The sequence below is a fragment of the Symphalangus syndactylus genome, chromosome 8, assembly GCF_028878055.3.
Source record: "Symphalangus syndactylus isolate Jambi chromosome 8, NHGRI_mSymSyn1-v2.1_pri, whole genome shotgun sequence".
NCBI classification, from domain to species: domain Eukaryota; kingdom Metazoa; phylum Chordata; class Mammalia; order Primates; family Hylobatidae; genus Symphalangus; species Symphalangus syndactylus.
In genome coordinates this window covers 101,729,072-101,861,237 of record NC_072430.2, presented here as the reverse complement: position 1 = coordinate 101,861,237, position 132,166 = coordinate 101,729,072, and the positions used below count along the sequence as shown (strand labels likewise).

Below are 132,166 nucleotides of genomic sequence, written 5' to 3'. Positions count from 1 at the left end.
AATATAAAAGATAAATGAAACAAAAAGCTGGTTCTTTGAAAAGATAAACAAAATTAATAGACCATTAGCAAAGTTAACCAAGAAAAGAAAGATCCAAATAAGCTCAATTAGAAATGAAACAGGAGATATTACAACTGATACCACAGAAATACAAAAGATCATTCAAGGCTACTATGAACACCTTTACACACACACACTAGAAAATCTAGAGGAGACAGATAAACTCCTGGAAATATACAACCCTCCTAGATTAAACTAGGAAGAAATAGAAACTGAACAGACCAATAACAAGCAGCAAGACTGAAATAGTAATTTTTAAAATTGCCAACAAAAAAAATGTCCAAGAGCAGATGGATTCACAGCTGAATTCTCTCAGGCATTCAAAAAGAATATACCAATCTTACTTAAACTATTCCAAAAGAATAGTTCTGTGAAGGCAGTATCACCCAAACACCAAAACCAGGAAAGCACATAACAAAAAAATAGAACATTACAGACCAATATCCTTGAAGAACATAGACGCAAAAATCCTTAACAAAATACCAGCTAGCCAAATCCAACAAATACTAGCTAACCAAATCCAATACTAGCTAGCCGAATATCAAAATGATAATCCACCATAATCAAGTGGGTTTCATACCAGGGATGCAGGAATGGTTTAACATATGCAAGTCAATAAGTGTAATACACCACATAAACAGAATTAAAAACAAACATCATATGATCATCTCAATAGATACATAAAAAGCATTTGACAAAATCCAGCATTGCTTTATGATTAAAACCCTCAGCAAAATCAGCATACTGCAAGGTAGTAAAAGCCATCTATGACAAACCCACAGCCAACATTATACTGAATGGAGAAATGTTGAAAGCATTCCGCCTGAGAACTGGAACAAGACAAGGATGTCCACTTGCACCACTTCTATTCAACATAGTACTGGAAGTCTTAGACAGAGCAATTAGACAAGAGAAAGAAATAAAGGGCGTCCAAATCGGTAGTGGAAGCCAAACTGTCACTGTTTGCTAATGATATGATCATATACCTGGTTGAGAACAGTGGCTCACATCTGTAATCCTAACCCTTTGGGAGGCCGAGGCACGTGAATCACTTGAGGTCAGGAATTTGAGACCAGCCTGGCCAACATGGTGAAACCCCATCTCTACTAAAAATACAAAAATTACCCAGGCATGATGGTGGGCACCTGTAATCCCAGCTACTTGGGAGGCTGAAGCAGAAGAATCTGCTTGAATTCAGGAGGTAGAGATTGCAGTGAGCCGAGATTGCACCACTGCACTCCAGGCTACGTGACAGAGTGAGACTCCATCTCAAAAAATAAAAATAAAGTAAAAATAAAAATGATCATATACCTAGAAAACCCTGAAGACTCATCCAAAAAGCTCCTAAATCTGATAAATGATAAATGAATTCAGTAAAGTTCAGGATACAAAATTAATGTATGCAAATCAGTAGCACTGCTATGCACCAACAATGACCAAGCTGAGAAATCAAGAACTCAACCCATTTTACAACAGCTGCAAAAAAATAAAATAAAATACTTAGGAATATACCTAACCAAGGAGGTGAAAGGAGAACTATGAAACACTGCTAAAAGAAATCATAGATGACACAAACAAATGGAAACATGTCCCATGCTCATAGATGAGTAGAATCAATATTGTAAAAATAAATATACTGCCAAGAGCAATCTACAAATTCAATTCAGTTCCCATGAAAATAGCATCATCATTCTTCACAGAACTAGAAAGAACAATCCTAAAATTCATATGGAACCAAAAAGGAGCCCACATAACTAAAGCAAGACTAAGCAAAACTAACAAATCTGGTAGTATCACATTACCCCCACTTCAAACTATGCTACAAGTTTATAGTTACCAAAACAGCATGGTACTAGTATTAAAAATAGGCACGTTGGCGGGGCACAGTGGCTCACACCTGTAATCCCAGCACTTTGGGAGGCTGAGGCAGGCGGATCACCTACCTGAGACCGGGAGTTTGAGACCAGCCTGACCAACATGGTGAAACCCTATCTCTACTAAAAATACAAAATTAGCTGGGCATGGTGGTGCATGCCTGTAATCACAGCTACTTGGGAATCTGAGGCAGGAGAATTGCTTGAACCTGGGAGGCAGAGGTTGCAGTGAGCCGAGATGGTGCCATTGCACTCCAGCCTGGGCAATGAGAGTGAAACTCCATCTCAAAAAAAAAAAAAAAAAAAGTCACGTAGACCAATGGAACAAAATAGAGAACCCAGAAATAAAGCCAGATATTTACAGGCAACTGATCTTTGACAAAGCAAACAAAAACATAAAGTGGGGAAAGGCCATCCTATTCAACAAATGGTGCTGGGATAACTGGCAAGCCACATGTAGAAGAATGAAGCTGGATCCTCATTTCTCACCTTATACAAAAATCAACTCAAGGTGGAACAAAGACAAACCTAAGACCTGCAACCATAAAAATTCTAGAAGATAACTTCAGAAAAACTCTTCTAGACATTGGCTTAGGCAAAAAGGTCATGACCAAGAACTGAAAAGCAAATGCAACATAAACAAAGAGAAATAGATGGGACCTAAGTCAACTAAAAAGTTTCTGCACAGCAAAAGAAATAATCAGCAGAGTAAACAGACACCCTACAGAATGGGAGAAAATATTCACAAACTGTGCATCTGACAAAGGACTAATATCTAGAATCTACAAGGAACTCAAATCAGCAAGAAAGGAAACAAATAATCCCATTAAAATGTGGGCAAAGGACACAAATACACAATTCTCAAAAGAAGACATACAAATGACCAACAAACATATGAAAAAAGGCTCAACATCACTAATTATCAGGAAAATGCAAATTAAAACTGGGATGACATACCACTTTACTCCTGCAAGAATGGCCATAATTAAAAACTCAAAAAATAACAGATGTTGGCATGGGTGTGTTGAAAAGGGAACACCTTTACACCGCTGGTGGGAACATAAACTAGTACAACCACTATGGAAAACAGTATGGAGATTCCTTAAAGAACTAAAAGTAGAGCTACCATTTGATCCAACAATCCCACTAGTCGATGTCTACCAAGAGGAAAGGAAGTCATTGTATGAAAAAGACACTTGCACAAACTTGTTTATAGCAACACAATTCACAATTGAAAAAATATAACCAGCCAGGGGATGGAGCCAAGATGGCCGAATAGAAACAGCTCCGGTCTCCAGCTCCCAGCCCCAGCGACACAGAAGACGGGTGATTTCTGCAATTCTGCTTGAGGTACCGGTTTCATCTCACTAGGGAGTGCCTAACAGTGGGTGCAGGACAGTCGGTGAAGCGCACTGTGCGTGCCAGCCGAAGCAGGGCGAGGCATTGCCCCACTCGGGAAGCGCAAGGGGTCAGGGAGTTCCCTTTCCTAGTCAAAGAAAGGGGAAACAGACGGCACCTGGAATATCGGGTCAGTCCCATCGTAATACTGCGCTTTTCCAACGGGCCTGGAAAATGGCACACTAGGAGATTGTGTCCCGCACCTGGCTCGGAGGGTCCTATGCCCACGGAGGCTCGCTGATTGCTAGCACAGCAGTCTGAGATCAAGCTGCAAGGCGGCAGCGAGGCTGGGGGAGGGGCCCCCGCCATTGCCCAGGCTTGCTTAGGTAAACAAAGCAGCCAGGAAGCTCGAACTGGGTGGAGCCCACCACAGCTCAAGGAGGCCTGCCTACCTTTGTAGGCTCCACCTCTGGGGGCAGGGCACAGACAAACAAAAACTCAGCAAGAACCTCCACAGACTTAAATGTCCCTGTCTCACTGACAGCTTTGAAGAGAGTAGTGGTTCTCCCAGCACGCAGCTGGAGATCTGAGAACGGACAGACTGCCTCCTAAAGTGGGTCCCTCACCCCTGAGCAGCCTAACTGGGAGGCACCCCCCCAGTAGGGACAGACTGACACCTCATTCAACCGGGTATTCCTCTGAGACAAAACTTTCAGAGGAACTATCAGACAGCTGAATTTGTGGTCTCACGAAAATCCGCTGTTCTGCAGCCACTGCTGCTGACACCCAGCCAAACAGGGTCTGGAGTGGACCTCTAGTAAACTCCAACAGACTTGCAGCTGAGGGTCCTGTCTGGTAGAAGGAAAACTAACAAACAGAAAGGACATCCACACCAAAAACCCATCTGTACATCACCATCATCAAAGACAAAAAGTAGATAAAACCACAAAGATGGGGAAAAAACAGAGCACAAAAACTGGAAACTCTAAAAAACAGAGCACCTCTCCTCCTCCAAAGGAATGCAGTTCCTCACCAGCAACGGAACAAAGCTGGATGGAGGATGACTTTGATGAGTTGAGAGAAGAAGGCTTCAGACGATCAAACTACTCTGAGCTACGAGAGGAAATTCAAAACAATAGCAAAGAAGTTAAAAACTTTGAAAAAAAATTAGAAGAATGGATAACTAGAATAACCAATGGAGAGAAGGGCTTAAAGGAGCTGATGGAGCTGAAAGCCAACTTTCGAGAACTACGTGAAGATTGCAGAAGCCTCAGTAGCAGATGCGATCAACTGGAAGAAAGGGTATCGCTGATGGAAGATGAAATGAATGAAATGAAGAGAGAAGGGAAGTTTAGAGAAAAAAGAATAAAAAGAAATGAACAAAGCCTCCAAGAAATTTGGGACTATGTGAAAAGACCAAACCTACGTCTGATTGGTGTACCTGAAAATGATGGGGAGAATGGAACCAAGTTGGAAAACACTCTGCAAGATATTATCCAGGAGAACTTCCCCAATCTAGCAAGGCAGGCCAGCATTCAGATTCAGGAAATACAGAGAACGCCACAAAGATACTCCTCGAGAAGAGCAACTCCAAGACACATAATTGTCAGATTCACCAAAGTGGAAATGAAGGAAAAAATGTTAAGGGCAGCCAGAGAGAAAGGTCAGGTTACCCACAAAGGGAAGCCCATCAGACTAACAGCTGATCTCTCAGCAGAAACTCTACAAGCCAGAAGAGAGTGGGGGCCGATATTCACCATTCTTAAAGAAAAGAATTATCAACCCAGAATTTCCTATCCCGCCAAACTAAGCTTCATAAGTGAAGGAGAAATAAAATACTTTACAGACAAGCAAACGCTGAGTGATTTTGTCACCAACAGGCCTGCCCTAAAAGAGCTCCTGAAGGAAGCACTAAACATGGAAAGGAACAACCAGTACCAGCCACTGCAAAAACATGCCAAACTGTAAAGACCATCGAGGCTATAGCAACTAACGAGCAAAATAACCAACTAACATCATAATGACAGGATCAGATTCACACATAACAATATTAACGTTAAATGTAAATGGGCTAAATGCTCCAATCAAAAGACACAGACTGGCAAACTGGATAAGGAGTCAGGACCCATCAGTGTGCTGTATTCAGGAAACCCATCTCACGTGCAGAGACACACATAGACTCAAAATAAAGGGATGGAGGAAGATCTATCAAGCAACTGGAAATCAAAAAAAGGCAGGGGTTGCAATCCTAGTCTCTGATAAAATACACTTTAAACCAACAAAGATCAAAAGAGACAAAGAAGGCCATTACATAATGGTAAAGGGATCAATTCAACAAGAAGAGCTAACTATCCTAAATATATATGCACCCAACACAGGAGCACCCAGATTCATAAAGCAAGTCCTCAGTGACCTACAAAGGGACTTAAACTCCCACACAATAATAATGGGAGATTTTAACACCCCACTGTCAGCATTAGACAGATCAACGAGACAGAAAGTTAACAAGGATATCCAGGAATTGAACTCAGCTCTACACAAAGTGGACCTAATAGACATCTACAGAACTCTCCACCCCAAGTCAACAGAATATACATTTTTTTCAGCACCACACCACACCTATTCCAAAATTGACCACATAGTTGGAAGTAAAGCTCTCCTCAGCAAATGTAAAAAAACAGAAATTATAACAAACTGTCTCTCAGACCACAGTGCAATCAAACTAGAACTCAGGATTAAGAAACTCACTCAAAACCGCTCAACTACATGGAAACTGAACAACCTGCTCCTGAATGACTATTGGGTACATAATGAAATGAAGGCAGAAATAAAGATGTTCTTCGAAACCAATGAGAACAAAGACACAACATACCAGAATCTCTGGGACACGTTCAAAGCAGTGTGTAGAGGGAAATTTATAGCACTAAATGCCCACAAGAGAAAGCAGGAAAGATCCAAAATTGACACCCTAACATCACAATTAAAAGAACTAGAAAAGCAAGAGCAAACACATTCAAAAGCTAGCAGAAGGCTAGAAATAACTAAAATCAGAGCAGAACTGAAGGAAATAGAGACACAAAAAACCCTTCAAAAAATTAATGAATCCAGGAGCTGGTTTTTTGAAAAGATCAACAAAATTGATGGACCGCTAGCAAGACTAATAAAGAAGAAAAGAGAGAAGAATCAAATAGATGCAATAAAAAACGAAAAAGGGGATATCACCACCGATCCCACAGAAATACAATCTACCATCAGAGAATACTACAAACACCTCTATGCAAATAAACTAGAAAATCTAGAAGAAATGGATAAATTTCTCGACAAATACACCCTCCCAAGACTAAACCAGGAATAAGTTGAATCTCTGAATAGATCAATAACAGCTTCTGAAATTGTGGCAATAATCAATAGCTTACCAACCAAAAAGAGTCCAGGACCTGATGGATTCACAGCTGAATTCCACCAGAGGTACAAGGAGGAACTGGTACCATTCCTTCTGAAACTATTCCAATCGATAGAAAAAGAGGGAATCCTCCCTAACACATTTTACGAAGCCAGCATCATCCTGATACCAAAACCTGGCAGAGACATAACCAAAAAAGAGAATTTCAGACCAATATCCTTGATGAACATTGATGCAAAAATCCTCAATAAAATACTGGCAAACCGAATCCAGCAGCACATCAAAAAGCTTATCCACCATGATCAAGTGGGCTTCATCCCTGGGATGCAAGGCTGGTTCAACATACGCAAATCAATAAATGTAATCCAGCATATAAACAGAACCAAAGACAAAAACCACATGATTATCTCAATAGATGCAGAAAAGGCCTTTGACAAAATTCAACAACCCTTCATGCTAAAAACTCTCAATAAATTAGGTATTGATGGGACGTATCTCAAAATAATAAGAGCTATCTACGACAAACCCACAGCCAATATCATACTGAATGGGCAAAAACTGGAAGCATTCCCTCTGAAAACTGGCACAAGACAGGGATGCCCTCTCTCACCACTCCTATTCAACATAGTGCTGGAAGTTCTGGCCAGAGCAATCAGGCAGGAGAAGGAAATAAAGGGTATTCAATTAGGAAAAGAGGAAGTCAAATTGTCCCTGTTTGCAGATGACATGATTGTATATCTAGAAAACCCCATTGTCTCAGCCCAAAATCTCCTTAAGCTGATTAGCAACTTCAGCAAAGTCTCAGGATACAAAATTAATGTACAAAAATCACAAGCATTCTTGTACACCAATCACAGACAAACAGAGAGCCAAATCATGAGTGAACTCCCATTCACAATTGCTTCAAAGAGAATAAAATACCTAGGAATCCAACTTACAAGGGATGTGAGGGACCTCTTCAAGGAGAACTACAAACCACTGCTCAATGAAATAAAAGAGGATACAAACAAATGGAAGAACATTCCATGCTCATGGGTTGGAAGAATCAATATCGTGAAAATGGCCATACTGCCCAAGGTAATTTATAGATTCAATGCCATCCCCATCAAGCTACCAATGACTTTCTTCACAGAATTGGAAAAAACTACTTTAAAGTTCATATGGAACCAAAAAAGAGCCCGCATCGCCAAGTCAATCCTAAGCCAAAAGAACAAAGCTGGAGGCATCACGCTACCTGACTTTAAACTATACTACAAGGCTACAGTAACCAAAACAGCATGGTACTGGTACCACAACAGAGACATAGATGAATGGAACAGAACAGAGCCCTCAGAAATGATGCCGCATAGCTACAACTATCTGATCTTTGACAAACCTGACAAAAACAAGAAATGGGGAAAGGATTCCCTATTTAATAAATGGTGCTGGGAAAACTGGCTAGCCATATGTAGAAAGCTGCAACTGGATCCCTTCCTTACACCTTATACAAAAATTAATTCAAGATGGATTAAAGACTTATATGTTAGACCTAAAACCATTAAAATCCTACAAGAAAACCTAGGCAATACCATTCAGGACATAGGCGTGGGCAAGGACTTCATGTCTAAAACACCAAAAGCAATGGCAACAAAAGCCAAAATCGACAAATGGGATCTCATTAAACTAAAGAGCTTCTGCACAGCAAAAGAAACTATCATCAGAGTGAACAGGCAACCTACAGAATGGGAGAAAATTTTTGCAACCTACTCATCTGACAAAGGGCTAATATCCAGAATCTACAATGAACTCAAACAAATTTACAAGAAAAAAACAAACAACCCCATCAAAAAGTGGGCAGAGGACATGAACAGACACTTCTCAAAAGAAGACATTTATGCAGCCAAAAAACACATGAAGAAATGCTCATCATCACTGGCCATCAGAGAAATGCAAATCAAAACCACAGTGAGATACCATCTCACACCAGTTAGAATGGCCATCATTAAAAAATCAGGAAACAACAGGTGCTGGAGAGGATGTGGAGAAATAGGAACACTTTTACACTGTTGGTGGGACTGTAAACTAGTTCAACCATTGTGGAAGTCAGTGTGGCGATTCCTCAGGGATCTAGAACTAGAAATACCATTTGACCCAGCCATCCCATTACTGGGTATATACCCAAAGGACTATAAATCATGCTGCTATAAAGACACATGCACACGTATGTTTATTGCGGCACTATTCACAATAGCAAAGACTTGGAACCAACCCAAATGTCCAACAACGATAGACTGGATTAAGAAAATGTGGCACATATACACCATGGAATACTATGCAGCCATAAAAAATGATGAGTTCGTGTCCTTTGTAGGGACATGGATGAAACTGGAAAACATCATTCTCAGTAAACTATCGCAAGGACAAAAAACCAAACACCGCATGTTCTCACTCATAGGTGGGAATTGAACAATGAGAACTCATGGACAGAGGAAGAGGAACATCACACTCCGGGGACTGTTGTGGGGTGGGGGGAGGGGGGAGGGACAGCATTAGGAGATACACCTAATGCTAAATGACGAGTTAATGGGTGCAGGAAATCAACATGGCACATGGATACAAATGTAACAAACCTGCACATTGTGCACATGTACCCTAAAACCCTAAAGTATAATAAAAATAAATAAATAAATAAAATAAAATAAAATAAAAATAAACAAAAAATATATATAAAAAATATATATATATAACTAGCCTAAAAAAATATAGAACCAGCCTAAATGCCCATCAACCAACAAGTGGGTTGGTTGTATACCAGAAAATGGGGTATATGTATACCATGGAATACTACTCAGCCATTATTTCATTTGTACATTCATACAAATGAAATAATGGCATTCACAGCAACCTGGATGGAGCTGGAGACCATTATTCTAAGTGAAGTAACTCGGGAATGGAAAACCGTGTATCATATGTTCTCACTTACAAGCGGGAGCTAAGCCATGAGGTCACAAAGGCATAAGAATGATATAATGGACTTCGGGGACTGTGGGGGAAAGGTGGGAGGTGGGTGAGGGATAAAAGACTACATATTGACGCTGGATGCGGTGGCTCACACCTGTAGTCTTAACATTCTGGGTGGCCAAGGCAGGTGGATCGCTTGAGGCCAGGAGTTACAGACCAGCCTGGCCAACATGGTGAAACCCCGTCTCTACTAAAAATACAAAAATTAGCGAGGCATGGTGGTGCGTGCCTGTAATTCCAGCTACTCGGGAGGCTGAGGTGCAAGAATCACTTGAATGCGGGGCGATGGCAGCGGTTGCAGTGAGCCGAGATCACGCCACTGCCCTCCAGCCTAGGCACCACGACAAGACTCCACGAAAAAAAAAAATACTACATATTGGGTACAGCTCCGTGATGGGTGCACCAAAATCTCAGAAATCACCACTAAATAAGTTTTTCATGTAACCAAACACCACCTGTTACCCTAAAAGTATTGAAATAAAATTTTTTAAAAAAAATTTTAAAAGGAAAAAAAAGAGGAAGAGAGTGATGATACCCCTGTCTCTCTCTTTCTTTCAAAACCTAGCTGACCTTCCCCTGAAAGTAGGTCACGAGATCCTCATTCCAGACAAAGAGCTTCTCCTTATACCCAGAGGAAAGAAATGTTCTCAAGACAGAGGCACCAAGAAGAATCTCAACAAATAGGTTTTGCTGAGTTCCCCCAGTTTATTACCATTAGATGACATCCATCTGTCATCCAATCATACCTCTGCAGCCAAACTTTCCTGAAAAATACACAACTTTCCCTATTTCTTTAAGCCTTTATTTCTGCAGGTTCCTGTGTAATCTAAAATTTATATTAAATAAATTTGTGTTTAAAAAAAAATGGCTGGGCACGGTGACTCATCATGCCTGTAATCCCAGCATCTTGGTAGGCCAAGGCAGGTGGATCACTTGCAGCCAGGAGTTAGAGACCAGCCTGGCCAACATGGCGAAACCCCAACTCTACTAAAAATACAAAAAAATTAGCTGGGCATGCTGGCCCCTGCCTGTAGTCCCAGCTACTCAGGAGGCAGAGGCACAAGAATTGCTTGAACCTGGGAGGCAGAGGTTCAGCGAGCTGAGATCATACCACTGCACTCCAACCTGGGCCACAGAGTGAGACTCAGCCAAAATAAAATAAAATAAAATAAAGTAAATCCAGACACAAAAGGCCACATACTGTATGATTCCATTATATGAAATATCCAGAACAGGCAAATGTATAGAGACAGGAGGTAGGTAAGTGGTTACCAGGGGCTCGGGGAAAATTGGAATGGAGAGTGAATGCTTAGTTGGTAATGGGGTTTCCTCTTGGGATGATGAAAAGTTCTGGAGCTAGATAGTGGTGTTCATTGTACAACATTGTGAATGTACTTAATGCCATTGAATTGTACACTTTAAAATGTACAAGGTGGTAGGTTTTATACAGTATTATTTATACTTTGCCACAACTTTTTTAAATGTTACCTTGTTGTGGTTTGGATTTACATTTATCCAAATACAATTGAAGTTGAGCATCTCCTCATATATACTTGAACCATATGTGTTACTTTGCCTGTGACATGCCTATTTATATTTTGTGCCTGTTTTTCTATTGGCTTGTCTTTTTCTTTACTTATTTGCAGGAGTTCTTTATGTACTTTTTCTGTATGCATTTTTTTAGATTTATTTTTTAAATTGGCACAACTGTACATAATTATGAAACACAGTCATGTTTCAATACATATAGTGTATAGTGATCAGATCAGAGTACTTAGCATAAGTCATCCCAAACATTTATCATTTATTTGTGTTGGGAACATTCAGTATCGTCTCTTCTAGTTACTTGGAAAATATATATAATATGTCTTTGTTAACTAAAGTAACACTACAGTGCTGTAGAATACTAGAACTTATTCCCCCTATCTAGCTGAAATTTTGTATCTTTTAACAAATCTCTCCTTATCACCCCCACTTCCCTCTACCCTTCTCAGCCTCTAGTAACCTCTGTTCCACTCTTTTATAAGATCAACTATGCTGGATTCCACATATGAGCGAGCTCATATGGTATTTGTCTTTCTGTGTCTGGCTTATTAACATAATGTCCTCCAGGTTCTTCTGTATTGCCACAAATAAGAGGATTTCATTCTTTTTTATGACTGAATAGTATTCGCGCGTGTGTGTGTGTGTGTGCACGCACACACATTTTCTTTATCCATTCATCCGTTGAAAGACACTAAGGTTGCTTCCATGTCTTGGCTATTGTGATTACTGCTACAATAAACATGGAGGTGCCAATGTTTCTTTGACACACTGACATCCTTTCCTCTGGATAAATACCTAGTAATGGGATTGCCGGATACTATTCCTTTATTAGTTGATAATTTGCAAATATCACCCACCAATTTGTATCTTGCCTTTTCATATTAAGGAGTCTTAATCAATAGAAGCCTTAATTATATTTATTAAATTTTATTTTATGATTATCATTTTTACCTTAAAAACACTCTTGTACTCTAAGTCAGAATAAATATCCATATTTTCACATAAAAGTGTAAAATTTTTGCTTTTTATCCTAAGCAAAAAGAACAAAGTTGGAGGCATCACACTACCTGACTTCAAACTATACTACAAGGCTACAGTAATAAACACAGCATGGTACTGGTACCAAAACAGATATATAGACCAATGGAGCCGAACAGAGACCTCAGAAATAACACCACACATCTACAACCATCTGATCTTCAACAAACCTGACAAAAACAAGCAATGGGGAAAGGATTCCCTGTTTAATAAATGGTGCTGGGAAAACTGGCCAGCCTTATGCAGAAAACAGAAACTGGACCCCTTCCTTACACCTTACACAAAAATTAACTCAAGATGGATTAAAGACTTAAATGTAAAACTCAAAACCATAAAAACCCTTGTAGAAAACCTAGAGAATATCATTCAGGACATAGGCATGGGAAAAGACTTCATGACTAAAACACCAAAAGCAATTGCAACAAAAGCCAAAATTGACAAATGGGGTCTAATTAAACTAGAGAGCTTCTGCACAGCAAAAGAAACTACCATCAGTGTGAACAGGCAACCTACAGAATGGGAGAAAATTTTTGCAATCTATCCATCTGGCAAAGGTCTAATATCCAAAATCTACAAGGAACTTAAACAAATTTACAAGAAAAAAACAAACATCCCCATCAAAAAGTGGGTGAAGGATATGAACAGACACTTCTCAAAAGAAGACATTTATGCAGGCAACAAACATATGAAGAAAAGCTCATTATCACTGCTCATTAAAGAAATGCAAGTCAAAACCACAATGAGATACTATCTCACGCCAGTTAGAATGGCAATTATTAAAAAGTCAGGAAACAACAGATGCTGGAGAGGATGTGGAGAAATAGGAACGCTTTTACATTGTTGGTAGAAGTGTAAATTAGTTCAAGCATTGTGGAAGACAGTGTGGCGATTCCTGCAGGATCTAGAATCAGAAATACCATTTGACTCAGCAACCCCATTACTGGGTATATACCCAAAGGATTAGAAATCATTCTACTATAAAGACACATGCACATGTATGTTTATTGCAGTACTATTTACAATAGCAAAGACTTGAAACCAACCCAAATGCCCATCAATGATAGACTGGATAAAGAAAATGTGGCACATACACACCATGGAATATTATGCAGCCATAAAAAAGAATGAGTTCATGTCCTTTGCAGGAACATGGACATAGCTGGAAACCATCATTCTCAGCAAACTAACACAGGGACAGAAAACCAAGTACTGCATTTTCTCACTCATAAGTGTGAGTTGAACAATGAAAACACATGGACACAAGGAGGGGAACATCACACACCAGGGCCTGTCGGGGGGTGGGGGGCAAGAAGAGGGAGAGCATTAGGAGAAATACCTAAGGCGTGTGGGGCTTAAAACCTAGAAGACAGGTTGGTAGGTACAGCAAAAACCACCATGGCACATGTATACCTGTGTAACAAACCTGCACATTCTCCACATGCATCCCAGAACTTAAAGTAAAATTTTAAAAAGTAAAGAAAAAAGAAAAAGAAATATAAAAGAAATTTTTAAAGAATTGCTTTCGATGTTTAAGTTCTTTATATAGAACTGAAAGTTTCGTGTATAGCAGGAGGTAGGGATCCAATTTTTCCCCATATGGATAACCAGTTTTCTCAGTTCCATTTCTCCACTGACCTACCATGCCACCTTCATCATATATTACATTTTCATGTGCCAGGTCTGTTTCTAGGCTCTTTAGCTGTTGTATTGGCTAATTTATTTATGCCTTGCTAAAAACACTATTTTAATTACTGTAGCTTTATACTAAATTTTAATACATGAAGAATTTACCTGTCCTCCGTATTCTTCTTCAGAAGAATCTTAGCCATTTTTTGCCCTTTTATCTTCCACATAACTATTAAAATCAACTTGACAAGTTCCCTCCAAAAGACCTGTTGGGTTTAGGTCACCATTGCATTAAATCTATAGCTCAATGATAGGTGTCAAGGGCTGGGGAGGTTGACATATTTACTATATTAAGGGTTCCTAAAAATGACTATGAATATATACCCATTTACTTAAATCTCCTTTAATGCTGTTCAGTAAAGTTTTATGATTTTCTACATATAAGTGTGGCTTAATATTTTGATGGATTTATTCCTAGTTTATTTCTAATGTAAATGGTGTCATGTTCTGATAGTTAGGGCTTTTAAATTGTTTGTTACTGGTGTATGACACTGATCAAAGCTAGGCTGTTCTGTTTGAAGAAAGAATGGAGGGAAACCAAGAGCCTGCCTGCTTGGCCTCCCCTTATGATCAAACCCTCTCTCTTCACCAAAGCTGGCACCTCTTTGGAACCAAAGAGTTCTGCCATGCAGTTTGAAAACACTGCTCCAGAAGACTAAATAGTTAAGAATAGTCAGTAACTTTTTAAAAAAAAGAAATATATTTTTGTAATTTCTGGACATTGAAAAATTATAAACCCATAAAAATTTTGAAGTGTGTGATGCTGAGAAACCAGAATATAGAACAAAATTAAGTCAAAATACAAATCATGGTTTATGTAAACTATAAAGTGGTTTAGATAAAGTATCTAAACCATAGTTTATCTAAAGTATCTAAACCATAGTTTATCTAAACCATAATGTGATAAATGTAGCATTTCTAAATATTAAACAAAGAATAGCTTTTTCAATAAGTGATGTTTTTCAATAAGTCATTAACATCTTGGGAAACTTGACTGCATAATGAAACCAATGGTACAGTAAGTAGTTAAAACTCAGCATTAGTCTGCTAGCTTGTGAATTCTGCAGAGCATAACATGTGGCTTTTTCATCTTCGTGTCCAGGTAGTGCCTTACATATACAGTAGACACTCCATAAATACTTGAGTTGTTCAATTTACTTCTTTGAGAAGGGATATCCAAGATAGACTAGATTTAAAAGTTACTATTATGCAAAAGTTTTCTCTATAGGGAATGGATTGGATGATACATAATTAACTCTTAGAAGCTTTGTGTCTTTGGTAAACTCAGGTGATCCAAAGTTGCCTAGTAGCTATCAGAATATTATGCTACATTTTCTTTTCTCTTTTTTTTTTTTTTTTTTTTGAAATGCTGTTTCGCTCTTTTTGCCCAGGCTGGAGTGCAATAGCGCGCTCTCGGCTCACCACAACCTCCGCTTCCCGGGTTCAAGTGATCTTCCTGCCTCAACCTCCTGAGTAGCTGGGATTACAGGCATGTGCCACCATGCCCATCTAATTTTGTATTTTTAGTAGAGACGGGATTTCTCCATGTTGGTCAGGCTGGTCTCAAACTCCTGACCTCAGATGATCCGCCCACCTTGGCCTCCCAAAGTGCTGGGATTACAGGTGTGAGCCACCACACCCGGCCTATGCTACATTTTCATAAGTTTCCTTCATTCATTCAAGGACTAAGGGAGCCCATACCAGAGCACAGGCAAGAATTGATAATACATCTCCATCATACCTAGCCACATAAAAACCTGCACTTGGGGAAACCCTATTTACAATACAGAACTGAAAGTTGTCCCTGAAATCTGCCATTGGCAGCAAATAAATATAATTTATTACAGAAAAAGTGACCTGAATTAGAAGACATTTATTTCAAAATTTTATCCTAATTACTGTTAGTATTTAATATATGATAAGCCTGAGGAAACATCATTGATAAAAGATTCTCTATGGAAACAAATGTGGTTGTTACAGTTAGATATCAGGCTGGAAGAGAAATGACTTGGATCTATAGCTTACCCTTTATATTACATTGCCAGGTGAATCAGAGTTAAAGCAATAAGGAGGAATGAATAAGTGGACCATAGAATTTTTAGGACAGTGAAACTACTCTGTGTAGCACTACAATGATGAATACATGTCATTATACATTTGTCAAAACTCATAGAATGTACACCTGAAGTGAACCCTAATGTCAGCTATGGACTTTGGGAGATAATGATGTGCCGACGTAAGTTCATCGATTGTAACAAATATGCCACTCTGGTGGGATGGTGATAGTAGGGGAAGCTGTGCATGTATGAAAATGGAGCATGTGGGAATTTTCTGCTTTCTGTTCAATTTTGCTGTGAACCTAAAACTGCTCTAAAAAAATAAGTTCATTAATTTTTTTAAAACTAACAGAAAACAATATTTGATCCAAAAAGAGAAATATACTACTGAAGAGATGCAGATTATTCTTCAGGACACAAAGGAGAGGCAGAAAAAAAAATTTTTTTTTTTGAAACAGAGCCTCACTGTGTTGCCCAGGCTGGAGTGCAGTGGCGCCATCTCGGCTCACTGCAACCTCTGCCTCCCAGGTTCAAGCAATTCTCATGCCTCAACCTGTCGAGTAGCTGGGACTATAAACATGCACCACCACACCTGACTAATTTTTGTATTTTTTTTAGCAGAGATGGGGTTTCACCATGTTGGCCAGGATGTTCTGGAACTCCTGACCTCAAGTGATCTGCCCACCTTGGCCTCCCAAAGTGCTGGGATTACAGGCGTGAGTCACTGCACCCATCAGAGAAAAATTTTTGAATGAAAGTGTTTTTATATAAATATATAGGCATAAAAGACATAGGCAAAATATGTGGTAACAACTGATAAAACTTAAAACATATAAGATTGATACCTTAAACAGTTTTATGGCCAACCACATATTTAGATAAGTAATACACGTGAGTTATTTAGTCATTAGAATGCATTTTCTCTGCTTATTGCTTCCTGATTTTCCTGGCCTCAAGTGATCCTCCTGCCTTGGCCTCCCAAAGTGCTGGGATTACAGGCATGAACCACTATGCCCATCCTCTAACTGGTTTCTTGTGTGTAAACTACTTGACCATTTTTGAAGTAGAATCTAAGTATTTAGGAAATAATTCAAAGTGAGGAAAAAAAGTAACCCTTACAAAAATCTTCACAGTAAAAGTTTGAAAATGACCAAAATGTTACTTGATAAGCATTGAATTAATGCAGTGAAATCCCATATAATTGTTAAAATAGCAGGAATGTGTGCCATATTGATAAATGAAAATGTTTTTAAAATATCGTAAGAGTCTAATTAAATTTTATTTTGTTAGAATTTGGAGGAGAAAATCACTTAAGTAATTGTTCAATTATGAACTTAAGGGACTATAGTTCCTTTTACTAAAGGTAAAAATAATTCCTTAAGGACCTACTGATGTACCACATTCGTTCAGTCATCAGCTCTCTACTGGACTATTGCATTTACCCTCTTGACTGTTCTCCATTCTTGCTCTAAGTAAAACCATCTTTCTGAAATCAGCCACAGTAACCAATCTAAAAGGCAAACTGATATCACTTGCCTGCTTCAGACTCCTCACTTGATTATTCCATTTGGTTATTTGACTCACCTTTGTTGCCTACAAAATAAAGTCCAAATTCCCTTTGTATGGTAGACAAAGTTCATGACAGCTTACCCCTTGCCTCCCTTACAGCTTAGTCTTTTCTCACTTTTTATGTTCTAGTAATTGTCAACTGTTTCGTGTTCCTTCGACATGCCATACTCTTTCATGATTCCATGATTTTGCTCATGCTCTTCTCCTGGCACATGCTATCCACCTTTCTTTATCATCTTAAAAATATTTATCCTTGAGGACAATTCAGACATCATCCTCCAGGCTGAGTTAGAGGCCCCATCTTGAGTTTCTATAGCATCTTTTGCATACTTTTATTTCAGCATCTACCAAATTACATTGAAATTATCTGCATATAAGTTTGTATTCCCCATTACACTATAAGTTTCTTTAGGGCAGAGGGCATGTTTAATTATCTTGTGTACCAGCACCTAGTTCAGTGGTTGGAATATAGCATGCATTTAATAAATATAATGGGTACTTAAATAATCTTCCAGGCACTTCAGTAGATGCTAGTGACCTTCAAAGATTCCATTTCTGCCATACAGGACCTCACAGCCCACCATACCAAAGAGGATATGGAAAATGACAGGCATGAAAGTACTGTGAACAGTCAAATGAGTCACACTGGGTCAGAGTTGGATGTCTTTTTAGTCAAATTCATCCAGAAATTGCTTACCACTGACAGTGCTCATCCTGGAGCATGAAAGACTGTGGAATTTTTCTCTGAGATTTTTCTGAGAAATAAAACATTTAAAGGCAAGTAGGCAGTAGGAAAAGAAAAAAGGTAATAGTGATCTATAAAATAAAGAATCCATCCCCCTTTTGAGAGTTTTCATGCTCAGCCTTCAATGGGATTGAAAAAATTTTTCAGGCTTGTATTCTCTAGAATCTCAACTGTGATAAGGTTTATTTTGTAAATAATGGAAGCAGTGGCAGAATCACTTCCTTCCTATTCCTACTGCCAACCTGTTTTATAATGTACACACATCAACAAATGTATTTTGTGCAATTAGCCAGGCCTAGTGTTAAGATATGAGATAAGCTTATCTCATTCAGCCTTCATAAGAAGCCTATGAAGTAAGTACCATTTACAGGAGAGGAAATTGAAACTTGAAGAGGTCAAGTAACTTGCCCAAGATTACATCTCTAGTAGGCCTAAGAAGCAGGATTTGAACCCAGGCAGCCTGATTCCAGGGCTCACAGTTTTGATGAGCGCACCATACTTCCTGACCTATAAAGGGTAAAATACAATAAACATTCATTACAATTGGTCCATTATAAATTATTCTTGACCTCCAGTAAATGGCAGTTTCTAAGACTGAGTGGGCCTGGTGCAGTGGCTCACACCTCTAATCCCAGCACTTTGGGATGCCGATCCAGAAGGATCACTTTAGCTGAGGATTTCAAAACCAGCCCGGGTGACATAGTGAGACTCTATCTCCACCAAAAAATACAAAAATGAGCCAGATGTGGTGGCATGTGATTCTGCCACTGCTTCCATTATTTACAAAATAAACCCTTATCACAGTTGAGATTCTACAGAATACAAGCCTGAAAAATTCTTTCAATCACATTGAAGCCTGTGGTCTCAGCTACTTGGGAAGCTGAGGTGAGAAGATGGCGTGAGCCCGGGAGGTTGAGGCTGAAGTGAACCATGATTGTGCCACTGCACTCTAGCCTAGGTGACAGGCAAGACCACATCTCAAAAAAAAAAAAATTAAATGAATCAAGTTGTCAGTTTTGTTTTATTTTTTAATTAAGGATACTTTGAGACCTATAGAAGTATTAGTTGCTATCATAAGCCTTCTAATAGTAGAGTGTTTTAAACTATTTAAGGATGTTGGGGAAACTAATTACACACGTAACTGTCTCTCCTTTGCAATTAAGTCTTTTTATGAAAATATTTTAATATAAATTTTTTATACTTTGCTGTTTTAATTAGTATATGATTTTTTCCAACAGAAAGAAACTTCATGTGGAAAGAAATCTTCAAAAGTACTAACTAAAGACTAAAGGGCTGTTTTTTTAAACTTTACTTTTCTCCTTTTAGACTCCAGAAATAGTTTCCTCATAAAGCTGACTTCCTTTCTGGAAATGATTTTTGTTTCTAAATATGTTGAGAATCCATTCTTTTCATTTTCTCTTTCTCTCTCTCTCTCTCTCTCTTTCCCCCTCTCTCTCTCTCCCTCCACCCCCCTACTGCCTCTCTCTCTCTCTCTCTCTCCTTTTGCTTTCTTGGTAGTAGTTGAGAGGAAGGAGGGTAGGCACGGGACAGAGAGAAGAGTGAAAACAGAAAAAGAATCGTGTGCCACTATGTCTGAATATATCTTCTACTTGTAGATAATTACATCCAAGTTGCCCTTTTGCCTTTTTATTTCCGTTTTCGGACACCTTTTTTTTTATCATCCAGCCAACTGGGATAGACAAAGCACCGCTGGTGCCCTGAACGACAGAACTCTGGTAGGGGGCTGGCTGTAAATTGACGTGGCATGGAAATTCTCCGCTAAGTTGTAGCCGCTTGCATGTTTCTCTAAGATCAAGCCCAGCCTCCTGGAGCTGGAGCTTAATCATGGGTTCAATGACTTTACAGAAAAATGGATAGAAAAATTCTTCAACTCCTTTCTTTGGACCCAGATGGTTTTTTTTGTTTGTTTGTTTTTGTTTTTGTTTTTTGGGGTTATCTATGGTTTAGCTGAAAACAAAATCAAAGCAGTTAAGTCTGTAACTTTCTTTTTGCAGCTTAAACAACAGAATTTGCTGCTCTCCCTCCCCTTTCCTGCAATTTAATTCCTTACAGATTTTGCCATGGGGTGCGGACTTAGAAAGCTAGAAGACCCTGATGATAGCAGCCCTGGAAAAATATTTTCTACCCTGAAGAGACCGCAAGTGGAAACAAAGACAGAATTTGCTTACGAATATGTATTGCTGGATTTTACTCTACAAGGTACTTTTTCCTTCTATTTTGTTTGTTAAATGTTTCAGAGATGAGACTAGTAGTCATTTTTAAGTGTTGACTTATAAATTTTTAAACTGTTCTTCATAATGAGATTGCATATTCAAACAATAATGCTTCGCTTCTTAATTATACTTTGTAAGATTTTTGTTTTGTTTTGTTGATTGCTTCGTGTTTTGGTAACATGGCTCATATATACCTTCTAAAATTAGGGAAATTGCTTGGAAATACTTCTTTCATTTTTAAATCAAATACTTATTTATAGAAGGATTTATGAAAAATGCTTGATTTCCAGGACAAATAGCTATATAGCCTTGGTGACAGTTTGAATTTTGAAAAAGATTTGAAAATCACAAGAAGGTATTACATAGGAAATATTACTTGCATCATATCGTGGAAGAGTTTTTGCTAAGACAATTCTGAGGCTTCCAATTGTGTTAGACTCTGTGATTATGGTAGTCATTTGATATTTTTGACCAAACTAAACTATAAGTTTTGAAAATGTAGTTAAAAAAAACAAAAGATAGCCTTCTGTAAGACACTTCCTTTGCTCAGTGCCCTGTCCCTAACAGAGAAACTCTCTGTTCCAGAAAGTTGGAAACACAAATAAACAAGCCCAGATGGCAGCTCTGTGGAAGGAATCGAGGTGGCTTGATTTCACAAATACTTTGCCTCATTTCTTTTGGAAACTTTAGAGTACTGTACAACTGCGTAGACAAAGCAGCTTTTAAAAAAAGCTATATCTTTAATTATGAGGTAGTAAAAATGAAATTTAGAGTGCTTTGCTTGCTGTTAAAGTTATCAGATATTAGTAAAGTTCTTATTATAGTTATATTTTTAATTCTAATGAGCCACACATTTTATCAATTCAAAAAGTTTATACTGAATTATCATGTTAAATATTATCTCAATTTTTTTCCAAATCTTTGTTTACACACTTTTTTTTTTTTTTTTTTTTTTGCTTTGCTCTAGAAACAGTGCATCTTTGTGCAAGAAGCAAGAGCAGCCCATTTTTCTTTGTCAAAAATTAAGCTGGCCAGCAAACAAACTCCCTTCCAGGGACATACACAAAATCTGTACATAGACTTTTAACATGTTCATATCCTATTTTTGTTTAAAGCTAAGGCTACCAAAAGAAAAAAATTAATATTCTTAATTTCTTAATTTTCTTTTAAATTATGAATGTTAAAAATGGATTAAGATAATAGCGATTATCAGAGAAGTAACCAAACAACCATTTGAATTTTTTCTATACTTTTTCAAAAACCTTCATTTGAGAAAATATTTGTAATGTGGTGCTATGTTCACACCATTGATTTTCCTTGTCAATTTTTTTTTAGGACTCATTTCTGTAAATCCATAGGAGACAGACACATACTCTCCCTAACCTTGAAACACTGTCTATTCATGAATTTAGGTCAGAACCATTTTGATCTGTACTTTAGGATTCTCTGCACAATCCGTCGTAGGATCACGGGGTTTAAAGTAACTTGAAAAGTTTTTCTGATTCATTTCCTTCCAACAATGTTAACATCTCAAACAAATTTGTATAAATGCAGTCATCCTTGAATCAGAAAGATCTGCAGCTTTATTCAAAAGTCATTTGGGTTTTGTTATTCTCAGAAGCCCTTCTCTCTGTGAAAGGAGTATAATTTCTACCTTCCACTCTAGGCGCTTAGAAGAGATAACAGAGTATTACACTGTAAAAGTTTAAGTATGGGCAGAGTGTGCAAACGTTAACACATAAAGCAGGCACATACTTTAAAGCTGCACCTGGATCCTATTTGGTACAGGCGCCTAGTCTCCTGGTGCCCCATTGCTCTCCAATTTTTCCACATGTTTTTGTTTTAGTTTTTTCTTTGTTTCTGCCTTCCCCATTGCCTTTGCTTCAGAAGCCAGGACTCAGCATCAGCCCAGCTCCACAAACTACCTACCAGGTCATAGTTTCCCTGCTGCTCTTCTGTTATCTCTGACCTCCAGCTGCCACTCCAGTGTGTATAGGAGTGGGTCATGGGTGGGTTAAAACATGCCAGCCTTCTGTTTGGCACTGGTAATTCTGTCCTGGGTTGCTGGGAGGAGTCTTGAATAGTGGCACCTCCTGCCTGTCAGAGGCCACCATGGAATGAGCAACCTTTCAGGAAATAAAATGGCCTGGTGACAGCTGTGTGTGCTCATGATGAGCCTGTCTCTTATATTATTTTCCTCTGTTTTTTCCAAATAGAGGCCATGGCACAGAAAGTAGATCCAGTGGGGGCAGGAGGAGGAGACCCTCTGAAAATCTACAGTGCCCTGTCCTGCATTATGGTGGTTATAACTTTCTTGAACAACTTATTTATTTTCCATTCGATTATATATCACTTTCAAAGCTCCACCCAGAAAACAAAACAACTTACACCTCCCATTCTCTCCTTATCTCTCTGCCTCTGTCTCTCTCCCTCTCCCTTCCCCACGCTTTTTCTTTTTGGCCTTTGAATCATTATTTACATCTCTATAGGAGAAATCATAGCATAGACTTGAAGCATACAAAACTCTGGAGTCATAGTTTTGGGGTCCTGAATCTAGGCTGAAAACTGTGGCAAATTTGTAAATGTTGCTCTATCTCAGTTTCCTCATCTATAAAATGGGTATTCTCACGGTGCTGACATCACAGAGTTGTTTTAAGGATCAAAGGAGCTAATATAAGATGATCTACTTGGAAAGGTATCTGGCACTTAGTAAGCATTTGATAAAAGTTAACTGTTATGATCCTTCCTCTGAGAATACTCTCTGTCTCCACATTCCTCCTTTAAACCCAGCTCCTGCAGGATGCTTTTTGACCAACCTATTGAGGTCATTAAAATAATTCCAGCTTTTCCCGTCTGATACATAATCATCAAGTATTGGTTACCTATATGTTCTCTTCAAAGGTTCATACACATTTTTCTTATTCTGGCCATAAAATTATGAGTTTGTGCAACTACAACTCTACAAATGTGTTTGGAGTAGTTCCTGATTGCACTGCTATGCTGGGTATCTTAGGTACTATAAAAGAAATAAAACACATAGCCCCTTCTTTCAAGAAATTTAAAGTTTCATCTAGGTAGGCTGAATTTTTCTGGAACTTTATGCCAAGTCTACCAACTGTACTAATGAGGTTTCAGTAAAATGTTTATGATATGTTTTCTGGATTATTGTATAGTAATGATTTCTTTCACTGTATTATGATAAAGTAACAATTCATTATTCCTGCTTATTAGTGAGAATTCGAAATAGTCTAGAGATTTCTTATAGTATTTTCATTTATATGTGTTTATGAGAGCATATGATGTATGTATATGAGTATGTTATAGGGTTTCTTAACAAAAAGTTAAAATAACTCTACAAGTGATCCAAAAGGATTAATTTACCTCCTTGTATAATTCCAGGAAACAATCTGAATAATAGTAGCCTTAAGAATTTTTACAGCATTTATAGCTTTATGAGTAAAAAGAGGTTCTACAATACTAAAACCCAACAGAAAACTGGATGGTATCTTCCTTATCTGAATTTCTGGTAGAATTACACAAAATATGAGTGAAATTTTGCTAGCCTCTAGCTTGCTTCATTATTATTAGAACAAGAAATTCGATTTGTCTTTCATCATACCATTAACAGGAATAGATATATATTATATATGTACTCCGTAAAAAATGCTGATTAGCATTGGAAATATGAAAAAGAATAAGACAGTTTCTGCCCTCAGATATTTTGTATTCAACTTGGTCAAACTGGACAAGGTCATGAACTCATCAAGGTTAGGAATTATATCATCTCCATCTTTGTACGCCCTGTGTCCAGCATGATGTTTGGAATATGAGTGATGGTCAATATTCTTTGTTGAATGAGTGAATGAACAAAAAATTACAATACAAGGTACATGTGGAGGAAATAGTGTGCTACAACAAGTATCATAAAAAGGAGAAATCAATTTTGAGTAGGATCAGTTGGAACTAGAGTTAGGACTTTAACTGACCCTTGAAGAAAGTGGCTTAAACAGAAAAAGATTAAGAGATTGGAGTAAGTTCAAGGGCTAGTGAACAGAGCAGTGAGCTAAAGGAGGTTTTCTAGGGAGGAAGCAGAAAGTAAGATTCTAAACTGATGGGATATGGTAAGGTTCTGGCTTAGCTAGGGAGTTAAGACCTAATTCTATGGAAGATAAATGGCAGTAAAGGCTTTTTGAACAGGTAGTTGGTAGGTGCAGAAGAGTGTTCTAAGAAGATTCATGTGGAATTGCAGTGAGAAGGGATGGAGGCAAGAAGTCAAGGCTAATGATGATGAGGACCTGTGGGTGAAGGGCAGTAACAGGCACAGGATACAAGGGGTAGATATGACAGATGTTATGAAGGAGGAACTTAGCCTGTGACTGGCTGGATTTGAAGGGACAGAAAGAATGAGGAATCCAGGATGACTTCCCAGTTTTGAGCCTGAGTGGCTATGGAAATAATGAGTCCTCTTACAGAAGAGGGGCACCCCAAAGGGAGTCTGTCTGTGGTCAAAGAGCAATTTCATTGCAGTCATGTTGCATTTGAGGTGGCAGTGGAAGATCTTAGTAGAGGCAGTTATAGATGCACAGCTGACTGTGAACATTTCAAGAAGGAATTGAACTAGATTTTTTCTTGAGGCAGGGTCTCACTCTGTCACTCAGGCTGAAGTGCAGTGACTCAGTCACAGCTCACTGTAGACATGACTTCCCAAGCTCAAGCAATCCTCCTGCCTCAGCTGCTGGAGTAGCTGAGTGCTGGCATGCTGCTCACCTCTGGCTGTGTGGCCCTGTTTGTGACAGGCCACAGACCAGTACCAGTCTACACATGTGCCACCATGCCTGGCTTACTTTTTAATTTTTTGTAGAGATGGAGGTCTTGCTATGTTGCCCAGACTGGTCTCAAACGCCAGTGTGGGTAAATTGTTAGAATCATTGAGGAAAAAAATTGTTTGGCATTATCTACTTAGCTAAAGATATACCCAACAGAAATGAGTGTGCATGTGCACCATGAGGCACTACAAGAATGTTCATAGAAGTGTTGTTTGTAATAGCCCAAAGGTGTAAACAACCTAGAACTCCAAGAAAACAAAAGAATGGAAAAATAAATTGTGGTATACTCACACAATACTGCAGAAATCAGCAAATATCCTTAAAGGGTTGGATGATATTATGAGGTCTCTGTCACAACTATTCAACTCTCTTGCTGTAGCACTAAAGCAGCCATAGACAATATATAACAAAACAGACCACAGGCCACAGTTCGCCAACTCTTACCACACTGCAGTGAAAACAGAGGAACTGCAATTACACAAGATGAATTCCACAAGCATAATATTCAGTGAAGACAGACACACAAGTCCATGCTATATGCTTCCCTTTATATGCTCAAACGGAAGTATAGTGTTTAGGGCTGCATTCTGGGAAGTAAACTAAGAAGAAAGGCAAAAAAAGTCATTATCATAAAAATCAAGGTATTACAGAGGGGACAGGAGCATTGTGATTGGAAAGGGTAAAGGCTTCTGAAGTGCTGGCTATTTTCTAATTATTGAATGGACAGTGGTTACCCTAGTGCAGGGGTCCCCAACCCCCAGGCTGCAGACTGGTACTGGTCTGTGGCCTGTCACATACAGGGCCACACAGCCAGAGGTGAGCAGCACGCCAGCGAGCATTACCACCTAATTAGCAACGGCATTAGATTCTCATAGGTTCTCATAGGAGCATGTATTATGAACTGCGCGTGCAAGGCATCTAGGTTGCAAACTTCTTATGAGAATCTAACTAATGCCTGATGATCTGAAGTGGAACAGTTTCATCTGAAACCATCCACTCCCCATCCACATCTGTAGAAAAACTGCCTTCAATGAAACCAGTCCCTGGTGCCAAAAAGCTTGGGGCCGCTGCCCTAGTGTTGGTAGTTTTAAGCATGTTTTGTGTCTTTTTCTTTTGTATGTTACATTTCCACTCACCCAAACCCCAAAAAAAGTTGAAAAAAAAAAAAAGGCTGAATAGGAAGTGAGTAGGGATAAGGCAAACATGGCTGAAAGACAAGATATACAAATACTCAGAAGGGAGAGGAAACTATGTGGTCTGTCTGGAAACTGAAAATAAAACAGAATGGTAGGAATGTAGCATATTAAGGAGATAGCAGTGAAACATAAGACTTCAGGAGTTTGGTCATAATTTGGTCCTTCATATATCTGCCTATAATCATGAAATACGTAGTTCAATAGAGTTTTATTGTATTTTAAAACTGCAGTTAGGAAGAACCAAAACAGTGAGTAGATAATCACACATTAAGTAGATCATCCAAGAGAGAACACTGGAATTCCACAGAAAAGTGACAAGAAATACCTAAAACAAGGAAGGAGAAGGAAGTGAGGCAGCCTGTTCGGTTGGAATCAGCTGAGGCCTGAGAGAGACTCCCCAGTATGGGGAAAGGTTAAGTGAGAGACCCTCAGTACTTCACCTTCCCACTGTGGACCCCTGCAATTCTAACCATGGGAGAGTTCCTCAATCCTTGAGGGCCCTGAAACTAACATAGGGAGCTGCCAAGAGATTGTGCCACAGGACTGTCCCAGGGAGGAAGGGCATACTGGGCCCCAAACACTCCCCGAGACTTAGGCAGCTACAGCTAGGCACCATTTTCGAGCCCCATCCCTAATAGACTGAGTACTGTCCTAGATCTAGTGATGCTAGGGCTGAGCCACAAGAGAAATGCGGACTGTTGCCCTATGACTGAGGCACAAGCGACTGCATGCAGGCTACTGCAGCCAGGCCTGAGGTACAACCCAGGTGCAGGCTACTGCCAGGTGCAGGTACATGCCTCTGGGCTGAGGCATCAATGACCACAGGCTACCACGCCCAGGGCTGAAGTGCTACCACGGCATAGGCTATCACGGCAGAGGCCGAGGCACAAGCATCACATATGTCCCCTACCTGTCTAGGCTGCCACCACTGAAGGCAGCACCTCCCTCCCCAGTGGCAGGACAGCAGCATGGCCACTGCTGCCCCCAACCTGAGCATTCCACTGGTGGCCTGGGGAACATCCCACTCCTGCCTACCATGACTGTTGCCTGCACATGCTATCAGAGGACTGAGGACAGCCCCTCTAGCCTAGCTTCACTCCCCTCAACATGCCAGAGCACACAGCCCAGAGGTCAGGGGTTTGCTCAGCTAAGTTCACCACCATTGCTACCTGAACCCTCCTTCCAGAGACCTACCCACCTGGCTGCTACCACCATAGCTGGCACCTATCTACATGTACCCACCTGCAGGCCTAGAGACTGGCCTACTCAGCCCACCACAGACACTGCCAACACCAGGGTGCACTGCTTGCAACCCAAAGGTTGTCCCATCACTGTCACTGCAATCACCCATGCCACACTGGCTCTCCAGGGGGCCAAGGACCCTCCTACCCACCCAGCCCACTGCTACCACTACTGGCAAAACTAAGTTACCTAGAAGTCCAAGAATTGGCCCACCTGGACCTGCTAACGCCAGTGCCAACATGTACCTCACTGGGTCCCAAAGACAGCCATGCTCAACCCACTGCTGCCACCACTGGGGCCCAAAGACTGGCCTACCTGGCATCCCAGTTCCCAAGAAAACCTCACCACAGCATCCACTAATAACCATACCCTAAGCCTCCATGGAAGTCACAGCTACAACTGATGTTGTTTACAGCCAAATAAGTCATGCAGAGACTACACTACTCCATGCACCCAGAATCAAAGCCAAAGCATCCTACCCAACCTACACCATAGATACATCCTCAGGAAAAACATTTTCCACAAAAGCAAATTCAAAAACTTGGAAGAAGTGGCTGTTATGCCAGATGTATAGATATCAACAGATGAATGCAGGACACATGAAAGTACAAGGAAATGTGACACCTCCAACTGCAATAATCCTCAGGCAACAGATCACAAACAAAAAGAAATTCATGAAATTCCAGAAAGAGAATTCAAATTATTAACTCTAAAGAAGCTCAGTGAAATACAAGAGAATTCTGAAAAATAATACAAATAAATCAGAAAAACAATTCAGGATATGAATGACAAATTTACCAGAGAGATAGATATAAAAATAAACCCAGCCAGGCACCGTGGCTCATGTCTGTAATCCCAACACTTTCGGAGGCTGAGGCAGGCAGATCACTTGAGGTCAGGAGTTTAAGACCAGCCTGGCCAACATGGTGAAACCTCGTCTCTACTGGAAAAAAGAAAATAAAATTAGCTGGACATGGTGGCACATGCCTGTAATCCCAGCTACTCAGGAGGCTGAGAAAGGAGAGTCACTTGAACCCAGGAAGCAGTGAGCTGAGTGCCACTGCACTCCAGCCTGGGAGCCTGGACAAGTGAGACCTTGTCTCAAAAAATAAAAATAAAAATGAACCAAACAGAAATTTTGGAACTGAAGAATTCATTGAGTTAAATACAAAATGTAGTCAAGAGCTTCAACAATAGACTAGAACAAGCAGTAGAAAGAATCTCAGAACTTGAAGACAAGTCTTCTGAAATAAACCAGTCAGACAAAAGTAAAGAAAAAAAAGAATTTCAAAGGATGAACAAAGTCTTCATGACATATGGAACACCATGAAGTTACCAAATACTAAAATTATTGGAATCCCAGAAGGCAAAACAAGAATGAAAGGGTTAGAAGACCTATTTAATGAAAAAATAGGTGAAAACTTCCCAAGATTTAGACATTCAGGTATGGGAGACTCTGAGATCCCCAAACACATACAATGCAAAAAGATCTTCTCCACAGCACATTATAGTCAAACTGTCTAATGTTAAAGACAAAGAGAGAATTCTAAAAACAGCAAGAGAAAAGTGCCTAGTCCCCTATAAAAGAACCCCCATCAGACTAACAGCAGATTTCTCAGCAGAAACTTTACAGGCCAGGAGAGAATGGAACGACATGTTCAAAGTGCTCAAAGAAAAATACTGCCAGCCAGGGATACTACATCCAGCAAAATTAGCCTCATAAATGGAGAAATAGGGCTGGGCACAGTGGCTTATGCCTGTAATCCCAACACTTTGGGAGGCCGAGGCACTTAAGGTCAGGAGTTCAAGACCAGCCTGGCCAACATGGTGAAGCCCTGTTTCTACTAAAAATACAAAAAATTAGCTGAGCATGGTGGCAAACACCTGTAGTCCCCACTACTCAGGAGGCTGAGGCAAGAGAAACGCTTGAAGCTGGGAGGCAGAGGTTGCAGTGAGCCGAGATCACACCACTGCACTCCAGCCTGGGTGACAAAGTGAGACTCCGTCTAAAAAAAAAACAAAAAAAGAAGAAGAAGAAACAAAGTCTTTCCCAGACAAGCAACAGCTGAGGGAATTCACAACCACTAGCCCAGCCCTACAAGAAATTTTCAAGGGAGTTCTAAACCTGGACAATGAAAGGACAACATTTACCATCATGAAAATACACAAAAGTATAAAACACATTGGTAAAGTAAACACATAAATGAGGAAGAGAAAGGACTCAAATGGCACCACTACAGAAAACCACCAAGCTACAATGATAAACAGGAAGAGCAAAACAAAGGAAAAAGAATATACAGAAAACAATTAACAATATGATAGGAACAAAAACTCACTTATCAGTAATAACCTTGAATGTAAGTAGATTAAATTCTCCACTTAAAACATATATACTGGCTGAGTGGATTTAAAAATATGATCCAATTACATGCTGCCTATAAGAAATGCACTTTACCTATACAGACACATACAGACTGAAAGTAAAGGGATAGAAAATGATATTCCATGTAAATGGAAACCAGAAGTAAACAGGTATAGCTATACCTATATCAGCTAAAACAGTCAAAACAGTAAGTCAAAAACAGTAAAAAAAAAAAAAAAAAAAAAAAAAGACAAGGTACATAATGATAAAGGACTCAATCCAGCAAGAGGATATAACAATTCTAAACATATATGCACCCAACACTGGAGCACCCAGATTCATAAAGCAAATATTGTTAGATCTAAAGAGAGAGACAGACTTCAATGTGAGATTAGTAGAATACTTCAACCCACTTTCAGCATTGGACAGATCATCCAGACAGTAAATAACAAAGAAACATTGGATTTATTTATTATAAACCAATAGATTTTAATTTTGAGCAGTTTTAGTTTTACATAAAAATTGAACAGAAAGTATAGAAGGTTCCCTCATATCTCTTCACTGCTCCCCTCCCCTCCATTTCCCTGATTAGTAACTTTTAAAATAATGTCAATTTTTATTTTAGATTCAGGAGGTACATGTGCAGTTGTGTTACATGGGATATTGCATGATACTGAGGTTTGGGGTTCAACTGATCCTGTCACCCAGGTAGTGAGCATAGTGCCCAATAGTTAATTTCTCAATCTTTGCCCCACTCCCTCTCTCTAGTAGTCCCAGCGTCTATTGTTGCCATCTTTGTGTCCACGAGTCCCCAACGACGAAACACTGGATTTAAACTGGACGTTAGACCACATGGACCTAACAGACATTTACAGAACATTTATCCAACAACTTCAGATTACACATTCTTATTAGCACATGGAACATTCTCTAGAATAAATCACATATTAGGCCAGAAAATGAGTCTCAACAAAAAATTTTTTCTGAGATAAGTTCTCACTCTGTTGCCCAGGCTGGAGTACAGTGGCACAATCATGGATCACTGCAACTTTGACCTCCCAGGCTCAAGTGATCCTCCCACCTCAGCCTCCCAAGTAGCCGGGACCACAACCATGTACCACCACACCCAGCTAATTTTTTTTGTAACTTTTGTAGAGCTAGGGGTCTCACTCTGTTGCCCAGGCTGGTCTCAAACTCCTGGGACAAGCAATCCTCCTGCCTCAGCCTCTAAATTGCTGAGAGTACAGGCATAAGCCACTGCACCTAGCCAACTAATTTTTTTTTTTTTTTGAGATAGGGTCTCCCTTTGTCTTCCAGGCTGGAGTACAGTGGCACAATCATGAATCACTGCAACATCAACTTCCTGGGCTCAAACAATCCTCCCACCTGAGCCTCCTGAGTAACTGGGACTACAGGCACACACCACCACATCTGGCTGATTTTTGTATTTTTTTGTAGAGACTGGGTTTTGCCATGTTGCCCAGGCTGGTCTTGAACTCCTGACCTCAAGCAATCTGCCCACCTCAGCCTCCCAAAGTGGTGATATTACAGTCATGAGCCACCATACCCAGCCACAACTTTTTTTAAAAATGGAATCATATCAAATATCTTCTCAGACCACAATGGAATAAAACTAGAAATCAATACCAAGAAGAACTTTGTAAACTATACAAATAAATAAAAATTAAACAGCATACTCCTGAATGACTATTGGGTCAATGAAGAAATTAAGAAGGAAATTTAAAAATGTCTTGATATTAATGAAGATGAAAATATATAAAAAACTGTGAGATACAACAAAAGTGATACTAAGAGAGTAGTATATGGCAATAAATGCCTACATCAAAAAGTAGAAAGATTTCAAATAAACAGTCTAATAATGTACCTGAAAGAACTAGAAAAGCAAAACAAACCAAACCCAAAATTAGTAAAAGGAAAAAAATAATAAAGAGTAGAACTAAACAAAATACAGACAAAAACAATACAAAGGATCAATAAAACAAAAAGCAGCTTCTTCGAAAAGATAAACAAAATTAATAAACTGCTAGCTAGACTAACCAAGAAAAGACCCAAATCAGAAATGAAAAAGGAGACATTACAACTGATACCACAGAAATACAAAAGATCATTACAGACTATTATGAACAACTATACACTAACAAACTGTAAAACCTAGAGGAAATAGATAAATTCCTGCACACATACAACCTACCAAAATTGCATCAGGAAGAAACAGAAAATCTTAACAGATCAGTAATGAATAGCAAGATTAAATCAGTAATGAAAAGTCTCCCAACAAAGAAACTGGACAGATTCACTACCACAGAACTGGAAAGATTCACTACCAAATTCTACCAAACATACAAAGACGATCTAATACCAATCCTCCTCAAGCCATTTCAAAAAACTGAAGAGGAGACAATTCTCCCTAATTCATTCTGTAAGGCCAACACAATAAAAAAAGAAAACTACAGGACAATATCCCTGATGAATATAGATGCAAAAATGCTCAACAAAATACTAGCAAACCAAACTCAATAGCACATCAAAAAGATAATACACCATGATCAAATGGAATTTATACCAGTGATGCAAACATGGTCTAATTTATGCAAATCAATAAACATGACACGTCACATCAACAGAATAAAGGACAAAAAACATATGATTATCTCAATAGATGCAGAAAAAAACATTTAATAAAATTCAACATCCCTTCTTGACAAAAACTCTCAACAAACTAGGCATAGAAGGAACATACCACAAAATAATCACGGCCATATATGACAAACACACAACTACAAGAAAACTACAAAACACTGAGGAAATAAATTGAAGGGGGCCAGGTGCAGTGGCTCATGTCTATAATCCCAGCACTTTGGGAGGCCATGGGAGGATCGCTTGACTCAAGGAGTTTGAGACCAGCCTGGGCAACATAGTGAGAACCCATCTCTAGAAAAATTTTATATTTTTATAAAAACATTTTAAAGAAAGAAATGGAAGAGGACACCAAACAAATGAAAAGACATCTCATGCTCATGGATTGGAAGAATTAATACTGTTAAAATACTGCCCAAGGCAATCTACAGATTCAATTCGATCCCTATCAAAATACCAATGTCATTTTCACAGAAATAGAAAAAAAATACCAGAATTTTTATGGAACCACAAAAAAGTCAGAATAGCCAAAAAAATTTTTAGGAAAAAAAGAACAAAGCTGGAAGCATCACACTACCTGACTTCAAAATATATTACAAGGCTATAGTAGCCAAACAGCATGGTATTGGTATAGGCCAATGGAACAGAATACAGAACCCAGAAATAAATTTGCATATTTACTGCCAACTGATTTTCAACAAAAGCATCAAGAGCATACACTGGGGAAATGACATCCTCTTCAATAAATGGATATCCATATGCATAAGAATGAAACCGGACCACTATCCATCTGTCACCATTACAAAAATCAACTCAAAATGGACTAAAGACTTAAACATAAGACCCAAAACTATAAAACTACTAGATAAAAATGTATGAAAAACACTTCAGGACATTGGCCTATGAACGATTTTATGGCTAAGAACTCAAAAGCACAGACACCTAAAATAAAAATAGACAAATAGGATTATACTAAACTGAAAAGCTTCACAGCAAAGGAAGCAATCAACAGAATGAAGAGAAAACTTACAGAATAAGAGAAAATATTTGCAAATTATTCATCCAACAAGGGACTAATATCCAGAATATACACAAGGAACTCAAACACCTCAACAATTTTTAAAAATCCTGTTAAAAAGTGGGCAAATGACAAGAATAGACAATTCTCAAGAGAAGACATACAAATGGCCAACAGGTATATGAAAGAATGCTGAATATCACTAACCACCAGGGAAATGCAAATGAAAAACCACAATGAGATGTTATCTTACCCCAGTTAGAATGGCTGTTACTACAAAGACAAAAAGAGATCCTGTGGAGATGAGGATGTAGAGAAAAGGGAACTCTTATACACCGTTGGTGGGAACGTAAATTAGTACAACCACTACGGAAAACAGTGTAGAGATTTCTCAAAAAACTAAAAATAGAACTACTATATGATCCAGCAATTCCGCTACTAGATATCTATCCAAAGGAAAAGAAATCAGTATATCAAAGGGATACTTGCACTCACCTGTTTATCACAGCACTATTCACAAAAGCAAAGGTATGGAGTCAACCTAAGTGTACACCAACAGAAGAATGGATAAAGAAGATGATACATATGTACATGGTGTAATACTATTCAGCCATAAAAAAGAATGAAATCCCAGCCTGGGCACCATTGTGAGACCTCATCTCTACAAAAAAATATATATATATATAATATATATATATTTAAAAACTACCAAAACATGGTAGCATGCACCTGTAGTTCCGACTACTCTGGAAGCTGAGGTGGAAGGATCACTTGAGCCTTGAAGGCGGAGGTTGCTGTGAGCCTTGATTGCGCCACTGCACTCCAGCCTGGGCAACAGAGCTGGAGTCTTGTCTCAAAAAAAGAAAAAAAAAAGAAATGAAATGAAATCACATCATTTGCAGCAACATGGATGGAGCTGGAGGACATTATGTTAAGTGAAATAATCCTGGCACAGAAATACAAATATGGCATGTTCTCACTCATATACGGGAGCTTAAAAAGTTGATCTCATACAGGTAGAGAGTTAAATGATGGTGATCAAAGGCTGGGAAGGATGAGTGTGTGTGAGCAGGGGATAAAGAAATGTAGATTATCCAGTACAAACATACAATTAGATAAAAAACATAAGTTATATTGTTCAACAGTGGAGTAAAGTGACTCATAATTAACAACAATATATTGTATATTTTAAAATAGAAATAAGAGAGGACTTGAAATTGTTCCTAACACATAGAAATAATAAATACTCGGCCGGGCGCAGTGGCTCACACCTGTAATCCCAGCATTTTGGGAGGCCAAGGCTGGCAGATCACTTCAGGCCAGGAGTTCGAGACCAGCCTGGTCAACATGGGGAACCCCATCTCTACTAAAAATACAAAAATTAGCCAGGCGTGGTGGTGGCGCATGCCTGTAACCCCAGCTACTCGGGTGGCTGAGACACGAGAATCACTTGAACCTGGAAGGCACCACTGCATCTTGCTGTCTGGGCGACACAGTAAGACTGCCTCAAAAAAAAAAAAAAAAGAAAAAGAAAAAAGAAATGATAAATACTCCAAGTAATGAATACCTCAAATACCCTGACTTCATTATTACACATTCTATGATTGTAACAAAATATCACATGTACTTCATAAATATGTAAGATACTATGAATCAATTTTTAAAACTGCAGTTATATTACTTCAGTTAATACATAAATGAGTGACTACAAGGATGGAAGCTTTCATGGAAAACATAAACAATAATAATTCAGATGTTATTTATATAGTAGTTTATATTTCTAAGTTACTGAAAACATTTTGATAAGTAACATAAATTAGATACTCCTAATATCCATACATTAAATTGCTTAACAATTTATTATGGTTTAAAAGCTTTAACCCAGCTCATGTCGGAATTTTATTTTCACAAATTCTGAATTACTATGATCCAGATCAATGAAGTTTTGCTTCTCTGTAGGCACTAGAGCACACTGGCTCTGGACTCACTCTGTCTGGGTTCAATCACAGCCTCACCACTTACTAGCAATTTGGGCCAGTTACCCAGTCCCTTTCTTTCTTCCTGAGTTTCCTCATCTGAAAATAGTGATAATACTTACCTTATAGGATTTTTGTAAAGATTAATTAAGAATTGGCATGTAAAACACTTCACATATTGGCTGGCACAAAATATGCACTTGTTATGTTACTTACTATTTTTTACTATAATTGCTAGATAAAATATGGAGATTGACAGTCTATTCCCTTTTGAAAATGTAGACTTGCTAGTGTTTATACGTAGCATTTTTTTTTTTTTTTTTTTTTTTTTGAGGCAGAGTTTTTCTCTTTTTGCCCAGGCTGGAGTGCAATGGCGTGATCTCAGCTCACTGCAGCATCCGCCTCCCTGGTTCAAGCAATTCTCCTGCCTCAGCCTCCAAAGTAGCTGGGATTATAGGCACATGCCACCAGGCCGGGTTTATTTTGTATTTTTAGCAGAGACAGGGTTTTACCATGTTGGCCAAAATAGTCTTGATCTCCTGACCTGCAGTAATCCACCCGCCTCAGCCTCTCAAAGTGCTGGGATTACAGGCATGAGCCACCACACCCAGCCTGTACATTGTATTTTTATCTGAGGAAATAATATTTCTTTTTTTTTTTTTTTTTTATGAGATGGAGTCTTGCTCTGTTGCCAGGCTGGAGTGCAGCAGCACAGTTTCGGCTTACTGCAACCTTTGCCTCCTGGTGCCTCCCAAGTAGCTGGGCCTACAGGAGTGCACCACCATGCCGGGCTAATTTTTGTATTTTTAGTAGAGACGGGGTTTCACCATGTTGGCCAGGATGGTCTCGATCTCCTGACCACCTGATCCACCTGCCTCAGCCTCCCAAAGTGCTGGGATTACAGGTGTGAGCCATCACGCCCAGCCCTAATATTTCATAAGTATTTCAAAAATACACACCAATCATCAGAGGTAAATTGGTGGAAAGAACATATGTATGTCTTGGACTATTTTCAGAGTTACATCACCAGAGCAAAACTTTTAGCATTGAACAAAGTCTTAACTTTAATATATGACTTTATATTAAAGTCATAGTATATGATTTTTTCTATTTTTAAAATTTGATCTTTGTCTATGAAGCTTTTAAGCAAAAGAGCATAAAAAGTCTTTGATGTTTTATTTTAGAAACTATAAGAATAAATGAAAAATGTTACTTAACCTTCACCATGTTTTAATTTTAATAATAACATTCACTTTGCACAGTTTTCAAAGTAATTGCAAAATGCTTTCTTTCATGAGTTCCTCATGATAGCCTTGCAAGATATATAAAGCTCTTACAAAAAATGTAGCATCAGTTTAACAGTAACCAACCACACTCATTAAAGCTGTAAACAACCCCATTTGCTTCTTCCCCCAAAGAACTGAGAAAGAAGTGCTGGTGGTTGGGGAGCTAAGAAGAGAAGAAGGCTTGCAGCTACTGCTAACCACCTGTGCTGTTCAAATTCTAGCCAAACTACCATTACCTCTCCCTTAATTTCCTCTGTTTAAAAAGTAATAGGGGCCAGGCACAGTGGTTCATGCCTATAATCCCAGAACTTTGGAAAGTCTAGGAAGGAGGATAGCCTGAGTCCAGGAGTTCAAGACCAGCCTGGGCAACATGAAGAGACTCCACCTCTGCCAAAAAAAATAATAATAATACAAAATATTAGCATGGTGTCGTGGCATGCACCTGTGGTCCCAGCTACTCAGGAGCCTGAGGTGGGAGGATCACCTGAGTCCAGGAGGTGGAGACTGCAGTGAGTCAAGATGGCGCCATTGCAGTCCAGCCTGGGCAGCAGAGAAAGACACTGTCTCGAAAAAAAAAAACAAAACCAACTATGTGCATGCTTTGGGGTCACACATCCTTCATAAGTAAGGTTTATGAAGACCAGGCATTGGAAGGAAGGCAAATCCAACTCCTTAAAGGATACTCTTTTTTTTTTCTAAAAAATATATATTTTTTAAAAATAGTCTTAGACAAGGTAGCATGAGGGGGAAAAAAAAACATAATAGAGGCACTGATATTACTGCCCCAGCATAAGGACACAAAGCAAAGACTTGGCCTCAAACACTGAACCTGTCGTGGAAACATAATTATTCACTCTGGTGAGCACTAACGAAAATTCCTCACTCTATAGGCACAGCTCTCCCCTTCTTCACATCTCTAACCTGAAGCAGGTTTGAAAACCTAGCAAGTTCCTAACAGCCCTCCAATCTCATTTCTGCATGGTTTTAAACATAATTAAGAACCAGGGGAATTACATGAAAGAAAGTTCTCAACAAAATTCCCACATTTATTGCTCCTCTTCTTGCTCCTGGGTTTACCTTCCTTGAATAATGATGGCATGTTTACAGCAACTCCCAGTGTTTACATTACAACTCCCAATGTTTACACTCCTTTTGTTTACATCAGGTCCCAATAATGAGGACAACTTTCTTATAGAGTGAACCTCAGTCCCCTATTACCATCACTCTCCCATCCCTACAAATGAGGAAAATTAGAAAAATGTTTAAATAACATAATGTTTAAAACCATGCATAAATGAGATTGGAGGGCTGTTAGGAACCTGCTTCAGTTTAGTGATGTGAAGAAGGGGAGAGCTGTGCCTATAGAGTGAGGAATTTTCATCAGCGCTCACCAGAGTGAATAATTATGTTTCCACGACAGGTTCAGTGTTTGAGGCCAAGTCTGGGAAAACTAGATCACTTATTCTGTATCCTACAAGGCTGAACACTGTCTCAAATGGTCTAGGTGGCCTGACCTGGATCAGGGCAAGCTCTGGTCTACAGAATCCCTGGGGTGACCCAGGGCAGAAGTTACAAACTAATGAGACTCAGGCTGTATTTAGCCTTCAGACAGGTCTCCTTTGGGGTAGACAGTATTAAATATTTTAATTGTCACTTTTTTTTAACTGGGAAATATTATATAAGAATTGGATTTAGGGGTTTTCTTAAAAATTAGAAGATCCTTGGCCAGGAATAGTAGCTCATGCCTGTAACCCCAGCCTTTTGGGAGGCCGAGGCAGGAAGATCACTTTAGGCCAGGAGTTCAGTACCAGCCTGGCCAAATAGCAAGACCCCATCCCTACCAAAAAATATATATATTTTTTATTTTTTTAACTGAGAAGATCCAGTGACCTGGGCCCACAATTCCACATGGCAGCACTGGGCCCAGGGATGGTGCACTCTTTGGATGAGGCTTTGAGTGTTCTCCAGGTCCTGCAGCCTCCTCCTGTGTAGCTCCTTTCTTTGTTTTATCAGCCTAGTACCTGTGAGGCATTTGAGTCAAGGACTCTATGTAGTAGATTAGTTTGAGCTAGAGACCACTGATCTTAGATCTAGGGACTCCTGATCTAAGTCTCAGTTAGAGACCTAAGATCTAGGGCATGAGTTCAAGATTTCTGCTCTAGGGAGTGAGTTAGAGACCTCTAATCCAGACTTCTGTAGTTTGGGAACCAGGCCATGTTTTTGGAATATATTCAAATCCCTACCATGATCTTCCCGGAGATTTTTTAAACCAACAATGACTTATCTCTAAGGGCAACTTCATTTGAAACTATCTTCTCAGAGCTGGACCATCAACAAATGGGAAAATCACCGATGTCTATTTGAGTGTTTACTTTGCACCAGGCCCTGGGCTCATGTTTTACGGTTATTTTCACAATAACTCTATGAAGTTAATACTATTCTTTATTCTTGTTTCAGAAAGGAAAGGTAACTTGTTCTAGATCATATGCTTAGTAAAGGACATAATCAGGATTCAAACCCAGGTGAATTGCTTCCAGAGCCTAATGCTCTTAAAGAGAATAGTGTACTGCCTCTCTTTCTACAGAAGAAGACCTCATTACAAAGCAACCAATGGTTGTAGAGCACTTACTATGTGCCAGACACTCCTAGGAACAAAGATTAATTTATTAGTCCTCCTAACAACTATATAAGGAGGATTCTGATTATTCTCATTTTGCAGATGAGGAAACTAAGGCACACGGAAGGGAAATACCTTACTAGGCGCGGCAGAGCTAGGATTTGGATCCCAGAAGTCTGGGGCTAGAGTCTATGGCCTAAACCACTGCTCCATGAGGACCCTGGAGCTCTACTCGTGAAATATGTTAATAGTACGCCCAAGTTTGCATTCAGTGGGTCTTTTAATAAGTATTTTTAGGTACTTAAACCGTAATGTCATCTCTGTGCTGGGTGCTACAGTTTTATCAAAAGACATTGACCTCCAGATAGGAGAACATGCACACTTGGAACAGTTGAATATTAGTGTAAAGCAGTGGGCCCAAAACAAATATGATTTTTTTTTTTGAGACGGAGTCTCACTCTGTTGCCAGGCTGGAGTGCAGTGGTGTGGTATCGGCTCACTGCAACCTCCACCTCCCAGGTTTGAGTGATTCTCCTGCCTCAGCCTTCCGAGTAGCTGGGACTACAGGCACACACCACCATGCCTGGCTAATTTTTGTATTTTTAGTAGAGACAGGGTTTCACCTTGTTGGCAAGGATGGTCTCGATCTCTTGACCTCGTGATCTGCCCGCCTCGGCCTCCCAAAGTGCTGGGATTACAGGCGTGAGCCACCGAGCCCAGCCCCACTATCTTTACATAAGCTTATGTTCAAATATGTTTATTAGCACTGATGTACAATATTTGTTCTCTCTTTCTAACTTTTCTGGATTTCTCCGTTTGTAATTCCTCCTGAAACTTTTATGTGTGTGTGTGTGTGTGTGTTTCTTGCATTAACATTTCTACTATGGTGAGACTCAAGACAATATCCTTACTTTATTGAGAGTGCAAGAAGATGTGGATTAGACCAGAAAAGCAGAACTTATTCCAATGATGCAAAATTTTTCTGACATCACCAGAGACGAGGTATTTCTTGGGAACACATTCTGCACCTAAACAGGAACCTCTTTAAGCATCAATTTTATTCTATTATAGCTATCTTCTTGGTGATTATTTTAACGTTATATAATTCTGCTTTTAAAAACTGTGTTCTGAAACAACAGAATGAAAGGGGGATAACTTCATTATTGTTATTGGTTTAAACTAATGACGTGTGTAAAGCCCTTTAAGTGGCCCTAGACTAATGTTTGTATAGTTTTTTGTTTTTTGTTTTTGTTTTTTGAGACAGACTCTTGCTCTGTGGCCCAGGCTGGAGTGCAGTTGCCCCATCTTGGCTCACTGCAACCTCCGTCTCCTGAGTTCAAGCAATTCTCATATCTCAGCCTCCAGAGTAAGTGGGATTACAGGCATGCACCACCACTCCAGGCTAATTTTGTATTTTTAGTAGAGATGGCGTTTCGCCATGCTGGCCAGGCTGGTCTCGAACTCCTGACCTCAAGTGATCCTCCCACCGTGGCGTCCCAAAGTGCTGGGATTATAGGCATGAGCCACCATGCCCAGCCTATATTTGTATAGTTATTTTATCTAGTTTTGTAATTCACTTTATTCCCTCTGGTGTCATCTGTCTCTTTTGCTATTATCATTGTGTCCTTGCTACCTCTAACCCAGTGGGTCTCCAAGCCTCCACCAAAAGTCTCGGCACTGGACATGAGATACTCTTAGGCTGTATACAAAGACACAGAATTAAACATTGGATCACTTAAACAGAAAAGTATGCCCTTTTCCATCTCATTTGGGCCTTCCCATCAGTTTGGAATTAATGTGTCTTTAACACCCCTCTAATGGCTAATTTTTCTCCTTTTTTGTTTTTGTTTTTTTTGTTTGTTTGTTTTAAGACAGAGGCTCATTTTATTGCCCAGGCTGGAGTGCAGTGGTGTGATCATGGCTTACTCAAGAAGTTGCAGCCTCAAACTCCTGGGCTTAAGCGATCCTTCCTCCTCAGCCCCCAAGTAGCTGGGACTTACAGGCATGTGCCACCACGCTCAGCTAATTTTTACATTTTCTGTAGAGACAGAGTCTCATTATAGCCCAGGTTCATCTCAAACTCCTGGCCTCAAGTGATATGCCTACCTCGGCCTCCCAAAGTGATGGAATTGCAGACATGAGCCACCATGCCCAGCCTAATTTTCCTTTGCCAGGCCTGTGGCTCAGTCTTTGGCAAATAACATTATCTAGCTAGAATGTAATAAGTTTTCTTTTCATTGTATTTATTTGTATGACAGCTTTCTACTTAAGATAAATGATTCGGGTTTTATGGCTATATGAGTGATATAAATTCTTTTTGAAATAAATTTATTTTGCTTAAAAATTAAAATTAGAAGAAAATTTTAAGGATATGACCAAAATTGTGAAAGTGTACTCAGACAACTAAAGTTTGGGAAACACCACCCCAGTTCAATGAGCAGTTGGTTGAGAGAGTTGTTAAGGGAAGGCGGCTCCATGCCTTTCTTATGGAAAAAGTGGGTGGACTTTTTGAGAACTTTTTTTGGTAAATTGAGGTTATTTCTACTGTTCTGTTATTGCAAAAGTAATTGCTTTGCCATTGAAAGCAATGGCAAATACCATAATTATTTTTGCACCAACCTAATAGATTTTTGAAGTTGCTGGCAGTCTGCTTTCTAGTAAAGTTGAACAAAAATCTCTTTCACCTCTATTGTTTTAGCCTTTTTTTTTTTTTTTTTTTTTTTTTACTAACCAGATAGGTATTTTTTAATGAGCACGTCAGAGTCTCACTCTGCCCTGCCACATGCAGTTTGGGAGAGTATTCCCATGTGTAACTGAGTCTTCCATTGCTTAGTCAGTGTTCTACCTGCCAGCCTCTTCTGTGTGACAGCCCTTCAGATATATACAGATGGTGCCCTGTTCCTCACATATGATTTTGCACAGAGTTGAAAGACACCCGTCAGGGTCTCCAGACCCCTCATTATCCTGAGCACTTTCTTTTGAATGTACTCCCGCTTGTTACTGAATGTCTCTAATTTCACCCCTAAATTGAAAACAGTTTACTTATCCAATTCAACAGATATTAATTGAGCATCTGTCTGCTAGGCAATACTCTAAGTATAGAGTGGCACTGAACAAAGCATGAACATCTCTGCCCTCGCAGAGCTTTCATCCTGCCCTTGTGGGGGAGGCAGATATTAATAATATAATTAGGTAAATAGTATATTCTGGTTATTATTATTTGGATAGTTATTAATGCTAAAGCAAGGAATATACTAATGAGATAGTCTGCTCACTAAATTCTTTAGTGAGCCTCCTGCCTTTGGAGGTAGTTTTTTTCCAGATAGCCAAAGATCACATTAGATTAACTCTTGGCTTATAATTAGTTTGCAGTCAGCTACAGACCACAGGACTTCCCCTTCCCCCTTCAGTGAAAATATATTAAATCAGAATTCTGTCACTCTGTGTTTTGAACTTAGACTTTATCCCTGTTAGATTTTTTTGTTTGGGGGACCTTTGTACCACCCCAACCAAGAGCTCTTCAAATCTTCATTCTCTTAGCTAATATATACACCATCACTTCTTTGCTATTTAATTAACTCTAAGACACCATTGATTATAAAACAAACTATTATTTTATGTACCATTAAGAAAGAAAAATACACCAATTAAACTATAACTATTTTCTTATAAGTAATTTTAGTTTTTACCCATGGCAAAAGCTCTTTTAGACATTTTAAACATAAGTATTTCATTATATATCTCTCTTACATACATAAGAAAAGGAAATTAAGTGAAATGAAGATATTTCTAAAAGTTCCTCACACTTAAAACCTGACTCTTCTGAATCACTTTTAGAACTTTGAGCCCTCATTTCCCCATTTTTCCACATAATCTTCCTATGAGCGGTCAAGAGTATTGGTAATGCTGCATTTCTTGAGCAAGTGCTAGGGTTTTCTTCCAAGTAGCTGACACCCATTCTGCTAAGTTTGAGACTGGGACTTTCCTCATATTGCCAGAGGTTACCAATGGAAAGTTTTCAAGCAGCCACCCGGACTCACATTCTTAAGTGATCCTTGAACAGTTTGTTGACTGAAACCTCAAGCACTCTGGGTTGTCCAGCCATGCCACATGGAAAAACATCAACTTTGCACAGGTATTGATAAGTACATCATAATTACCACCTGGCCTACAGTATTGAAAGATACCAGGAGGATTTCCAAGACCTATTATTGGGTTCAATTTTATAATTTATAAAGACACACCTCCACAAAAATGAAATGCTCACCTCTACTCATATTTGTAATCAACCACAATCTATGGACTTTTGTGTTTCACTTTAGTCATGTAAATGTTATTTTTTAAATAAGCCTTAAAATTCCTTACACCATCATTAATTTTTAGGTTTTCATTTTGCAACCTACGTTGCTGGATAATCAAGTAAAACTGCTGGGAAAGTATCAAAGTTCTTTATTTTTCTTGCATCATTTTTGAGGAAGAAAGCATATGCCTTTTTAACCAATAAAATAGATGCCATTGTACTTTTTAAAAATTGTTGACTTAAACATAAGAAATAAACCTATAAAACTCCTAGAAGAAAACAAAAGAAAAGCTTCATGACACTGTACTTGGCAATGATTTCTTTCTTTTTTTTTTTTGTTTTGGTTTTGTTTTTGTTTTTGTTTTTGTTTTTGTTTGAGATGGAGTTTCACTCTTATCACCCAGGCTGGAATGCAGTGACATGATAGCTCACTGCAACCTCCGCCTCCCAGGTTCAAGCGATTCTCCTGCCTCAGCCTCCCAAGTAGCTGGGATTACAGGCATCCGCCACCATGCCTGGCTAATTTTTGTATTTTTAATAGAGAAAGAGTTTCACCATGTTGGCCAGGCTGGTCTCAAACTCCTGACCTCAGGTGATCCACCCACTTCGGCCATTGAAAGTGCTGGGATTACAGGCGTGAGCCACTGCGCCTGGCCTGACAATGATTTCTTGGATATGACACCAAAGCACAGGCAACAAAAGTAAAAATAGATAAATGGGACTATATCAAACTTAAAAGCTTTGGAGCATCAAAGGACACAGTCAACAGAGTGAAAAGTCAATATGTGGAATGGGAGAAAATAATTTCAAATCATATATCTGATAAAGGGTTAATATCCAGAATACATAAATAACTCCTACAACTCAACAACAAAGAAACAACCCAATTTTTAAATGAGCAAAGGGTTTGAACAGACAATTCTCCAAATGGCCAATAAGATGTGAAAAGATTCTCAATATCACTAGTAATTAGGGGAATACAAATGAAAACCACAATAAGTTATCACCTTATACCTGTTAGAATAGCTACTATCCAAAAAACAAATGTTAGTGAGGATGCAGACAATTAGAACCCTTGTGCACTGTTGGTAGGAATGTAAAATAGTTCAGCCATCATAGAAAACAATATGGAGTTTCCTCAAAAACTTATAAATAGAATTACCATATGATCCAGCAATCCCACTTCTGGGCATATATTTAAAATAATCAAAAGCAGGATCTCAAAGATATATTTACACACCCATATTAATAGCAACATTATTCACAATAGTCAAGAGGTGGAAACAACCCACATGTTCATAGACAGCTGGATAAACAAAATGTGGTATATATATTCAATGGAATATTATTCAGTCTTAAAAAGGAAGGAAATCTTGTAACATGCTACAGCGTGGATGAACCTTGAGGACATTACACTAAGTGAAATAAGCCAGTCACAAAAAGGCCTACAGTGTTGTAAAGACATGAGGAGGATTCCCAAGCCAAGGCACATCTCTTATTCTTAGATTGAATTTTACAATTTACAAAGACACACTTTCACAAAAACGAAGTGCTCACCTCTACTCATATTTTTAAAGTTATCAACCACAATCTATGGACTTTTGTGTCCAAGTGATTTTGTGTCAATATGATTCCTCTTATATGAGGTATCTAATGTAGTCAAATTCATAGCAAAAGAAAGTGGAATGATGGTTACCAGGGTCTGAGGACAGGAAGTAATGGGGAGTTGTTTAATGGGTATAGGGTTTTATTTTTTCAAGCTGAAAAAGTTCTGGAGATTTGTTTCACAATAATGCGTGTATACTTAACACTACTGAACTGTACACTAAAAAATGGTTAAAATGGCAAATTTTTGTTTTTACTACAATTTTTATACATTTTAATATATATCTTTTTATTGTAGTAAGACATACATGACATGAAATTTACCATTTTAACTATCAGTAAGTGTACAGTTCAGTGACATTAAGTACATTCATATTGTTGTGCAGCCATTACTACAATCTGACTCCAAATGACATTTAATCGCGTGGTGAAGGGGGTATTATGGAACTAAAATAATGAAACAAAATTAATTACTAACTGCTGAGTATCTGGTAAAAATACAGAACCATTGAAATACTTTCAAATAATCTATATGTAGTAGCAACTTAAGTGCCTCTTTGAACTTCATGCCTTTTTTGTGTGGGCTTCTGCAGTTCTTCACTATCTGGGATGATGGCAAGATTGCAAAGAACAGAGTGTTGAGCTGCCTAAATTTCCCTGAAGTCTAACCCAAAGCTCTGGGAGGGTGGACTTTTCCCAACTCCGAGTTCTTGATACCTGGGGTTTCCAATCGTGATGCTAAGGTAGACGAGGTAGGCAACATGAGGCAACATATGCCCTGACAGTGACTCCAACCAAGTCAGCAAGAGCAGCAAGGCCAGCAGTATCCAGAAGTTCTCCCAAGCCCACAAGCTCATGTGAACTTTTCTGAATAAAAGCCACATTCTTTCCCTTCATTAAATCATTATTTGTGGTACAATCTTCTCCCAAATTTCTTCCTGGATTTCATTCAAAGATGGAGCTAATTAAATCCCATTAGCTCCACCTCTCTGTATTTTTTCTTCATTTGCAACATGGCTTTTTCTCATTGTAATATCATTAAAATGAGGAACATGTGATGGAACCTTATGCTAGAGACTCCTGAAGTGAATATGACCTTTAACTCTATTTATTTGGATTCTCAGTATGTTCTTAACCATCCCCACTTCCATGATCAAAAGAATTTTTACAAATTCCATGTCACTGCCTATGTTTTTCTCTGTTTTGTCTCTCTTCTCCAAGGCCTAGATAATGTGAACAATTGTTCCTGAAATTGCTAACCTAACTTTTTTTATTTCCACTAGCTAATCTTGATTGCTTGCCTTTTTTATGTAATAACTTCATTTCTTAATTCCCCTTATGAGCAGTATTTCCAATTTAACATAGTGACCTAAGGAACATGCTAGACATAGAAAGACATGAATACAGTAGGTTCCTTTCCCTTAAGGAATTCTCAGTCTAACAGCCAAGACATATAAACAAATAACTATAATACAATCTGATAAGCGCACTAGTAGAAGGACATGCAGCCCAGAGGAAGGAATAATTAACCCAGGCTGGGAGAACAGGGAAGGAAATGAAGGCCTGGTGGCATGAAACAGAGTGGCAGGTTCAGAAACACCAAGTCCTTCCAGTATCCCAAAGCAAGACATGTAAGAGAAAGACTAACATGGAGGCTTAATCAAGAGGCAGAGGCCAGACTATGAAGATTCTTTTGTATTACACTAAGACATTTCCACTTCCTGCAGTAAATGATTTTCTTTAAATTTTTTTAGGATTAGTACATAGTTCTAAAAATAAGTTTAGGTTATGTTTCATTCCTTAGTGTTAAGAGTTGCTTCCATTTTGTTATAGTTTTTCAGTTCCTTTGTTTAGAAATCAGAGTTGGTAGTCAAAATACTAAAGAGTAAAACCAAATGAATCACAGAATTGCCACACCAACAAGCAGAGCTGGGCTGTTTACAAGGAAGCCCAGCTGTTTCTTCAAAGTCCAAGATCATTCTCTTTGTTTTCATTCCTATTCATAATGATGAAGAAAATATATTATAAGTAAAATGTTAATTTAAATCCAAAAGAGGGTGAAAATTGGAGGAAGTGGACCCTTCCTGGTTTATATAACTTTTCTGTTGAGCGCTTAGTTTTTGAAGTTGGCATGAATACCCACTGATGGTGGATTTGTTTCATCACATGGATACTGATGTAAGGGGAGGAGGGGATTTCCTCTGGCCCTTCCTCCTCAACTGCTTCTTAACCTCCTTCCTGTGCTCAGGCAATCAGCAGCAGTTCTTTGCCAGACACCACTCACCACACTGACAGAGGTCAACAGCCAACTAGGCTCATATCTGGAATTAATTTCATATGTCTTGTTACTTAAGAGATAATCAAAATGCAGGTCTATTTCTAGGTATTACTTCTTGATTGTTTTTCATACAATGAGAAATATTGTTGTAGTAAATAAAGTTGTTATTTAAATTAATACTGCTGGATCATTAAGAACATTTTCTCAAATAACACACTCTTTTCCTTTTACTATTCTGAAGTCTGTACTGATAGTGCTATTCTACAGTTTCTACAGATTTGCTATCCTTCAAGGAATGGTTTAATTGCAAATCAATTTTGCATTTAAATTTCTACTACATTTAGAATTTTTATTTATTAAAGAGACTAGTGGATATCTGTACTTTTTCATTCACCTTTACTCAAGCATTTACATAAGCGCCATGAGAAATTATATGTTTAGCTTCCCAGATAAACTTAAAACACAGTGCTTTGAAAGAGTAATTAGAAATAAGAAAGCACTTGACAAGTGCTGCCTAATAAATGCCATTTCTCCCATTTTTAATTATTAGATTGGTATGAATTTTATTTTTAAGAAATCATGCATGTCGGCTGGGAGCGGTGGCTCACACCTATAATCCCAACACTTTGGGAAGCCAAGGCAGAAGGCTTGCTTGAGCTCAGGAGTTTGAGATCAGCCTGGGCAACATGGCAAAACCTCGCCTCTACAAAAAATACAAAACTTAGCCGGGTGTGGTGGCACGCACCTATAGTCCCAGCTACATGGAAGGATTGTGCGAGCCCGGGAGGTGGAGGCAACAGTGAGCCACGATTGTGCCACTATACTCCAGCCTGGGGGAGAGAGTGAGACTCTCTCTCAAAAAAGAAAAGAAATTAAGCATCTCATCTTGTTCAGTCATAAAAATGACTGGTTCTTCAAATTATTGTATCTCCTATGTATGTCTTCAATATCTATTAATGGAAATACAGTCACTCAAATGAAATCCTAAAAAAATGAAACTGACTTAATTGAAAAAACTCATAAGACATTGTATTTCTGCTTTAGACATATGGGTGATATTATGTATCTACTAATTTGTAAGGTCACTTTTCCTATTTTCTGAAATGACTTTAAAAATGTGTAAATACATGCTAATGTAACTTTATCTGAGATTAAGCCATTGGAGATTTTTTTTTTTTTTTTGTAGAGACAGGGTCCTTCTATGTTCCTGTTATGTTGCCCAGGCTGGTCTCCAACTCCTGAGCTCAAACAATCCTCCTGCCTCAGCCTTCCAAAGTGCTGGGATTACAGGCATGTGCCACTGTACCTGGCGAAGATCTTTTCCTATTCATTAGTATTATCACACATAGGTAGAAATAATGTATAATTCAATCTTAAGAATATGCAAATTTCTCTTTGCTTTTGATATTTCAGCTTCATCAAACCCAGAAGTCATCAAGATAAATTCAATTCTGGATATAGTAACAAAAGTGGAAGACTATTATCTTAAAGGATATATTGTTGGGGCTATTCATCCTGTTATACAACCTGTGGGGCAACGAAAACATCTACCTGCAAGTTACCTGTATAGAGTGGTGCTATCGCGCTTGAAATTAAGGTAAGCACACTGTTCAAGAAAGAGGCAGGTGAGGGTGACAGTTCTCTTTGTCTAAAAGAAAAAAATTTGAATCAAGTGACAGAGAATAAAGGACACATGGGGGTTTTAGTTTAAAGCACATTTTCCAGCAGTGGAACCTGGATTGAAGCAAGGAAATGTTACACCTCCTTCTTTAAAACTCCTGATTGATTTTTGCTTCTTGCAGACAAATGTATCCTAAGTGAGGATGTCCGTGAACAAAGGGAAAGCAAAATAGATTCCAGAGTCACCTGGAAGCTCCTGTAGCCACTTCAGCAGATGCAGGAGAAGCAGTGAGCTACAGATACTATCACTAGGCTAAGGAGCTGACCAGACCTACCAAGTCCACTTTCACTAAGCTTTCTGACTGTCCTACATTGTTTTATTAATAGTGGCAACAGAAACTATCTCTACATTCTAAAACTTTTTTTTTTTCAAGACAGAGTTTCGCTCTTGTTGCCCAAGCTGGAGTGCAATGGCACCATCTCAGCTCACTGTAACCTCTGCCTCCCAGGTTCAAGCGATTCTCCAGCCTCAGCCTCCCAAGTAGCTGGGATTACAGGCTCCTGCCACCACAGCCAGCTAATTTTTTGTATTTTTAGTAGAGATGGGGTTTCACCATGTTGGCCAGGCTGGCCTTGAACTCCTGACCTCAGGTGATCCACCCACCTTGGCCTCCCAAAGTACTGGGATTACAGGCATGAGCCACTGCACCCAGCCCATTCGAAAACTTTTAACAACAGAAAGACCTACTATGACAAGTTCTCACAAATTAGATAGACCTCTTGTTAACCTTTTTCCAAAATCGAATTTAAAAGCTAACCATTGTAGTGTTTTTTTATTTTAATAGTTACTTTTCCAAACAATACTGCAACCATTTTTGCCAGCCTAGATTGTAAATTTGATAGTTTTCATGGTAAAATACTGTTGTTCTTTCCAATGAAGAATAAAAATAACTAGACAAATAGATTAACACATTAAATTTTTTTACACAACCCTTTAATATGTTACTTAATGACAGGGATGCATTCTAAGAAGTGTGTCCTTAGGCTGTTTCGTCATTGTGTGAAAATCACAGAGTGTACTTACACAAACCTAGATGCTATAGCCTACTATGCACCTAGGCTATATGGTATAGCTTATTGCTCTGAGACTCCAAACCTGTACAGTCTGTTACCGACTGAATACTGTAGGCAATGGTAACACAATAATAAGTATTTGTGTGGCTAAACATACCTAAAGATGGAAAAGGTACAGTAAAAATACCTTGCTCTATAATCTTATGGGACCACCGCTGTATATGCAGTCCATTGTTGACAGAAACTTCATTATGCAGTACGTGACTGTATATCAAAACCATCCTAAAGACCAGGGGAAAAAATTATGTTTTCTCTTTATAGTGATGGATCAACAGCAATCACTTTACGAGAGGGCTAAGCAGAGAAGGAAAAATGAAATTAGAGGAAAACTAAGAAAATAGGAAAATTTCAAAAAACAAGAAAGGGCGTTAAAAAATTCCAGGTGTGATTTTAAGGAACAGTCTCCCATGGAGTAATTGCCTACTTTAATATGTCTGGCAGGGTGTGTACAGGCTTCAGCTTTCACTAGAATATGAAGCCTCATCAGATATTTACTAGTTCAAGCATTACTAAGCAAACATGACATTTTTGCACAGTAGTAATGCTTATGTCCTAATTACAAATCTTATCAACCATGTGTGAATTATCTTTTCTGCTTTTAGGATTACTTCAGACAGACTTAGCAGTACCCTGGCAAGGCTAAGAATAAGCAAAGAAAAAAGATCAGAGAAGAAGAAAAAAGGAAAAGGGCAATATTTATTTGCATTTAAATGGAATTTTTACTTCTGCTTTTGTTCGATAGGATATAACAACAATCTAAAATTATTTCTTATAACTTTATTAAAACTAGACATGAAGCTTTTCTTTCTTTCTAAATTACAAATTAAATTAATAGCAGTTTAAATTAAGAAAATTTGAGTTAATAGAAGTTATTGTGCTTTTCTGGTATTTTTATATAAGAAGATAGCGATTACCTTGACCCTGTTTGTGAGTTGCTCACTCATTTTCACATGAGCATATTAGCTGAAAAGCAGCAATTGGCCTCCAACCATGAACATATTCCCTCTGTTATAGCCCAAAGAATTCGGCAGCACCCAGTGGACAAAGACGCCCAAGGCTTGTGATTGAGGAATGTCTCCTAACTTCTGAGGCACAAACAAATGACGCAGCAAAAGAACTGATAGAAAAGGTACTAAATTTATGCACTTTTTCATGGGATATTGAGAAACATTTGGTATTTCATCTTCATCAATTTCCTTTTTTACCCTAAAAAGAATAAGGAAATGACAGGTAACTTTTCTACCAGAATTTAAAACATATCAAAGTACTTGTGCCAAATTGTAAAGATTTTAAAACAGAAATACAGGCCAGTGAAACAAAATGGACAACCAGAAATAAATGTAAACAAATATAAGAAGTTCAATGACAAACCTGATGAAATAAAATGGAGGAACAACTATTATTTAATGAATGCTGTTGGGAAAGTAGGCAATTGTTCTGCAGAGAATAAATTCCATATTTCAGATGAGATAAAGAGGTAATTTTTCAATATAAAAAAACAAAAGAAAATGGAAGAATAAATGTACTCAATGAATACATTAAGGAGTTTGAGTATATAAATATAACTTAACTGTACTAGGAAAACTAAGCTTAAAAAAGAAGAGTCAAAGAGAAATCTGCAACAGACATGTCCTATGGGAGCTTCATTTTCAAAATATACATTACAGGAAAGGAATAAAAATCCATGAAAGTAATATGCAGTCTTAAATGGACAGACAGAGACCATGGACAGCAAATATAAAAGAAAGAAACGTCAATAATTAGGAGACGGTTGGTAACAGGTTCAACCTAATAATGTTTAATGTAAATAAAAACTGAGAAGTAATACCTCACCAGTATTAAACCGGGAAATTTAATTAAAATCCAGTATTAGCAAAGCTTTAAGACAAGTTAAGGCCAGGTGTGGTGGCTCACACCTGTAATCCCAACACTTTGGGAGGCTGAGGCAGGAGGATCACGTGAGGCCAGGAGTTCCAAGACCAGCCTAAGCAACATAGCGAGACCCCCAACTCTACAAAAACTGAAAGAAAAAAAAAATCAGCTGGATGTGGTGACACATGCCTATAGTACCATGTACTCAGGAGGGTAAGACAGGAGGATCACCTGAGCCCAGAAGTAAGCCTGCAGTGAGCTGTGATCAAGCCACTACACTCCAGCCTGGGTGACAGAGCAAGACTCTATCTCTAATAATAACAATAATAATAATAAAAACAAAGAAAAGCTAACATTCATAACACAACTGGCATTGTAAGAAATTAATGCAGTATTCCTGAATATCTATTTAGTAAGAAGAATTATAAATCCCGTTTTGCCTTTTTTTTGGTGGTGTTGTTAAAGAAAATAGGCTGGAGTATGGTGGCACAATCATAGCTCACTGCAGCCTCAAACTCTTGAACTCAAGCAATTCTCCTGCCTTAGCCACTCTGGTAGCTGGGATTGTAGGCATGTGACACCATGCCCAGCCAATTTTTTTATTTTGTAAAGACAAGAGTCTGTATTGCCCAGGCTAGTCTTAAACTCCTGGGCTCAATCGATCCTACTGCCATGGCCTCCCAAAGTGCTGGGATTACAGGTGTGAGCCACCATGCCTGGCCATAAATCCCATTTTATTTTTTAATCCCCTCCATAGGAACTGATTTTAAGAACATAATTGAAAAGGGGAAAAAATAATTTTTATACAAAGATATTTAACCAACAGTGAATAAGGGTCCAAATTCTCAATAACTGGAAGACTGTGAAAAAGACAATGATGGATTAATATAATAGAATATTTTATAGGCATTAAACATGACAACTATGTTGACTGTCAAGAGAGAAAAGTCTATACAATATAACTTAATTGAAACTTAAATGAAAAGTTAAATGCTGTATGTATATTGATTAAAACAAAAAAGTTGTACATTCATAAACATTCTAAATTGATGGGATTTTATGGTGAAAGGTGTTTCTTTTCCATTGCATTGACCTATTTATAAGGTTTTACTTTTTATTTAGATACATACAGCTAAAATCTAAGGCATTTCCTTTCAGGTAAGAAACTGAAATGCATTCACTTGTTTCTCTAGTTGTTTCCATGTGTTAAATACTATGTATGTAAGATTATCTGTGGTTTGGGGATAAGCCAGTCATAGTTGCTAACGATTATTTCCCATTTAGGTACAAAGTCACTATTCAATAAGGGTTTTTAGTCTTTGAGACTAAATTTTATAAACAAACTACGCATATTGTTTATTAGTACTATTCTGGGAAATTTTTTTTCTGGTAATAAATCCACTCCAGCAAATTTCTTTTGAAAACAAAAATGTAGCTACTAATTTAGTCTTAATAGATCACCATCAGAGCCCTTGTTTTGCATTTGACTTCCTGGACACAGTTAAAGATCTATTTAAACAGGAAAGTACTGTTATTTCAGCAATTAGAACAACGGGGTTATTTCATTAAGAGAAAAGCTTCAGGAAACATAGCACATGAAATATTTGAGCATGGCTCCGGGTATGAACAAGAGCCATAGATGAATTGCCAAATATTATTTTTGAGCGGCTGCCTTGTGTAAAGAGTTGGTTGTTGAACAGCTAACTTTTAAGTCAAGTTCTAACATTATACCAGTGTTCACTCTAATTTTAAAATTTGGTTTATAAGTATTTTTCTCAGAATTTTAAACTAAAAATAACATTTTAAAAATATCAATCCTCCAACTTAAAAATGGAAAAAAAATTAATACTATATTTGTTACCAGTCCTTTCCAGATAAAATTTCCTAGTAACGGAAAAAAGCTTTTCTGCATCTTTTCACTCAAATCAACTAACAAGACCTAGAGGAAGCACTGACGATAAATTCACCCATTTCTACCTGCAGAATATGCCATATCTCTATCCCTCCCTCTTCTTCTCTCCCAGGACAACTGATATAAAGGAAAATTTGTGGTTGTTTTAAATGGTTACAATCTCAATATGTTAATTCATAGGAACAAATGCTGTTTCACCAGCTCTAGCCCCTTGTCCTAACTCCACACACCTACACTCTCTCCCCCCTCTCAGAATTCTCCTGCCTCACAAGCTGGAGCTGAGTGAATTAAGTTGCCCCCGTTGACTGGGCATTGCTCTCTGTTCTGCCCCAGGTCTTCCTGGCTTTTCTCACTCCATTTCATTCTGACTCTAAATGTTTGCATTTGCAACCTCCATCATAATTCTTTTTCTTTCTTCTCCTCCCAGGTAACATTTACAACATTTAATTTAAATGTTTAAAACAGTAGCCAATAAAAGACATTGCTATTTCTTCATTTAACTAATTTAACAAGTACTTATAGAGCACCTATGAGTAGAAAACACTGCAATACAAAGAAGGATAAGACATAGTCCCCTATGTCAGCCTTCAAAGGAGCTGCCAGTTGAACACATGAAGAAAATAGAACAAAGAAAGGAAGTAAAAGCAGAGAGGAACAGGCCTTAGGTTTTTGGCTGTTACATTTCAACAAAAGCTAAATCTTACTGATATGTCAATGGGAAAAGTGCTGAGTGTAAAAATAAGCATTCTTAAGTTCCCAAAAATTATTTCACTGATATTATATCATAAGCTTCAGAATCCTATTCTTTAACTGATAGGATTGAATCTAATCCTATGTATCTGGCCCACATAGGAGACAATAGCATAAAGACATAAGCCAATCAGAAAGCTTTGTAAGAGTAGTGGTATGAATTGGGCTTGTGCTTTATACCTACACATTTGTCAAGAATCAGTCTTTTAACATTTTTCTTTGATACCATCAAACAAGCAAAACTATGTGTATTTTGCTTTTAATTTAATAAAGCTCTTCTTTATTAATGAAGATGTATTTGGTAATGTTATTTTTAGGAATTTCTTGGAATAGGTTTTAATTTTGCTCCAACTGGAGACACCATTGTTAAATGGTCTGCAAAAATCATGCTACAGAATTATTAGTTCTTCCCAAACAGTGGCCCTTCAGGGAAAAATAATTCCTGTTTTCATAATTTCTAAAGTATATTTGGTTCTGTTTGAAGGTCATGATGATCGTGTGGCATGGTCTTGCGGGCAGTGCTATTTTACAGGTGATTCATTAGTTTATGAATGAGTCTTTTGTTACTGGTCAAGTTACTCCATCTGCTAGTGGATTTCCTCAATAAGCCTAAAGGTTAATTGATAAAGTAATCAATGAAAATACAGTTTACATTTTGTTCTGCCATCTCTTTTTAAATATCAGATTAATGTCGCTGCTAAAAGAGGAATGAAATTTGTTGGATTCATATCACAGCATTATTCTCCATCTAAATTCTGCAATGGAACCAACCATGATGGAGATATAGAATCGATGCTACATGTGAGACACGGTTCAGATGAAAACTGTAGAAGTTGGAATGAAGGGACATTAAGTGGGCAATCATCTGAAAGTGGAATTGAGGAAGAACTTCATCATGAAAGTGGACAGTATCAAATGGAACAAAATGGCAGCCCTAGTTCCTCTAAATCAAGAAAGGGAGAAGGTAATAGACAAGATTAGTAGAAAGAGAATATACTATAGTTTAGATTAAGCAAAATAAGTTTTTGAGGTTTTTTTTTAGAAATATGAGTCAAAGTAAATTGCTAAAGATTATAATGACTAAATGAACTAATACAAACATCATGATTTTTAAAAGTTATTACAGCTAGCAATAAGGCAGGGCAGTTTTTTAGACAGTTGTCTCTGGCAGGACATACAGTGCCATCCACATAATGAAACTTTGTGTTGAAGATTGGTTTCTATTTAGTCATCCAAAACTCCCTTGTAAATTGGAGGCTGTACATGTGTACCAAATAAGTGAGTCTATTAAGTCTAAAAAGCTGTTCTGATTTATGTTTGTACTAATAAACAGCGTGTGAGAATTTTCGTTTTGGCCTTTCCCATTTCATGGATGGTTTTCACCTTTGAAATTAATTGGCTTTCTTTGATCATCAACTAGAATGTGAAACTGGCACATCCATGATGAAACAATTAATATAACAATAGTGCCTGCATCCTAAAATAACTTTGAACAACAGTTGTATTCTTCTGTGCCAGCTAGCAAGTCTTCCCAAGAAATTGAGAGTATTTTATTCATGCATTTGGGACCATTCAAAGTTTTCTGATACCTTTGTGGGCATGCTTTATAAAAGCACTATCAGAGAAAAGCAAAGGCCACATATACCTTAGCATTAACAACATGGGCTCTGGAATCAGATACCTCAATTTCTTTATAAAAAGGGGTAATAGTAAGAACTCCCTCATTGGGTTGTTGTGAGAAGTAAATAAGAAATGTCTACAAAGTGTTTGACCCAGTGCCTGGTACAGAATAAACTCTATATTAACTGCTATTAACTGATCCTTCCATCAGTGTTGGCACTGGAGGAGCACGCCTTGGTGTCAGACTTTCTGGGTTATGTTTTGATGTACTTAGCATCCTATACATGGCAGAGATTCATTTAGCCACATAAGCTCCACCTCCTGAAGAAATAACTGGGAGCATTTACCAACTTAGATCGCACCGATCTCCACCACCATCACCACCACCCTCCTCTTTTCTCACCCGTTCCCTAGCTAACAATGTCCCTGATTTTTCTGCAATGCAAAAATTATAGGAATGTGTATTAGTCTCTTCTCATGCTGCAAATAAACAAATACCTGAGACTGGGTAATTTATAAAGGAAAGAGGTTTAATTGACTCACAGTCCAGCATGGCTGGAGAGGCCTTGGGAAACTGACAATCATGGCAGAAGGGAAAGCAAACATGTCCTTCTTCACGTGGTGGCAGGAGAGAGAAGAATGAAAGCCCAGCAAAGGGGGAGGCCCCTTATAAAACCATCAGATCCCATGATAACTAACTCACTGTTATTAGAACAAGATGGGGGAAACCGCTCCCATGATTCAACTATCACTATCTGATCCCTCCCACAACATGTGGGGATTATGGGAACTACAATTCAAGATGAGATTTGGGTGGGGACACAGCCAAACCATATCAGAATGTAAAAGTGAACAAGAGGTATCGGAATTATGGTCAGAGAGCTATTCACTATCTTCCACCCATTCCTACCTTTAAACTCCAGGGGAGTTCCCACCCTTATTTTGAGCAAATCAGATGTCTATTTCTATTCCTTTAAGTTCTAAATCCAATACAGTACTTAATGTAACTATCGATCTTTAGATTCCTCTCTCTCAGTATTTTTAAAGTATATACTTCTCAATAACTTTTCTGCAGCAGTGGTTTTTAATTAGAAGAGGGAGAATGGGGGTAGCAAGAATTCACAAAAGACCTCTTTGAGTATCTGGTGAAATCCATGGAATCCAGATACTTTTGTCTGTCATACAGGTGATGTTAAACTTCCTAAAACACAAACATAGGTGTGGATCCACTGACCCCACGTTAAGAATTTGCCAATTCCTAGTAAAGCAGAAGATATGATCCAGCATTTCCATGTCTGTTCTAGGGTCACTCTCACACGTGTCCAGGGAGATACAAAGTTTATAATAACAGAAAAATTGGAAATATTGCACATGTCCACCAAAATGAGACTAGAACATTGGCATACTATGTAGCAGTTAAAATAAATGAATAAGATCTATATGGTTATTTGCATTTTAAAGGCATGTTGAACAAAAAGTCAATTCATATCTACAGTAGGATACCATTTTTTAAAAATTTTTCAAACTGTAAAATGTTACATATCATTTATGGTTATATAAGTGTGTATTAAAAGATTAAAAGCTTGCATAAGAATGATAAACACCAACTTCATTATAGTACTTATTTCTGGAGAATAGAATTAGAGGATACCACATAGTAGCCTCAACTGTATCCATTTCTCATTTCTTTGAAAAAATAGTCTGAAACAAATATAGCATATTATTGACATTTGATTAAGCTGAGTGCTTGTTTGTATGCTTGGAATATCTCATGATTAGTGAAAAAAATTAAGAATCTTTGATCAACAAAATTTTCCCCTTTTTTCTCCTTCTGAATGCCTAGCCTCAGACAACAAATTGTACACAGTCTTCAATGCTTTTGATGATGATTCAACCTCCTGGACCTATCAGGAAGGCATCCTGTCAATGAAAGTAACAAGAAAAGGATCAGTCATTAGTACACTTGATGCTGATTGGCTGGAGTTAACTACCTTTTATTATAAACAAGGCTTGTCTTTAATTGATTCTTTTGTATTCTGGGAAACATCTAAAGGTAAGTTTTATGTTAATGATATTTTATATCTGAAGAATTTGAACTGGTATCAAAATCAGTGAAAATGTTTTTACCTCTCAACTTCTATGGCTGAAAGGACAGATACCATTCCTAAGGAAATAAATTCCAGCTGTTACACAGATATGTAGCTTTAATTTAAAACCTTAAAGCTCCTTCAGCGCAACGGACACTTAAGGAGTGTGGGCAGAATTATAACATAAAATGTTCACTGTTGGGTTGTAATTGGGAAACCACTGTGTGATTGACTAGGAGAATTTTCCAAATAAGATGTACTATAATAGTCCAAATGGGAGGTTTATGATGGCATTTCGTGGTTACATTCACATTTATTACATTATCCCAATTTTGAACACTATCTACCATGTATATAGTCAGTCTATACCTGGTTCTTTCTATAATTTGTATAAAAAGTCATCTTTGGTTTAGAAAGTGACGTTGGCTCTGTTCTTACTTCTGTCTTCACCTTGTCTTTCATCCCTCTCTAGCCTTCCTCATTTAGTTACAATGCAGTATGTAATTATTTGTGTCTATCACGAAAATAAAGACAAACTATAAAATATTATCAAAAATGACTTTCTAAGAGTTTTTTTAAGAGTGTTAAAAAAAGAAAAAGAAAAGGTAGTAACGAGACTAGAAAAATGCATTAGGAAAGGTGAAGGTTATGAAATCCAGGATAATTAGGAACTCTTAACTCTATGAGGTTAGAGGAAAGAATGAAAAGCAAATAAGGTCTCCCTGTACCTTACTATTGTTAAATCAGCCTAGGATTACCTTAACTGATCCAACTAAAGACTTTGGATGATATTTTAAATTATCAGGAGTCATGTTCCAATAGGCCCTTTTAACTAGCAGTATTAAGGACCAAACGCATTGGAGCACTCAGAAATACAATACCTTGCGTAGTGCTTGGCACATAGCAGGTGCTTAATAAACATTTCTTAGTATTTTTCAGTAGGCCAGGCACCGTGGCTCACACCTGTAATCCCAGCACTTTGGGAGGCCAAGGCAGGTAGATCACTTGAGTCCAGGAGTTCGAGACTACCCTGGGCAATATGGTGAAACCTCATCTCTACAAAAAATGCAAAAAGTTAGTCAGGCATGGTGGCAGCCACCTGTATTCCCAGCTACCCAGGAGGCTGATGTGGGAGGATCACCTGAGCCCAGGGAGGTCAAGGCTGCAGTGAGCCATGATTGCACCACAACATTCTAGCCTGGGTGACAGAGTAAGACCCCATCTCAAAAAATAAAATAAAATAAAATAAAAATATATATGTGTGTGTGTGTGTGTGTGTATAAATAACAATATTTCTTCATATTTTTTGGTTATTGGAAGCCTCTTCCACTTGGTCTTTTATTTTTTTTTTTTTATTATTGTACTTTAAGTTCTAGGGTACATGTGCACAACATGCAGGTTTGTTACATATGTATACATGTGCCATGTTGGTGTGCTGCACCCATCAAATCGTCATTTACATTAGGTATTTCTCCTAATGCTATCCCTCCCCCGTCCCCCTGCCCCATGACAGACCCCAGTGTGTGATGTTTCCCACCCTGTGTCCAAGTGTTCTCATTGTTCAATTCCCACCTATGAGTGAGAACATGCGGTGTTTGGTTTTCTGTCCTTGTGATAGTTTGCTCAGAATGATGGTTTCCAGCTTCATCCATGTCCCTTCAAAGGACATGAACTCATCCTTTTTTATGCCTGCATAGTATTCCATGGTGTATATGTGCCACATTTTCTTAATCCAGTTTATCATTGATGGACATTTGGGTTGGTTCCAAGTCTTTGCTATTATGAATAGTGCCACAATAAACCTACGTGTGCATGTGTCTTTATAGCAGCATGATTTATGATCCTTTGGGTATATACCCAGTAATGGGATGGCTGGGTCAAATGGTACTTCTAGTTCTAGATCCTTGAGGAATTGCCACACTGTCTTCCACAATGGTTGAACTAGTTTACAGTCCCATCCACTTGGTCTTTTATAGCAATAGCAAAGTTTCGTAGGAAGAACATGGGCTTTAGAATCAGACAGACCAAGGTTTAAATCCTATGTCTTCTACTTATTAGCTGTGTCATCTTGGGAAGTTAGTTGAGCTCACTGAGTCTCAGTTTCTTAAAGAGGAATAAAAATACTCCTACTTTTTATTGTTGTGATGATGTAACAAGATATAATAAATGTAAAGTGACTCCCAGAATGCCTAGCCTACAGTCAGAGTTCATTTTCTGATGTTAGTTTTCTTTCCTGCCACTTGTTATGTGCAATTACAGTACTTTTAATGTGGATCATCTATTTAGAGGTTGATTTATGCTTCATAATGTCTCTCTCTCTCTCTCTTTCTCTTTCTCTCCTGTTTCTCTTCTCTCCAAAAAGTTTAGTTGAAGCCATTTCAAATTTTGTCGTGTGACTAACTGCTGAACAGAAAAACAAAACATAGGCTTTTCGCAGTCTCTCTCAGGCATCCCTGCCTTCGGTCTTGCCTGATGAAAATAAAATTAGCCACAGCAGTTGCCAGCCAGGCTCTGTGTGGCTTTTGTTCTTAAAGCCTCAGAAGCTCTTTAGAGAGCCCCAAGGAGGCTCCCTCTCTCAGCAGCTCATGGGGTGGAGGGGGTCACGGAGAGGGGGGTGCAGAATCTTCCCCTCTCAGAAGCTCCGGAATGTCTCATTAGACATTTGACATTGCAGGCTATGGCAAGCCCCTCATGAGCCACGTAGGTCTGTGGGGTCTGGAAACTGAGCATGTCATTTGGGATTTTCCTGGGAGTACACAGGGAAGTTGCCAAGGGGAAATTGTGACCAATATCTGTGTCACTGTGAGAAGCAATCAGAGGAAGCAGGGCTGAATTGGTCGCTTTGTTGTGGTATGTTTGATGCCTGACATCTAAAGCACATGGGGAGGGTGGTGGGGGCCGACAATGCATATTTTGTTTGGTCTTGCTTCTATCCCCTTCCAAAATATTGTCAGAAGTTAGCCCACCATGAGGAATGGAAGAACAAAACCAGACAGCGCTCAGAAATTTAAATATATTACCCCACAAATCACATTCAATAAAATACCTCCCTCCAGAAACACGGGGGGGCGGGGGACAGATGTTTAAAAAGTTTTCTACTTCAGCAGTCAGAGTGTAAAAGTTGTAAGATCTGTGAAATTCCTTCTCAGTGTCCCTCCACGCTCACTCTAACAGCCTTTTCTGCTGTGAAGCACACCCTGGGACACACACACACACAATTACCCTCAAGGTTCCTACACTTCACCAGCCTCCAAATGCCCCACCAGCCTCCAAACGCCCCACCACCGCCAGAGCACAGTCTTTCCCCACCTTAGGATACCACATCTTAAGGCTACATTTTGATTTTTTAAGAATCCTTTTCAGACTTCACTTGTTATTCATTTCAATCTTTCCACTCCTTTAAAAATGTTTGTGTGGCACTAGTGGAGGAGAGGTAGCACAATGAAGAGTGAGGATGGAGTTATAACACTGAAACTCATTTCATATATGCCAGGACCCATGCCAAGCACTGGGTTTATAATACTCTTCCTTACTCACAAGGCGCTAGCCATGTGGTATCGGGCAGTCAGGCAGTGAAAGTGTCAAAACATATATATCTAATTTCAAAACTAAGAAAATTGTGTAAAATAACCATAGAAGATATTATGGTGAGAGTACCAGGGAAGAACCCGCTTAAAGAGGTGGTCAGGAGGTCCCCTCTGAGAAGGCAGCAATCACACTGAGACTGGGCAGCTGGACAGCAGCAGACCTGTGAGAACCAGAGGTAGGCCATTCTAGGCCGGAGAAACACATCTAAAGGTACAAAGACCTTAGGGCAGGAAAGAGGAACTGGGAAAAGGTCTGTGTTTCTGGAGCAAGGCAACCAACAGTATGGCTCTGGACACAGTAGAAGAGGTAGGCAGCAGCCAGTCCCTACAGGGTCCTAAACAGGAAGAATGCAACAACAGCAGCTAACATCTATTTTGTACTTGCTATACACCAGCTTTGTGCTAAGCATTTTGCATTCATTAATTCATTTAGTCCCCACAGCAACCTGTGAAGTAAAGATGATCATGGCTGGGCATGGTGGCTCACGCCTGTAATCCCAGCACTTTGGGAGGCTGGGGTGGGCGGACCACGAGGTCAGGAGTTTGAGACTAGCCTGGCCAACGTAGTGAAACCCCGTCTCTACTAAAAATACAAAAAAATTGCTGGATGTGGTGGCGGGCGCCTATAGTCCCAGCTACTCAGGAGGCTGAGGCAAGAGAATCGCTTGAAGCGGGAGGCAGAGGTTGCAGTGAGCCGAGATCACGCCACTGCACTCCAACCCGGGCGACAGGTCTCAAAAAAAACAAAAGAAGAAGATTATTCCTTTTTTTTTTTTTTTTACTTTATTTATTTGTAGATGGGGCCTCAATGTCACCCAGGCTAGAGTCCAAGGGCACAATCATAGTTCACTGTAGGCTTGAACTCCTGAGCCGAGGCAATCCTCCCACCTCAGCCTCTTGAGTAACCAGGACTCTATGCACGCTACCACACCCAGCTAATTTTTTAAAATTTTTGTAGAGATGGTCTCACTTTGCTGCCCAGGTTGGTCTCAAACTCCTGGCTTCAAGTGATCCTCCAGCTTTGGCCTCACAAAGTGCTGGGATTCCAGGCGTGAGCCATCGTGCCAGGCCATGCTTATTCTCCTTTTACATATGAAGGAACTGAAGCACAGAGATTTTACATAAGGTGTCTGCATTCACACAACTAGAAAGTGGTGGAGCCACCTAGATGGAGTGTGTGCTTTTACCAAGATATTTATTCCAATTCATTCATTAAAGATTTAAAGAGGGAGTCATGATCTCATTTGCAATTTTTAAAGAATTTCTAGCCAGGTGCGGTGGCTCACGCTTGTAATCCGAGCACTTTGGGAGGCCAAGGCAGGCGGATCACTTGAGGTCAGGAGTTCAAGACCAGCCTGGCCAACATGGCAAAAAGCTGTCTCTATTAGAAATGCAAAAATTAGCCGGGCATGGTGGGCGCCTGTAGTTCCAGCTACTCAGGAAGCTGAGGCAGGAGAATCTCTTGAACCTGGGAGGTGGAGGTTGCAGTGAGCCGAGATCACACCACTGCACTGCACTCCAGCCTGAGCAACAGAGTGAGACTCCATCTCAAAAAAAAGAAGAAAGGAAAGGAAAAGAGAGGAGAGAAAAGAGAAGGGAAGGAAAAGGAGGGGAGGGGAGGGGAGGGGAGGGGAGGGGAGGGGAGGAGGGGAGGGGAGGGGAGGAGGGGAGGGGAGGGGAGGAGGGGAGGGGAGGGGAGGAGGGGAGGGGAGGGGAGGGGAGGGGAGAGGAGAGGAGAGGAGAGGAGAGGAGAGGAGAGGAGAGGAGAGGAGAGGAATTTCTTTGCCCTCATTATGAGAAATGGATCACAGAGGGCAAGAGTGGAAGTATGGTGGGGAGGCTGTTAAGAGGCTGTTGCAGTGGTCCCTAGAGAGATGATGGTGGAGATGGAAAGAAGTGGATAGGCTAAGATTATTTTTAGAGTTACTATATGTGCCTGCCCTCTACTTCAAAGATGCTCCTGGGCCCACCTCTGGGCAGTTGAATACCAAAAATGACAGGGGAACCAAAAATACTAAAATGGAGTGTTACCTCTCTGCACCTTTACAGGAATGTCAATATCATATCCAGCTAAAAGACAAGACATGTCCAGAAAACTAAACCATTCCCTGGGAGCCCTTCAAACGTGTGCTTTTCAAACCAGGGTTCGAGTACCCTCAGGATATGCAGCCTTGTGCCAAGGAGTACACAAGTTCACACGTCTGCAGAATATAACTCTTCCTGGAGTGTCGATATTACTTTAAGATTAAGTGGCTTTTATGTAAGATGAATATATTTGAAAAGAATGGGCCAGCACAGTGGCTCATGCCTGTAGTCCCAGTACTTTGGGAGGCCAAGGTGGGAGAATCCCTGGGGGCCTGGAGTTTGAGACCAGCCTGATGGTAGAGGGTCTTGCCTCTGTGTTGATGGTGGCTGACTGATCGGGGTGGTGGTTGCTGAAGGTTGGGGGTGGCTCTAGCAATTTCTAATTTAATTTTTTTCTCTTTGGGGATAGAGTCTCACCCTGTCGCCCAGGCTGGAGCACAGTGATGTGATCTCAGCTCACTGCAACCTCCGCCTCCCAGGTTCAAGCAATATTCCCACCTTGGCCTCTTGGGTAGCTGGGACCAAGGTGTGCACCACCACACTTGACTATTTTTTTAGAGACAGGGTCTCACTATGTTGCCCAGGCTGGTCTTGAACTCCTGAGCTCAAGTGATCCACCTGCCTCAGCCTCCCAAAGTGCTGGGATTACAGCATGAGCTACTGCGCCTGGCCAGCTGTGGCAATTTCTTGAAATAATATAATGAAATTTGCTGCATCAATTGGCTCCTTTTTTCTGAGACAGAGTCTTGCTCTGTCGCCCAGGCTGGAGTACGGTGGCAAGATCTTGGCTCACTGCAAGCTCCGCCTCCCGGGTTCAAGCCATTCTTCTGCCTCAGTCTCCCAAGTGGCTGGGACTACAGGTGCACACCACCACACCCGGCTAATTTTTTGTATTTTTAGTAGAGACTGGTTTCACTGTGTTAGCCAGGCTGGTCTCAAACTCCTGACCTTGTGATCCGCCCACCTCGGCCTCCCAAAGTGCTGGGATTAGAGGCATGAGTCACCGTGCCCAGCCAGCTCTTTCTTTCACGGAAGATTTCTCTCTAGCATATGATGCTGTTTGATGGCATTTTAACCACAGTAGAACTTCTTTCAAAATGGGAGTCAATCCTCTCAAACCCTCCAACTGCTTTATCACCTAAGTTTATGTAATATTCTAAATCCTTCATTGTCATTTCAACAATGTTCACAGCATCTTCACCAGGAGTAGATTCCATTTTAAGAAACCACTTTCTAGACTGGGCACTGTAGCTCACACCTGTAATCCCAGCACTTTGGGAGGCCGAGGTGAGAGGATCACTTGAGGTCAGGAGTTCGAGACCAGCCTGACCAACATGGTGAAACCCTGTCTCTACTAAAAACACAAAAATTTGCCTGCCATGGTTGCTCAGACCTGTAATCCCAGCACTTTGGGAGACCAAGTCGGGTGGATCACTTGAGGTCAGTAGTTCGAGACCAGCCTGACCAACATGGTGAAACCCTGTCTCTACTAAAAATATAAAATTAGCCAGACGTAGTGACACGCCTGTAATTCCAGCTACTCAGGAGGCTGAGGCAGGAGAATTGCTTGAACCAGGGAGGCAGAGGTTGCAGTGAGCCAAGATCATGCCATTGCACTCCAGCCTGGGCAACAAAAGCAAAACTCTGTCTCAAAAATAAATAAATAAATAATACATAAAAATGCAAAAATTAGCCTGGCATGGTGGTGCATGCCTGCAGTCCCAGCTACTCAAGAGGCTGAAGCACAAGAATCACTTGAACCTGGGAAGTGGAGGTTGTAGTGAGCTGAGATTGTGCCACTGCACTCCAGCCTGGGAAACAGAGTGAGACTCCATCTCAAAAAAACAACAACAAAAAGAAAGAAACCACTTTCTTTGCTCATCCATAAGAAGCAACTCATCCATTCAGGTTTTACTACGAGATTGCAGCAATTTAGTCTCATCTTTAGGCTCCAGTTCTAATTCTGGCTCTCTCACTATTGTCACCACATCTGCAATTACTTTCTCCACTGAAGTCTTGAACCCCTCAAAGTCATCCATGAAAATTGGAGTCAACCTCTTTCAAACTCCTGTTCATGTTGATATTTTGGCCTCCTCCCATGAATCATAAATGTTCTTAATGACATCTAGAATAGTGACTCCTTTCCAGAAGGTTTTAATATATTTTGCCCAGATCCATCAGAGGAATCACTATCTATGGCAGCTATAGTCTTACAAAATGTATTTCTTAAATGTATGACTTGAAAGTCAAAATGGCTCCTTGATCCATGGGCTGCAGAATGGATGTTGTGTTAGCAGGCATGAAAACATTAATCTTCTTGTATATCTTCATCAGAGCTCTTAGGTGACCAAGTACATTGTCAATAAGCATAATATTTTGAAAGGCATCTTTTTTCCTGAGCAGTAGGTCTGAACAGTGGGCTTAAAATATTCAGTAAACCATGCTATAAACAGATGTGCTGTCATCCAGCCTTTGTTTTCCATGTCTAGATCACAAGCAGAGTATATTTAGCATAATTCTTAAGGGCCTTAGGATTTTTAGAATAGTAAATGAGCATTGGCTTCAACTTAAAGTCACCAGCTGCATTCGTCCCTAACAAGAGAGTCAGCATGTCCTACGAAGTTTTGAAGCCAGGCATTGACTTCCCCTCTCTAGCAATGAAAGTCCTGGATGACATCTTCCACTGTAAGGTTGTTTTACTGACATTGAAAATCTGTAGTTTTAGGCCAAGAGCGGTGCCTCACGCCTGTAATCCCAACAATTTGGGAGGCTGAGGCGGGTGGATCATTTGAGGTCAGGAGTTCGAGACCAGCCTGGCTAACATGGTGAAACCCCATCTGTACTAAAAATACAAAAATTAGCTGGGTGTGGTGGTGTGTGCCTGTAATCTCATCTACTTGGAAGGCTGAGGCAGGAGAATTGCTTGAGCCTGGGGAGGTAGAGGTTGCAGTGAGTCGAGAACATGCCACCGCACCCCAGCCTGAGTGAAAGAGTGAGACCCTGTCTCAAAATAAATAAATATAAATTAAAAATATATAAATAAATATATAATTTATAATAATATAATAAATATAAATAAAAATAAATTAAAAATATATAAATAATAAAAATCTGTAGTTTTCTGTAGCCACCTTTATGTATTCTCTTAGCTGGATCTTCTAGATAACTTGCTGCAGCTTCTACATCAGCACTTGCTCCTTCACCTGGCAATTTTATGTTATGGAGACAGCTTCTTTCCTTAAACTTCATGAACCAACCTCTGTTGGCTTCCGACTATTCTTCCACAGCTTCCTCACCTCTCTCAGCCTTCATGGAATGGAAGAGAGTTAGGATCTTGCTCTGGATTAGGCTTTGGCTTAAGGGACTGCTTGTGGCTGGTTTGATCTTCTATCCAGACCGCTAAAACTGTCTCCATCATCGAGAAGTCTGTTTTGCTTTCTTATCATTCATTCACGTTTATTTTCCTTCAAGAACTTTTCCCTTACATTCACAACTTGGCTAACTGAAACAAGAGGCCTTGTTTACCGCCTGTCTCAGCTTTGACATGTCTTCCTCACTAAGCTTAATAATCATTCCCAGCTTTCGATTTAAAATGAGAAACTTATGACTCTTCTTTTCACTTAAACACCTAGAGGCTATTTCGGGGTTATTAATTGGCCTAATTTCAGGGAATGGGGGGCTCGAGGAGAGGGAGAGAGATGGGGGAAGAGCCAGTCAGTGAAGCAGTCAGAACCCCCACAACATTTATCAGTTAAATTCACCATTTTATATGGGCATGGTTCCCGGTGGCCCAAAACAATTACAATAGTAACATCAAAGATCATTGATCACAGACCACAACAGATAGAATAACAATGAAAAAGTTTGAAATATTGCAAGAATTACTAAAATGTGACACCAACACATGAAGTGAGTACACACCTTTGGAAAAATGGCACTAATAGACTTGCTCAATGCAGGATTGCCACAAACCTTCAATTTGGAAAAAAAAAAAAAAAAAAAAACGGTATCTGCAAAACACAGTAAAGCAAAGCACAATAAAGCAAGGTGGGACTCTGCTAGCGCCTCCCAATATTGAGAGCAAGAAAACACACCTCGAGCCACAAAGCCCAGAGTTTTCACATTATATCATCCCAAAGTAAGAAAGGAGATTATAATTAACTATGTAATTATCAAAGGATACAACTAATTTTAAAACACATACCTCTAAAAGGGAACTTGGGGCATGTACAATTGTAAAGATGATCTAGTGATGCCCTAAACTTTCAATCAGAAACAAATTTGATTCCACTGGTCACTTCGGTGTGACAGTAAATAAGTACATTTAAAGGAAATGAAATAGATATTGTAATTAGAAAACCAATTTGAACTAGGAAACTAAACTTTACTGGGTTTTTTGTTTGCTTTTCATTTTTCTGTTTTGTTTCGTTTTGTTTTGTTTTTGAGATGGAGTCTTGCTCTGTCACCCAGGCTGAAGTGCAATGGCACGATCTCGGCTCACCGCAGTCTCCCCCTCCCAGGTTCAAGAGATTCTCCTTCCTCTGCCTCCCGAGTAGCCAGGATTACAGGCATGTGCCACCACGCCCAGCTAATTTTGTATTTTTAGTAGATATGGGTTTTTTCCACGTTGGTCAGGCTGGTCTCGAACTTCCGACCTCAGGTGATCTGCCTGCCTCGGCCTCCCAAAGTGTTGGGATTACAGGCGTGAACCACTGTGCCTGGCCTACTGGGTTCTTGGGAACCACTCTGAACAATGCAAATTCTTCATGGTGTTCTGCCCTAACCATGAATGATGTCAAAAAAATAATAATAATGATTTATCTCTTAAAATGTATAGCCTGATAATGAAAATTAAAACAGAAAATTACATTAAAATTACTTTTGTCTTTTTTATCTTTAAGCTTAAAAGATCGTTTGAAAACTCTGCAGGCCTTTAGAATTTAGAGAGCTGTCAACCACGGAAACTTTAATGTGACATTGTGCTGCACAAAAATCGAAATGTTTAACCAGCACATGACCATGGGAAAAATGTCTCCTATAGCAAAATAGGAGACAAAAGAACTTCCATAAAATCAGTTTGTGTAGGCCAGCTGGTTATTGTCAACTATTCAAGAAAAAGTCTGAGAGGCCCTCCCTTAAAACTTCCTTCCCAGCAGGAATTCTTTTGACAATGACTTCTGTTTAGGGTCTTCCTGTCCCTGCTTTTCTTGTTTTTTTTTTTTAACCCATCATTGAGGTAAAGAATTGTTCTGTGTTTAGGTCTTTTGAAGTAATCTTACCTAGCATTAATTTTAGTATCATGCCTTTAATTTCAAATATGAACATTTTTATGCTATTTCTCTTAATGGTTATAATTAACATGCATACAACGTATAGATCCGAAACCAAATTTTGATTTCAAAATGAAGATCACTTCCAGATGCTTTTAGATTGATTTTCCACTCGCTTCTCACTGTGCCACACTATTTTATCTTGTTTTTGCTATTGTAGTTTTTATGTGTATAGTTGGATTTTAATTCAGTGAAGTAAAAAAAAAAAAAGTGTTGATCTTTGGGGAGAAAGAAAAACTTTCCAAGAGGAGGAGATTATTGATTCAGCCAAAACAAATGTTTTTTAATTGAAATGTTTTTCCTTCAGTTTCCTATATGAGTTATTTAAGGATTTAGATGGTTTTACGAGCCACTTAGTATTTACAACCCTTCTTAATTGTATCCTCTTCCTCACAGGGGAACATTTGCCTAAATCTTTGGAAGGATTTTTTATCTATGAAGAAGAAGGTTCTGGAGTTCCAGGTTCTAGTAGGAAAGGAAATGATGCCATCGTAGTAGAACAATGGACTGTTATTGAGGTGAGCTGCAGTTTTCTGACAATGTAGCTTTACATATATAAATATAATATATATAATATATATATGTTTGGTTTGGGTTTTTTTTTTTTTTTTTTGAGTCAGGGCCTTACTCTGTTACCCAGGCTGGAGTGCAGTGGCACCATCACAGCTCACTGCAGCCTCGACTTCCCCTGGCTCAGGTGATTCTCCAACCTCAGCCTCAGGTAGCTGGGACTACAGGCATGCACCACCATACTCAGCTAATTTTTTTGTATTTTTTGTAGAGACGGGGTCTCGCCATGTTGCCCAGGCTATATATATTTTATTTTACATGTTATAGATCTTCAGTGCCTAGCACATGCAGTATCCTTAAACACATATTTGTTTAGTGTTTAGAATCTCATCACAAATGCATGAACAAACTTCTTTCGGATTTGTGAAAAGGTAATTTGCTTTATCCAATGTTAAAAGTTTTTGCAAGATAAAGAAATAATTAACTATGCATAAGTAGCAGTAAGTTCCCAAAAATTTTAAACCAAAAAACCATCTCCTGGCACTGAGCTTCTCTTTACAGCATTCTGTGACAACTGATTGAAAGAAAAAAATTCGGTCACTCAACTAGTGTTTTATCTCCAATCAACCAATGTGACTGAGGTTTTTTTTAACCTTATGAATGCTTTCAAAGGCAAAAATATCCAAAAGATGTTCTCTCTCTCGCCAGGCCAAATATGTACACACAGCATTGTCCTTCACAAACAGAGATGACATTGCTGCTGATGTTGTGCACCCTGAATTCAGATGTCACTGAATGGACTGTCTTTGAGGTGTACACACTGAATTCAGGTATATTCTGTTTTGTGTATGAGGCCCTCCCTGACAGGCTGTTTCAGGGATACTTTTACCTTTCTGACCTTACACAGATTAAAGAGACATAGCCCATTTTCAAAGAAACTAGAAAACCCATTGAGTGGGGAAAAAGGATTTGGGGGAAGAGGTAAAGCTCCTAGCAAAACTCAATTCCAAATTAAGAAAAAAGCAGTGAAAAGACACCCCACACCCAAGCGCCTCTCATCTTCAATACCACTATCGTCACTCTCCACTCTTATCCTCACTTCCTGGTCCCAAGACCAGTATTTCTGAAAATGTGTTCTAGATCCAAATCCGCTAAGGAACTCGTGTTAAAATGCAGACTCTGCCTGGCACAGTGGCTCACATCTGTAACCCCAGCACTTTAGGAAGGTGAAATGGGAGGATAACTTGAGCCCGGGAGTTCAAGACCAGCCTGGGCAACATAGTGAGACCCCATCTCTACAAAAAATTTTAAAATTAACCAGGCATAGTGTCATGCACCTGTAGTCCCAGTTACTCAGGCGGCAGAGGCAGGAGGACAGTTTGAGCCCAGGAGATTGAGGTTAAAGTGAGTTATGATTGTGCCACTGCACCCTAGCCTGGATGTAGGAATGAGACCCTCTCTTAAAATAAAATAAAATAAAATAAAATGCAGATTCCCAGCTCCCCAACTCCATATATTAAATTTGGAGAACCACCGCCCTAACAAGACCAAAGGAAGGCCCAAACTTCGGACAAAGGGATGGAAACCTCTCTCCATTACCAGTGTTTCTAACTTGGTTCAATTATTAGAAGGAAGCAGAGCAGAACATGAAGCCCAGGAAGGCTGCAGCAGATGAAAGTGAACTCCCCTCATCCTAACATGCATCATCCTTTGTTGTAATTGTGTAGTTGGTTGTCTTTGCCATTAGACTATGAGTTCTTATACTTATTCATGCAGGGATGTGAAATCAAAACAGATTATGGCCCCCTGCTGCACACTCTAGCTGAATTCGGATGGCTTCTGACAAGCGTGTTGCCCACACCTCTATTGAGACATGACAGGTAAGGCAAAAGCATCCTTACATACTATTATTTAATTCTAATATATAACTTCATTTGTTAGATAGTTCAATTCAACAAATATTTGTTTAATGCCTACAGAAAACATTACACTGAGCTTCTAACTTGATTTTATGGACCTTAGAGGTTAGTAAATCTAGTCCTTGGCATTATAGATGTATAAGCTGTTAGGCTCTGCAGCACATATCCAAAACTGTTCTCACCCCAGCCCACAGCCAGGTTTAGGACACAGTAGGGTTCCGGAGTGAGCAGGATGGAGGAGCGCTTCTGCCACCGCCCCTCCAGTGTGGTGAGTTAGTTCCCCTTGGCACATGGACTTGGTAGCTGTTGCCATTAAAATAAATACCTACATTAGAACCAAATGCCATTATTTTAAGTACTAACTTTCCTTTTCCTTTTCTCCTTTTACTAACTTTCTTGGAAAGGAACAATTGAATCTTACTTTTTTGAGAGAGGGAAACAGAGACCAAGTAAGTCATTATGTAAGATGCTTTACTATTCCTGGGACCCAGAGATGTGTCCTCTGCCCGCTTTGGCATCCAGGAAATGACTGACTGCCAAGGCTGTCCTGCCCGGGCAGGTGACTACCTGCAGAGGACAGCACAGTACCAACTAGGCCTTCCCTTTTAGCAGAGTCAATTATGGTTCAACATTCTGAGTGATTGGCAGGTGTGACTAAGGAAGGCAACTTCCCCTTCCTTAGTCTAACCCACTTCACCCACCTTTTCTGGCCTTCTCGGTTTAGCAACTTAGCCCTGTCCAGTATCCCAGTACCCCACAACATTTAAAAACCTTTGATTGGCATGGCTTTATCTGAAAAGCCACACCTTCTTCAGGTAGGGAAAGGAATTAAGGTGGATATAAAGTAAAGATACTCAATTTAAAGAACAAAAAAGGAATGTTTTAAGTAAGCAAAGCAATTAATCTACTTTTCTTCCCAGAGCTCTGTAGTAACTGTTCTCAAATTGAGTGATGACTCCTTGAAGCATGATTTCCCAACCTTTTGTACTCTGTGACATACCCGTCAATAATAGAACAGTAGTAATTCTCAAGATTCAGTCTTCATGAAATGGGAGAATTCTATGACACCCCCACCCTCAACCTTGCAGGATGTGTGACAGGGGTGTGGCTTGTCTGTTCACCCTCTGCATGCTCAAACCACTTATGGGAGGGGAAGCACACAGATGAGCAGGTGCAGGAGCCGGGGCAAGTGCTCTGGGGCTCCAGCCCCATGGCAGCATCTAGGGGTGGGTGCCTGCCACTCCCAAAGCCCAAGTAGGCATGTGTTACAGTGCTCTTTTAAGTTTTGCCATCTGCAGACGGCTTAAGCGTTAACCAGCTCAGTGTCCTCTCAGTACCTAGGTCCTTGTCCAGCGTCCAGGAAGAACCAAGTTGCACAGGGAATTGAGGATGGTGATTGTGCAGGTTTTATTGAGGGTGGAGGTGGGATGCAGTGGGAAAATGATCATCTTCTGGAGTTTGACCGTCCAGCAGCCGATCTCCTATCCAATCATCTCCAGCCAAACTCTTCTCAGCATTCAGATGCTCCTTCTCTTACCTCTGCCACATCATTCTGAATTTTTAATCTTAAAAATCAAACTTAAAAGGCAAAAATTCAATCAATCAATAAAAATATGTGGAAGCTGTACATGGTTTCTGGCCCTGAAGGATCTTGTGAGCTGGTTAAGCTTACGTTTCATACGTACAAAACGCGGGACTTATATTCTGGTCAGAGCAGATCAAGCTTATGTATTGCGTAATATAATACAGTAACTAATCAAGGGCTAGATGAGGTGTCTTAGTCTACAGGTTCTATAGGAATATTAAAAAGAAGAGACATTTTAAACTGTCAAAGTTGGATGGGATCATCAAATACTAAAGAGATTAGAGGGCAGCATCATCACTACTTAACAGATTTCCATTTAGGAAGATGCTACTAACTCTGTATAGAAGATAGCAGAAAAATGTAATTTTAACAGTAATTGCCATTATGCAACAAGGCTCACTACAACACACAATGTCTACTCTTCTTTTGTATGCCAAGGAGCATTGTGCAATATTGGTGTTTATTTTGTTCCTTTGCATTTTGTAATTTGAGTCCTGCCAAGTGCCTGCAACACAGGAAATATAGGATGAAGGTCATTTGGTAACAAGGATTGTTGGTAAAGCTTATTTATCCCCTGCCTTTTTATTCTTGTGCAAATACACTGTTCCTGTGACAAGTCACATGCTGTTCTTAGGTGCTTCAGTACACACAATGATAGTAATCATGGTCAATGATGTCATCTTTACAAATAAAGAAAAGTGTTACATACAGTTGACCTTGGTCAAAGTAGAGCCCAAAGTTTTTAGTCTCTGAAACTAGAGGAATGGTTACGAGCCACCCAGGCTTTGGAGCTAAGCAGATCTTGTTTTAATTATAGCTTCATCATGGTTTAGCTGTATGATTTGGGCAAGTCATCTAAACTTTTTAAGATAAATTTCCCTATTTGAAAAATGGGACGGTCGGGCGCGGTGGCTCACGCTTGTAATCCCAGCACTTTGGGAGGCCGAGGCGGGCGGATCACGAGGTCAGGAGATCGAGACCACGGTGAAACCCCGTCTCTACTAAAAAATACAAAAAATTAGCCGGGCGCGGTGGCGGGCGCCTGTAGTCCCAGCTACTCGGAGGCTGAGGCAGGAGAATGGCGTGAACCCGGGAGGCGGAGCTTGCAGTGAGCGGAGATTGCGCCACTGCACTCCAGCCCGGGCGACAGAGCGAGACTCTGTCTCAAAAAATAAAAATAAAAAAATAAAAGAAAAATGGGACAATAATATCAACTTCAGTGGATTATCACTGTGACTAAGATAATACATGCAAAGTACCTATAAGGGCCTGGGCATATTAAGCTAATGAATTAGGGCTAATGTTTTGGGACGTAATCCTTAGCAGAACCAAAATTTCTGATAAGTTGAAACCAATGTTCAGGGATGATAGCTTGGCCTGTCCTAAATCAGGATGTTTCAGAAAATGTAAATACTGTAGTTCACTATATACAAAATCAGCACTGAAGATGACAAGATAATAAAAGCAACAGAAATACATAATGACATTATTAAGATATCTGCTTACACATATTCTCACACCCAGAAAAACGAATGTCTATCATCATCTTCTTTTTGCGGCCCACATGTTGAAACGTAACTTAAAACGACTGTCAGTGAAAGCATTCTTCCTTACATGTGTTTGTCTTATATGCAACAACAGAGTCTTAAGTAATTTCAACATTTTCCCTACTCTTCTATCACCTAAGCCATACTTGAATGGCCTATATATAAGCTGTTTTTCCCTCACTCAAATATATCCTGTTATTGGATTACATAGATACAGTATGTCCCTAGGTTAAAGTTGTTGCTTCAATTACCCTAGGCAATATCACACCACTAGGGTTTAAAGCTGCATTACCATGGAAATGTCATGATGCTGTAATCTTATATTACCACATTATTCCAGAGTTATTGTTGTTGGTCCTGAAAACATGCCAGAATCCCTTCTTAATTGTTATCACTATTAATAATACCAATGGGCTCAATCCTTTTTCCTTCAAGAGTTCAAGGTGAAAGTTGACATTAAACTCTTCAGAGCAAATTTGGTGGAGAACCAAACTAGCTGAGCTAGCAGTTAATATTGTTAAACCACCAAAATAAAGGAGAAGGAAGAGCCAAAGTTCCCTCTGTTTGGCTACCTCAAAACAGCAGCATGGCTCCCCTCTCCAATTCTAGAGTGTGGGCAGGAATGTGCATTGTTACAGGAATCCCAAAGCAATTTTTATGCACTTTCAGAAACACTGAATTCTAACCTTACATTGACAGAGAGAAAGCGAGAAGGGTAAGGGAGGAGGCGAGAGAGAGAGAGAGAGAGAACTTTAGAACACAGGATAGAAGAAAGACATGCATTCATTTATATCTAGAAGGCAGAATTTAAAGGCAGGGAACTTTTGGTCCAGCTGAATCAAGTTGTACTATACCAAAAACATTAAAAAACCTGATCCTCAAGTGAACCTAATAGACATCTACAGAACTCTCCACCCCAAATCTACAGAATATACATTCTTCTCAGCACCACATCACACTTATTCTAAAATTGACCACATAATTGGAAGTAAAACACTCCTCAGCAAATGTAAAAGAACAGAAATCACAACAAACTGTCTCTCAGACCACAGCGCAATCAAATTAGAACTCAGGATTAAGAAACTCATTCAAAACCGCACAACTACATGGAAACTGAACACCCTGCACCTTATTGACTGTTGGGTAAATAACAAAACGAAGGCAGAAATAAAGATGTTCTTTGAAACCAATGAGAACAAAGACACAACATACCAGAATATATGGGACACATTTAAAGCAATGTGTAGAGGGAAATTTATAGCACTAAATGCCCACAAGAGAAAGCAGGAAAGATCTAAAATCGGCACTCTAACATCACAATTAAAAGAACTAACGAAGCAAGAGCAAACAAATTCAAAAGCTAGCAGAAGACAGGAAATAACTAAGATCAGAGCAGAAATGAAGGAGATAGAGACATAAAAAACTCTTCAAAAAAATCGATGAATCCAGGAGCTGGTTTTTTGAAAAGACCAACAAAGTACATAGACCGCTAGCCAGACTAATAAAGAAGAAAAGAGAGAAGAATCAAATAGACACGATAAAAATGATAAAGGGGATATCACTACCGATCCCACAGAAATACAAACTACCATCAGAGAATACTATAAATGCCTCTATGCAAATAAACTAGAAAATCTAGAAGAAATGGATAAATTCTTGGACACATACACCCTCCCAAGACTAAACCAAGATGAAGTTGAATCTCTGACTAGACCGATAACAGGTTCTGAAATTGAGGCAATAATTAATAGCGTACCAACCAAAGAAAGTCCAGGACCAGATGGATTCACAGCCAAATTCTACCAGAGGTACAAAGAGGAGCTAGTACCATTCCTTCTGAAATTATCTCAATCAATAGAAAAAGAGGGACTCCCCCCAACTCATTTTTGAGGCCAGCATCATCCTGATACCAAAACCTGGCACAGACACAACAAAAAAAGAATATTTTAAGCCAATATCCCTGATGAACAATGATATGAAGATCATCAATAAAATACTGGCAAACCGAATCCAGCAGCACATCAAAAAGCTTATCCACCACAATCAAGTCGGCTTCATCCCTGGGATGCAAGGCTGGTTCAACATACACAAATCAATAAATGTAATCCATCACATAAACAGAACCAATGACAAAAACCACATGATTATCTCAATAGATGTAGAAAAGGCCTTTGACAACATTCAACAGCACTTCATGCTAAAAACTCTCAATAAACTAGGTATTGATGGAAGATAATCTCAAAATAATAAGAGCTATTTGTGACAAACCCACAGCCAATATCACTCTGAATGGGCAAAAACTGGAAGCATTCCCTTTGAAAACTAGCACAAGACAAGGATGCCCTCTCTCACCACTCCTATTCAACATAGTATTGGAAGTTCTGGCCAGGGCAATCAGGCAAGAGAAAGAAATAAAAGGTATTCAATTAGGAAATGAGGAGGTCAAATTGTCTCTGTTTGCAGAAGACATGATTGTTTATTTAGAAAACCCCATCATCTCAGCCCAAAATCTCCTTAAGCTGATAAGCAACTTCAGAAAAGTCTCAGGATACAAAATCAATGTGCAGGCCGGGCGCGGTGGCTCACGCTTGTAATCCCAGCACTTTGGGAGGCCGAGGCGGGCGGATCACGAGGTCAGGAGATCCAGACCACGGTGAAACCCCGTCTCTACTAAAAATACAAAAAAATTAGCCAGGCGTGGTGGCGGGCGCCTGTAGTCCCAGCTACTTGGAGAGGCTGAGGCAGGAGAATAGCGTGAACCCGGGAGGCGGAGCTTGCGGTGAGCCGAGATTGCGCCACTGCACTCCAGCCTGGGCGACAGAGCGAGACTCCGTCTCAAAAAAAAAAAAAACAAAAAACAAAAAACAAAATCAATGTGCAAAAATCACAAGCATTCCTATACACAATAACAGACAAACAGAGAGCCAAATCATGAGTGAACTCCCATTCACAATTGCTTCAAAGAGAATAAAATACCTAGGAATCCAACTTACAAGGGATGTGAAGGACCTCTTCAAGGAGATCTACAAATCACTGCTCAACGAAATAAAAGAGGACACAAACAAATGGAAGAACATTCCATGCTCATGGATACGAAGAATCAATATCATGAAAATGGCCATACTGCCCAAGATAATTTATAGATTCAATGCCATCCCCATCAAGCTACCAATGACTTTCTTCACAGCATTGGAAAAAACTACTTTAAAGTTCATATGGAACCAAAAAAGAGCCCACATTTCCAAGACAACCATAAGCCAAAAGAACAAAGCTGAGGCATCACGCTACCTGACTTCAAACTATGCTACAAGGCTACAGTAAACAAAACAGCATGGTACTGGTACCAAAACAGAGATATAGACCAAGAGAACAGAACAGAGACCTCAGAAATAATGCCGCATATCTACAGCTATCTGATCTTTGACAAACCTGACAAAAACAAGAAATGGGGAAAGGATTCCCTATTTAATAAATGGTTCTGGGAAAACTGGCTAGCCATATGTAGAAAGCTGAAACTGGATCCCTTCCTTACACCTTATACAAAAATTAATTCAAGATGGATTAAAGACTTAAATGTTAGACTTCAAACCATAAAAACCCTAGAAGAAAACCTAGGCAATACCATTCAGGACATAGGCATGGGCAAAGACTTCATGACTAAAACACCAAAAGCCAAAATAGACAAACGGGATCTAATTAAGCTAAAGAGCTTCTGCACAGCAAAAGAAACTATCAGCAGAGTGAACAGGCAACCTACAGATTGGGAGAAAATTTTTGCAATCTACCCATCTGACAAAGGGCTAATATCCAGAATCTACAAAGAACTTAAACAAATTTACAAGGAGAAAACAAACAAACCCATCAAAAAATGGGTGGAGGATATGAACAGACACTTCTCAAAAGAAGACATTTATGCAGCCAACAAACTTATGAAAAAATGCTCATCATCACTGGTCATTATAGAAATGCAAATCAAAAGCACAATGAGATACCATCTCACACCAGTTAGAATGGTGATCATTAAAAAGTCAAGAAACAACAGATGCAGGAGAAGATGTGGAGAAATAGGGATGCTTTTACACTGTTGGTGGGAGTGTAAATTAGTTCAACCATGTGGAAGACAGTGTGGCGATTCCTCAAGGATCTAGAATTAGAAATACCATTTGACCCGGTGATCCCATTACTGGGTATATGCCGAATGGATTCTAAATTATACTACTATAAAGACACATGCACACATGTTTATTGTAGCACTGTTCACAATAGCAAAGTCTTGGTACCAACCCAAATGCCCATCAATGATAGACTGGATAAAGAAGATGTGACACATATACACCATGGAATGCTATGCAGCCATAAAAAAAGGATGAGTTCATGTCCTTTAAAGGGACATAGATGAAACTAGAAGCCATCATTCTCAGTAGTAACACAAGAAGAGAAAACCAAACACCGCATGTTCTCACTCATAGGTGGGAATTGAACAATGAGAACACATGGACACAGGGAGGGGAACATCACACACTGGGGCCTGTTGTGGGGTGGGGAGCTGGGGGAGGGATAGCTTTAGGAGAAATACCTAATGTAAATGATGATTTGATGGGTGCAGCAAACCAACATGGCACACATATACCTATGTAACAAACCTGCACGTTGTGCACATGTACCCCAGAACTTAAACTATTAAAAAAAAAAAAAGTCTGGTCCCGGCCAGGCACAGTGACTCATGCCTGTAATCCCATCACTTTGGGAGGCCAAAGAAGGCAGATCACTTGAAGTCAGGAGTTTGAGACCAGCCTAGCCAACATGGTGAAACCCCGTCTCTACTAAAAATACAAAAAAAAATTAGCTGGGCGTGGTGGTGTGCACCTGTAGTTCCAGCTACCCAGGAGGCCGAGGCACGAGAATCACTTGAACCTGGGAGGCAGGGGTTGCAGTGAGCCAACATCATGCCACTGCACACCAGCTTGGGTAACAGAGTGAGACTCTGTCTCAAAAAAAAAAAAAAAAAGTCTGGTCCCTAAAGACAAGATGTGAATAACAAGAGAAATTGGTCTTCTCACTGTGATGCTGAGCTCTGCTCCCCTCTTCCATTTCCTGCAGCCCCTGTAGAACAGGCCCAACAGCCTCTTGGGCATCACAGCTCAGAAACACTGGAAGTCTGTGGAGTCCCAGTCTCAATCTCAATCTTCATGTGGCAGCCAAAGCAGATGTTGCACATTTATATACATGCAGTTGAGGGAGAGGTTAGGATTTGGCCCATTCTAATGCAGTTCTCTGCTCTTACTAATTTAAATTCTGCAGAAACAGTGTCATGTAATTCTATCATGAGTTAAACTCATAGTAATCTTGCTGTGAGCAGTATTTTGATAAGGCCACATTCTTAAAATAATCAATTTTGTCTATTATATATACTTCCAGTTACCATCACTCTTTCTCATCTGAACATAAATGTTAAACATTTTGTGGGGTGGGGAGGAGTTGGGACAACTAAACTGTCGCAGTGCCCTTTTCTTTATTTTTAACACATACTGATACCTGAGAAACAAATTCAGGGTCATAGGCAAAGGAACTTTGTGACTAAGCACATAGCTGCAAAGTTGGAAGCCAAAATTTAATTTTATAATTTTCCTTTTAAAAAGCAAAATTTTATTTCAGTTTTCAAAAGCAAGAATTAACTCATTTACTTTTGAGTTGCAAATGTTAAGCCACGACAATTAATTAATGTGTAAGATGAAGCAAAAGTTAACATAAAATACAGATTAACAATTCTATTTCTTCTAGTCTAATGAATTTTGGAACTATAAATGAAAGCTTTTTATAAGAGTATATTTCACAAGTGACTGAGCAGTTACGGATAAACCCACTCTTTTGAAACTGGCTTAGTTGTATTGAAACTGATACAGATTCATGCATTTATTTTAACAAGAATGTTCTTTCTGTTCAACTCAAATATTTCTTGAGTGCCTAATATGTGCAAGACAATATTTTACCCACTCTAGGGGCAGACATACAGGAAGTCATACTCTGCTTTGAGAAACAACTCAGTTCATGACAGGTCCTGCCATGAAGGTCTAGAGCATGTATTCTCAACAGGAGGGATATATCCACAAGATGATGAAAATTGGTTATTGAGAGTGGGAGGGGGTGAAAAAAATCTCAGCTATTACAATGGTTTGTGGCCCTCCAAAAGGCCACACAGCATATACACAGATATACAGCATATCTTTGGTATTAAAATTTAATGGGGAGATATTAGGGGGAAAATATCTGAATATTGCTCCTCAGGGAAGCAATAATGAAAAAAAGAGTTGACTATAAGGCAGGTGAATATAGTAGAGGAATCAATCAAGAAGGATAGCAGGTCTGTGAAGCTCATGATGTCTGAGGGGGCGCCGTGATGAAAGAGTAGTGCTTCCAGAAGCAGTTTTAGAGAGGAAAAGTATTCCTTGTGGCAGATAGGGCTAACTTGGAATAATAAATGGTTTTCCTCTTACATACCAGCACTAATCTGTTGGTAGTGGCTGCCTGGAACGCTGCAATAAGGATTCTGAGACCAGAACCAGCTCAGCAAAAAAGAATGTGGCATTCGATTAGTGATGTCTACTATGTGCATGGGAGCGGATGTTTGCAGTATGAATACCACAGATTATTTGCTTTCTCTGGCAACCTTAAGCAAAGCAATGTCAGAAAAGTGCAGGATATATTTAAAGAAGAGTGAATTCAGGTGAATGAATTCCTAAAAACTTCTCATTTAAAACCCAACAAATTCGGCCGGGCGCGGTGGCTCACGCCTGTAATCCCAGCACTTTGGGAGGCCGAGGCGGGTGGATCACGTGGTCAGGAGATCGAGATCATCCTGGCTAACATGGTGAAAACCTGTCTCTACTAAAAATACAAAAAATTAGCCGGGCGTGGTGGCGGGTGCCTGTAGTCCCAGCTACTCAGGAGGCTGAGGCAGGAGAATGACGTGAACCCGGGAGGCGGAGGTGGCAAAGATTGCGTGCACTCTAGCCTGGGCGACAGAGTGAGACTCCATCTCAGAAGAAAAGACCCAACAAATTCAAGACTGATTTTTCCAAAAGAATAAATGTAAAGGGGGAGGGAGCTTTTTTATCATGTATAAATCTACAACTATTCTTCTACATGTCACCCTTAAATATACTATTTTAAAACAATTTTTGTGACATAAAACACTCATATAGAAAGTGCATAAAACACACGCTGGGTGTGGTGGCTCACGTCTATAATCCCAGCACTTTGGGAGGCCCAGGTGGGTGAATTACCTGGAGTTCAAGACCAGCCTGGCCAACATAGCGAAACCCTGTCTGTACTAAAAACACAAAAATTAGCCGGGCATGGTGTCACATGCCTGTGGTCACACCTACTTGGGAGGCTGAGGAATGAGAATCGCTTGAGCCCAGGAGGCAGAGGTTGCAGTAAGCCAAGACTGCACCACTGCACTCCAGCCTGGGCAACAGAGTGAGGCTCTGTCTCAAAATAAATAAATAAATAAAATAAATAAATCGTGCATAAAACACAAATGTGCATAATTATGCACAAAGACCTGTGTCATCACAGCTGGCCAAAAAAATAGAATATCACCCACACCCTAGAAGCACCCCATGTGTCTCCCCATCACACTCACTTCCTCCACACAGAGATAACATTATCCCCACTTTTAGGATAGTCATATCCTTGCTTTGCCTAATAGTTTTACCACTTATGTATGAATCCCTAAACAATACAGTTTAGTTTTGCCTATTTTTTAACTTTACATGAATGGAATCATATCATATATATTCTTTTATGTGTTGCTCCTTTCACTTAACATTGTAAGTTTTACCCATGCCGCGTGTAGCAGTTTATTTATTCATTCTACTATGTATGTGTCCATTCTGCTGCTGGTGGTTTGCTGTCTCCAGTTGTTGGCTATGACAAACAATGCTGTTCTGAGTATGAGCAGAGGTCTTGGTGCACACGTGTGAGTTTCTAGAAGCAGAATTGCTGGGTCATAGGGCACTTCTTTAGCTTTGTTAGATAAATACCAGATTATTTTCAAATAGATTGTTTCCATGTACACTCCTACTAGCAGAGTGTCAGAGTCACCATTGTCTCAACACAAAATATTATCATACTTTTAAATTTTGCCATTCTGATTGAGAGTATATAGTGCGATCTCAGTGTGACTTTCATATGTAGTTTCCTAATTACTTGCTGAGATTGAGCACATTTGCATATGTTTATTGGCCACTTGGATTTTCCTTTCATAAAGTACCTGTTTAAGTCTTTTTGCCCACATTTAAAATTCTATGTGTTTTTGTTTTTTGTTTTTGCTTTTTTGAGACAGAGTCTCACTCTGTAGCCCAGGCTGGAGTGCAGGGGTGTGATCTTGGCTCACTGCAACCTCCACCTCCCAGGTTCAAGCGATTCTTCTGCCTCAGTCTCCCAAGTAGCTGGGATTACAGGCACCCACCACCATGCCTGGCTAATTTTGTTTTTCTTTGTAGTTTTTTTAGTAGAGATGGAGTTTCACCATGTTAGCCAGGCTGGTCTCGAACTCCTGACCTCAGGTGATCCGCCTGACTCACCTCCCAAAGTGCTGGGATTACAGGCGTGAGCCACCACACCCGGCCTAAAGTTCTATTCATAAAGCCAGGCACAGTGGCTCACACCTGTAATCTCAGCACTTTGGGAGACTAAGCTGGGAGGATAGCTTGGGCCCAGGAATTCAAGACCACCCTCAGCAACATAGCAAGACCCCATCTCTATAAAAAATTTAAATTTAAATTTAAGAAATCTCTACCTATAACTTACTTAAATATAACAGATAAAGAGTCCTTTATTATGCATGCTGCAATTATCTTCACTAATTCTGTGGCTTGTCTTTTCATTCTATGATATCTTTAATTAACAAAAGTTTTTAATTTTAAAATCGACAAATGTATCTATCTTTACCCTTTTTAGTATATTTGTTTAAGAAATCTCTCCCTTCATTGAAGTTAGTGGAGAAAGGAAAGAGTGAATTATTTTAAAATATGAGACATTTTAATAGTTCAAATTCATATAAAATTCAGTAGGCTATGGTTGTTGTAAGGTCATGTAGCTGAAAAGTTTTGTGAGGAGTAAAAGGAAGAGTTAAGATTCATACCAAATGTCAATAAACCTCATAGTTGTAAAAAGACCTAATAAAATAAAAAATAAAGACCTAGCAAAGCCTTTTTTTTTTTTTTTTTTTGAGACAGAATCTCACTCTGTTGCCCAGGCTGGAGTGCAGTGAAGGAATTATGACTCATCTAGCAAAGCTTTTGTCTCTTCTGCAAGCCTTTGCTCACTTGTCATGACTGGTTTTTTCTTTTTTGAAGCATGTTCCCTGGCATCAATATATTGTCACAGAGACCAAATGACCATTTATTTACAAATTCTCTGATTCTTTAAATATCTACTGAGCACCACTTTCTGCTCATTAATGTGGAAGATGCAGAGATGAGAAGACAAGCTCCTCAAGGAGCTTAGATCTGGTGGAAGGAAAATGTGTGTGCCAGTAGCTGTATCATCTGGCTAAAGGGATTAAGCTTCCTAAGAGGGACCTGTGGGAGCCCTGAAAAGGGGGTGCTGTTCTTCAGTTGGAGGGTTATTGAAGACTTTATAAAAGATGTCACACCTGAAACTAATCTCAAAAGATGGGCAGAATGGGAAAAGGCAGGGATGGTGGAGTGGGCACTCCAGATGGGAAGGAGAATGCCACAAGCAAAGATTCAGAGAAAATCAAACATGACCTTGGTTTTTATATTTTAAAGAATGTAGAACAACTCTCTCCCATAAATTCTAAGTACTCTGTCAAAGATGCTTGAAATTATAGGCACATATTGAACCAAGAAGAAGTTCAAGTTGTCCTTGTAACTTCTTACAAAAAAAATTTTTTAATTTAATTATCGGCCAGGGGCAGTGGCTTGCATCAGTAATCCCAGTACTTTGAGAGGCCGAGGCAGGCAGAGCATGAGGTCAAGAGATCGAGACCATCCTGGCCAATATAGTGAAACCCCCATCTCTACTAAAAATATAAAAAATTAGCTGGGCATGGTGGCGCACGCCTGTAGTCCCAGCTACTCAGGAGGCTAAGGCAGGAGGATCACTTCAACCTGGGAGACGGAGGTTGCAGTGAGCCAAGATCGTGTCACTGCACTCTAGCCTGGCAACAGAGCAAGACTCCATCTCAAAAAAAAAAAAAAAAAAATCTTGGTTTTTATATCTTAAAGAATGTAGAACAACTTTCTCCCACCTATCTATAAATTCTAAGTACTATAGCTCTCAAAGATGCTTGAAATTATAGGCACATATTGAACCAAGAAGAAGTTCAAGTTGTCCTTGTAACTTCCTACAAAAAAAAATTTTTAATTTAATTATCGGCTGGGGGCAGTGGCTCACACCAGTAATCCCAGCACTTTGGGAGGCCAAGGCAGACAAATCACCCGAGGTCAGGAGTTTGAGACCAGCCTGGCCAACATGGTGAAACCCCATCTCTACTACAAATACAAAAAAAAAAAAAAAAAAATAGCCAGGCATAATGGCACATGCCTCTAGTCCCAGCTACTCTGGAGGCTGAGGCAGGAGAATCACTTGAACTCGCAAGGTGGGGGTTGCGGTGAGCCAAGATCACACCACTGCACTCCAACCTGGGCGACAGAGCAAGACTCCATCTCAAAAAAAAAATAATAATAATAATAAAAGATAGTGTCAAACTATAAATAGAACTTTAGTTTCATTTTTGTTGCTTGTTTGTTTTTACAGCTAGTGCTAGTCACTGTTGCACAAAACTGAATTTATTTGGAGGAATTTTAAGGCAAAGCTTTCAGTGATTAATCTTTTATGTCACACTTTAATACCATGGATCATGAACTTGCTCCTGTCTCTTCTTCCATTTGCCACACTAACATCAGGACCTGTGTGGTTTGCTTAAGTAGTCTAATTGGCCCAAGGAAAATGAACATTTGTGTTTATTTTCTTCATTATTCTAAACTATAACTTCTGAACATTATAAGCTGGAATGCTTAATTTGGGATGCTAAATAAAAATCTGGACTTTGGCAAAATAACCTTAGACTTATCCACTAATTATAAAGTTTTCTAGTCAGAATAGAATTAAACTAAGCCACATCTTCCTGTAGTCAGGGCTTCAGTGAGCTCTATAAGCAAATGTAGTCACTCTACATTTGCTTGTAGAGCTAATGCAGTGTTGTAGAAAGAGTGGGAACTAGAGGTGACCCAAGACAAAGATCTTAAAAGCTGAGTCTCAATTTCCCTATCCATAAAATAGAGAAAATGTCTGCTCTGCACACCTTAAAGGATGATCATAAGAAACAAGCATGTTAATATACACAGAAAGGACTTGGAACGCTGAAAGCACTACAGGAGTCAAAGTTGTTTTTATTAGTTTAGTCCAGGAGATCTTCTGTTAGTGGGAAGACCCAGTCTTCTTGATAGTCATGCTGTTGTCACAGCAAATCCCTCTCCCTCAAATGACATTCACATAGAATCTTCTTTGTGTTTTCTTATGAAATGCATAGAAGAAAGCAGGGAAGAGAAAAGGAAACACTTCTGAGCATCTCCTATGCTCCAGGGTCCATAACCAGGGTGTAGGAATTATACATCCACTATCTCATTGACAATGTCCAGCCACCTCTGCCTGCAGAGAACTCAGCCTGCCCTGGCTGAACTGTCCTTCATGCAGCCTGTGCCCCCGTGCTGACCACAGCACCAGGGATCATCTGCTGCCCCAGAGATGAAGGGACTAGTCAATGTTCTCATCACTTCTCTGTAGATTGTTTTCTATACTTGTCACCAAAACAGTTTGTACTAGAACTTTTTCAGAATTTCAATTACTATCTCTAAATCAAGCATATTTTCCAAAGTTGCCTTTGTTTTCTAATACGTCAAAGCATGACTGTCCACTAAAGTCTAAAACAGAACCGGAAGATTCTTAAATCCCTCTCAGGAAGATACCGAGTCACTCAGTTAACTAACAGCACCTTTTGGATGAACATTTTTGCAGGGAATAAGAGATGTGGGCTCTGTCCTCTGAAACCATCCAGGGCATTTGAAACATCCTCTCAGGTCCCATAATGACCACTAGTTTGCTAAGGGAAAAATATTCTATCCCAATTCTATAAATAGAATTATCTCAGGAACCACTGAGAACCATAAGAGACTTACTTGCTTTACCAAATAGGTGTCCCTCTATAAGGCTTCAGACCTCTTTCCCTTAGGTCTACCGTGATTAGAGTCTCGAAACCAAAACAAGTTCCACATGGTCTCACAGCTGGTCTGAAAATAGCAGGACCTATTTTAAATCAAAATGGCCCTCAGAAAACCAGGGACATAGAAGTTTCCGACATATCTCAAATTAAGGATCTGACTCTGAGGACCTCCCCAAGAGGTAGGCAGAGGCTGACCTTCCAAAGTCTTATTTGAGCATCCAGATGCTGTCTAAAGTTGTCAGCCTTTGACAAACCATCTCCATGTTTGCTGTTTTATCTCATTAGACTCCCCAAACAGCACTCCTCATAGGGCCACTGGAAGGCATTACTCATCTGTCTCAGCCAAACAGTTTTAAAGCTCGTGCTTAGGCCAGGCGAGGTGGCTCACACCTGTAATCCTGGCACTTTGGGAGGCCGAGGCGGGTGGATCACCTGAGGTCAGGAGTTCAAGACCAGCCTGGCCAACATGGTGAAACCCCGTCTCTACTAAAAATACAAAATAATTAGCCAGATGTGGTGGTGAGTGCCTGTAATCCCAGCTACTTGGGACGCTGAGGCAGGAGAATCCCTTGAACCCAAAAGGCAGAGGTTGCAGTGAGCCCAGATCACACCACTGCACATCAGCCTGGGCAACAGAGTGAGACTCTGCCTCAAATAAATGAAATATAAAATAAAATAAAGCTCGTGCTTAAAAAGCTTCTGCCCTTTCAGAGGCAATTCCCCTTCACACCACAGGAGGGATGGGTTTGACAGTGCTCTTGCCTCACTGAAGCAGCTGTGGAGGTTTCGCCCTCCCCTGTGCCACATGTTTCACCTATCTGCATACTGTGTTAAATATCAAGCAGAACACTGGCAGAGAGAATCCTATTTCAAACATACAGGCAATGATTCTCAACCCAGGATCGAGCAGTGTACTTCACACCATCTGAGGACTTTTTTCCTTGACATACACCCCTAACCCACCTACCTCCACCTCCAACCCACCGAGCCTTTGAAAAGCCACCTCCTTCCTCTTTCTCCTTCTCACACTGCCTCGGGATCCACTGGTAGAGATACTCTTTCATAATTTGGGTTTGCTGCCAGAAATTGTGTCGGACTGCAGAGGGAGTAACTCCTCGCCCACATTCTAAATCAGTTTATATTTTAGACAAGTCAGGTCAGGAATAAATTGGTAAACTAAAGATGGTGAAAAATATGTGTCCTCAGCATGGCTCTAGGCAGCCTATCCGGCTAAAATTGTCCAAAACATTTAAGGACACAAGTCACATTAGAAGAATATGGTAAGGCCAGGCACGGTGGCTCACGCTTGTAATCCCAGCACTTTGGGAGGCCAAGGCGGGCAGAACACAAGGTCAGGAGATCGAGTCCATGGTGAAACCCCGTCTCTACTAAAAATACAAAAAATTAGCCGGGCGTGGTGGCGGGCGCCTGTAGTCCCAGCTACTCTGGAGGCTGAGGCAGGAGAATGGCGTGAACCCGGGAGGCGGAGCTTGCAGTGAGCTGAAGTCGCGCCACTGCACTCCAGCCTGGGCGACAGAGCAAGACTCCGTCAAAAAAAAAAAAAAAAAGAAGAAGAATATGGTAAAATAGACATCAAGGATGCTTCCAGAAAATAAGCCCTTTTTTTTCCCACACTCCATACCAAGAGGAACTGTTGGTGAGTTTTATTATTCAAGGAAAACAGTGAATGCCTTTGATAGTAGCAAGTATCACCAAATAATCCCCAGGCCCTGAGAAGTCCACACTTCCAAGTCTGTCCCTTCTGGTGATGGTTCCCAAATTTACTGTGCATCAGGGCCACCTGGGCAGCCTGGTGAAATGGAGATTCCAAAAGACTGGAGTGGACCCTGGAATCAACAGGCACCTCAGTGTCTGGAATGCACGGTAAAGTTTGTAAAGCCTGCCGTAGGCCAAACATTAGATCTTAGTGCATTCAGAATTGCCCCATCCACAGTTAGTGTGAAAGAACTCCCTGTAAGGTCTCCAACAATCCCTACCCCGATGCATTCCTGCTTTCTCTTCAAGAAGAATAATTCTACCCTGATCCCTGCTTCCCATCTTTGGATTGTTCCAGACCTGGTTCTTTCATGTAATTCTCCACCTGGATCACACACCTGGAACATTACCCAGAAGGTCCCTTCTGCATTCCCACGTACCCTGTCCCTTGAATTTGCTTTTCTTTTTTCTTTACTTTTCTTTCTTTTAAGATAGGTTCTCTTTCTGTCACCCATGCTAGAGTTCAGCGGCGTGATCAATAGCTCACTGCACCCTCAACCTCCGGGCTCAAGTGATCCTCCTACCTCAGCCTCCCGAGTAGCTGGGACCACAGGCATGTGCCACCATACTTGGATTTTTTTTTGTTAATGATTTTGTAGATACAAGAGTCTCAGTATGTTTCCCAGACTAGTCTCAAACCCCTGGGCTCAAGGGATCCTCCTCCGTCAGCTTCACAAAGTGCTAGGATTACAGGCATGAACCACCATGTCCTGCTGTCCCTTGAATTTGCTCTCTGGAAGATATTCTTGATTCTGAAACTTTTCTCCCCTTCCCTTAACTGCACCCTATATTTCACTAAATGAATGGAAAAGTGGAAGGAAATCACAGTTGTGCTCCTTCTCGTGGCAAGCACAATGGGAGGCTCTTCATGCACTCTTATTCTTCACTTATCACTTATTGAGGTCCCTGATAGAAAAAAATCAGAGGCTGGGTGCAGTGGCTCACGCCTGTAATCCCAGCACTTTGGGAGGCCAAGGCAGGCAGATCACCTGAGGTCGGGAGTTGGAGACCAGCCTGACCAACATGGAGAAACCCCGTCTTTACTAAAAATACAAAATTAGACCAGTGTGGTGGTACATGCCTGTGATCCCACCTACTCGGGAGGCTGAGGCAGGAGAATCACTTGAACCCGGGAGGTGACGTTGCGGCGAGCCGAGATCACGCCATTGCCCTCCAGCCTGGGCAACAAAAGCAAAACTCCATCTCAAAAAAAAAAAAAAAAGAAAGAAAAAGAAAACAGAGAATTTACGGATTAAATGATTAAAGGCATCAGCTATTAGGTACTATGACAGAGTTTGGATTTGAACCCAGGAACTGTCTGGTTCCAAAGCCATGGCTTTTTCCAGTATACTTCATGCCCCCAAAACATGTGACCAGCCTTTTCTGTACACATGCTAATCCCGCCCGTGTACCAAAGCCTCATGATGATTTGTTCCCAAAATTACTACATATTTTATAAAAGTTTTTTGTTCCAATCAAAGATAAGGTCAAAATGGAATGAGATTAGACTAGAAACAGCCTTTCAAAAATAAAAAAGAAGCAGTCTCCTGTTATCACTTTGAGGAAGATTTGATATTTCTCAAAATTCAGTGGTATCAGTAAGGCTGGAATTTTCAAATGGTATGCAGTTGACATATAACTCTAAAGCCAGAGTTTCAGTGTTGCATTCATTTTCCAGGAAAAGGGCTCAGCATAAAATGCAGCTAATAGTAAGGTTTTGTTGGGGTTTTTTGCATAATAAAAGTCGTAACTGAGCAACATTAGCTACAGACACTCCTCCCCATAAATCCATGGAGACTCTGTGAAAAGCATTTCAGAGGAATACAAACCCCAAGTAGTCTTTGGCAAGGGGTAATTTGCCATGATGATAGTTAAATAAGGAGAATACTGAGTAGCTGACTACAAAGAAGCATCTGAAAATAAATCTAGCTATAGTTGGAGTCCCTCAATTGAAAATGGATGTAAATTTTCTCACATGTGGCAGCCTAAATTGGTCTCTTCTGTTTATAAGGCAAGTTTGACAATGCATACCAAGAAGCTTAAATCATAAGGTTTGACCTAATAATCCCACTCCTAAGTATTCATTTCAAGAAAATAATTCATAAGAGGAATACGATACATATTTTTTTATAACAGCATCATTTATTTATAACTGGCAAGAAACTGGAAGCAACCTTATTTTCCAATAATAAAAGAAAGGTTTAGTACATTTTGGTATCTTAATTCTTTGAGTTATTATGCAACCATTAAAAATATGATTACAGTGTACAAACAAGGAAAAGAGTGTTCAGTGAAGGGCATAGAAACAAAATATAAATGTGCAGTGATCACAGACATGCAAATTACACAAGCTGATAAAGACTAAGAGGGGAAGCAAGAAATGAAAATATTGATGTTAGCTTGGTGAGATTACAAGTGTCTTTAAACATTAAAATTATTTCCTTTTTTAGTGACCATATTCAGTTTTTAGGGGTTTTTCTTGTTTTTCCAGATGTGGTTTTTATAGAATTATATTTTACATTTTTTCCATCACTGGAAGAAAAAAAGATTTATATTTTATAATTATTTTTGGTCAGAAGATTATTTTACAAAACTACATACGGAATGTTCTAGCCAATTATGAAATATAGATAATTACTAATTCACAAATACTAATATTATTGTTTTAATTTGCAGTGAAGGGAATTTGGCTACAAAGCAGATCGTATTCCTTCAGAGGCCGGTTATGTGGAATTCAGCTGCTCAAACACCAGATGTGAGTAAAATTGATGCTTTATTAACTGAATGTTATATTGAAGCATTTAATCCCTAAACTCTTATTGTAATTCCAAATAAGAAAGCATGGACATGATATGGAAACAGTCCTCTGAACCAACCTATAAGGGAAATGTGCTAGCAATCAGGCAACATTAAATAGTTCCAAAGGGGATTATAATATGCCATCACAAAATATGCCACTTTGGCATGAGGATCACTTTGAGCTGAAGGCAATTAAGAAACAGCAGACACAGGAGGAACTCTCTGTCCTCCACCTTCCCGCTGAAAAACAAGGGCATACATTTCACTTTATAAGGTGACATAAATTTCCATTTGTAAAGGTGTCTAATCACCGAGACAATTCACACTGAAGAGTCTGCAAAAACAAACCTTACTAAAATAAGCTTGATCTTCCATTCGTTTACCCCATGTATTTGCCTTCTCACAATTTACTTCCCCAGAAGCCCAAACTCCTTTTCCCTCATCTAGTCACCTGTCCACAACTTATCACCCTTTGTTAAAATGGTATATAAACTCCCAGGTCTTCTACACCAAACTGCCTCTTTGGGTTTTTGCTACTTTTCTGTGAAGAGACTGTGTGCATTGAAAATAAACCTTTTCTCCTATTAATATGTCTTTTGTCAGTTTAATTTGTAGTTCTCAGCTACCGAACCTAAGAGGATAGAGGAACAGTTTTTTCTGCCCTTACAGCTCTAAATCTTGTGAATGAATGTGCCTGATCTTGCAATGCATCCATGCAACCTTGGCTACATTGACCTTTGGCAACACTTTTCTTTTATATTATCTACTCAAGTTTATATTTTTTCAGCACTTTGCTGAAGGGCTATTCTGGTCCTCAAGTCACCTTGATCTTACTGGATGCACAGCTAGAATACAATGATTGAATGAGGCAATCTGTGCATTAATAAAGCATAACTTGCAAAACAAAAAATTTGAAAATGGACCAGAAAACTATTTAAAGTGATGCTTTTTCTGTATCTAAATCAACAAAACATTGTTTTATGTTTTCGGGCAAAGCTGCAGAGATTTGAAAAAAGAAAACATTGTTTAGTAAATTTTAAAGTTATCTAAACTATCAAAGAGCTAGATCAACTGTGTGTTTAATACAGCCATGCTAAATCATCTCACATTAATTTTGGAAAGAGGCTGGCTGGGTCAGTAGGTAAATCGGTAGAGAGGTTGTTTGGAAGACGGAGAGGCAGGAGAATAGAATGACCAAGTACACAGAATTAGAAACCACATTAAAGCCCACAAGTGAGCACTGCAACCCTCCACAACAATGAGGATATGAGTCAAGTTCATGAGTTTATTAAAACATATTCTGTCTAGGCCATGCACAGAGGCTCACACCTGTAATCCCAACACTTTGGGAGGCTGAAGTGGGAGAACTGCTTGAACCCAGAAGTTTGAGACCAGCCTGGGAAACACTGGCAGACCTTGTCTCTATAAAAAATTAAAAAATAAATTAGGCAGCCATGGTGGCACATGCCTGTAGTCCCAGCTACTTGGGATGTTGAAGTGGGAAGATCACTTGAGCCCAGGAGTTCAATGCTGCAGTGAGCTGTGATCATGCCACTGCATTCCAGCCTGGGTGACAGAGTGAGACCCTGTCTCAAAAAAAATTAATTAAAGAAAAGAAATATTCTGGCCCAGCGTGGTGGCTCAGGCCTGTAATCCCAGTACTTTGGGAGGCAGTGGTGGGCGGATCATGAGGTCAAGAGATCAAGACCATCCTGGCCAACATGGTGAATCCCTGTCTCTACTAAAAATACAAAAATTAGCCAGGCGTGATGGCATGTGCCTGTAGTACCAGCTACTTGGGAGCCTGACGCAGGAGAATCGCTTGAACCCAGGAGGTGGAGGTTGCAGTGAGCCGAGATCGCACCACTGCACTGCAGCCTGGTGACAGGGTGAGACTCTGTCTCAAAAAACAAAAAAAAAAAAAAAGAAAAGAAAAAAAAGAAATATTCTGCCTAGAAGAAGCAAAGGTGGGTATATGTAGAGAATGGCCAGAAAAAGTTGTCCTTTCTTCTTCCCCCAAAGCAAACTTCTCATCATGTCACAACCTTCTTATTCTTTTTTTTTTTTTTTTTTTTTGAGATGGAGTCTCACTCTGTCTCCAGGCTACAGTGCAGTGGCACAATCTCGGCTCACCGCAACCTCCTACTCCCTGGTTAAGTGATTCTCCTGCCTCAGCCTCCCGAGTAGCTGGGACTACAGGCACACGCCACCATGCCCAGCTAATTGTTGTATTTTTGGTAGAGACAGGGTTTCACCTTGTTGGCCAGGATGGTCTTGATCTCCTGACCTCGAGATCTGCCCACCTCGGCCACCCACAGTGCTGGGATTGCAGGTGTGAGCCACCACACCCAGCCTCTTTCTTTCTTTTTAACATTCTACAAATGGCCATTATTTTTAGGAAAAAATCATCAGAATTCACAGCCTTATGGAGTTTTGATTTACTGAGGGCCATGGAGTTGTGTTTGTGAAGATGGAAGACCCAAATCCAGATACCTCACAGTCTCTTTTACTTAATATTAGATATAAGGTTTTTAATTCCCCAAAAGTATTTAGGCCCTTTTTGTTTATCACGTTTTACTTTTTTATGAGACAGCGTGTCCCTGTGTTGCCCAGTCTGGTCTCAAACTCCTCCCACCTTAGCCTCCCAAGTAGTTAGGGTTACAGGTGCTCACCACTGTACCCAGCCCTTTCTTGTTTAGCTTTAGATACTATCCAGTAGTCTCTAGTCATAGCTTTTCTTTGGGTAATCTTTATATCTTACTGTAATGTAAAATTACTGGTTCATTTATATAATAGGAAGTATATATAGTTAGCTTGTATCAATGACAAATCTAATAATAATATATTTTATAACTTACAATTCTTCTTCTAAATGGATTTACCATTTCTTCATTTGACAAATGTTTAATTTTTCTAGCAAGAAACTGCAGGATCTTGAGATTATTTCAGGGCAGAACTTGTAGGTAGGAGTCAAAGTGTCTTAACAGCTATAACAGAAAGCTGATTTGCAAATTCTTTCAGTTTTTACTTAAGGAAACAATTTCTTACTTTATCTCAAAATGGTAGTAATACTTTCGGGAAAGTAAACTATTAATATCAATATACAGTTGATTTATTACCAAAATGTTAATTTAGCTATCTAATATATATTTTGTGAAAGTTGTATTTATAATATGCCTTGAAAAAACTTACGCAGTCACAGATGCATAATAGCACTGTTCTTTGTTAATACCTTGAAATCAGTTATTGTTTGGAAGGGGTTGATGGGGAGATTGCTTTGTTTATAAAGTCTTTCAAAGAATTTTTTCAAAGATGTTTAGTTTTAAAAACAGTTGGTAGGTATTTCAGACATTACAAATGTTGTCCTAGGATTGTCAATGCGTTTTCATTAAACAATAAATTTCATGGGCTGATAGAAATTAACCTAGAGTCTGACCTTTGAAAAAAATTTCTCAGCTGGGCGCAGTGGCTCACGCCTGTAATCCCAGCACTTTGGAAGGCCAAGGCAGGCGGATCATCTGAGGTCGGGAGTTCAAGACCGGCCTGACCAACATGGAAAAACCCCTTCTCTACTAAAAATACAAAATTAGCTGGGTGTGGTGGTACATGCCTGTAATCCCAGCTACTCAGGAGGCTGAGGCAGGAGAATTGCTTGAACCCGGGAAGTGGAGGTTGTGCTCAGCTGAGATCGTGCCATTGCACTCCCACCTGGGCAACAAGAGCGAAACTCCATCTCAAAAAAAAAAAAAAATTTCTCGTCTCTTTTACTAAGACTAATGTCAAGACTTCTCCTATCCAATTTCACTGAGCACAGAACAGTACTGTTATCGAGAGGTGACAGTGCTGGCAGCCCTCGCAGCCCTCGCTCACTCTCCGCACCTCCTCGGCCTCAGCACCCACTCTGGCCGCACTTGAGGAGCCCTTCAGCCCGCCACTGCACCGTGGGAGCCCTTCTCTGGGATGGCCCGGGCCGGAGCCGGCTCCCTCCGCTTGCGGAGAGGTGTGGAGAGAGAGGTGTGGAGAGCGAGGCGTGGAGGGAGAGGCGTGGGCAGGAACCGGGGCTGCGCGCCACGCTTGCGAGCCAGCGCCAGTTCCAGGTGGGCGTGGGCTCGGCGGCCCCGCACTTGGAGCGGCCAGCCAGCCCCAGACATTAAGGGGCTTAGCACCCGGGCCAGCAGCTGCGGAGGGTGCGCCGGCTCCCCCAGCAGTGCCAGCCCTCTGGTTCTGTGCTCGATTTCTCACAGAGCCTTAGCTGCCTCCCCTCGGGGCAGGGCTCGGGACCTGCAGCCCGCCATGCCTGAGCCTACCCTCCTCCACCGCCGGGGGCTCCTGCGCCGCCAGAGCCTCCCCGACGAGCACCACCCCCTGCTGCACGGTGCCCGATCCCATCCACTGCCCAAGGGCTGCAGAGTGTGGGCGCACTGCGCAGGACTGGCAGGCAGCTCCACCTGCGGCCTGGTGTGAGATCCACTGGGTGAAGCCAGCTGGGTTCCTGAGTCTAGTGGGGACTTAGAGAACCTTTATGTCTAGCTAAGGGATTGTAAATACACCAATCAGCACTCTGTATCTAGCTCGAGGTTTGTAAACACACCAATCAGCACCCTGTGTCTAGCTCAGGGTTTGTGGATGCACCAATTGGCAGTCTGTATCTAGCTAATCTGGTAGGGACTTGGAGAATCTTTATGTCTACCTAAGGGATAGTGAATACACCAATCAGCACTCTGTATCTAACTCAGGGTGTGTAAATGCACCAATCAGCACTCTGTGTCTAGCTCAAAGTTTATAAATGCACTAATATGCACTCTGTGTCTAGCTGATCCGGTGGGGACTTGGAGAACCTTTATGTCTAGCTAAGGGATTGTGAATACACCAATCGGCACTCTGTATCTAGCTCAAGGTTAGTAAGTGCACCAATCAGCACTCTGTATCTAGCTAATCTAGTGGGGAAGGTGGAGAACTTTTGTGTCTAGCTCAGGGATTGTAAACTCACCAATCAGCACCCTGTCAAAACGGACCAATCAGCTCTCTGTAACAAACAGACCATTTGGCTCTCTGTAAAATGGACCAATCAGCAGGATGTGGGTGGGGCCAGATAAGAGAATAAAAGCAGGCGAGGCCGGGCGTGGTGGCTCACGCTTGTAATCCCAGCACTTTGGGAGGCCAGGGCGGGTGGATCACGAGGTCAGGAGATAGAGGCCATCCTGGCTAACATGGTGAAACCCCGTCTCTACTAAAAAATACAAAAAATTAGCCGGGCGCGGTGGCGGGCGCCTGTAATCCCAGCTACTCAGGCAGCTGAGGCAGGAGAATGGCGTGAACCCGGGAGGCGGAGCTTGCAGTGAGCCGAGATTGCGCCACTGCACTCCAGCCTGGGTGACAGAGCGAGACTCTGTCTCAAAAAAATAAAAATAAAAAATAAAAGCAAGCTGCCCGAGCCAGCAGTGGCAAGTCGCTGGGGTTGTCTTCCACACTATGGAAGCTTTGTTCTTTCAGTCTTTGCAATAAATCTTGCTGCTGCTCACTCTTTGGGTTCACACTGCCTTTATGAGCTGTAACACTTAACCGCGAAAGTCCGCAGCTTCACTCCTGAAGCCAGTGAGACCACGAACCCACCGGGAGGAACGAACAACTCCAGACGCGCCACATTAAGAGCTGTAACACTCACCGCGAAGGTCTGCAGCTTCACTCCTGAGCCAGCGAGACCAGGAACCCACCAGAAGGAAGAAACTCCAAACACATCCAAACATCAGAAGGAACAAACTCCGGACACGCCGCGTTTAAGAATTGTAACACTCAGGCCGGGCGCGGTGGCTCACGCTTGTAATTCCAGCACTTTGGAAGGCCGAGGTGGGCGGATCACGAGGTCAGGAGATGGAGACCACGGTGAAACCCTGTCTCTACTAAAAAAATACAAAAAAATTAGCTGGGCGTGGTGGCGGGCGCCTGTAGTCCCAGCTACTCGGAGAGGCTGAAGCAGGAGAATGGCGTGAACCCGGGAGGCGGAGCTTGCAGTGAGCAGAGATTGCGTCACTGCACTCCAGCCTGCGCTACAGAGCGAGACTCCGTCTCAAAAAAAAAAAAAAAAAAAAAGAATTGAATTGTAACACTCACCGCAAGGGTCCGCGGCTTCATTCTTGAAGTCAGTGAGATCAAGAACCCACCAATTCTGGACACATTATGTTCAACAAATCCATTTCATGCCCCTGTTGTGGGGGAGGAAACTGAGGATTGCACAATGAAGAAAGCATATCGTTGGATTTTTTTCTTTGGAAGTTATGGAGACCTTTACTTTTGGAATTTGTTTTATATTTCACAGATATATCTTCTGCAATATTCTAGATACTTGTGCCTGTTTTTAAACATGAAAAATGCATTTCAAAATATTTATACTCTCATTTATTGCCTCAGTTTTCTCTAAGCTATTAAGAGAGAATTCATTTTAGTAAAACTAGAAAACTATTAGGAAAAAACATAGGAGAAAATCTTCATAAAGTGGAGTTAGGCAAAGAGTTTTTAGAGGCCAGGTGCGGTGGCTCACACCTGTAATCCCAGCATTCTGGGAGCGTGAGGCAGTAGGATCACTTGAGTCCAGGAGTTTGAGACCAGCTGGTCAGCACAGCAAAACCCTGTTTACAAAAAAATACAAAAATTAGCTGGGCATGGTGGCGCACACGGGTAATCCCAGCTACTTGGAGGAGTGAGGAGGGGGGATCGCTGGACCCCAGGAGATTGAGGCTGCAGTGAGCCATGATCGCACCACTGTACTCCAGCCTGAGCAACAGAGTGAGACCTTGTCTCAAAAAGAAAGTTTTTAGACGTAAGACCAAAAGCATAATCTATTTAAAAATTGAAAAAATATACTTCATCAAAATATAAACTTCTGTGAATGACACTGTTAACAGAAGGAGAAGACAAGTCACAAACTGGGAGAGAAAAACTCAGAAATCATATACATGACAAACAATTTTACCCAAAGGGTATCAAGGACTCTCACAATTCAAGAGTAAGAAAAGAACCCAGTTAAAAAATAGTTAAAAGACTAGAACACCTCACCAATGAGGATATGTAAATGAGAAGTAAATACATGAAAAGATGCTTAAATCACTAGCCATTAGGGAAGTGCAAATGAAAACTCATAATGAGATATCATACACCTGTTAAAATGGTTAACATAAAAAATACTGACAAAACCAAGAACTGGGAAGAATGAGGAGCAATCAGAACCCTCATACACAGCTGCTGGGGATGCAAAACGGTATAGCCACTGTATTAGTCCGTTTTCACGCAGCTGATGAAGACATACCTGAGACTGGGTAATTTACAAAAGAAAGAGATTTAATTGGACTCACAGTTCCTTGTGGTTGAGGAGGCCTCACAATCATGGCAGAAGGCAAGGAGGATCAAGTCACATGTTATGTGGATGGTGGATGGCGGCAGGCAAAGAAAGAGCTTGTGCAGGGGAACTCCCTTTTTTTTTGAGACAGAGTCTCACTGTGTCACCCAGGCTGGGGTGCAATGGCATGGTCTCAGCTCACTGCAACCTCCACCTCTCCAGTTCAAGCAATTCTCCTGCCTGCCTCAGCCTCCTGAGTAGCTGGGATTACAGGTGTTTACCACCACACCCGGCTAATTTTTGTATTTTTAGTAGAGATGGGGCTTCACTGTGTTGGCCAGGCTGGTTCGAACTCCTGACCTCGAGATCCGCCTGCCTTGGCCTCCCGAAATGCTGGGATTACAGGCATGAGCTACTGTGCCTGGCCCCATTTTTAAAACCATCAGATCTCATGAGATTTATTCACTATGATGAGAACAGCACGGAAGAGACCCATCTCTGTGATTCAATTATCTCCCATCGGGTCCCTCCCACAACACATGGAAGTTATGGGAGCTACAAGATGAGATTTGGTTGAGGACACAGAACCAAACCATATCATCCACCCCGGAAAACAGTTTGGCAGCTTCTTATGAAGTTAAACAGACGTTTACCATATGACCCAGCAGTCCCTGTCTTGGGTGTTTAACCTAGAGAAATAAAAACTTATGTTCACACAGAAACTACACACAAATTTTGTAGCAGCTCTATTCGTGACCACCTCAAACTGGAAACAACCCAAATGTCTTCAACAAGCGAATGAATAAACAGCAGTGGTACATCCATACAATTAAATACTCAGAAATAAAAAGGACTGGGCATGGTGGCTCACATCTGTAATCCCAGCACTCTGGGAGGCCAAGGCAGGTGGCTGGCCTTGAGGCCAGGAGTTTGAGACCAACTGGGGCAACTTGGGACCCCATCTCATAAAAAAGTAAAATAAGATAAAATCTGTCTCTACAAATAAAAAATAAAAATAAGTAAGAAAGAACTTACTGATACACATAACTTGGATTAATCTCAAAGGCATTTTAATGAATAAAAAAGCCAGCCTCAAAATATTACAGACTGTATAATTCTATTTAAATGACATACTCAAGAAGACAAAACTATAGTGTGGAGAACAGATCAGTGGTTTCCAGGGATTAGGGGTGGTGGAAGGGTGTGATAGAGGGATATATAGAGGAGTATTTTGGGGTGGTGGAACTGTTCTGTGTCCCAAATGTGGTTAAATCTATACAAGTATTAAAATTCATAGAATTGTACACTCCAAAGTCACTTTTACTGTATGTTCATTTAAAAAATAAAATGTCAAAGATCATTTGCTCTACAAATTACATAGACTATATTTTCTATGCCTTTGTCCTTCAGTAAAGACTGTCCTTGGGTCATGGAATGCTTATGAAGCTTAGTGAAGTTGCTAACTTCTCTTTTCTCTGTGTGATGCCAAAAGGCCAGGGTCTTTTTATCTTGCTGTTCCTTTTATCTATTTTTATTTTTATTTTTATTTATTTTGGGGAGAGGCCTCTAAATGGATTAGAGGAAATGATAGCAAGGCTGAGTAGGAAGAGTGATCCTTACTGCCATAAGGGCAGATTTAGAGTGGGAGAGCAGCACTCTTCTGGCCATCCAAGCTTGTTTCTATATTCCTTATTGGTGTTCTTTGGGTTGTAAGGGACATAAATTCAGTTCAGACTAGCCTGTGTATATAAGGGAATTTATTGGCTTCTAGGTGGGAAGACTATACTGGCATGGCTCACAACATTTAAAAAAAAAAAAAAGAACAGCTGGGCATGGTGGCTCACGCCTGTAATCCCAGTACTTTGGGAGGCCAAGGCAGGTGGATCACAAGGTCAGGAGTTCGAGACCAGCATGGCCAATATGACGAAAACCCGTCTCTACTAAAAATACAAAATTAGCCAGGCATGGTGGCAAGTGCCTGTAGTCCCAGCTACTCGGGAGGCTGAGGCAGGAGAATCACGTGAACCCAGGAGGTGGAGGTTGCAGTGAGCCGAGATCGTGCCACTCCACTCCAGCCTGGGCGACAGAGTGAAACTCCGTCTCAAAAAAAAAAAAAAGAACAAGGAAGGAAGGAAAGAGCCTGGACAACATGGTGAAACCTCACCTCTACAAAAAACACAAAAATTAGCTGAACATGGTGGCGTGCACAGGTGTCCAGAGTAGTCCCAGTTACTCTGGAGGCTGAAGTGGGAGGATCACTGGTGCCAGGGAGGTTGAGGCTGCAGTGAGCCATAATTGCACTACTGCATTCCATCCTGGGCTACAGAGTGAGAGTCTGTCTCAGACAGAAAAACAAAAAAAATTAAAGAAAGAAAGAAAAAGAAAAATAACCGAAGACCTCACTTGCTGACATCAGAGATTCCACATTGTCAAGACGTTTCCTCTCATCTGTTTGTTTGGCTTCTGTGTGTGTTGTGTGTATGTGCAGAGGGCTCCTTAGGAGGTAAGCTTGGCCTCCTTATCAAAAGGAAAGAACTTGTTTATCCTAGAGTCAATATAGTAGTCCCAGGGAATGACTCTGGTCAGATCTGACTGGGTCACCTGCCCACACTGCAGTAGAGAAGAAGATGGATAGGAAAGCTGGCTGGAGAGGTAGTAATAAGTCCACCATACCCATCCCCCTTCCTAGGCTTCTGTGATTTTGACAGCCCCAAGCTGGGAAGATCCAGGAATGTGTTCTGTGAGCAGGCAAGGGTAGCACCTCTCTACTGTTTCAAAACCTCTTACTCTTCCAAGTGGTCCAAGAGCTACACTTAGGACAGCAAGGTTGAAGAAGGAAAGAAATCCTCAATGTCCATTCCATGTTTTTGTCATTTTATAAACTAAATTTCTTAGCCGCGCTTCCACTGTATCCATCATAACGCTATCCAAGATTGTGTCCAACACAATGTTTTATGATTGCTGGTAAAATTCTGACTTCAATCTTTTGCTTTTAAGATACCAACAGTGAAAACTGAAAGGTAGAATGGTAGAACACCCTAAATTCAACTAATGTGTCACTAGGTCTCATGTATTTTTAATGGGTCACCCTTTTTTTGTAAATAGGAATGACTGAAAAGTTAGTAGATTTTATCAAAGGTTTTATTAGTTCTGCATCCAAATCTTAGTATAATTTCCTCCAATTTTACAGTGAAAATATCAGAAGAAAGTGAGGAAGTATATGAGAAAGGCTAAAAATGTAGCATGGGAAATCTTTATTTCTTTATTGACATAGAGAAATATTCACAATATAGTGCTAAATGGGAAAGTGAGGCATAAATGTTTTATGAGCTGGGCATCATGACTCACAACTGTAATTAATCCCAGCACTTTGGGAGGCCAAGGTGGGCAGATCATTTGAGATTAGAAGTTTGAGACCAGCCTGGCCAATATGGTGAAACCCTGTCCCTACTCAAAATACAAAAATTAGCTGGGCGTGGTGGTGCATGCCTGTAATCCCAACTACTTGGGAGGCTGAGGCAGGAGAATCGCTTGAACCTGGGAGGCAGAGGATGCAGTGAGCCAAGATCGTGCCACTGCACTCCAGCCTGGGTGACAGAGTGAAACTCCATCTCAAAAAAAACGTTTTATGTACTGTTTCTATACATCGTCTGTGTGCATGCAAACATACATATATATTTAGAGAAAAAATTAGGAAAATATGCTGAGGTTTTAACAGTTGTATTTCTAGGAGATGGAATTATAGGTGGGTTTTCCTTTTTTCTTTGTTTTTGTCACGTTTCCCATATTAAATGTGTTATTTTTATGATTGAAGGAAATTTTTATTTAAGAAACACACAAATCTTTTACAGCAAATCTACTCATATTTTTGCAGATGTAGGTAAGACAGTGTGAAAAGAACAGAGTAAAAGACTCGGGCTACAATTCCAGGCCAGCTATTCCATGACCTTGGATAAATCCTGTTTTCTCTCTGGGTCTGGGCCCCATCTCTGTAGAATAAGAGGACTAAAGTAGATAATCTCCAAGAACTAGTTGGACTTCAGACTTCTAGAGTCTAAATTATGAGAACATCACAGTTTGGTTTGTTGGAAATGTTATTATTTAATGTGAAATGAGGGTGGGGTAGGAGAGGTGATATGATTGCTGAAGATGTATTTATTAAACTTAACATGTCATGCGTGTCTGTGTGAAGAGACCACCAAACAGGCTTTGTGTGAGCAATAAAGCTTTTTAATCACCTGGGTGCAGGTGGGCTGAGTCCAAAAAGAGAGTCAGGGAAGGGAGATAGGGGTAGGGCCGTTTTATAGGATTTGGGTAGGTAGTGGAAAATTACAGTCAAAGGGGGTTGTTCTCTGGCAGGCAGGGGCGGGGGTCACAAGGTGCTCAGTGGGGGAACTTCTGAGCCAGGAGAAGGAATTTCGCAAGGTAATGTCATCAGTTAAGGCAGGAACCGGCCATTTTCACTTCTTTTGTGATTCTTCAGTTACTTCAGGCCATCTGGATGTATACGTGCAGGCCTGGGCTCAGAGGCTTGACATTCCTGTCTTCTTATATTAATAAGAAAAATAAAATGAAATAGTGGTAAAATGTTGGGGCGGCGAAAATTTTGGGGGGTGGTATGGAGAGATAATAGGCAGTGTTTCTCAGGGCTGCTTCAAGCAGGTTTAGGGGCAGCATGGGAACCTAGAGTGGGAGAGATCAAGTTGAAGGAGGATTTTGTGGTAAGGGGTGATATTGTGGGGTTGTTAGAAGGAGTATTTGTCATATAGAATGATTGGTGATGGCCTGGATGCAGTTTTGTATGAATTGAGAAACTAAATGGAAGACATAAGGTCCGAATAAGAGGAGAAAACAAAAGAAGACATTTATGCAGCCAAAAAACACATGAAAAAATGCTCATCATCACTGGCCATCAGAGAAATGCAAATCAAAACCACAGTGAGATACCATCTCACACCAGTTAGAATGGCCATCATTAAAAAATCAGGAAACAACAGGTGCTGGAGAGGATGTGGAGAAATAGGAACACTTTTACACTGTTGGTGGGACTGTAAACTAGTTCAACCATTGTGGAAGTCAGTGTGGCGATTCCTCAGGGATCTAGAACTAGAAATACCATTTGACCCAGCCATCCCATTACTGGGTATATACCGAAAGGACTATAAATCATGCTGCTATAAAGACACATGCACACGTATGTTTATTGCGGCACTATTCACAATAGCAAAGAGTTGGAACCAACCCAAATGTCCAACAATGATAGACTGGATTAAGAAAATGTGGCACATATACACCATGGAATACTATGCAGCCGTAAAAAATGATGAGTTCGTGTCCTTTGTAGGGACATGGATGAAACTGGAAAACATCATTCTCAGTAAACTATCGCAAGGACAAAAAACCAAACACCGCATGTTCTCACTCATAGGTGGGAATTGAACAATGAGAACTCAGGAAGGGGAACATCACACTCCGAGGACTGTTGTGGGGTGGGGGGAGGGGGGAGGGACAGCATTAGGAGATACACCTAATGCTAAATGACAAGTTAATGGGTGCAGCACACCAACATGGCACATGGATACATATGTAACAAACCAGCATATTGTGCACATGTACCCTGAAACTTAAAGTACAATAAAAAAAAAAAAAGAACTAAGAATTCGGAGGACCCAGGACATCCAATTAGCGAGTGCCCAAGGGAGTTCAGCATAATTACTTGCTTGGTTGGAGAGTTTTGGTGCTCTATTCCTTGAGTTTTTTTATGTTGTCATACACCAGGCCAGATTGATTTAGGTAAAAACAACACTCTTCATTTAAAAATATGCAGAGTCCTCATTTTTCAGCAGTGAGTAAGTCAAGGCCTCGGCGGTTTTGGAGGACAACTGCAGCTAGAGAGTCAACTTGGGCCTGAAGGACTGATAAAGTTTGTGATACGTCTGTGATGCTAGCAGAGAAGTCACTAGAGAGGCTACGAAAGGTCATGACAGAGGTTGAAATGCCTGCTATTCCAGTACCAAGAGCATTAGTGGAGGCAGAACGTCCTAAACTGACAAGCAAGGGAATTAGTGGAATAACTCTTTTTTGTCGTGTTGGTGTCATGCGGGGAACAGGAAGCTCTTCAGTCCCATTTGCAAATTGAATTTTGGGAGTAAGGAAAACTAATATGCATGTGCCTGTCCAATTAGCAGGTAGACACATGTAGGTAGAGGAGCCACAGAGGAAGAAGAGACCTTGTACAAAGCAAAACTGGAAATGCAAAGTAAAAAGATGAGAAAGAGTGCTAAAAGAAGTGTCTTGTACCCAGACTCCTAGGGAACCAGCTAGGGCAGCAGCTGTCAGAGGTTGTAATGGGGACTGATGGGGTAACTGCTTAGAGGGGGAGGTTCGATTTTCACGGTGTGTGAGAAAACGTTGAATATCTATGAGCAAATTTTCACTGTTATTTACGGGGCTGGGTATAAGTAAACAAGAAGAGGGCCTGGGAGGAGAGTCTGACGAGCAAGGGGAAGGTAGACAAGTATGGAGTGAAATGCAGGGTAAGTGCCTTCGTAAGCAGTAATTACTGCTAATGTTTTAAGTTTGCCAGTATTGATAGAGGGCTTATCTGTAATGCGGAGCTGGGAGGCTCCAATTGTTTCAGCGGTGTGTGTAGTTGGGCTTTGGCAATGAAGAGTGAAGGAACATCAAGAAGATGAAAGGTTACCTGGGGGAATTCCAGTGGGTCTTTGCTGAGAGATAAAAAAAAGGAGCAGCCACAGGAATAGTAGTTTGTGTTGTGAAGGGTCCGAATATGTGGGGAGTAGAGTTGATATAAGGAGAAAGGTTTTTTTAAGTAAGTGTGGAGGAGGGCGGCAGCTTGCTGATGTGAAATGTCTGGGGAGGTCTTGCTGGACCTGTCTAGAAAGTAAATGAGTTCTTCAGGAGAGTAAAAGCGAGGGCTGTTAAAGGAAGTTCAGAGGTGTAGGGAGACAGGAGATGTTGCCCAGTCTGTATGTAAGGCGGGGACAGCTGTGTAGGCACAGGAAGAAAGGGAAATGCAAAGCCAGCAATTGTTCACTAAGGAGGGATTCGAAACAGCTAGGAGAGAGTGAGATTGATAGTGTGGTGGAGATAGCTGGGGAGAGGTAGAAGGTGGCATAAGAATGGGAATAAAAGTGAGTATAAAAGTAAAAAATAGATCTTCATCAGGGTGAAAGTATTGGAGTGTGCCCTGTCAGCAAATATCATCTATTCACTTTAAGAGAGACTTAAAAGTGGCAGTTTGAGGTAAAACAAGGAGATATCAGTTATGATGGTTTGAAGGAAAAGTGTAAACCAGCAGTGTAAACAAGGGCAGGGCATTTACAAGTAGTTGAGAATGGTGAATAAGAGTATGACTAGACAGAAGATAGTACGGATGACAAGTTTTTGGGGTGCAGTCCAAGTAGTGAGGGTGGCTGCAAAAAGCCCTGTTGTAAAAAGTAGGGCAAAGATGAATAGACTTAAGAGAATGAAGGGATGTATTAGTCTCATGAGGGTTATTACCGTTCTTCAAAAATGCGAGTGAGTTTAAGCGAAGTAGGAGAGAGAGTACTTGTGACTTCCAGGAGGAAGAGGAGGGATTAGGCTGGCTGTCTGATGGACACAGCTTTATTCTGGAATGGTGAACCCAGTGGGGAGGATCCTGCAGGTGGACAGCAGTTGGGTTACTATAGATGACTAAGTAGGGTCCAGTCCATCAAAGTTGTAGAGTTTGAGGGGTCAGATTCTTAACAAGAACTGATTGTCCAGCTAGGGTGTCCTCATATGGCTGGTAATCTGGAGTAGGCAAGAGAAGATAAGCAGCCTGGCGAATTTCCTGTCTAGCCTGCTGGAGGACTGGAAGATTGTCGCCTAGAGGGCTGGTGTCTGGGATGAGGTTGGGGCCGAGCAAGAAAGTGCGTCCATGTAAAAGTTCAATGGACTGTACCCTGTAGCATCTTGAGGACAGATTCTAATCCTGAGAAGGGCAAGAGGTAGAAGTACTGTCCAGTCCTCATGTCTAAAACACCAAAAGCAATGGCAACAAAAGCCAAAATTGACAAATGGGATCTAATTAAACCAAAGAGCTTCTGCACAGCAAGAGAAACTACCATCAGAGTGAACAGGCAACCTACAGAATGAGAGAAAATTTTTGCAACCTACTCATCTGACAAAGGGCTAATATCCAGAATCTACAAAGAACTCAAACAAATTTACAAGAAAAAAACAAAGAACCCCATCAAAAAGTGGGCAAAGGATATGAATAGACACTTCTCAAAAGAAGACATTTATGCAGCCAACAGACACATGAAAAAATGCTCATCATCACTGGCCATCAGAGAAATGCAAATCAAAACCACAATGAGATACCATCTCACAACAGTTAGAATGGCCATCATTAAAAAGTCAGGAAACAACAGGTGCTGGAGAGGATGTGGAGAAATAGGAACACTTTTACACTGTTGGTGGGAGTGTAAATTAGTTCAACCATTGTGGAAGACAGTGCAGCGATTCCTCAAGGATCTAGAACTAGAAATGCCATTTGACCCAGCAATCCCATTGCTGGGTGTATACCCAAAGGATTATAAACCATGCTACCATAAAGACACATGCACACGTATGTTTATTGCGGCACTATTCACAATAGCAAAGACTTGGAACCAACCCAAATATCCAACAACGATAGACTGGATTAAGAAAATGTGGCACATATACACCATGAAACACTATGCAGCCATAAAAAAGGATGAGTTCATGTCCTTTGTAGGGACATGGATGAAACTGGAAACCATCATTCTCAGTAAACTATCACAGGGACAAAAAAACCAAACACTGCATGTTCTTACTCATAGGTTGGAATTGAACAATGAGAACACTTGGACACAGGAAGGGGAACATCACACACCCGGACCTGTCATGGGGTGGGGGGAGGGGGGAGGGATAGCATTAGGAGATATACGTAATGTAAACAACGAGTTAATGGGTGCAGCACACCAACATGGCACATGTATACATATGTAACAAACCTGCATATTGTGCACATGTACCCTAGAACTTAAAGTATAATTAAAAAAAAAAAAAGAAGTACTGTCCAGTCCTTTTTAAGTTGGAGGCTGAGCTTGGTGAGGTGTGTCTTTAGAAGACCTTTAGTCTGTTCTACCTTTCCTGAAGACTGAGGATGGTAAAGGGTATGAAGGTTCCACTGAATACCAAGAGCCTGAGAAACTGCTGGGGTGATTTGACTAGTAAAGGCCAGTCCATTATCAGAATGCATAAAGGTGGAAAGGCCAAACTGAGGAATTACATCTGACAGAAGGGAAGAAATGACCACGGTGGCCTTCTCAGACCCTGTGGGAAAGGCCTCTACCCATCCAGTTCAAGTGTCTACCCAGACCAAGAGATGTTTTAGTTTCCTGACTCAGGGCATGTGAGTAAAGTCAATTTTCCAGTCCTGGGCATGGGCAAATCCCTGAGCTTGATGTGTAGGGAAGGGAGGGGGCCTGAACAATCCCTGAGGGGTAGTAGAATAGCAGACAGAACACTGAGAAGTGATTTCTTTAAGGATATATTTCCACGATGGAAAGGAAATGAGAGGTTCTAAGAGGCAGGCTAACAGCTTGTAACCTACATGGAAAAGGTTATGAAATGACGACGGAATAGAATGGACTGTGAGGCTGGAAGGAGCTATTTTCCTTGGTCTAAGAACCATTTGCCTTATGTGGGAAGAGATTGATAGCTGGAAGATTCAGTGGGGGAGTAGGTGGGAGTGACTGATGAGAAGGAGAAAAATTGGCCGTAAGGGACAGAAATTGGAACACTAGCTGCTTCTTTACCTACCTTATCAGCATAAGTGTAGCCCTGAGCGATGGGATTTGATGCCTTTTGATGGCTGTTGCAGTGAATGACTCCAGCTTCCTTTGGAAGTAAAGCGGCCTTGAGAAGAGTTTTTATTAAAGAGGCATTAATGATGGAGGACCCTTGTGTAGTGAGGAAACCTCTTTCTGCCCATATAACAGCATCGTGGTGCAGGATATGCAAGGCATATTTAGAGTCAGTGTAAATATTGATGTGTAGTCCTTTGCAAGAGTGAGGGCTTGAGTGAAGGCAATGAGTTCGGCTTGCTGAGAGGTAGTAGAGGGGGGCAGAGAGGTAGCCTCAGTGATAGATGTGGAAGATACTGTAGCATAGCCTGCCTTTGCTGGTGAGTGGCGATTAGGCCTGGTAGAACTGCCATCGATAAACCAAGTGTGATCAGGGTGAGGAACAGGAAAGAAGGAAATATGGGGAAATGGAGTGAATGTCAGGTGGATCAGAGAGATACAGTTATGGGGGTCAGTTGTGGTATCCAGAATAATGTGGGAGGCCGGACTGAAGTCTGGGCCAGGAACAATGGTAACTGTGGGAGACTCAACAGAGAGTGAGTATAGCTGAAGGAGCTGGGGAGCAAAAAGTATATGTGTCAGATGTGAGGAAGAAAATAGGTTTTGGAAGTTATGAGAACTGTAGAGAGTGAGTTGAGCATAGTTTGTGATTTTGAGGGCCTCTAAAAGTATTAGGGCAGCAGCAGCCGCCACACAGAAACATCATGGCCGGCCTAAAACAGTAAGGTCAAGTTGTTTGGGCAAAAAGGCTGCAGGGCACGGCCCCAGTCGTTGTGTAAGAATTCCGACTGCACAGCCCTGCACTTTGGCTATGTGTAATGAAAAGGGTTGGGATGAGTCAGGGAAAGCTAATGTGGGAGCAGTCTCTAAAGCTGTCTTCAAGCAATGAAAAGAGGAGTGGGGAAAGGATTTAGGATCTATGGGGTCAGCTAGGTTTCCTTTTGTGAGTTTATATAATGGTTTTGTTAGGATGGCAAAACCAGGTATCCAAAGGTGAAAGTATCCAACCATGCCCAGGAAGGAAAGGAGTTGTTGTTTTGTAGAAGGGGTTGGGGTTTGAGAGATCAGTTGGACGTGATCGGCAGGGAGAGTTTTTATGAAGAATTATGTTTTTATGAAGAATTATGCCAAGGTAGGTAATGGATGGAGAATAAATTTGAGCTTTGGAGGGGGATACCAGATATCCCTTGGAGAATAAATGTTGAAGGAGCAGGAGGGTGTCTTGTTGAGAAGATTTAAAGGTGGGGCTACAAAGTAGAAGGTCATCAATATATTGAATAAAGTGAGAAGTGGAGGGGTGGAAAGAAAGTAAATCATGAGAAAGAGCTTAGCTGAAGTAATGAGGGCTGTCCCTGAAAGCTTGCGACAGCACAGCCCAGGTAAGCTGCTGGGACTGATGGGTGTCAGGGTCAGCCCAGGTAAAAGCAAAGAGAGGCTGGGTCAAGGGGTACAGGGGAATAGTGAAAAAAGCATCTTTAAGATCAAGAACAGAATAGTGAGTTGTGGAGGAAGGTACTGAGGACAAAAGAGTGTACAGATTGGGCACCACAGGATGGATAGGCAAAACAATTGGGTTGATAAGGCACAGATCCTGAACTAACCTGTAAGACTTGTCTGGTTTTTGGACAGGTAAAATGGGGGAATTGTAAGGAGAGTTTATAGGTTTTAGAAGCCCATGCTGTAGCAGGTGAGAAATAACAGGCTTTAATCCCTTAAAGCCCGTTGTGGGATGGGATACTGGCATTGAGCAGGGTAAGGGTGATTAGGTTTTAATGGGATAGTAATGGGCATGTGATTGGTTGCCAGGGAGTGAGTAGAGATGTCCCATACTTGTGGGTTAAGTTGGGGGGATACAAGAGGAAGACATGAAGGAGGCTTTGGGTTGGGAAGAAGGGCAACAATGAGATGTGGCTGTAGTCCAGGAATAGTCAGGGAAGCAGATAATTTGGTTAAAATGTCTCAGCCTAATAAGGAGGAGCAGTCTGGGGAGGAGGGGAGAGGTCAGATGGGTCGGTAGAAGAGGAAGATTGGAAAGACTCAGTGACACTTGGGGTTGGGACTGAGGGGACAGGTAGGAGGGAAAGAAGGAGGATTTGGGAGGAGTCACATTGGGAACAGCAGCTAGGGAGGGACTGATATGTAAAAGAATGCCTGGACATCAGGCACCTCAGACCGTTTGCCCATTTTATGACAAGAATTATCTAGATCTTGTAGGATGGAAAAATCAAAAGTGCCATTTTCTGGCTATTTGGAACAATTGTCGAGTTTGCATGCAGTCAAGTGGCATTGCAGAAGAAAATAAGACACTTAGGTTTTAGGTCGGGTGTGAGTTGAAGAGGTTTTAACTTCTTGAGAACACAGGCTAAGGGAGAAGAAAGAGGAATGGAGGATGGAAGGTTGCCCATAATGAAGGAGGCAAGCCCAGAGAAAAGACAGAGTAGAGACATGGAGAGAAGGGGTGGGGGGCAATTGCCCCCCAGGCAAGGTGGTGCTTACCACCCAGGGAAAGTGGTAGTTGCCACTAAGATGAAGGATCAAGGCAGGCATCCCTGCAGTGATCAGACACCTCTGAAACGTGGGTGAATAATCAGACAGGCGTCCCCGCAGTGATTAAACACCAAGGGAAGACTGTCTTCCTGAGTCTGTGACCGGCGCCAGAGTTTTGGGTTCACAGATAAAATGCGTCTCCTCTATCTCTGCCAGAAAAGGAAAGGGACTAACATTAAGAGAAGGGAGACATTGAAGGGTGGCACCAAGATTGAAAGGAGAAAGAGGTTGAGGGATAGTGAGAGAGATTGGAGACGAGAGTAAAAGGGGCCGCTTACCTGATTTAAAATTGGTGAGATGTTCCTTGGGCTGGTTGGTCTGAGGACCCAAGGTTGTAGGTGGATCTTTCTCATGCCGCAAAGAGCAGGAGGACAGGGGATTGATCTGCCAAGGGAGGTCCCCCAATCCGAGTCACGGCACCAAATGTCATGCGCATCCATGTGAAGAGACCACCAAACAGGCTTTGTGTGAGCAGTAAAGCTTTTTAATCACCTGGGTGCAGGCGGGCTGAGTCCAAAAAGAGTCAACGAAGGGAGATATGGGTGGTGCAGTTTTATAGGATTTGGGTAGGTAGTGGAAAATTACAGTCAAAGGGGGTTGTTCTCTGGCGGGCAGGGTGGGGGTCACAAGGTGCTCAGTAGGGGAATTTCTGAGACAGGAGAAGGAATTTCACAAGGTAATGTCATCAGTTAAGGCAGGAAATGGCCATTTTCACTTCTTTTGTGATTCTTCAGTTACTTTAGGCCATCTGGATGTATCCGTGCGGCTTGGGCTCAGAGGCCTGACATAACAGTCATGTGTTAAAAAAAAAAAAAAAAAAGAAAAAAAGTGTGTGTTGGTATAGAAGTCTTTTTAGAGGTGCAGTGCTAAGTATTTTGCCGTCTTTTAACATTCAAAATTTACTTTTGGTGGCTGTTTACTTATTAATGCTTATTTTAAAGTGAATTACTATGAATATCTTATTATTCTGAATAGCATCCCATTTTTATTAAGAAAATTCTTGTTAAGTATGTGAGAATTGGCCTCTATTAGCTGATATATAATGAGGAATTTATTGCAAAATTTACCTTTGGCCCTAGTGCTGGTGAGGAAGGCAAGATCTAGGAAGCCCCCAGGGACCCTCACATTCCCCTTTTGATTCTGTCGGTGTTGAGAGCATTGAGAGCATCATTCAAGAGTGAATGCATTCAGGCTGGGCACGGTGGCGCACACCTGTAATCCCAGCACTTTGGGAGGCTGAGGCAGGCAGATCACTTAAGTCCAGGAGTTCAACACCAGCCTGGCCAACATGGCAAAATCCCGTCTCTATAAAAAATAGAAAAATTACCCGGGCATGGTGGTGCACACTTGTAATCCCAGCTACTCTGGAGGCTGAGGCAGGAGAATTGCTTGAGCCCGGGAGGTAGTCACGCAATTGTAAATAGTATGACTGAAAAGTCGGGAGGTGGTCGGTACAGTGAGTGGAGATTGTGCTACTGCACTCCAGCCTGGGTGACAGAGAGAAATTCTGTCTCAAAAAAAAAGAGTGAATGCATTCGTTATGCATGTGGGAAAGATAGCCACTGGCCAGGCTTGAGAAAGGAGCGCAGTCTGGCAGTGTTCATCAGCCATATCTGAAGCCAAAAGACTGCATCCTTGCTGACCAATGCCCCAGTGCAGGGAAGACAGTGCCATTCTCAAATTTTGTACCTTTTCTGAGAGTAAATCTGTCAGGTTCCACCACATATATTAATTTCAATAAATTTGGTGAATAGGAATAAACAGGAAAAGAACTGAAGAGCTGATATTTGCATTTGATGAATGCAAGGGTGCCAATGGAAAACGCGACAACAACCAAACTGTGTCTAACTTGGGGCCACAAAGGTGGGCCTTTGTTGAGGAATGACCTACGGTAGACTTTGTGAACCCCGAATATATGAGATAGGTCTCAGTTAATTTAGAAAGTTTATTTTGCCAAGCTTAAGGACACACTCCCATGACCAGCCTCAGGAGGTCCTGATGACATGTGCCCAAGGTTGTCAGAGCACAGTTTTGTTTTATACATTTTAGGGAGACATGAGATATCAATCAACATATGTAAGATGAACTTTGGTTCCATCCAGAAAGATGGGACTAAAGGCAGGACAACTCCAGATGGGGAGGGGTAGATAAGAGAAAAGTGGCTGCATTATTTTGAGTTTCCATTAGCTTCCCCAAAAGAGGCAATCGGATATCCTTTTATCTCAGTGAGCAGAGGGGTGAATGAATAGAATGGGAGGCAGGTTTGCCTGAAGCCATTCTCAGCTTGACTTTTCCTTTTAGCTTGGTAATTTTGGCGCCCCAAGTTTATTTTCCTTTCACAACTTTTTCCCTTAAACTTGCCCAACTCCGGTAACTTGGCCAAGAAAAAGATGAGCTGCCTCTGAGCTGCCAATAAACTCCTTTCTATGCAACCCCCTGGGGCTGCATCTTCCTGTACAAACAGTGTCATAAACGGTATTACATTCCACAGTAGCTCACAAAATCCACTTTAATAAAGCTGTTTGTTTGCTTTGTATATTTCCTGTAAAAACCAGTAGAAAATACCCGGTTATTTTATGCACTGCATTTCAACAGATGAATCGTTAACAAACTTCGGTAAGATCAGCCTGGGTATCTGATTTCTACAATTTTTCCAAGAATTTTGTAATTTCACCTCTTACATTTAGGAAAAATGCAACCCTAGTTCCCAAATAACATATAAATGAATTTTCAGTAAATGAGCTCTTTGTAAACTGGGAAATTACTGTGATTTTTAAATGTACCTTTAAATCTATATTGTTTTATGTGCCTAGGAGGATATGATCATATTCTCCAATATCTGCCATGTTATCAGTATTAAATAAGCTCTTAAGGGCCAGACACACTGGCTCACACCAGTAATCCCAGCACTTTGGGGGGCAGAGGTGGGCAAAACGCTGAGGTCAGGAGTTCAAGACCAGCCTGGCCAACATGTTGAAACCCCATCTCTACTAATGATACAAAAATTAGCTGGCAAGGTGGCACATGCCTGGAGTCCCAGCTACTCAGGAGGCTGAGGTGGGAGAATTGCTGGAACCCAGGAGGGAGAAGCTACAGTGTGCTGAGATTGCACTCCAGCCTGGGCAACAGAGCAAGACTCTTGTCTCAACAACAACAACAAAAAAGGCTCTTATAATGAAATCTCATCAGGATCCTGAACATCAAAGTTAAGCAGCTAATTCTCCTTGTTGTGCTTTCGTTTTTTTGACTAAGCTATCTTATTTTTTTCATATATATATTATATATATGAAATTATATAATATATATCTATTACCTGAGGTCTCGCCATGTTGCCTAAGCTAGCCTCGAACTCCCAGGCCCAAGTAATCCTCCCATTTCAGCCTCATGAGTAGCTGGGACTACAGGCTCATGCCACTTTGCCCAGCTAGATACCTTATTTTGACTTAAGTTGCCTGGGCAGAGACCATGTCCCCTTTATTCTGGACTGAACCAAGAACATTCTCTGCCCTCAGTAAATATTTATTAGCAAAAACATCCACCATTGATCAGGGAGTTTGAATAAGCTGGATTGAATTGTTGAGCACTTATACTGTGTCAGGCAGAAGCAGTTTGCAGCTGGACAAGGAAAGGGTCCACTTCACCCTTGAAGACATTCTAACACTCGCTCAAAATAAACTCAGTCTGAATTATCCGTGTATATTAGTCTGTTCTCATGCTGCTAATAAACATACCCAAGACTGGGTAATTTTTAAAGGAAAGATGTTTAATACACTCACAGTTCCACGTGGTTAGGGAGGCCTCACAACCATGGTGGAAGGTGAATGAGGAGCAAAGTCATGTCTTACATGGCAGCAGGCAAGACAGCATGTGCAGGGGAACATCCCTTTATAAAACCATCAGATCTAATGAGACTTATTCACTATTACAAGAACAGCACAGGAAAGACCCACCCCCATGATTCAATTACCTCCCACTGGGTCCCTCCCACAACACTTGGGAATTATGGGAGCTACAATTCAAGATGAGATTTGAGTGAGGACACAGCCAAACCATATCATTCTGCCCCAGCTCCTCCCAAATCTCACCTCCTCACATTTCAAAACCAATCATGCCTACCCAACACTTCCCCAAAGTTGTTTTTTGTTTGTTTGTTTGTTTTTGAGATGGAGTCTTTCTCTTGTTGCCCAAGCTAGAGTGCAATGGTGTGATCTTGGCTCACTGCAACCTCCACCTCCCAGATTCAAGTGATTCTCCTGCTTCAGCCTCCCAAGTAGCTGGGATTACAGGCGTGTGCCACCACTCAACTAATTTTTGTATTTTTAGTAGAGATGAGGTTTCACCATGTTGGTCAGGCTGGTCTGAAACTCTGGACCTCAAGTGTTCTTCCCATCTCAGCCTCCCAAAGTGCTGGGATTACAGGTGTAAGCCACTGTGCCCGGCCAAAAGTCTTAACTAATTTCAGCATTAGCTCAAAAGTCCACAGTCCAATGTATCATCTGAGACAAGGCAAGTCCCTTCTGCCTATGACCCTGTAAAATCAAAAGCAGGTTAGTTACTTCCTGGACACAGTGGGGGTACAGGCATTGGGTAAATACATCCATTCCAAATGGGAGAAATTGGCCAAAATGATGGGGTTACAGGCCCCATGCAAGTCCAAACTCAAGTGGGGCAATCAAATCTTAAAGCTCTAAAATTACCTCCTTTGACTCCCTGTCTAACATCCAGGTCACACTGATGGAAGAGATGGGTTCCCATGGCCTTGGGCAGCTCTGCCCCTGTGGCTTTGCAGGGTACAGACCCCTCCTGGCTGCTTTCATAGGCTGGCATTGAGTGTCTGAGGCGTTTCTAGGTGCACGGTTCAAGCTGTCAGTGGATCTACCATTCTGGGGTCTGGAAGATGGTGACCCTCTTCTCACAGCTGCACTAGGCATTGTCCCAGTGGGGACTCCATGTGGGAGTTTCCACCCCCAATTCCCTTCCACATTGCCCTAGCAAGGTTCTCCATTAGGGCTCCATCCCTGCAGCACACCTCTACCTGGACATACAGGTGTTTCCATACATCCTCTGAAATCCAGGCAGAGGTTCCCGAACCCCATTTCCTGACTTCTGTGTACCCACAGGCCCAACACAACATGTGAGCCACCAAGGCTTGGGGCTTGCACCCTCTGAAGAAACAGCTTGAGCTCTATGTTGGCCACATATAGCCACAGCTGGGACGCAGGGCACCCAGTCCCAAGATTGCACAAAGCAGCAAGGCCCTAGGTCTGGCCCACAGAAACATTTTTTCCTCGTAGGCCTCCAGGCTTGTGATGGGAGGGGCTGCCATGAAATGCCCTGGAGACATTTTCTCCATTGTCTTGGCAACTAACATTTGGCTCCTTGTTACTTATGCAAATTTCTGCAGCCAGCTTAAATTTCTTCTCAGAAAATTGGTTTTTCTTTTCTATGGTATCATCAGTCTGCAAATGTAAACATAAGTTCCAGTTCCAGACCATATCTTTGTGAATACATAAAACTGAATGTTTTTAACAGTACCCAAATTACCTATTTAATGCTTTGCTGCTTAGAAATTTTTTCTGCCAGATGCCCTAAATCATCTTTCTCAAGTTCAAAGTTCCACAAATCTTGAAGGCAAGGGCAAAATGCCACCAGTCTCTTTGCTAAAACATAGCAGGAGACATCTTTGCTCCAGTTCCCAACAATTTCCTCATCTCCATCTGAAATCATCTCAACCTGGACTTCATTGTCCATATCACTATAAGCGTTTTGGTCAAAGCCATTCAATAAGTCTCTAGGAAGTTCCAAACTTTCCCACATTTTCCTGTCCTCTTCTGAGCCCTTCAAACTGTTCCAAACTCTGCATGTTACCCAGTTCCAGTTGCTTCTACATTTTTTGGTATTTTTATAGCACCCCCCCACCACTCTACTAGTACCAATTTACTGTATTAATCTATTCTCATCCTGCTAATAAAGACATACCCGAGACTGTGTAGTTTACAAAGGAAAGAGGTTTAATTGACTCACAGTTCCATGTGGGGAGGCCTCACAATCATGGCAGAAGGCAAATGAGGAGCAAAATCATGTCTCACATGGTGGCAGGCAAGAGAGAGCATGTGCAAGGGAACTCCCCTTTATAAAACCGTCGGATCTTATGATACTTATTCATGGGATAAGACCCACCCCCATGATTCGACTACCTCCCACCGGGCCCCTCCCACAACACATGGGAAATATGGGAGTTATAATTCAAGATGAGATTTGGGTGAGGACACAGCCAAACCATATCATTGTGACTCTTCTGTGCAGCCTGTGCCTACATGACATGGGTGTAAGGTGGCCATCAAAGCACATTTTCTGCTCTATAGATCCCAACTAACACTAAGAAGAAAAATATATTAGTATTTATACCTTGCTTTGTTCTCCCAAAGTATGATTTCAACAAATTCCCTTCCTTAGAGATGTCACTGAGGGCCGAGATGTGTACATAACATACCCGCCAATAAGAATGATGTGCGAGGAACCTACAAAAAGTTACAAAACGGGAGAAGGGAGTTCATTTGTATTTGGGTGGAGAGGGGAATGTGGAGGTGGCTCTGAGCTGATCATTGAAGATGAGCAGGATTTTGAAGAACTGGGGAAAAGGAGATTCCTGGAGGCAGAAAGGTAGCATGTGCTAGACCAGAGGGACAGGAAACACCCATCTTTTTAACTCTTCTGGTCGCCAATGTCTTGTGTTTCAGAAGAAAGCCAGCCGCCACATAAAAGGTGAAGACAAGAACAAAGCCACTAGTAGGAGCATCGGATTAGACACAACCACGTCACAACCTGCAGAGAGCAGACACCCGCCTGAGGAGTGCCGCCTTTCTCCCTCCCAGGAATGCTGGACAAAGGAGGGAAGGCTGGCACAGCACAACAGCTTCTCTGGGTTCAGCAGCAGTGACAGCGTCCTCCGGGAATTAGACGACGGACAGTTTGATCAGGAAGATGGAGTGACTCAGGTCACTTGTATGTGAGCCATGAGGTGAAGCAAAGGAAGGCCCTGTAAATAATTGTTAAAATCATTGCCAACTGACCTTATTGTATTACTTTCTCTGCATTTATGTAATATTTTTGAATTTCTCAAGACTCAGCCTTTCCTCGAATCTATGTAAACTTTGGCACAACCTCCCAGACAAAGAAGAATAACCAACATATTTATACATTTAGAATCATGTTTACACTTCTCTCAACTAAAACATCTGGTTAAACAGATGTTCCATTCGGTTATTACACAATAATCTATTTCAGCTTCTCATGAATGTACAAAGTAGACTTTCTTACAATTCCTGGTAAGGAGACTGAATATCTCAATCAGTATTTTACCTAATTAGAGAGCGTTCTCAGGAAGTTACAGTCTTATTTAAGCTGAAAAATAATCTCTCTCTCTCTTTCTTTTTTTCCTCTCTCTCTCATACACACACACAGCTAATTAGTGAAAATAAACATCTATTTCCAAAATATAATAATTAATCCACATTTTGTCTTTAACTATAGCATGTATATACAAAGCAAGCCCCTATGTGTTAAAATATTTTTTGAAAAAAATCTTTTTTATATATCTTTGCTTTTAAAGGGTCACCATGTCACCAACCCTGTACTGATCCATTGCACATAAATATTGTTGCTCCTAAAAGCCTAAAAATGCAGACAGCAAAGCAGCATCTCTTAAAATTCAATATGAAAAGAACCCATAATCTCAATACATAAATACCTTAGTAGAGAATAAGATTTAATTTTTTTTATTTTAAAGTCCAAATACTATGAAGAGAAAAAACATCAACTTCAAGTTGAAACTGAAGTCTTTTACATCTGTCTAGATTTGAATTATGCTTTTATTTTGACTTGCTAAATCCTGAAGAATGTTGAAACCTAGAATTTTCAGTCCAGCAGGAGTAGAAAGTTGCTCATAGCACATGCGATGTGTATGATAACCTATTTTGTTTCATCTTGCTTTTCTTTCTCCATCTAACAGAGGTGGCTTTGCCCTGACCCAGTCTTTAACAATCTTTAAAATTCTACAAAATAGAGGATTTTCATTTATCTATGAAAGGCTTACTTTGAAAGCTGGAACCTTCAAGTGAATTACAGCTTACTCTATCACTGATGAATTCAGCCTATTATATATTTTTATTAACATTGATGTTGACATTGTAAGATCATTTTAATAATAAAACATCATTTTTATTGGATTGTTGTTTTATTGAACACAAATATTCATATAATATGTTTGGTTTGGGGGGGTTTTGTGGCTTTTTTTGAAATGGAGTCTCACTCTGTCACCCAGGCTGGAATGCAGTGGCACAGTCTCAGCTCACTGCAACCTCCACCTCCTGGGTTCAAGCGATTCTCCTGCCTCAACCTCCAGATTAGCTAGAACTACAGGCAGTGTGAGCCACCACGCCCAGCTAATTTTTGTATTTTTAATAGAGATGGGGTTTCACCATGTTGGCCAGGATGGTCTCGATCTCTTGACCTCGTGATCTGCCTGCCTCGTCCTCCCAAAGTGCTGGGATTACAGGCGTGAGCCACCATGCCTGGCCCTCATAATATGTTTTATACATATAACAGATATGTATTACATGTTATCAATTATATAGTGTATCTAAACTAAGTCAATCTCCATTAATTGCTGATAAAATTAACAGGAATTATTCCACTTTTATCATCCAGAAGTACAGTATAAAGGAATCTAAGAATATTCTGCTCAGTCTTATTCTATAGCAATAGCTGTCAACAATATTTGCAGAAATGGTTTTTGTTTTGACTTTTAGATGGACTTGAGTTCCATAATCAAGAGTTAATGGATTTTTGGTAGAAACAATCACTGCTTCCGGAGTCCGCAAAATGTAATGAAGTTAGGAAGCACAAAGAACAAATCAGAAAGATCCATTTTTCCCAATTCCAGGATCTACAAGAGGTAGAGACTCCTTTATCATTCAGTCCATATATACAGGGGATTGGAAGTAGTAAATTAAAAACAGAGATAGAAATTTATATTTGACTAAGAAAAAACTCAGAAATACAGCAATAACTTTTTTTTTTTTTTTTTTGAGACAGAGTCTCACTCTGTTGCCCAGGCTGCAATCTCGGCTCACTGCAACCTCTGCCTCCCAGGTTCAAGTGACTCTCCTGCCTCAGCCTCCTGAGTAGCAGGGATTACAGGCCTGCACCACCATGCCTAGCTAATTTTTGTAATTTTAGTAGAGATGGGGTTTCACCATGTTGGCCAGGCTGGTCTCAAACTCCTGGCTTCAAGCAATACACCCACCTTGGCCTCCCAATGTGCTGGGATTACAGGCGTGAGCCACTGCACCCAGCCAAGTAGTCGCTTTTTTAAAAAATTTGTGTAAGCATATTTTCTCAGTTTATTTTTTTCTCCCCTCCCCTCTCAGCTTATTTTTAATCTGAGTTATTTCTTCTTATTAAAATAACTTTTATTAAAATAAACTTACTAGTCTGTCATATCCTCAAAACTTCTTTTAGAAGCATTTGCTCCAACAATTACCCTTAAGTTATGTGATGAATTTGTATGATAGTGAATAATTTACGACCAAGTTGTTCTAGATCATTTTAAATATGAGCCTATTCTTTAAAAAAAAAAAAAAAGGGACAAAACTTCGGCTCTCTATGCCTAAAGAGTTAAATATCTCTAATCTTATTATCTGCCAGTTGTATATTCAGTTCTTTTTATAACACTATGGATTTCCTTAGGGGCTCTGGCATGTGAATTTTTAAAACCTGTAAGTTATAATGAAAGGTATCAAGATCCCAGATGTCAGGTGAAGATCTGCCATTCCCCTTGGTGTAGTATCTATGGCATTTTCATCTTTGTTTTCAATAACCAAGTGTTAATTCCATCCCCTTTGGATTGAATATCACCTTGCTATCTTTCATGGACACATTTAACACTTACCTAATCACCAGGGAAATCAGCTCTATCAGTGTCACTACAATTCATTTCAGTAAAAGAGAAAAGGAAAGGTCATCCTCTTTGAGAGATTCTAGGGCTTTCGGGATGAGGAGAAGCAGGAGACAGAGCTACAGTCTATTCAAATCACAACTATCTCCAAATCACTTGTGTTATCAGGAGCAGGTGTTTATATATTTGAATATAAATGTAACAGATGCATTTTCATTTCTTTCATTCTGGAGTGCCGGAGGAGCTGTCCGGTTTTCCCACCCTTGCCTGTTATTGATTCCTCACCACCATTCCTTCTTGGCTAGAAGGACTGTGGCTCTTTCCCTCCCCATATGGCTAAAGAGGATTTCTTTCTCTTGAGTCTTCAGAGCTTCAAAGTAGTACTGTATGGAAAGTGTAAATTCAGATAGAGAATCAAATGAAGTGAAATTGCTAACAATGGGGATAGTATATAACTAAGCACACTTTATATAAAAATGTACTGGTGGATACATAGAAAAACTAGCTAAATGTTACTCATCAGAACTTGTAACATACTAATTTAAATAACATTTGCTGGTAATCTATCAACCCTTGAGAATGAATTTTATTTGTGCAATAGTGCAAAGTTTGCAGAACCAGGTCTGTCAGATGTTTAAGTTCTGAGATGGTGTTTGAGGCAGAAAATTAGGCAAAACTGTAAAATGATGAGCCTCAGTTTTGGTGAGGTTCATAAAGTTTTGGTGAAGAAGACTGCAAAAGAAATGGGTTCTAAACATGTTTTGAGCATTCAAATTATTGTATGTAAAAATACCAAGTAATTAAATCAATAGAGGGAATAAATGAATCATTTATGTGTAAGATAAATGTATAAGTATCAAGGTGAGTTTTTTGTTTGTTTGTTTGTTTGTTTTTGTTTGTTTGAGACAGAGTCACACTCTGTTGCCCAGGCTGGAGTGCAGTGGCGTGATCTCGGCTCACTGCAGCCTCTGCCTCCTGGGTTCAAGCGAAATTCTCCCACCTCAGCCTCCCATGTAGCTGGGACTACAGGTGCACACCACCACACCCAGCTAATTTTTCTATTTTTAGTCAAGTAGGGTTTCACCATGTTGGCCAGGCTGGTCTTGAACTCCTGGCCTCAAGTGATCCACCCACCTCGACCTCCCAAAGTGCTGGGATTACAGGCGTGGGCCACCACGCCCAGCCAAGGTGAGTTTTTGAAGGATTATGTAAGCCACATTATTACCTGTAAGCAACAGAACTTAACTTGGCTTATTTAGCAATAAAGGAGTTTTTTGTTGTTTTGGTCTTTTGTGGGTTTTTGGTTTTTGTGATTTTTTGTTTTTTTGAGGCGGTCTCACTCTGTCACCCAGGCTGGAGTGCTGTGGTGTTATCATAGCTCACTGCAGCCTCAATCATCCTGTGCTCAAGCAATCCTCCCACCTCAGCCTCCCAAGTAGCTGGGACTACAGGCATACGCCACCACACCCGGCTAATTTTTGTGTTTTTTGTAGAGACAGGGTTTCACCATGTTGCCCAGGCTGGTCTTGAACTCCTGGGCTCAAGCAATCCCTCCCGCCTTGGCCTCCCAAAGTGCTGGGATTACAGGCATGAACCACCGAACCCAGCCCAATAAAGGAGTTTATTTCAAAAGATATCTGTAGGCCAGGCACAGTCACTCACACCCGTAATCTCAGCACTTTGGAAGGCTGAGGAGGACGGATCACTTGAGGCCAGGAGTTCCAGACTTTTGTTCTACAAAAAATACAAAATTTAGCTGGGCATGGTGGCTGGTGCCTACGGGCCCAGCTACTCAGGAGGCTGAGGTGGGAGAATCACTTGAGCCCAGGAGGTGGAAGTTGCAGGGAGCCAAGATTGCACCACTGCACTCCAGCATGGGCAACACAGCGAGACCCTGTCCCACCACCCACCCATCTCCAAAAAAATATCCAGAATTGGACTTCATCAAAATTTTAAATTTCTGGCTGAGCACAAAGGCTCACGCCTGTAATCCCAGCACTTGGGGAGGCCAAGGCGGGTGGATCACGAGGTCAGGAGATCGAGACCATCCTGACCAACAAGGTGGAACCCCATCTCTACTAAAAATACAAAAAATTAGCCATGTGTGGTGGCACGCGCCTGTAGTCCCAGCTGCTCGGGAAGCTGAGGCAGGAGAATCACTTGAGCCCAGGAGGCAGAGATTGCAGTGAGCTGAAATCACGCCACTGCACTCCAGCCTGGGCAACAGAGCAAGACTACATCTCAAAACAAAAAAACAAACAAACAAACAAAAAAACAATGCAACTGTTTGCCTCTTATCCACCTATGACCTGGAAGCCCTCTCCCCTGAACCACCTTTCCAGACCGAAACAATGTACATCTTACATATATTGATTGGTATGTCTCCCTAAAATGTTTAAAACAAAGCTGTGCCCCCACCACCTTGGGCACATGTCATTAGGACCTCCTGAGGCTGGGTCACGGTCAAGTCTTTAACCTTGGCAAAATACACTTTATAAATTGATTGAGACCTGGCCAGGCGCAGTGGCTCACACCTGTAATCTTAGCACTTTGGGAGGCCAAGGCAGGTGGATCCCTTGAGGTCAGGAGTTTAAGACCAGCCTGGCCAACATGGTGAAACCGTGTCTCTATTAAAAATACAAAAATTAGCCAGGCATGGTTGTGCATGCCTTTAATCCCAGCTACTCGAGAGGCTGAGGTAGTAGAATCACTTTAACTCAGGAGGCAGATGTTGCAATAAGCCGAGATCGCACCATTGCACTCCAGCCTGCGCTACAGAGCGAGACTCCAACTCAAAAGCAAATAAATAAATAAATAAATAAATAAATAAATAAATAAATAAATTGACTGAGACCTGTTTCAGATATTTGGGGTACACAATTTTTTATTTCCGTGCTAGGATTACAGGTGTGAGCCACTGTGACCGGCCAGGTCTCAGTCAATTTATAGCCAGCTAACATCATAATGACAAGATCAAATTCAACTGGGCGCGGTGGCTCATGCCTGTAATCCCAACACTTTGGGAGGCCAAGGAGGGTGGATCACAAGGTTAAGAGATAAAGACCATCCTAGCCAACATGGTGAAACCCCATCCCTACTAAAAAATACAAAAATTAGCTGGGCATGGTGGCATGTGCCTGTAGTCCCAGCTACTCAGGAGGCTGAGGCAGGAGAATTGCTTGAACCTGGGAGGCGGAGGTTGCAGTGAGCCAAGATTGTGTCACTGCACTCCAGCCTGGCGACAGAGCGAGACTCCATCTCAAAAAAAAAAGGTCAAATTCACTCATAACAATATTAACCTTAAATGTAAATAGGCTAAATGCCCCAATTAAAAGACACAGACTGGCAAATTGGATAAACAGTTAAGACCCATCAGTGTGCTGTATTTAGGAGACATATCTCACGTGCAGAGACACACATAGACTCAAAACAAAGGGACGGAGGAAGATCTACCAAGCAAATGGGAAACAAAAAAAAAGCAGGGGTTGCAATCCTAGTCTCTGATAAAACAGACTTTATACCAACGAAGATCAAAAAAGACGAAGAAGGAAATTACATAACGGTAAAGGGATCAATGCAACAAGAAGAGCTAACTGTCCTAAATATACATGCACCCAATACAGGAGCACCCGGATTCATAAAGCAAGTCCTTAGAGACCTACAAAGAGACTTAGACTCCCACACAATAATAATGGGAGACTTTAACACCCCACTGTCAATATTAGACAGATCAATGAGACAGAATGTTAACAAGGATATCCAGGACTTGAACTCAGCTCTGCACCAAGCAGACCTAATAGACATCTACAGAACTCTCCACCCAAAGTCAACAGAATATACATTCTTCTCAGCACCACATCGCACTTATTCCAAAATTGACCACATAGTTGGAAGTAAAGCACTCCTCAGCAAATGTAAAAGAACAGAAATTACAACAAACTCTCTCAGACCACAGTGCAATCAAATTAGAACTCAGGATTAAGAAACTCACTCAAAACCGCACAACTATATGGAAACCGAACAACCTGCTCCTGAATGACTACTGGGTAAATAACAAAATGAAGGCAGAAATAAAGATGCTCTTTGAAACCAATGAGAACAAAGACACAACATACCAGAATCTCTGGGACACATTTAAAGCAGTGTGTAGAGGGAAATTTATAGCACTAAATGCCCACAAGAGAAAGCAGGAAAGATCTAAAATTGACACCCTAACATCACAATTAAAAGAACTAGAGAAGCAAGATCAAACAAATTCAAAAGCTAGCAGAAGGCAAGAAATAACTAAGATTAGAGCAGAATTGAAGGAGACAGTGACACAAAAAATCCTTCAAAAAATCAATGAATCCAAGAGCAGGTTTTTTGATAAGATCAACAAAATAGATAGACTCCTAGCAAGACTAATAAAGAAGAAAAGAGAGAAGAATCAAATAGACACAATAAAAAATGATAAAGGGGATATCTCCAACAATCCCACAGAAATACAAACTACCATCGGAGAATACTATAAACACCTCCATGCAAATAAACTAGAAAATCTAGAAGAAATGGATAAATTCCTGGACACATACACCCTCCCAAGACTAAACCAGGAAGAAGTTGAATCCATGAATAGACCAATAACAGGCTCAGAAATTGAGGCAATAATTAATAGCCTACCAACCAAAAAAAGTCCAGGACCAGATGGATTCACAGCCAAATTCTACCAGAGGTACAAAGAGGAGCTGGTACTATTCCTTCTGAAACTATTCCAATCAATAGAAAAAGACGGAATCCTCCCCAACTCATTTTATGAGGCCAGCATCATTTTGATACCAAAGCCTGGCAGAGACACAACAAAAAAAGAGAATTTTAGACCAATATCCCTGATGAACATCGATGCGAAAATCCTCAGTAAAATACTGGCAAACCAAATCCAGCAGCACATCAAAAAGTTTATCCGCCAAGATCAAGTTGGCTAAATCCTGGGATGCAAGGCTGGTTCAACATAAGCAAATCAATAAACGTAACCATCATGTAAACAGAACAAAAACCACATGATTATCTCAATAGATGCTGAAAAGGCCTTCAACAAAATTCAACAGCCGTTCATTCTAAAAACTCTCAATAAACTAGGTATTGATGGGACGTATCTCAAAATAATAAGAGTTATTTATGACAAACACACAGCCAATATCATACTGAATGGGTAAAAACTGGAAGCATTCCCTTTGAAAACTGGCACAAGACAGGGATGCCCTCTCTCACCACTCCTATTCAACATAGTGTTGGAAGTTCTGGCCAGGGCAATCAGGTAGGAGAAGGAAATAAAGGGTATTCGATTAGGAAAAGAGGAAGTCAAATTGTCCCTGTTTGCAGATGACATGATTGTATATTTAGAAAACCCCATTGTCTCAGCCCAAAATCTCCTTAAGCTGATAAGCAACTTTAGAAAAGTCTCAGGATACAAAATCAATGTGCAAAAATCACAAGCATTCCTATATGCCAATAACAGACAAACGAAGAGCCAAATCATGAGTGAACTCCCATTCACAATTGCTACAAAGAGAATAAAATACCTAAGAATCCAACTTACACGGGATGGGAAGGACCTCTTCAAGGAGAACTACAAACCACTGCTCAACAAAATAAAAGAGTACACAAACAAATGGAAGAATATTCCATGCTCATGGATAGGAAGAATCAATACAGTGAAAATGGCCATACTGCCCAAGGTAATTTATAGATTCAATGCCATCCCCATCAAGCTACCAATGACTTGCTCCACAGACTCAGAAAAAACTATTTTAAATTTCATATGGAACCAAAAAAGAGTCTGCATGGCCAAGACAATCCTAAGCAAAAAGAACAAAGCTGGAGGCATCATGCTACCTGACTTCAACTATACTACAAGGCTACAGTAACCAAAACAGCATGGTATTGGTATCAAAACAGATATATAAGCCAATGGAACAGAACAGAGGCCTCAGAAATAACACCACACATCTACAACTATCTGATCTTTGACAAACCTGATGAAAACAAGAAATTGGAAAAGGATTTCCTATTTAATAAATGGTGCTGGGAAAACTTGCTAGCCATATGTAGAATGCTGAAACTGGATCCCTTCCTTACACCTTATACAAAAATTAATTTAAGGTGGATTAAAGACTTAAATGTTAGGCCTAAAACCATAAAAACCCTAGAAGAAAACCTAGGCAATACCATTTAGGACATAGGCATGGGCAAGGACTTCACGACTTTAACACCAAAAGCCATGGCAACAAAAGCCAAAATTGACAAATGGGATCTAATTAAACTAAAGAGCTTCTGCACAGCAAAAGAAACTACCATCAGAGTGAACAGGCAGCCTACAGAATGGGAGAAAATTTTTGTAATCTACCCATCTGACAAAGGGCTAATATCCAGAATCAACAAAGAACTTACAAATTTACAAGAAAAAATCAAACAATCCCATCAAAAAGTGGGCAAAGGATATGAACAGACACTTCTCAAAAGAAGACATTTATGCAGCCAACAGACACATGAAAAAATGTTCATCGTCACTGGCCATCAGAGAAATGCAAATCAAAACCACAATGAGATACCATCTCACACCAGTTAGAATGGCAATCATTAAAAAGTCAGGAAACAACAGGTGCTGAAGAGGATGTGGAGAAATAGGGACACTTTTACACTGTTGGTGAGAGTGTAAACTAGTTCAACCATTGTGGAAGACAGTGTGGTGATCTAGAACTAGAAATACCATTTGACCCAGTGATCCCATTACTGGGTATATACCCAAAGGATTATAAATCATGCTACTATAAAGACCCATGCATGCGTATGTTTATCGCGGCACTATTCACAACAGCAAAGACTTGGAACCAACCCAAATGTCCGTCAATGATAGACTGGATTAAGAAAATGTGGCACATATACACCATGGAATACTATGCAGGCATAAAAAAGGATGAGTTCATGTCCTTTGTAGGGACATGGATGAAGCTGGAAACCATCATTCTGAGCAAACTATCACAAGGACAGAAAACCAAACACCACATGTTCTCACTCATAGGTGGGAATTGAATAATGAGAACACTTGGACACAGGGTGGGGAACATCACACCCCAGGGCCTGTTGTGGGGTGGGGGATGGGGGAGGGATGGCATTAGGAAATATACCTAATGTAAATGACGAATTAATGGGTGCAGCAAACCAACATGGCACATGTACACATATGTAACAAATCTGCATGTTGTGCACATGTACCCTAGAACTTAAAAGTATAATTTTAAAAAAAGATTAAAACATAAATGAGTTAAATATGATTTCAAATCCAATGTTACATTAATACTTCAAAAGAGGCTCAGAACAAGGGAATATATTGTCTCTTAACTCAATTATCTCAGATGCCTAAAAGGATAAAGCTATATGTTTACTGAGACCACTATTACTTTTAAAACCTAACAAAAATAAAAGCCTACAAACCTAACTAGCCTCACCCTAGGAGACATTCATATAGTATAATAGATTAGACTAATTATTAATAATTAAGGCCAGGTGCAGTGGCTCATACCTGTAATCCCAGCACTCAAGAGGCCGAGGCAAGAGGATCACTTGAGCTCAGGAGTTCCAGATCAGCCCGGCCAATATGGTGAAACCCTATCTTTACTAAAAATACAAAAAATTAGCCTGGCATGGTGGTGTGTGCCTGTAGTCCCAGCTACTGAGGAGGCTGAGGTGGAGGTTGCAGTGCAATGAGACCACACCACTCCTTCCAACCTGGGCAACAGAGCAAGATGCTGTCTCAAAATAAATAAGCAATTAAACAAACAAACAAAAAACTGTAAATTTTAAGACATTCCAAATTTCCTTAGAGAGAAATTAAAAACTTATTAAGATGCACTTATGCATAACGTACTCCTTTCCTTTCAAAGTCACAAACATCAAATTTCTTCTCCAGTAGTCTCAGTTCTAGCTTCTAGAAGGCTATACCGTTTACATAGCTGTTATCTAAAATTTGTTTTCTAATTTGCTTCCAAGATGATGAATACAATCTTTAAAGTGCTTCATTTACAGGCTGGGTGTGATGGTTCATGCCTGGAATCCCAGCACTTTGGGAAGCCGAAGCAGGTGGATCACCTGAGGTTGGGAGTTCGAGACCAGCCTGACCAACATGGATAAACCCCGTCTCTACTAAAAATACAAAAAATTAGCCAGGCGTGTTGGCGCATGCCTGTAATCCCAGCTACTTGGGAGGCTGAGGCAGGAGAATAACTTGAACCCAGCAGGCAGAAGTTGCAGTGAGCCGAGATCATACCATTGCACTCCAGTCTGGGCAACAAGAGTGAAACTCCGTCTCAAAAGCAACAAAAAAAAAAGTGCTTCATTTACTTACCTGTCAAGACAGATGCAAATATATTACATTCATGAAATAGAATGGCACTGCACTAAGTTTACAATTTCTTGATTTAGTCACTCAACTGGATCTAGATTAATAGACTGAATTTTTGCTGGGTAATGATTTGAAATTTCGTATTTTATATTAAATCACTTGATGCATAAGAGAAGGACCAAGTGATAACAATTGCAATGTGCAATTCTGACTAAAGAAACACATTTGGATCCAATTTAAGAAAATCATCAGGTTGGCCAGGCGCAGTGGCTCACACCTATAATCCCAGCACTTCAGGAGGTTGAGGCGGGCAGGTCACAAGGTCAGGAGTTCAAGACCAACCTGACCAATATGGTGAAACCCTGTCTCTACTAAAAATACAAAAATTAGCCAGGCGTGGTGGCGGGTGCCTGTAGTCCCAGCTACTCGGGAGGCTGAGGCAGGAGAATCGCTTGAACCCAGGAGGCAGAGGTTGAAGTGAGCCAAGATCGCACCACAGCACTCCAGCCTAGGCGACAGAGAGAGATTCCATCTCAAAAAAAAAAGAAGAAGAAATTATCAGGTTAAGGCCGGGTGTGGTGGCTCATTCTTGTAATCCCAGCACTTTGGGAGGCCAAGGCAGGTGGATCACCTGAGGTCGCGAGTTTGAGACCAGCCTGACCAACATGGAGAAACCCAATCTCTACTAAAAATAAGCCAGGCATGGTGGCGCATGCCTGTAATCCCAGCTACTCAGGAGTCTGAAGCAGGAGAATCACCTGAACCCGGGAGATGGAGGTTGCGGTGAGCCAAGATGGCACCATTGCACTCCAGCCTGGGCAACAAGTGTGAAACTCCATCTCAAAAAAAAAAAAAAAAAAAAAAAGAGAAATCATCAGGTTAGTGTAGGAATCCCTGGGGAAGAATGGGTACATTGTGAAGTTTCTGGCATACTTATAAAATAGCTAGTGAAAGCTAAAGGCAGATGGGATTTTAGCCAGTTGACGACTGGCCTATTTTTAATTTAGAATTGTAAACAGGAGAAGGGGCTGTTTTATAATCAACCAGAATCACAGTAGTGATTAAGATATGCCCTGGGAGTAAATCAGGGGTTTTAGAAGTCCCCAAACATCCTACTATTTAGTGTACCGTATGCTGCTATACCGAATATTCTCGTCCATGAAAAGATTTCACGCAGCTCCCAAACTCTAGCCTACTCTCACAACTCAGACAATGACTATAATGTTAAACTCTGGCCCCAAGAAGCACTTTTGGGTCTAACTAGAGAATCTCATCATTTACTGTTGGGATGGATCATAGGATCTGGCTAAAATGAAACTTAACTTCATATCCTAAATTTCCCAGTGATTTCCAGAACTAGTAGCATATCAGAGTCACCTGGGAAACTTTAAAAACCCAGAATCAAGTCCTCTCATTCTCAAAGCAGTTTCCAAGGTGGAGTCCAAGAATCTATAGTTTTAAACTCTCTCTTTTGTTTTTCAATGTACAAAAAGACTTGGAAAACATTCTTCCACCTCATTTTCTTCCATCTCTCCTGAACTCTGTCTTTCATAAACTGGCAAGCAACATCGCTGAACCACATCAGCAATGTGGTTTTATGCATCAACTAAAAGATCATACTGTCCAGAAATAAATCCATGCATATGCAGTTAACTTACCTTCAACAAGGTTGCCAAGAATACACAAAAGGGAAAAGATAGTCTCTTCAATACATGGTGCTGGAAAAGCTGGATATCCACGTGCAAAAGATTGAAATCAGACTCTTATCTTA

The 132,166-nt window shown here is 40.5% G+C and overlaps 1 protein-coding gene across 1 annotated transcript; it reads left to right on the top strand.

Moving 5' to 3' along the window:
* Positions 1–19,837: 19,837 nt before the first annotated feature.
* RFTN2 (raftlin family member 2) lies at positions 19,838–120,283 on the top strand. The gene is made up of 9 exons (XM_055290115.2): positions 19,838–20,535; positions 49,327–49,510; positions 51,682–51,796; positions 55,886–56,165; positions 58,665–58,874; positions 70,307–70,428; positions 72,197–72,300; positions 92,177–92,255; positions 118,801–120,283. The coding sequence occupies exons 1-9, from the start codon at positions 20,397–20,399 to the stop codon at positions 119,071–119,073; spliced, it is 1,506 nt and encodes a 501-aa protein (XP_055146090.1). The 5' UTR covers positions 19,838–20,396; the 3' UTR covers positions 119,074–120,283.
* Positions 120,284–132,166: the final 11,883 nt, after the last annotated feature.

Bases quoted from the DNA above. Each gene is read 5' to 3' on its own strand.
- RFTN2 (XM_055290115.2), top strand. From the start codon at position 20,397: ATGGGGTGCGGACTTAGAAAGCTAGAAGACCCTGATGATAGCAGCCCT. The intron at 58,875-70,306 runs GTAAGTTTTATG...TCTTCCTCACAG, and splicing joins ATTCTGGGAAACATCTAAAG to GGGAACATTTGCCTAAATCT. The intron at 72,301-92,176 runs GTAAGGCAAAAG...TTTAATTTGCAG, and splicing joins CCTCTATTGAGACATGACAG to TGAAGGGAATTTGGCTACAA.